This window comes from Triticum urartu, chromosome 3 (genome assembly GCF_003073215.2).
Source record: "Triticum urartu cultivar G1812 chromosome 3, Tu2.1, whole genome shotgun sequence".
NCBI lineage: Eukaryota > Viridiplantae > Streptophyta > Magnoliopsida > Poales > Poaceae > Triticum > Triticum urartu.
Genome location: NC_053024.1, coordinates 86,487,595 through 86,631,773, shown reverse-complemented (window position 1 = coordinate 86,631,773; position 144,179 = coordinate 86,487,595). Strand labels below are relative to the sequence as shown.

The window sequence follows — 144,179 nt, the reverse complement described above, 5'->3', positions numbered from 1 at the left end:
CGGAAGCGGTCGGCGCCACAGACCTTCGTTCCCAAGCTTGCTTTGCAGCGGGCCAATCCCCGAGTTCTCTGGAGCCAAGCTAGGAGGAGGAGGATGCCGATCCAATGTTCATGGCGGAGGTCGCGTCGCAGAAGGCCCCCGATGGGTATGAGACGATGGACGTCGACTTCGTGCCGGCGTCCGAGTCCCGCATGGTGCAGGCGGAACAACGGTTCAACATGGCGATACTAAAGGAGGACCGGGAGGAAGAGGCTCAACTCGATGCGGAGCGCGCGCATGCCGCTGCCATCGAGGCTCTCCTGCAGGCGGAACCGGATGTCATGGATTTGAACCGGGCAGCGGAGGCTCAACTTGAGGCGGAGCGCGCGGATGCCGCTGCCATCAAGGCCCTCCTGCAGGTGGAACCGGACATCCTGGACTTGAACCGGGCGGCAGAGGCTCGACTCGACGCAGAGCACGCAGATGCCACTCTCATCGACGCCCTCCTACAGGCAGAACCGGACGTCCTGGACTTGAACCGGGCGGCGGAGGCTCGACTCGAAGTAGAGCGCGCGGATGCCGCTTCCATCGAGGCCCTCCTGCAGGCGGAACCGGACGTCCTCGACTTGAACCGGGCTGTGCTCCGTGCAGAGCGCCCGCACGCTTTGCTTGAATGAGTAGCTGGAGGCCGAGGACAACCACTGTGCGGAGACAGACATCGGAAGTGACGGCTGGTTCGCGCCGGCAGCCAAAGACGACGAGGCCGTCTCTTTCCACGAGCAGTGATAGTTTTTCTTTATGTTGTTGTTTTCATGGATCTTTTGCTGTGTAAAAACATATATTTGGTATGCAAGTCGCCTGACTTGGGTCAGTCTACCTTTTCAGGCGGTTGGATGAATATGCTATGTCTCCTAACCCTTCTTTCCTTCTTCCTCACCTCTTCTTCTTCCCCAACAGACCACCGCACGGGCCGTATGGATACTCCCCAACATGCGGTTGGATAAACATACTCTATGAACGAAAATTATGTGTCAGCGATAGGATGGCTGAGTCTGGTGTGTTCACATGCGACAACACGTGTCAGTGAGGGTGCGTTCCCTTGGTTGGGTTTGCGGCATGCAGGAGCGACTGTGTGAGGGTGCGATGCGACCGCGGCGTGCAGGAGCGACCGTGTGAGGGTGCGGTGCGACCGCGATAGCCGTGCGCAAGTGTACCTCCTTCTCATTTTGAAAACTTTAGGCAAGCTTGGCAAAAATGTGTGGCGAAGTTTGGCAATGCAAGGCCTAGACCCAAACAGGATAAGTACGTACTCCCTCCGTTTCTTTTTAGTACGTACTAGGAGTACTAGTGTTAAAAAAGAAAGGCTGGGTTTTCCTTCACGGGATTTAATCGATACAAATCCTCGTTTCACGTGTCAATTAATGCGTATTTTCTTCCCCAAAGACCAAAGAGCTAACCATCTCACTCCTCATCGCTTGATTAATGCAGCACCATGCAAACCAACCTTCTCACTTCCGCAAGCATGTAGGGGATATTAATGTCCTTGGTTTCTAACCCCATAAATTTTGCCTCGATTAGTGTTAGTGGCCCTTTACAAATTGTAATTTTGATATACTGGCCTTGTGTACAAAAAATGGAGGTAGTAACTATATTTGACTTCCTTCCCATTGCGGTGACGTCGACGATATTTTTTTGTGGTGGTTTGGCGAAGTGCGTTCGACAGAGAACACCATTTGCATCCAAGAAGTCCTTTACTAGTACTACTAGGAGTAACTAATGCGGTGAGATGGCTTCTCGAAGAAGACGATGGAGAAGCGGAGTCAGCGAAGAGTGAAATGATGGTTGCTTTGTCCGTGCTTTTGTGATTTGATGCCTCACTGCTTTGTGATTTCTGATAGAAGGGACATGGGAGTAGACTATGTGCTCTATACTGTAGTACTACATGCGTCCAAGCATGGGAAAAAGAGGAGAGACGTTGCATTTTTGTATTCCTTCAATCAATCAATCACGAAGCTTCGGTTCCATCTTTTTCACTTTGGCAACACCATCCACAATGGTCCCCATGATGCCAAAAGCTATTTTCACATTTGGCTACACATTGTGGATGCCCTTAACCGTACCACTTGGTTTTGCTCCTGTGTGCTATCTATACAAATCTCAATTATATTGATCTAAAAAATTATAGAATCGAGATTAGTAAAAAGGAGGTGATTTTGCTGCGCGGATGGCAGGGGAGGTTTCTTATTTGAGCAATGCTACACCCACGTAATGGTTTATGTAAAGTTACGAACTTATGTGATGTGGGACTATTTGATTGGATTAAAGTAGAGGATTAGGCCCACCCCACCTGAAAATCAGGGGGCATATATAGATTAGATGGAAAGTATATGTAGCAGCTACGTAGCCCTTTGTAAGTCTAGGATTAGGCTTCTTATTTTCGGAGGGCGTTGTCCTGGCGGTTTGCTAACATGCAGTCCCACGTGTCAGTGCTTTACCAAGACGATCCGCGTCCCACGTGAGGCAGAACAACGACAGAAGTAACACGTGGTTAAGTTGAAGAAGATGAGGGAGAAGCGGATTCAGCAACGAGTGAAATGATGGTTGCTTCGTCCCTCCAACTTACCCGCGGGAAAGGTGCAGCTTTGTGATTTGCCGCCTCATTGCTTATTACTACGCCGGTGCCATGACTGGGGTGCTTCACCCTGGCTGCTCTGCACTATATTCCAGTATGGCACGTGGACCCAGTAGCTTGATGTCCCACATGTCGGCGAAAGGGACTAGAAGATTTATGAAAGCGAGCGCTCCACTCTTACGACAGAGGAGTAGACGACACGACGGCCCAGTGAACTGTCACTTGTACTGTATAGTACTAGTATAGTTTTGCTGTTTCGCACGATCCATCGATACAAACCCGATTAAACAGGAAAGGGTGGGATTTTTCCCGTGCGGTAGATGATACTGGCCATACATTTCAAAGGCAATTTTAATGTATGCAAACTGAATAATTATAAGTAACAATATGATATCTAGTAAAACTAAAAACACATATGATTTATTGTGTTAGAGTGTAGTAGTCGTGTTGTATTGCATAGTTGTTAGATGTAACATGCGAGAACGTGTAGAGATGTAGTTTTGGAGGGCCTATAGAGAGAAAAGCGTAATACGGTCACCGAACTTCAAAATAAGCTGATTACGTTCACTATATACATTTTGCGGTGATTATACGGTCACTTGCTCAGAGCTCAGCATCGGATTGCACTCTGTTGACCGGCCAAATAGTCTGCGTGGCGCCATGTTGACTAGTTAAATTGACCACATTCGTTGTGGGTCCCACCTGTCAGTTCGCATAGGCAAAAGGTCAGATAAACACAAATTTACACGGGCGCGAGAAGGCTCCAACCCGTGCCCGGGAATCACTTGGTTGTGTATGTGTCTGTCAGGGCCTGATGTGTGCGCATGCACGTGTAGGTTGAGCACTTGAGCGTGAGAGTGTGTGTTGGTCGTGTGGTGTACTGGTGTGTGCATGCATGCGTGCGTGTGTGCATGTGAGTGTTGCGTGTGTGCGTGTGAGTGTTGCCTGCATGCGTGGCTGCGTGTGTACGTGTGAGTGTTGCGTGCGTGCGTGGGTGCATGTGTTTGTGTGAGTGTTGTGTGGATGCAGTTCGTGTGCATGCGTGTGTGTGTGTGTATAATCACCACACCAGCTCCTGTGTGTTAAAACAGACGGCTCAGCATACCAATACAAGGCCACCTTGTCCGCTGTGCCCGCGGTCATGACTTCGAACCACCGTCCAAATATTTTTTTTGTCGATTGTTTTCATTCTTACTAGCAAGATGCCCGTGCGTTGCACGTAACATCAAGATGCATTTGTATGACTTGTTTATCTTGTGAGAGAAAAGGATGAACGAGGGAAGGCCTTATTTGCAAATGTGGAGAGGTGTGTGGGTACCTTTTTGCAAAATTGCCATAGTTTCTTTCCTATCCGTCAGATATAAATCGGACGGCCTATATTGCATGATGGCAGGCACACCATGATCACCAACTTTGTTTTTTATAAGAGTGTATTTTATGTATTTTATAAGTGTATATGTAGAGTAGATACGAGTCGACAGGTGGGCACGATGGTAGTGAGATAATGTGATGCAACACTAGAGGTGCCACGTGGAGCGTTTAACTGGTCAACTAGTCATGTCATGAGCAAATACAGAGTTGTACGGTGAGCCCGTGACTGCATAATAACCACTAAACATAAATGGTGACCGTAATGAGTGGATTCTGATGTCCAATGTACATATCGTGCTTTCGCTTCAAATACAATGATCGTCATTGCATATATCGCGAGAGGAAGATGAAACATGCCTGAATTTTCTGGGGGCTTACTTTTAGACGACCTAGAGATAGTTTTGTATGCATACGTGAAAGGGCATACAGGGGGGTACGCGATGGAGAGAGAGATGCTCTTCGTTTCTCTTTATTATGACTAACTTTGTATATAGTGTAAAAATATACAATATTCACAGTGCGGAATAAATATCATTGTGGGCACCATGCAATGCAAATTAGCGTTCGTACTCCTCCATATAACTTTGTAATGTTGTATATATGTAGAAACTCTAAAATATTTTTTGGCCACACTTTATTCAAAAGGAATGTTGTATGCGAAATAAACGTGAAGAGAGGGCTTTTTAGATCAATGGGGTACGTGATGTAACATGTGTGAATGTGTAGTTGATGCATTTGGCGGGGCCTAGAGAGGTATGTGTGTGTATTACGTATTCGAGAGAGGCATGGATAGAGGGGCCGACGGGGGCGTGGGAGAGATAGCACGAGAAATGGGAGTGGTCTAGAGAGAGAGACGAATATGACGTCACGACAAGAGATTCCATTCCGTTGAGTGTGTATATGCAAGGGGGGAGGGAATAGAGGCACCAGGAGAAATTTTCTATGTGTGTGGTGTTTGTGTTGGTATTTGTGGGTGTGAGAAGATAATGAGACGTGGGGGCAGAGGGTGTGTCACCGCATGAGGTCCGGTGGGTCGAGGTGAGGCCCTTCGTTCTGTTCCGTCCTGCGCCACATTGGTTGGCCCGTGACGCATTTAGGAAGACCCATGGATGACTAGTCGTACAAGACAAATATAGCAGAATTGTGAAGGACTCTGTGTCCACTGACAAAGCCGGCTAGGATTTGTAACCCTAGGTTCTCGGACTACGGTAACCCCTTTATCTCTGATATTACTATTCATCCAGCCTAACTTTAAGGGGCATCCTACAGAATGCTCTGCTTGAATCATACTCGTCGATTAGGAAGAGAGGTGTGAGACAATGCGTGAGAGACAGGCGTAAAGATAATGTGCATACATGAGACACGTAGGCAGGTCCATGTATATAGAAAGGGTCGATGAGGATTGTGCGTGTGTATGTTTGCGAGAGGAAGAGTGCTTGTGATAAAGTTAGTGAAAACAGTTATAAATGGTTACGAGAGAGAGGGAGGGTTATATCTAGAGCATGTGTGCGAGAAAGACACCTCGGGAGAGAGTGTGTGTGCATGTGTAAGAGACCACCGATGGAGAGTGAAACTACACGTAAAAGACTGCTCTACACATTGATTAAATATATAAATTGTATCCAAATATTAGGATGGGATCATGATATTTGCAATTCATGTAAGGAGCGGTCATTGATCCATCAGACATCTAGGTTCTATCGAATTTGAGCATGTCTATGTTATTATTCGGCACAATTGATCCACATAGTTAGTATTTTGAACTCCAGACAATGCAGCGCTTTAGCAATCGAATATAAACGTGAGTATAGTTCATGTTGTGTGTGTAAAGCACATTATACATATGAAAGTTACACAATGGACATTATAAATAGCTACTGCCTATGAACTAGCATACATTTGAATTCAACTTAAGGTGGTTTAAAAAAATCGAATTCTACATGAAGTCCATTCAATTATTTGAATTTGATATCATGGCATTTGTAAACCATACCTAAATTATGGGGGCACCAAACTTTGCTCTGATTTTGTACATAATAGCATATGTAGTCGTGTACAAAATAGATTCTAATTTAGCTCCTCCATTCCAAAATAATCGTAGTTATAGGATTTTCAAGTGTCAAACTTTCAAAAAGAAGCGGATAATTTAATGAGGTTTTCAGACATACAAGGTCAAATATAATGTTGTATATTTAGGTCAATCCTCATAGTTCAAGAGTACTCTAAACATGAATGCTTGTGTTTCAAAATTTCGAACGAAGCGCCAAAAGAGCCTCTACTCGCCCGAAACCGCGTGAGACCAATGTTTGGTAGTACAAGGAAATTACTTTTCTAATAACTCCGTCCCATGAAACCTACCGGCCCGACGTCCAAAGGTCTAAAGCGGGGTAGGTTTGTAGCTTCATCTAGACGCCACGCAACCACATCCGAAAAACATTCATACACAATGGCGCCTAAGCACACATGCGCGCGGCTGAAATTGCTCCCGCCCACTATTTGGGACACCTGGGATTACCATCCTACCCCCGACCCGCAGTAGGTCCCGAATTTAAGAGGGGGGCAAAGTTTGTACTTCCCCCAAATTTCAAACAAGCGCGTCCCATCTTCTGTTCAAAAAAGCCAAAAACAAGCGCGTCCTAGACCGAAACATGGTTCCCCCCACCCGTCTGATTCCCCATTCGTACTCCGTGGGCGCCAAAACTACCTCTCCACCAGCCGCGAAACCCCGGCGTCCTCTGTCCGCCACCCCATCCCACCTATCAACCGCCGCCCTCCTCCATCACGTCGGAGCCGATACCCCGACGTCGTCGTCCACCGCAACCTCAACCGCAACGCCCTCCACGGCTAGTAGTTGAAGCCGAGGCCGGGCCGTCCGTACCCGAGCCAGTTTAACCATGCCGTCCTGTGCCTCACTGCTGCCCCTCCAACTTCGCCACCCTCCACCGCACCGGAGCTATTCCTGCTATGCCGTCCTTCGTCGCCTTGGATTTGCTTCCCCTCCGCCGACATACGGCCACAGCAACATAGTCCACAATTTGGCCATGGGTTCGTCCAAGCATGCACCCTCCAGAACATCAGTTTCCCCGATAAAAACAAGAAGATCGGCGCGACATGTGGGGGTGACCACACCGGCAACCGAAAAAGGTACTCCTCTTCCCTTATTCGGGCAAATCTTACGTCTTTGCTTGCACAGTATTCATCCCACAGAAGACACTAGTTGACCACTTCTTCTGGATAATAGATGTTCCTAGTAACTCGCAATGCACAAGGTTTCTCCTCATATACTATTTCACCTTATCTAGAGGTCCGTCGCCCCCCTGAATTTCAATTTCTGGCCACTTGATTCCCAATTAACGGAAGCATTCCCCGGTGTAACAGGTGCTAGTATGCCTATTACGCTGGGGAAGCAGCGCCTTGGTGTTTATCATAGGGGCGTCTGCGGCCTAGAGCTACTGGCGCCCGATCTGGAGGTCGGCCGGGATTAAAGGGATGGCCTGGGGGTGCTGCCAAGCACGGCGGTGGTGTGAGGTCGATGGGAGGGCGGGGCGGCGGAGGCAGGGGTCTGGGCCGATGGTCGCTGGCGGTTCAAGAAAGATCGTCAATAGTGACTGGCGGGAGGTAGACGAAGGCCATCTGCCCGTTCCTTATAGATCGGACGGTTCATTAAAAAAATCGACTGACCTATTTATTTTCATTCGACTGTTATCTTAGATATGACCACATGTGGTGGTGTGCTGGAGGAGTACCTGCATTTCCTGTGCTCATATATTACAAAAACATACGGAGTAGAATCTAATTTTGTTTGCCATGCAATGTTGTAGAGCTATCATATGTCTCCTGTCATTTATTTTTCAGCCTCCTGCTATCTGCTACTTTTACAGTGCACTAGTTCTGCACACACTTCACCCTTACTCTCACTGTTGTGTTTTTATGCAAGGGTATTTCAGACTCTGCTGCCATGAGAGAAGCCAAAAAGAAAAGAGATAAGTCGCTCCAGCTTGTTGTGCGGCTAGGCAAGACACGTTTGAACGCTTTAATGGGTGTAGTGTCAGCAGATGGAGACGGGGAACGTAGCTCTGGAGTTGATGACCTCGCTCGCAATGAACCACCATCACAGGTGCTTGCTTTAACTTCGCGGTGTCATATGTGGTTGCATGTTCCATATGGAGTCTAGCTTGTATTCGAAAGGCCGAAGTCGATAAGATAAGGAAAGATATTTTTTGTACATGAACCACCATCCCGTGAGCAACAGAAGACAAATAGCTAGTCAGGGCACTGGCCGAGCTAGTGACAAGCCCAACAAAAATTGGCATCACCTGGAAGCCAACTAAAAAGCTGCGATGGTGGCGAAGCAGCCCACCTCCCACCAGGCTCTCAGGTCCTAGATGATCATGCTCACCACTCCAGCCGGATGTCTAGCTTGTATTGCTTCCAATTTGGTTAAATTGCATCTGCTTAGCTTACACATTATACCTTTGAATATGACATGCCTTTCTGTTTTTGGTACATACTAGTACATCTCTGTATTAACCATGTTCTTACATCAAACTAATGTTCTTGTGTATCCCCCATCAATCACTTATGACGAGGCAGGCAGGCAAGGGGACTACTCCTCATTTAAAGAATGCAGCATCAGCTTCACGACATGATTCTCAAGAAACAGAAATGCTACATGAAGATAGTGAACGTAGCTCTGTAGTTGATTATAGCATTTCCCCTACACTAGCATCGCAGGTGCTTGCTCTAACTTGGCAGCGTGATATGTGGTTGCATGTTGCATATGGTGTCTAGATTGTAATTCTCCAATCTGGTTAAACTGCATGTGCTAGTCTGCTTAGCTTATACATTATACCTGTTAATGTGACATGCCTTCCTGTATTTAGTACATAGTACATCTGCCTATTAAGCATGTCCTTACATAAAACTATTGTTTTTTTTGTATCCCGCATCAATCAACATGATGAGACACCTTTAGTATATGCAGTGCGATATTAGTTGCATCTTTCATATGATTTATAGCATGTGCTGCTTCTAATTTGTTGAAATTCCATTTATGATGGGACGCTTTTAACTTGGCAGAGTCATATTGGTTGCATCTTTCATGTGGTGTCTAGCTTGCATTGCTTCTTATTTGCTGGAATGGTTTCTGCTTAGTTTACACAAACAGTTGTGAACATGCCATGCTGTCCTGTTTTTCGTACATATTCCATCCTGGTATCATGTGTTTTCCTTAAATCAAAGTAGTGATTATCAGTATCATGCATGAATGAGTTCCGAAGAGACAATTTTATTGCTTTTTCTTGTCGGTTTTACTTGACAATTCAAAATCAATAAAGCAGAAGGAAGTTAGCAAGGCAACGGATAAAGGTGCTCCATCCGAATGGAGGGCCTCTACAGTTTCTACTCCTCCCACACCCCCAAGATGATTCCCAAGACAACACATGCATAGACACTCAACAAAGTTGTGTTTATGATGAGCATGTCTCCCCTAGTGCAGCATCACCGGTGCTCCCTCTAAATTGGCACTATTATATGTGGTTGCATGTTATGTGTGATGTCTAGCTTGTATTGCTTCTAATTTTGTTGAATTCCATCTGCTTAGTTTACACATTATACTTGAGTAAGACACGTGTTCCTGTTTCTAGAATATACAATATCTGTCTATCACACCATGTTCTTACATCATATTACTACTGTTGTGTAACCTGCAACAATCACTTATCATAAGACACGTTTGACTTCGGAGTGTGATATAGGTTACATCTCACATTCCTTTCTAGCTTGTACTACTAATTTGTTGAAATGGCACTTATGACGAGACAGTGTTAACTTGGTAGAGTGATATTCGTTGCATCTTTCATATGGTGTCTAGCTTTCATTGCTTCTAATTTGTTGAAATGCCTTCTCCTTAGTTTACACATCATAAGCTGTGAATATGCAATGCTGTGAATATGCAATGGCACTAATGACGAGAGATCTCTAACATGGTAGTGTGATGTTGTTTGCATCTTGCATATGATTTATTTCTTGTATTGCTTAACATTTGTTTAAACGCCATTTTTGATGAGACACTGTTAACTTGGCAGAGCGATATTTGTAGCATCTTTCAAATGGTGTCTACCTTCCATTGCATTGCTTCTAATTTGGTGAAATGTCTTCTTCTTAGTTTACACATCATAGTTCTGGTTATCTCTTCCGTCCTGTTTTTCATACATATTACATCCTCCTATCATGTGGTTGTCTAACATCAAAGTTTAGTTCGTCTGCATCACACATCAATTTGTTCTGAAGAACTAAATTGTTATTCATTTTTCTTGTCGGCTTGACTTAACATGGCATAGAGAAAGAGGAAGAAACACAGAATTGCAGGGAATGAGAAGCGGATGAATCCTGCAGATTCTGCTGGTACTGATGGTGCAATAGAAGGTAAAAGTCCACCAGAAAATTCTACAAACACAGCATCCCATGCTACGCGAGTTGCAAAAAAAGACAAAAAACAGAAATAAATAGCTGCCACCAAACAAGCAGAGACAGCCCTAGTTCTTGCAACACCTACCACAGTACTACCAGCTGCACGACGTACTCATGCGTCAACTGAGCTAGCAGCATGTTCCCAAGCTCCCTTGCCACCTAACACTACTTCCCAAGCACTCTTGACACAAGACGAGTTGGCAATATCAGATGAACCTTGTGAGCTTCAACAGCAAGAAGGTAGTTGCTGGAGTCAACTTACAGTTGCATGCTTCTTTATATGTAGTCTCACAGTTTGATGTACACTAACACTTCCTATGTTTGTCGTTGGACTAGCACCTAGGCGCAAGAGGAAACAAACATCAGGGATAATGCTCGATAGGTTAACTAAATCTAGAGGAGGAAGAATGGAGATCCGTTTTGAGGAAGGTTTAAAAAGGCCACGTGATGCTACAGAGTCAGCCAAGTTAGTATCAGAGGCAGCGGTTGCTATTAGGTGTCATGTACGTATCCTCCCAACATGGATTCGGTACAGGAATGACAAAGACAAAACCCAGTTCAACACCTTCCTCGACCATTTATCTGTAAGTATGGTTATGTATGGAAACTAGTAATATCGTCTTGCTCTGTCCAATACTTTCTAGGTTGCTGATAATGAGACTCCCATAATTTTCAACAGATGAGGTTCAAGTTGGATAACCAAGATGATGCAACCAGACAAGCTTGCACCCATGTTTTCAAGTCTGCTCTACGACAGTGTCAGTATAACTTGAGGAAAACTCACTTTGACAAGGCTAATAGTGAACTTTCCCAAACATCTCCAGTGGAAAATATATCTGATGAAGACTGAAGAGGCCTCGTTAAACACTGGTCCGATCCGAAGTATCAGGTACATTATATATATGTCATCAGATCACATGTTGAAGTCCTATTTACGCATGTGCCATAAAAATATATCTTCTTGTAGGTGAACTGTTCAAAGAACAAGGCCAACCGTACGAAAGTGAAATTCCAACAGATGACAGGATCTCGTAGCAATATTGCACACTACGAGGCTCTTGTAATTAGCTGTTGTTTCACTCTTTTCGCTGTACCATATTATCAGATCTATATTGACTTGTACCAAATGCAGAGGAAAGCCCGCAAGGACCAAAAAGTACCTGAACCAAATGTTGTGGAAATCTTCAAGGACTGTCACACTAGCAAGAAGAAGGGCATGACTACACTAGTCATAGCCGCCGTTGTAAGTCCTTAATCCTCATGCCTTTTAACTACTACTTACTCTGACTTGTGCCTTCAACTGCATGGTTTGCAGCCAATGTCTATTACTCTTTTCAATTTTATACACAATTTTCTTAGCGTATCATTGCACCTTACAAGGTTTAAAAGAGAGGAGTGATGTTCCTTTCATCTTGACCCGTAATCTAGTTCCGTGCTGGACTTGCCCACACAGTGTTACAATTGCCTGTTTGTCTGTTCTCAGTTGTTTTGTGATATGAATGACGTCATACTATGCTTACCGTATTATAAACTTCGTCTCTTCATCCTTCGCCCTCAATACAATGTGAAGAAATAGACAATACATTAGCGATGGTACATGGTCATATGTTTGGAACCTGGTTTTATTATGTACTTTGCAATAAAATACAACTAAAAGTTTACATGGGTTCACCAGAATAAGTTCTGTATATAGACCAAAGCTATTTTGTTTGGTTTTGCTGCCTCCTTAATATCTTCTGTTCTGGTACTACTAATGTAAAACCTCAACTTTTCAGCGAGCTATGGAAAAAATGGTGGAACGGCCACCTTCTGAAGGTGGCGAGGCAACTATAACCGCAATGTCAGCTCTTGCTGCAGTGGGTCAGTACCTGTCCACTAACAGTGCCAAAAGCACATTCCTGCGTAATACTGGGTTGGTTGTTAAGGAAATATCGTCCAAACTGCCTCATGATCAAGATATGCAAGCTCAAAGCAATGTTGTATCTGCGCTCCAGACACAAGTCCATTCCCTAACAGAGACCCTTTGTGAAACAAGGAGAAACATTACTCAATGTTGTCAAGATATGCATGGTTTTGAAACCAGACTATCAGACATTTGCTATGTTGTTCAGCAGCCTAGGGGAAATGAAGGCATGGGTTATGGTGCTCCATCGGACAATACATCATGAAAACATAATAGTCAGGTCAAATGAGCTGAGCTTCTGAACTTCTGGTGGTGCATTTATCTGCTAGACTGTTAAGTTTTATGCCAACCTTCCTTTTGTTATATAGTTGTAATTTGTATTGGTGCGATACAAAATGTATTCTTAACATGCAGCCACCGCCTGAAGAAAACAGCAAGCCATTTTTGTATAGTGTAGGGTGTTCCCTATATTTGCACTGGTGGCGATCTTTGATGCCGAGTGGATGTAATCTGTGCTATCGCCTTAATAGCCTAGCGTTAGTTTCGGCCTTATTTATTTTCTAGTCTTCTTTTTCCCTGGTTTGCTAGTGGCCGCAACTACCATGGGCCATATACGGGCCGTAGGATCCATGGGTAACCTACGGGCCGTCGATAAATGGACCTATAATCGGTGGGCCTTGGGCCGTCGGATAAATGTGTCTACATGGGCCATAATCGGGCGTAATTGGTATCGGCCCAACACGGTAACAGGCCATTAACCGGTCGTAGGACAACAAAGGCTTAATTCTATCACAGGCATAATGGGTCGTTAATGGGCCAGAATATATGACAGGCTGGAAACAGGGCAACGGGTTAACAGGCCAGAAACGGGCCGACTCTTGCGATGGGCCGATTTTGGCCCATTAGGGTAACATGCCAGTAACGGGACGACTCTTGCCATGGGCCAAATTTGGCCCATTAGTGGAACAGGCCAGTAACGGGTCGGAAGTAATTGAGGGCCGAAAAGGAGCCCAAGAACGTATGGGCTGTCAATAGGCCGAAAGCTAACACGGGCTGGAAACGGCCCATGTAAATCACGGGCCGTTAATGGGTATAAAGAAAATTATTGTTCATTATGGGCTAGACTCACCGTGGGCCTGTAATGGGCCGAAAGATACGAAGGCCTCATATGGGCCGATAGACGTCGTGGGCCATACATGGGCCAAAAGTGAAATGGGCTGGTATTATATTCGACGGCCCACATGACGTTGTTGGGCCAATTTCCTTTAGGGCTTAACGGGCCATGAGTTAACGGGCCGTAAAATGGGCTATTTGCGAAGAGACAGTTAACAGGCTTTTCATGGGCCAGTCCGTTAACTTTTGACCAAGTCAAACGGACCGGCTTTGTAAGCTAAATGGGCCACTGTTGGGTCGTGCCACGTGTCGACATATCATAGGCGCCTATCTGACCCACTGATGAGCTGACACGTGTTTCGTCCGGCCAATAAGAATTTTACACGTGGAAATTTCCCATTGGTCGGGGCTGTTAACGGGTTATCGGATCCAAAACCCGACCCGATAGCTTAACGACGTTCCGTTACGGTGGATGCCATGTGTCGGTCACCCATGACGAAAGCACTTCTGTGACGCGCGATTTATCGTCATGGAAGTGGACACTTCCGTGATGATAATTTTGGTAATGTCATGGAACACTTCTACGACAGCACAGGTATGACTATCTTGATTCTGTCATAAATTTGTCATGGATGTACATGCATGACAAAAAGCGACCTACTATGACAAACATGTATCATCACGGAAGTGTATTTTTTTTGTAGTGATGAATAATAAACATTTATCATGATATAAGGAAATAGAAATAACAACTTTATTATTGCATCTACACTACAAGGGAAAACCTTATACACAAAATCTTACCAGCAGCGTTGTTTAAGAATAGACGCTACTACTAATTAGCAGTAACAAGCTTCAGTCGACCGCGCTACTAATAGCACGGTAGTAGTAGCGCGCTAGTCGAAAAGAGAGCTACTACTGCCTCCAGGCTTGGTATAGTAGTAGTGCCCTTCTCAGGGCTGCGCTATTGCTAAAGTACTTAGTACCAGCGCATTTCTCCAACACTCGCTACTGCTAAGTATCATCCCCTCTTGCAACTAATTAAGTTTAGTCCCATACTACTAAGCAAACAGGGTGTTTACCACCTTAAATATGTTACTTCTTAAACTATGATGAGAACTTGGTCTTCATTGAACTATATGTGTAGGGTTTTTGGCTGAAATATGAATCTTCACCTGTGCCTATAAAGGTACGGTGAGGATTCATGTTGACTATTTAGATTCTACACAAAAAGATCAATGATGACCAATGTATATTTTTGATGTTTTTACATAATTAGCCTTATCAGTAGCGTTTTTTCAGGACAAAGTGCTACTGATATTTGGCTTAGTAGTAGCGCTCTCCCTGTCCCCACGCTACTACTACAGCAAAAGAAAACACGTAGGGCGCCCCCCTGCACGCGCTCATCTCTCAATCGTCCCCCTCCACCCGACGCCGGCAGCTGTGGTTAGGGTTTCTCCTCCGCCACCGCGCGCCGCCGCCACCGCCGATGCAGGTAATGCTCCTCCCCCCTCTCGCCCCCTCCACTGCTCCTCCACCGTTTTGCCGCCCACTCTGTCACCGCCCGCGAGCTCTGGCTGGGCGCCTTTGGCCGATCGCCCTCGATCCCCTCGCCGGCCGCTGTCGTCGCCCCCTCTCGTAGGAAAGTCACCGGCCTTCCCCAAGTCAGCACCCCCGACCGAGGTTGATTTAGTAGGCTAGTTGATTTAGTTGATTTAGAACATTTTGATTTAGTTGATTTAGTAGGCTAGTTGATTTAGTTGATTTAAAACATTTTGATTTGATTTAGTAGGCTAGTTGATTTAGAACATTTTGATTTAGTTGATTTAGTAGGCTAGTTGATTTAGTTGATTTAGTAGGCTAGTTGATTTAGTTGATTTAGAACATTTCGATTTAGTTGATTTAGTAGGCTAGTTGATTTAGTTGATTTAGAACATTTCGATTTTGTTGATTTAGTAGGCTAGTTGTTTTAGTTGATTTAGAACATTTTGATTTAGTAGGCTATTTGATATGCAACATTTAGAGAGAGAGACAGAGAGAGAGATATGATAGTTGATAGTTTTTAGTTGATATGATTAACTGATTAGTAAAAATTTAGACATAGTTGATAGTTTTTAGTTGATATAACACTACTGGAATCAGCTTCTTTGCCGTCCACCATGGCGGACGGGAAAGTCATAGATCATGGACGGCAAACTTCTTTGTCGTCCGCTAGCGGACGGCAAACTGTTCGGATGAACACGTGCCAGCAAAGGCCTTCTTTGTCGTCCGCTTCTTAGAAATGGACGACAAAGGATTACGCCGTCCGCCATCCGAGGCCAGCAGACGGCAAAGACAGTGGATGGAAGTGCGGTGGCGTGAGGGCCGTTAGGGGTTAACATCGCTCTTTGTCGTCTGCCAGCGGACGACAAAGAGTCAAAGCTCTTTGCTGTCCGCTGACAGACAGCAAAGATCCCAGCTAGGCAGCACTGGGAAGCTGCCACGTGTCCAGATATGTCGTTCGCCAGCAGACGACAAAGAAGTTTGAATCTTTGCCATCTGCCGGCAGACGGCATAGCTGGTCACTTTGCCGTGTGCCAGCGGACGCAAAATGACCAAATAGGCAGCCAGTGTTCCCAGTTTGCACAGGTGACTGCCATGTGTCCTCTTTGTCGTCTGCTAGCGGACGGCAAAGAGGCTATATATCCCCTGTTTTTATTTAAATCCCATTAATTAGACATGGTTTCAAACACAGATATACATGCATACATATCCAACATATCCAACAACATGTCCAACAACATATTTCATTAAATCCAACAACATAGGTCAACAAAGTCTAACATATCCATATATACATAACCAGAAACAAGTTTCCAACAACATATCCAAACAAGTTTTCATAAACATCAAGGAAGCACCAGAAGAATAGTACACTCCATGAATCCATGCTTCCTCATGTAAAGCAAATCTGCAAATTGGGAAAGATGAAAATTAGAAGAAGAAGAAGACTAGTTAGAAGAAGAAGAAGATTTTTTTCTTCTCTTTCTTTTTCTCCTCTCCTCTTCTTTATTGTTCTAACTAAGGTAGGTAAATTGTCATTTTATTGCTAAGCTAGGTAAAAATGCTAAGTGTAGGTCATTTTAGAGCTAAGCTAGGTAAATAGGTCATTTTGGAGCTTAGTAAGGTTATTATGTCATTTTCGAGGAAAATAAGCTAAGTCCATATCATTTTGGAGCTAACAAAGATTATCATGCCATTTTTTACCTAAGTATGCTAATTATGTCGTAAATGAACTGAATAAGCTAAGTATAGCTCATTTTTTATCTAACTTAGGTAATTATGCCATTTAGGAGGAAAATAAGGTAAGTATCCATTTGTGAACAAAACACTAGAGAAAACTTACCCTAATCACAACAAATGTGATGAAGATCGCAACTAAGGTGACAATTGATCCAACGGCATAATGATACCAAGCGTCATTATCAATGGCATATTTTCTAATCTTCTTAAGCTTCAGGCGCATTGCATCCATATTGAAGCGCATTGCATTCATCGTCATCTCGTGATCATCGATGACATCGACAACATACAACTCCAATGTCATCTTCTCTTCTTCAATTCTTTTAATTTTTTCTTTCAAATACTCATTTTCTTTTTCAACTAAATTTAACTTCTCGACAAGAGGGTCCGTTTCAAATTCCGGTTCACATACCTCCTACATTAAAATATCTCTATGTCGACTTGATGGCCATAATTGTCATAAATGTGAAATGCAACAAATAGTTATGAAAGAGAATTTACCACATCCGAATCATAAAGCGGGCGAGGGCCGACCGGGACGGACATCAAGACCATGGCACTATGTATAAGAAACAATCATACAAAGTAAGAAAATTATAAATACCAACTATATAAATCATACAATCATACAAATAACTATATAAATCAAGTACAACATAATAATTTGAATACCTAATAATCACTATCAGTAATGACGTGCTCATCATCAACATTAATAAAAGCATCATCATCATCACTATCGGTAATGACGTGCTCATCATGATCATTAATAAATGCATCATCATGTGGAAGGCCACCTTTATGTAATCGTTCAAGCATTGACAGGTCATCTGTAGCAGTAACTTCTTCTTCTTCCGGCTCTTCTTGTTCCGGCTCAGGGGTGAAGTCGGATTCACTATCGTTGTCTACTTCAATGTTCTGGGGTGGAGTAGAGCGGTTCTTGAAATGTTTTTTTGGAAAGACGTGTTTCTTGGAAGAATTATCCTTTGTCATATATGTATTGGTTAATATGAGGTTCATAATCCTTTTCATTGGGGGAGGTGTTCTAACACGTGGTGGCACTTCATAAACGACGTCCCAACCATTGAGATTTGGATCACTTTAACAGGCCCACGGTAGATAGAAAACTTGGGTTGCCCGTTGAGCCGTAATATAGACATCGGGAACATCCAAATGGGTGGTTTGTTTGATTTCGACTAGCCCTATATGTTCATGAGTCCTTCTAGTCTCCCTCGGCTGGAACCAATAACATCCGAAGACTACGACGTTTGGTGGGTTTTCACCATACAATTCAAGTTCATAAATTGCTTCAACTCTTCCATAATACTCGATACCTCCTTCGCCGATAGCAGAGACACAACAATTTGTAGACTTTCGGTCAGCCATAGATAGCTCTTTGCCATAGGTATGAAAGCGATACCCGTTGATGTCGGATTTCTCAAATGAACAGACCTTATAGTCAAAACCATTAGCTACTTGTCTCAATTCGGCATCCATAATCTCTGAATTAGGCTAAAAGTTTAATACTAAAGGATTGTTGCATTAGTCGCAAATTAGCCAAAGGAATGAAAGGGTCAAATGGAAATTACCGTTTTTTGAACCAAGAGATGAAACCGGGATATTCGGCTCCTTGTTTTTCCAGAAGCTCATACTCTTCAATGGAATCCTTTTGGATCACTGCTCCATACGAGAATATGGCGACGTATCGACTGCATCAAATATCCAGGAATAAGAGAAGTTCAAAGGAATTAGAAGTTGTGAAACAATGTACCGAGATCTTACTCGATGTACGGCCGCACTTCTGTTAGGTTGTTGAAGAGATATAGCGAAATTGTCCGCCATTCTTCAACATCCAACCTTACTGGTTTCCAACCACTAGCTAGTGCGAGATTCCCTTTGAATAGTCTGAGGTTGGATTGACCCTTTTGAGGTTCGTCAGCATTGTACCGAGGCTTCGGATTATGCAAATGATGTTTTTTGGCTTCGTAGTGTGCTGTCACGAAGTTTGTCGCCTCCTCAGTGATGAATGCCTCCGCCATGATGCTTCTATTCTATGTTTATTTTTACATTTTGCTCGAAGTGTCTTCTGCATCCTCTCAGTTGAGTAGCACCAACGATTTTGCACGCCCCCCAATCGTGCCTCGGTCGGGAGATGCAAAATCAAGTGTTGCATTGGATTAAAGAAGCTTGGCCAAAAGATCATCTCTAACTTGCAGATCAACTCTGGCGCCAACTCTTCCATTTCTTCTAGGAGGCCAGGCAATAGTTCTTTCGCACAAAGAACACGGAAGAAATAGCTTAGCTCTACCAGTACTAGCCATTCATCGTCAGGGATGAAGCCACGCAACATCACCGGCATTATCCGCTCAATCCATATGTGCCAATCATGACTGTTTAGACCAAATATTTTCAATATTTGAAGACTCACTCCCCTGTTTAGATTTTCTACATACCCATCGGGGAACATCAACTGCATTTTCACCCACAAAATAATTTCCTTCATAGCTGGCCTTCCAAGATTGAACCATGCCTTTCGCTTCGTCTAGTTCCCCTCTCCTTTCGGTTCATTCATGTTTTGTAACGGTCTATCACATAGCTCCTCTTGATCGACTCTATCCTTAGTATTATCCTTTGATTTCCCCTCTATGCCGAAAAATGTACCAAAAATGGCTTCGGCGATATTCTTTTTAGTGTGCATCACGTCGATTTTGTGTGGGCAAAGGAGGTCTTTGAAGTAAGGCAGATCCCAGAAGCATGTCTTGTGAGTCCAAGCGTGTTCCTTATTATACCCCTTGAAATACCCTGGACACTCTGGATCTGGCTTGAGAGCGTTTAACTGATCTAGGGTCTATTGGCCTATCAACACAGGTGGTGCAGAGTGTTTGACAACTCTACCTTTGATGAAGTTCTTCTTGTCTTTCCTGAACTTATGGCCAGGATGTAGAAACGGTCTATGCAAGTCGAAGCAACTATACTTGTGCCCTGCCGTCAGCCAACGAAACTCAAGAGCTCCCTTGCATGTGGGGCACGGGAACCTTCCATGCACACACCAGCCAACGAATAGCGCATACGTCGGCAAGTCATGCGTTGAGTACATGTACCAGGCACGCATTATGAAGTTCTCTTTGCTAAAGGCATCGTATGTCTTGAACCCATTATCCCAAGCTTCTTGCAATTCGTCCTTAAGCGGCTGCATGTACACATTCATATTCTTCCCCGGATAGTTGGGCCCTGGAATTATCAACGTCAGGAAAATGTTGTTTCTTTGCATAATCTGCTCGGGGGGTAGATTGAGTGGAATGACAAACACGGGCCAACAGTTGTATGCGGTTGCCATCTGACCAAACACACTGAACCCATCTGTACTGACGGCGACTCGAGGATGCCTTCGATCTGCCGTTTTTCCTTATCTAATGCATCGAAGCGCTTCCACGCTTCACCATCCGATGTGTGCACCATCATCACATTCCCATCTGCATCTAGTTCGGTTCTTTTGCCCGTTTTGTGCCATGTCATCTGTCTGGCCGTATCTTCGACCATGAAAAGACGTTGAAGTCTTGGTACAATTAGCATATACCGAAGAACATTCACGAGTATTTTGGTCTGCATCTTCTCACCCATACCATTGTCTACCACCACATACCTGGCAGAATTGCAAATGGGACAATAGTTCAAGTCATCATACTGAAGCCAAAATAAGACACATCCTTTCTCACAGGCATGTATCTTCTCATAGGGCATGTTAAGAGCACGGAGGATTTTGTCTGACTAGTACAGGTTTGGAGGTAGCACATGGCCTTTGGGTAGAAATCGTCCGAATATTGTCATCATCGCATCGTAGCATTCTCTGCCCAAGTTGAATTGAGCCTTCAAAGCCATTATTTGTGAGATGGCATCCAGCTGACAAAGCTCTGTGTGCTCGTGGAGAGGTCGTTTTGAGGACTCCAACATTTCAGTGAAGGCCTTTGCATATTCCTCCATATCCTTGTTCGAGTCTCGAGCATCGTCAAAGTCTTGCACCATGTCTGCGGTCCTGGTACCATGCTCGTCGGTGCGACGACGAACCCCCTCGGCTCTGGCACGTTGGGCAAACTCACCATGTAATGTCCAGACCGTGTAACCAGGCGTAAAACCAAACTTCTGCAGGTCTTTACTCATTTCAAGCTTGTCCCTCATTTTAGAGTTGTCGCAACGGGCACAGGGGCACCAGCTTATTTCCTAGCCATTTGCAAATGCGCCTCTAACAAACCCCTTGGTTTTTGTTAACCATTCCTCGGTCCAAACTTTCTGACTAGTGTAACCGGTGTACATCCATACACGATCACTCATATTGACTTCCTACTGGACACACAAGAAATATATACATAATTAAGCAAACCATGCATATCCATCAGTTAATGGAGTTTGTCAGTTTTATTACGTCCATGCAACCTACACGCTAATAGGTAAAGATAGGTCCTAAACCCACCCGAGTATGTGTAGATTGTGTTCGTTTTCCCATGCTCTAATTTGGATCCAACACAAAATTTCGGCAGCACCTCCCCGCTGTTCTCCTGATACACGTCTCGGCAATAAGCAGAGAGGATGTGTACCAGAAGAACAACGGGGAGGCACTGACGAAATTCTACATCGGATCCGGAGTAGAGCATATGGGAAAACGAACCCAATCTACACATACTCGGGCTGTCCATGGATAATGTTGGTGTAACACCCTCGATGCGGCTATATCTCCTACGTGTCGAGGCACAACTTAGAGGCATAACCGCATTGAAAGCAATGTCGCAAGTTAGGAAATGTTCACAACATCCCATGTAATATATAGATAATAAAGGGGAGATACATAGTTGGCTTACACTCATCACGTCAATCAAAGTACATAAATAGCATTACATCATTCAAACACTCATGGCCCAACTACGGTGCTAAGATAAAAGATCAACCCAACGTGCGACATGGTCCCGATCGCCCCAACTGGGCACGACTACTGATCATCAGGGAAAGACACATAGTAACGGCGTGAGTCCTCGTCGAACTCCCACTTGAGCTCAAGCGCGTCATATGGAATGGAGTCATCAGGCCCTGTATCTGGTTTGGAAGTAATCTGTGAGCCACAGGGACTCAGCAATCTCGCACCCTCGCGATCAAGACTATTTAAGCTTATAGGTAAGGCAAGGTAAATATGTGGAGCTGCAGCAAGCGACTAGCATATATGGTGGCTAACCTGTTCGCAAAAGAGAGCGAGAAGAGAGGGCAAAGCGTGAACGAGTAACTAGAGGATAACCTACGGCAAGCATTACTCCAACACCGTGTTCACTTCCCAGACTCCGCCGAGAAGAGACCATCACGGTAACTCACACAGTTGATTCATTTTAATTAAGTTAAGGTTCAAGTTATCTACAACCGGACATTAACAAGTTCCCATCTGCCCATAACCGCGGGCACGGCTTTCAAAAGTTCAAATCCCTGCAGGGGAGTCCCAACTTAGCCCATGACAAGCTCTCACGATCAACGAAGGAATAGACCTCCTCCCGAGACATTCTGATCAGACTCAGTATCCCATTTCTACAAGACACTTCGACAAGTTAAAACAAATCCAGCAACACCGCCCGAATGTTCCGACAAATCCCGATAGGAACTGCACATATCTTGTTCTCAGGGCACACTCAGATTGTCCAAACTTCCGGTAGGCTAGCCCAGAGTTGCCCCTGGTGGCCACCGGCGGCTGACGAGGTGGACCAACACTCAGAGGAGCATTGGCCCTGGGGGGGTTAAAATAAGATGACCCTCGGGCTCCGGAAACCCAAGGGAAAAATAGGCTATGTGGCAAATGGTAAAACCAAGGTTGGGCATTGCTGTAAAAGCTTTAATCAAGGCGAACTATCAAGGGGTTCCCATAATCACCCAACCGCGTAAGGAACGCAAAAATCCGGGAACATAACACCGATATGACGGAAACTAGGGCGGCAAGAGTGGAACAAAACACTAGGCGAGTGGTCGAGCCTTCCACCCTTTACCAAGTATATAGATGCATTAAGATAACAAGATAATATAATGATATCCCAACAAGTAAATAATTTTCCAACAAGGAACGTTCTCCAATCTTCACCTGCAACTCGCAACGCTATATGAGGGGATGAGCAAAGCGGTAACATAGCCAATCAACGGTTTGCTAGGACATGGTGGGTTAGAGGTTTGACATGGCAATTTTAGGAGGCATGATAAGCAAGTGGTAGGCATCATAGCATAGGCATAGCAAAAGAGCGAGCATCTAGCAAAGCAAAGATAGTAGTGATTTCGAGGGTATGATCATCTTGCCTGCAAAGTTGTCAGAGTTGACTGGATCCTCGAAAGCAAACTCAATGGGCTCCTCGTTAGCGAACTCATCTCCCGGCTCTACCCAAACAAGACAAACAAGCAACAAGGACACAATCAACCACGTGCAAAGCTCAAACAATATGATGCAAACATGGTATGCTATGCGGGATGCGATATGTGATGCATATGCAAGATTTGACAAGGAATGAATGAACCTAGCCTCAACTTGGAAATCCAAGTGTTCCACTGAAAAGGTGAGATGAAATCGCTTGAAAATGATATAAAGAACGCCGGAATCGGAGTTACGGTTTGGAAATGGCAAGCAATTCAAATATGGCACCGGTCTGCGATATACAGCACGTAGCCATCTAAATGCAACAAGACGAACATGCTACAGCACTCAAACATGGAAAAAAATACATGTCAGGGATCCATTTATGATGCTTAACATAATATGAGCACTGAGCTACGGCCAATTCATCCATTAACAGGTTCAAACAAGCATGGCAAAAATGCATTTGGTAAACAGATTTCAGACTTAGTGAAATTAACACTTGTCTGGGATTTCAGATCAGGTAGCACACTTTGGAGCATGAAAACTATATGCTACAGGGCCTGAACATGGCAAAATAAAGCATGGCATGGAGCTACTCAAAGAGCTTAACAAAAGTCCCTTAGTGACCTTGAGACAAAAGGGATCAGAAAATACATTTGCAAGCATGTGAACATGGCAAAAACATAATCAGTTCTCAGGCTTAGTGAAAACTGGAGCATGCAAATCAGATATCAAGTAGGCATGTTTACGAGCTCGATGCACTCACTACAGAGCAAGTCATGACAATATAAGCATACACCCATCAAGAATACACATTATGCAAGCTAGACATGGCAAGAACAATAGCATAGCATGCACGGATCAACTACAACATCCTCGGCAAAATCGCTAACAAGTAGACAATCTGCCCAGATTCACGAAATAGCAAAAGTAGAGCTTGATTGACTCAAGCTAGAGTGCTCCATAATTGCAAACAAAGACATGGATGGATAGAGCACTACAAGAATAACAAAACATCCTTACCGATCATCCTCAAAAGAGGCACGGATCACTAGGAAACAACATGAACATATGGCATATTGAGATAAACAGATCAAGGACTTAGTGGAATTGCTAAGTCCCTGAAATCAGCATAATGAATGCACCACTTTGCAAGCTTGTGCTAGTCACCACACACATCACAAAAATACATGGTTTGCACCTCTGGAAAGATGGAAAAACATATAACAAAATACATGTAGAGCTCAGGGGCATCATGCACACAATAATTATGGCAAAAATGACAAATATCTAATTGGAGCAGCAGATCTGACAATTATCTCAAATAGCACTCTTCCAACAGCATTTCGGGCATCAAGATGAACTCAAATGAAAATGATGCAATGATATGAAATAATGTGCTCTCCGAGAGAAACATTTTGATATGCTATATGCCCAAAACGGAGCTACGGATGCGGAGTTATCACAGGTCAAAGTGTGCAAAATAATCTGGGAACTTAGTGAAAAAAAGGTCAACCCCTAGGGTTTTCCAGATCTGGATCTGGATCTCGCCGGAGCACGGACTTCGAGGATGGCCGGAGGGACTTGGAGCTCGCCGGAGTTGGTCAGAGGATCTCGTGGGAGCGGGGGCCGGCCGGATCCGGTGGAGACGAGCGCGGGCGCGGGCACCGGAGTGGCGGCGAGGGGCGGCGCGGCCGGCAGGCGGGGCGGCGGTCGGCGGCGGCTTGCGGCGCGCCGGCCGGCGAGGCGGCGCACTGGCCGGAGTGGAGGTGTGGCAGCTCAGGGCGGAGCTGGGGAAGAGGCGGCGAGGCACGAGGGGCCTCGGGGCCCGGTCGGCGATGGGGAGGGCCGGCCTCGGGCCCTCGCGGGCCGGCGGCAGGAGCGGCGATGTGGGCACGGGCGGGACAGGTGGCGGCACCGGGTTGGTCGGTGGAGGCGGCGGACGTGTCCGGTTGTGGCCGGACGTGTCCGATGCGCGCGAGGTGGGTGGATCTAGGGTTTCGGGGGGGGAGGAGAAGGAGAATTTCGGTGGGGTGTTTATATAGACATAGAGGGAGCTAGGAGTGTCCAAATGAGGTGCGGTTTTGGTGGGTTTTGGGCCAAAATGTAGGGGTGTTGGGCTGCAACACACACGAGGCCTTTTCGGCCCCTCGGTTAACCGTTGGAGCATCAAACGAAGTCCAAATGGTACGAAACTTGCCACGCGGTCTACCGGTAGTAAACTAAGGCCGCTTGGCAAGTCTCGGTCCAATCTGGAAATTTTTAATCCCCACACACGAAAGAAAGGTAGAAATGACCACCGGAGGAGAACGGAGCGCCAGAATGCAAAACGGACAACAGGGAAAATGCCAGAATGCATGAGACGAACACGTATGCAAATGCAAGGCACATGATGACATGATATGAGATGCATGACAACGACAACAACACACGGAGACAAAAGCCCGAACCCGAGAAAATAAAATAACTTAATGCCGGAAACGGCAAGAGTTGGATTACATAATAGGTAAATCATATCCGGGGTGTTACAGTTGGACAATTTGAAAGAATCAGGATTATAAATATGCAAATGCATGCATATTTATAGATGTAACCCTTTCTAATGGGAGACGCATAGTGGTCACGCATTGATAACCCACAAGTATAGGGGATCGCAACAGTTTTTGAGGGTAGAGTATTCAACCCAAATTTATTCATTCGACACAAGGGGAGCCAAAGAATATTCTCAAGTATTAGCACCTGAGTTGTCAATTCAACCACACCTGGAAACTTAATATCTGCAGCAAAGTGTTTAGTAGCAAAGTAATATGATAGTGGTGATAACGGTAGCAAAAGGTAACAGTAGTAAAACTAATATTTTTGGTATTTTGTAGTGATGATAGCAATAGCAATGGAAAAGTAAATAAGCGAAGAACAATATATGGAAAGCTCGTAGGCAATGGATCGGTGATGGAGAATTATGCCGGATGTGGTTCATCATGTAACAGTCATAACCTAGGGTGACACAGAACTAGCTCCAGTTCATTGATATAATGTAGGCATGTATTCCGAACATAGTCATACGTGCTTATGGAAAAGAACTTGCATGACATCTTTTGTCCTACCCTCCCGTGGTAGCGGGGTACTTACGGAAACTAAGGGATATTAAGGTCTCCTTTTAATAGAGAACCAGAACAAAGCATTAACATATAGTGAATACATGAACTCCTCAAACTACGGTCATCACCGGTAAGTATCCCGATTATTGTCACTTCGGGGTTAACGGATCATAACACATAATAGGTGACTATAGACTTGCAAGATAGGATCACGAACACTCATATATTGATGAAAACATAATAGGTTCAGATCTCAAATCATGGCACTCGGGCCCTAGTGACAAGCATTAAGCATAGCAAAGTCATAGCAACATCAATCTCAGAACATAGTGGACACTAGGGATCAAACCCTAACAAAAGTAACTCGATTACATGATAGATCCCATCCAACCCATCACCGTCCAGCAAGCCTACGATGAAATCACTCGCGCACGGCGGTGAGCATCATGAAATTGGTGATGGAGGATGGTTGATGATGACGATGGCGACGGATTCCCCTCTCCGGAGCCCCGAATGGACTCTAGATCAGCCCTCCCGAGAGGTTTTAGGGCTTGGCGGTGGCTCCGTATCATAAAACGCGATGATTTCTTTTCTCCAATTTTTTTCTCCATGAAACTCAATATATGGAGGTGGAGTTGGAGTCGCAGAGGCAACAGGGGGCCCACGAGGTAGGGGGCGCGCCATAGGGGGGCAGGCGCGCCCCCACCCTCGTGGCAAGGTGGTGGCCCCCCTGGCCTTCATCTTTGGCACGTATTTTTCTTATTTTATGAAAAGTGTCTCCGTGAAGTTTCAGGTCATTCTGAGAACGTTTGCTCCTTCACATAAATAACACCACGGTAATTCTGCTAAAAACAGTGTCAATCCGGGTTAGTTCCAATCAAATCATGCAAGTTAGAGTCCAAAACAAGGGCAAAAGTGTTTGGAAAAGTAGATACGTTGGAGACGTATCAACTCCCCCAAGCTTAAACCTTTGCTTGTCCTCGAGAAATTTAGTTGAAAACTGAAAGTGATAAAGAAAAACTTTTAGAAAATATGTTTGCTCTTGTTGTTGTAAATATGTAAAGCCAGCATTCAAGTTTTCAGCAAAGATTATAACTAACCACATTTGCAATAATGCATAGGTCTCAAGTTTACTCATATCAATAGCATAATCAGCTAGCGAGCAATAATAATAAAACTCGGATGACAACACTTTCTCAAAACAATCATAATATAATATAACAGGATGGTATCTCGCTAGCCCTCTCTAAGACCACAAAACATAGATGCAGAACACCTTTAAAGATGAAGGACTGACTAGACATTGTAATTCATGGTAAAAGAGATCTAGTCAAGTCACACTCAATGTAAACTAACAGTAATGAATGCAAATGACAGCGGTGCTCTCCAACTAGTGATTTTTAATAAGAGGATGATGACTCAGCATAAAAGTAAATAGATAGGCCCTTCGCAGAGGGAAGCAGGGATTTGTAGAGGTGCGAGAGCTCGGTTTTGAAACAGAGGTGAATAATATTTTGAGCGGTATACTTTCATTGTCAACATAACAACCAGGAGATGGCGATATCTTCCATGCAACACACATTATAGGCGGTTCCCAAACAGAATGGTAATGTTTATACTCCCCCTTCCACCACAAGCATCAATCCATGGCTTGCTCGAAACAACGAGTGCCTCCAACTAACAAGAGTCCTAGGGGGAGTTTTGTTTGCAATTATTTTGGTTTAGTTTGCATAAAGCATGGGACTGGGCATCCCGGTGACCAGCCATTTATCTCGTGAGTGAGGAGCGGAGTCCACTCCTCTTCAGAATAACCCGCCTAACATGGAAGATACAGATAGCCCTAGTTGATACATGAGCTATTCGAGCATACAAAACAGGATATTTATTTGAAGGTTTAGTGTTTGGCACATACAAATTTACTTGGAACGGCAGGTAGATACCGTATATAGGTAGGTATAGTGTACTCATGTAGAATAACTTTGGGGTTTAAGGGATTGGTTGCAGAAGCAGTATTCCCACTTAGTACAGGTGAAGGCTAGCAAAAGACTGGGAAGCGACCAGCTAGAGAGCGACAACAGTCATGAACATGCATTAAAATTAATCAACACCGAATGCAAGCATGAGTAGGATATAATCCACCATGAACATAAATATCGTGAAGGCTATGTTGATTTTGTTTCAACTACATGCGTGAACATGCGCCAAGTCAAGTCACTTAAATCATTCAGAGGAGGATACCACCCTATCATACCACATCATAACCATTTTAATAGCATGTTGGCACGCAAGGTAAACCATTATAACTCATAGCTAATCAAGCATGGCACAAGAAACTATGATCTCTAGTTGTCATTGCAAACATGTTTATTCATAATAGGCTGAATCAGGAACGATGAACTAATCATATTTACAAAAACAAAAGAGGTCGAGTTCATACCAGCTTTTCTCATCTCAGCCAGTCCATCACATATCATCATAATTGCCCTTCACTTGCACGATCGAACGATGTGAATAATAATAATAGTGCACGTGCATTGGACTAAGCTGGAATCTGCAGGCATTCCATAAACAGTAGAAGACAAGGCCATATGGGCTCTTTTGTGAGATCAAAAGTAATGCATATAAGAGCCACTTCAACAATTTAATTATGGTCTTCTCCTATCGACCCCCAAAGAAAAGAAAAGAAATAAAACTATTTACAGAGGAAAGCTCCCAACAAGCAAAAGAAGAACATGAAATCTTTTTGGCTTTTGTTTTTAATTACTACTACAAGCATGGAAAGTAAACTAATTAAAAGCTACAACTATTTTTTTTGTTTTTCTTAAGGTTTATAAAACACACAAGAGGAAAGCATAAAAAGGAAAAATAAGCTAGCATGGATGATACAATGAAAAAGTATGAGCACTGACATCTAGCAATGAGTGTGTGAGCATAAATGTAATGTCATGAGAAATACGTACTCCCCCAAGCTTAGGCTTTTGGCCTAAGTTGGTATATGGCCACGGCTGGCCTGGCTGATATCCATAATAATAGTTGGGGTCGTACTGTGATGCAGAAGAGGAAGACTCCGATTGCCACTGGCTGACAATCATCTCCGGATCCCACTAATAATTAGAATGTCGTGAAGGATCAAATTGTGGTTCCGGCTCTGCCTCCTTGGCTGGTGCAGGGTTCCGGTAGGCGTGAATAGCCGTCAACGGAACAACGTACGTGCCTATAGTCAAATCAAACAAAGAAGGAGCAGGCAAGGTAATAGTCTCAGGATGATGTTTATTAAAGAACAATTGATATTTATGCTCTCCTTCCCTATTCTTAACAATAAAATCATGCGCCACCATACTTTTATAATCTAAATAAACACGAGGCAGCACCTTTTCTTCCTTCTCATAATGCCTAATAGGTATGTTAAAATGTGCAGCTAGGCGTGTAGCATAGATGCCTCCAAAGATGGGGCCCTTGGTACGGTTCAGACTTAACCGTTTGGCAATAATGCCACGCATACTAAAAGAGTTATCGCCGTATAAACCGTAGTGCAAAATAATAATATCAGGGATACTCAGGTTTCCACAGTTTCTGCGACCAATTAAGCAACGACTAGCAAATAATGCAAAATAACGTAAAACATGAAAGTATATGCTAGTGATTCGTGCATCGGAAACCTTCCTTGTTTCCCCTATAGTGATAGTGTCAATAAATCCCTCCACATCATCACGATGTGGTTCTTCAGTATTGCCCTCAAAAGGGACTAAACAGACCCAACAGAAATCATAAAGTGACATCTCCTTATGTTCATCATATAAATAAAACTCCACCGTAGGTGGTGAGCTCCTAGAATGGAAATGAAAGTTTTGCATAAAGATATTTGTGAGCAAGAGATACTGATCGCATTGGTCATGGAGGAAAGAGGTAAGGCCTGCAGTCTGAGCCAATTCATGAAAATCTTCATAAATCCCGGCTGCTCTTAAGAAATCCTCAGAAGGCCATTCACATGCCCGAACCTCCGCGGTGCGAGGCAGATTATACTTAGGCTTTGGTGCCTTTTCCTTCGAGCTTTGGCTCGATGAGCCCCTCAAGAGTCTCCTCATCATTTTCTGAAAAATTTTGAAATTTTTAGTAACTTCAAAATAAAAGTAAGCCAAACTCAATAATATTGATAGTAACTACTCCTACAAGTGTCCAAAGCCTATATCATGCATCAAAACTACTTTTGACCATATAAATTTGACATGCAAGCTCAAGAACAGGGTCACCTAAGCAGCAAAAATTTGCAATGAATAAAGCACTAGAACAAAAGCTAATTGGACTAATGGGGGAGTCACATACCCAGGAACAAGCTACCCAAGCAGTTTTGTGAGAGGTGCTTTGAGCAAGGAGATCGAAAATGGTAGCAAAACGAGCTTCGACTCGGGTTTGAGCTGGTTATTCGTGTTTGGGGGAGGAAGAAGGAGTGTATGGGTGAAAGGATAAGTGGAGGAGGGCCACCGTGGGCCCACGAGGCAGGGGGCGCGCCCTAGAGGGGTGGGCGCGCCGTCCACCCTCATGGCCAGGTGGTTGGCCCCCCTGGTGTGTTCTCAGTTCCATAAATCCTCAAATATTCTAGAAAAAATCATATTTAATTTTCAGGGCATTTTGAGAACTTTGATTTTTGAGGTATTTTTATATTGCACGGGTAATCAGATAACAGACAGACAAATATTTATTTTTATTTTATTTAATATAAATAACAGAACTTAAAAGTGGGGTACAAAAGGTTGTGCCTTCTAGTTTCATCCATCTCATGGTCATCAAAAGGAATCCACTAACAAGGTTGATCAAGTCTTGTTAACAAACTCATTCCGAATAACATGGAACCGGAGAAATTTTGAATAACACTATGTTACCTCAACAGGGATATGCACATCCCCGATAACAAGAATATCATATTTCTTCTTGACAGTAGGAAGAAGAAATTCAAAACCTCCAAATATAATCGATGGAATGTTTCCAATAGAGTTGATACTATGAACTTGAGGTTGTTTCCTCGAAAAGTGTACCGTGTGCTCATTACCATTAACATGAAAAGTGACATTGCCTTTAGTCCAATCAATAACAGCCCCTGCAATATTCAAAATGGGTCTTCCAAGAATAGATATACTACCGTCCTCGGGAATATCAAGAATAACAAAGTCCGTTAAAATAGTAACATTTGCAACTACAATAGGCACATCCTCACAAATACCGATAGGTATAGCAGTTGATTTATCAGCCATTTGCAAAGATTTTTCAGTAGGTGTCAACTTATTCAAATCAAGTCTACTATATAAAGAGAGAGGCATAACACTAACACCGGCTCCAAGATCACATAAAGCAGTTTTAACATAGTTTCTTTTAATGGTGCATGGTATAGTGGGTACTCCTGGATCTCCAGGTTTCTTTGGTATTCCACCCTTAAAAGTATAATTAGCAAGCATGGTGGAAATTTCAGCTTCCGGTATCTTTCTTGTATTTGTAATAATATCTTTCATGTACTTAGCATAAGGATTTGTTTTGAGCATATCAGTTAATCGCATACGCAAAAAGATAGGTCTAATCATTTCAGCGAAGCGCTCAAAATCCTCATCATCCTTTTTCTTGGATGGTTTGGGAGGAAAAGGCATGGGTTTCTGAACCCATAGCTCTCTTTCTTTACCATGTTTCCTAGCAACAAAGTCTTTCTTATCATAACATTGATTCTTTGATTGTGGGTTATCAAGATTAGCAGCAGGTTCAATTTCTATATCATTATCATTACTGGGTTGAGCATCATCATGAACATTATTATTGACATTATCACTAGTTTCAGTTTCATTACCAGGTTGTGTTTCAGCATCACAAATAGAAATATCATTTGGATTCTCAGGTGTTTCAACAATAGAATCACTAGGAGCATGCAAAGTCATATCATTTTTCTTTTTCTTCTTTATAGAAGAACTAGGTGCATCTATGTTATTTCTCTGAGAATCTTGCTCAATTCTCTTAGGGTGGCCTTCAGGATACAAAGGTTCCTGAGTCATTCTACCAGTTCTAGTAGCCACTCTAACAGCATTATCATTATTCTTATTATTCAATTCATTGAGCAAATCATTTTTAGCTTTAAGTACTTGTTCTACATGACTGGTAACCATCGAAGCATGTTTACTAATAAGTTTAAGTTCACCTTTAACATTAGCCATATAATCACCCAAGTGTCCAAGCATATTTGAATTGTATTTTAATTGTCTACCAAAATAAGCATTATAATCTTCTTGCTTAGCCATAAATTTATCAAAATCATATAATCATGGGCTAGCAAACTTAGTAAATGGGATTACAACTTTATCATATATTTATAGATAATTTACCTTTACTACCTGTGTCAGGTTATCAAGACCATGAGTTTCTTCAATAGGTAAAGGATTTGGATTATATCTTTCTTCAACAGGCGGTAAATTAAGATCATGTATTTCTTCAATAGGAGGTAAATTCTTAACACCTTCAGCTTTAATACCCTTTTCTTTCATAGATTTCTTTGCCTCTTGCATATCTTCAGGACTGAGAAATAGAATATCCCTCTTCTTCGGAGTTGGTTTAGGAATAGGCTCAGGAATTGGCTCCGGAGGTGTCCAATTATTTTCATTTGTCAACATATTATTCAATAGAATTTCAGCTTCATCCGGTGTTCTTTCCCTGAAAACAGAACCAGCACAACTATCCACGTAATTTCTGGAGGCATCGGTTAGTCCATTATAAAAGATATCAAGTATTTCATTTTTCTTAAGAGGATGATCGGGCAAAGAATTAAGTAATTGGAGAAGCCTCCCCCAAGCTTGTTTCTTATGAGCAGGGAAATATTTAGCAGAGAAGTAATAAATCATATCCTGGGCACTACGCACACAACCAGGATCAAGAGAATTAAACCATATCTTAGCATCACCCTTTAATGAGAACGGAAATATTTTAAGGATGTAAAAGTAGCGAGTTCTCTCATCTTTAGTGAATAGGGTGGCTATATCATTCAATTTAGTAAGATGTGCCACAACAGTTTTCGATTCATAACCATGAAAAGGATCAGATTCAACCAAGGTAATTATATCAGGATCAACAGAGAATTCATAATCCTTATCAGTAACAAAGATAGGTGAAGTACCAAAAGCAGGGTCATGTTTCATCATAGCATTTAGAGATTGCTTACTCCATTTAGCTAATAATTTTCTAAGTTCAGTTCTATTTCTGCAAGCTAAAATGGCTAAAGAAGCATCTTGATCAAAAACATAACCCTTTGGAATGGCAAGTGGTTCTTCATCATCTCTTTCAGCAGTATCATCAGATTCAATATTTTCAATTTCTCTAGCCCTAGCAAGTTGTTCATCAAGAAAATCACTAAGTGGCATAGTAGTATCAGGCATAGAGGTAGTTTCATCATAAGTATCAAGCATAGCAGAAGTGGCATCGTGAATAACGTGCGACATATCGGAATGAATAGCAGAAGCAGGTGTAGGTGTCGCAAGCTTACTCAAAATAGAAGGTGAATCAAGTGCAGAGCTAGATGGAAGTTCCTTACCTCCCCTCGTAGTTGAGGGATAGATCTTGGTTTTTGGATCTCTCAAGTTCTTCATAATGATAAGTAGATATATATCCCAAGTGACTCAAAGAATAGAGCTATGCTCCCCTGCAACGGCGCCAGAAAATAGTCTTTATAACCCACAAGTATAGGGGATCGCAACAGTTTTCGAGGGTAGAGTATTCAACCCAAATTTATTGATTCGACACAAGGGGAGCCAAAGAATATTCTCAAGTATTAGCAGCTGAGTTGTCAATTCAACCACACCTGGAAACATAATATCTACAGCAAAGTGTTTAGTAGCAAAGTAATATGATAGTGGTGATAACAGTAGGAAAAGGTAACAGTAGTAAAACTAGTATTTTTGGTATTTTGTAGCGATGATAGCAATAGCAACGGAAAAGTAAATAAGCGAAGAACAATATATGGAAAGCTCGTAGGCAATGGATCGGCGATGGAGAATTATGCCGGATGCGGTTCATCATGTAACAGTCATAACCTAGGGTGACACAGAACTAGCTCCAGTTCATTGATATAATGTAGGCATGTATTCTGAACATAGTCATACGTGCTTATGGAAAAGAACTTGCATGACATCTTTTGTCCTACCCTCCCGTGGCAGCGGGGTCCTTACGGAAACTAAGGGATATTAAGGTCTCCTTTTAATAGAGAACCGGAACAAAGCATTAACACATAGTGAATACATGAACTCCTCAAACTACGGTCATCACCTGTAAGTATCCCGATTATTGTCACTTCGGGGTTAACGGATCATAACACATAATAGGTGACTATAGACTTGCAAGATAGGATCAAGAACACTCATATATTGATGAAAACGTAATAGGTTCAGATGTGAAATCATCGCACTCGGGCCCTAGTGACAAGCATTAAGCATAGCAAAGTCATAGCAACATCAATCTCAGAACATAGTGGACACTAGGGATCAAACCCTAACAAAACTAACTCGAGTACATGATAGATCCCATCCAACCCATCACCGTCCAGCAAGTCTACGATGGAATTACTCACGCACGGTGGTGAGTATCATGAAATTGGTGATGGAGGATGGTTGATTATGACGATGGCGACAGATTCCCCTCTCCGGAGCCCCAAATGGACTCCAGATCAGCCCTCCCGAGAGGTTTTAGGGCTTGGCCGAGGCTCCGTATCGTAAAACGCGATGATTTCTTCTCTTTGATTTTTTTCTCCCCGAAACTCAATATATGGAGGTGGAGTTGGAGTCGGACAGGCAATAGGGGGCCCACGAGGTAGGGGGGTGCTCCCTTGGGGGGCACGCGCGCTCCCACCCTCGTGGCAAGGTGGTGGCCCCCCTAGCCTTCATCTTTGGCAGGTATTTTTCTTATTTTCTGAAAAGTGTCACCGTGAAGTTTTAGGTCATTCCGAGAACGTTTGCTCCTGCACATAAATAATACCATGGTAATTCTGCTGAAAACAACGTCAGTCCGGGTTAGTTCCATTCAAATCATGCAAGTTAGAGTCCAAAACAAGGGCAAAAGTGTTTGGAAAAGTAGATACATTGGAGACATATCACGCATAATGATGATTGGCACCTATAGCTAGCAAGTTTCATCGGCACGAAGACCGGAACAGAGCAAATGAAGGGGGAGGAGGAGATGTCATTTTTGCTCACCAATGAACGCAGGGGCAGAGCTCGTTGAACACCAGACCCTCGCAGCGACAAAATAACTGCACATTTAAATCGAAAGATGAATAACATAGCAATTTTGTTTCTTCCGTCGACCTAACTAAATTTTTATAACAGGATGAGTGGGTTAGGGGGTCCTTGGCATCGATGGAACCCTAAATAGCAAGTATCATTGGTGCGAGATACATGTGGCGCTCGGCGTTGAACACTAGATTCACATCCCACAAGTGAAGCCGACGCCCGGCATCCCTCAACAATAGTTCCGGTGGCCGATGACGGTCGAACACCTTGGCGAATTTTCCTGGCAGCCTCTGCGATGAGGATTAAAGCCAAGTTTCGAAATTTCAAACAACCAAACCGACTTGAGTCAGTTTGGGTGTTTCAAGTTTCAACACTTGCCATTTAGTCGTCATCGCAGAGGCTGCCAGACAAATTCGCAATGGTGTTCGACCGCCATCGATGCCGAGAACAGTTGCTTTGGGACGTCGGCGTCACTTGTTGGACATGGATGTAGTATTCGACACCGACGGCCACATGTATCTCGCACTGACGATACTTGCTATTTAGGGTTCCATCGACACCGAGGAACCCCAAACCTCCTCGTCCCCGGGCGCCCTCTTTTTTCCTTTCCTTCTTCTCGTCTTCTTCTTCTTCTTCTTCTTCTTCTTCTTCTTCTTCTTTCCTTCCTCTTCCTCCCTCCTCCTCCTCCTTCTACTCCTCTTATTCTTCTAAACTAAAACTAATCTAAAATAAACTAAACTAAAATAAAATAAAACTAAACTAAAACTAAAACTAAAACTAAAACTAAAACAGAAACTAAGCTAAAAGAAACTAAAAAACTAAACTAAAAAAAGTGGGGGAAGAACAAACCTGCAAGGGATCGCTGGTGGAGGGCGAGGTCGGCCGGTGGGGCAGGGCGACCCAGGGGCTGCAGGGAGGAGGGCGGGAGCGGGGCGGCCCAGCGCAGGCCTCTCCGGCAACGGGGCGCGGCGGGGTAGCGGGGCGATGGGCGCGGGGCGGGGGGAGGGCTGGACGGCGGCGAGGGCTGGGTCCGGTGGGCAGGGCTGGCGGGCGGCGGTGGCAGAGCAGCGGGGGAGGAGAGTGGCGGGCGAGCGGGAGGGAGACAGAGAAAGAGAGAGAGAGAGAGAGAGAGGGGAGACAGCTCGGCCCGTTAAGTGGACCTTCTTTGTCGTCTGCTAGCGGACGGTAAAGAGGGCTGCCATTTAGGGCTGGCCCATGTCTCCTCTTTGCCGTCCGCCGACGGATGGAAAAGAACTTGACCTAGCCACGCCGTGCCCTGTGGGGCCCACCTGGTCCTTTGCCGTCTGCCTTTTAGCTCTTGGCCGTCAGCTGGCTGACGGCAAAGAAGCCAGCCAGCTGACGGCAAATAGACTTTTTGCCATCTGCACTTTCTTTGCCGTCCGCTTTGTGGAAGTGGACGGCAAAGAGGCTCTTTGCCGTCAGCTGGCGGACGGCAAAGAGGTGGCAGACTGCAAATTGCCAGATTCCAGTAGTGTAAGCCTCTAGTCATATATAACACTTTGATATAGGATAGCTTGTGTTGGTGAGAACGACACCTATCGGATCACTGGGATCCCTTCTACAGTCGGCGGGCGCGGGGTCGCGAGATGGGTGACGACGGTGATCTCGCTGGCTTGGAAGTAATGACGCAGTTTCTTCGAGGCCATAAGGAGGCCGAAGAGCAATTTCTGCACACCGGAGTACCTTGACCTGGCGCGCCAAAGATGTCGGTGAGAACGACACCTATGGGATCACTGGGATCCCTTCTACGGTCGGCGGGCGCGGGGTCGTGAGAAGAGCATGTTTAGGAGCAAGCACACAGGTTGTTTACCCAGGTTCGGGTCGCAAGGATGCGTAAAACCCTAGTCCTGCTTTGGTGGATGAATTGAGTATTCTTGAGCTTTCTGAACTAGCTACGGTGGACGTGTTGTCCCAAAAATCCGAATCCCTCTCCTGGTCACCTTGGGCCTCCTTTTATAGGAAAAAGGGGCTGCCACAATGGCACACAGGAGGTGGAAAGGCCTACAGTGCGCGAGCTTATCGCACGGTATTACGGGACAAAGCACATTAAATGCACTACGTAGGTGTCCATTAGCTTTATCGGGGACGGGAACGAGGCCCCTCCCGTCTGTCGCCGCTTTGCCTCGCTTCGACACACGCCCAGACCAGCGATGCATGCAGCGCCATGTAGGTAGGCAGGCAGCTGAGGTGGCACGGTGGTAGGGCCTTCATGAAGATCTGCATGCCGCCACGCTGGTGCTTGCTGATTTGGCCTGGAAGTTGCATGTTGCCACACAGGTGCCTGCCCAGCTGGTTGGGCTGGCAGCTGCATGCGAACGATGGTGGAGTCTTGGCTGATGCGGGCCTGGCAGTGGCCCTGCTAACGCCCTCGGCAAGGGTCTTGCCGGGGGCCCGACAAGGGTCTTGCCGTGGCGTTGCTGTCATCCCCGGCAAGGGTCTTGCCAGGGTTCTTGTGGATTTCCTCGGCTTGGATCCTGCCGAGGGTCGCCGTCTTCTAATCCTCATCTGATCTTGTGTTTATGATCTTGACGAAGATTTGCACGCCACCACAGAGGCGCCTCCCGAGCCTTGGTTGCAACACGGTTGTTTGGGTCGGAGCCTGTGGGCTCAAGGGTGGCTCGCTCTGCTGGTGTTGGGCAAGTTGCCCCGGCAAGGCTCTTGCCGGGGCTGCGGGGGGTAGCCTCGGCAAGGATCTTGCCGAGGCAGTCCACATCGCCCTCTTGCCCTCCTGTGCTTCTGGTCTCGGCGTCGCCTTGGTTGTCTTATGCTTCAGCTTCTCTCGGCTTCCCTCCTTTTCCCTGCTTGTGACCACGGCGCGTGGGTCCGACTGCCCATGCACAATTAAAGGGGTCAAAAGGAGAGCCCCTACTTTTGTACACCGATAGTTTGTACGGTTTAGAATAGTCAATGCTAGTTTGCTATCTTGGTTTGCATGTTGAGATTGATGATCATCCCATGCTAAGTTATTGTTTTGTTTTCTCGTATTGCTTTAGGAAAATGGTGCGACCACCACCACCACCATGTCGACTGTGCAAGTCAAGGTGCGCCAGCAGCCTTGCAACTGGCAAGTTGTTCGGCATCTACTTCCAGCTGAGTTTTCGTCATGCGGTAGTAAGAAGTTATATGAAATGTAACAACTATTTTTCAGTGTTTCATTAAAGCATTTTGTCATTTTGCTTTTTTTACACAAATTGTCCCATGCAATGTGAGGTTGAAATTCAACAAGCTGACAAGAGACACTATGACATCTGAGGCTCCTGGGGGCCGTACACTATGGAGGTCGAGAAAGGACGCAATATGTCATAAATTGGAGGAGATGGATGGGCCCGTTTCTTCGCCCGCATGCATCTTACTGATGGTGAGTTGATCAGCTTCTCCTTCAGAGCAGAAAGACCCAAGCTGGCTGTCATTTATATCAACCTGGTGGAAGATGATGATGATGATGATGATGATGAGGACCCACTTCATGAAGCCATCGTAGCTCAAAGAATGAGGCTGAGGAAGGAGGAGGTGTGCGACCTATGGGACATAATTCCCCAACGTGATGACTTTGTTGGGGTGCCATTCATGACCCACCTGACAAGTACCATGGTCGACTGGCATGATATGGTATGTTATAGTTACAAATGTAGATTATCCGATTATATGCTTAGTGTAGACTCCAATGATATGCTATGTGGAATCTAGTCGGTGATATGCTTTAGTGTAGAGTCCGATCACATGCTTATTAGTGTAGAATCCAAGGAACTATTAATAGTGTAGATAATTCATATATACTTATTAGCAGAATTCATGTTTAGTACAAATGTGTAGTATTGTGTCTTTTGATAGTGTAGAAATCTATACTTAATAGAAATATATTTGCAAGAGTATGTGCGATGCTATTTATTAATTGATAAGTTTTTCTTATTCAAAAATTGCAAAGAGCCTATCTGTGAGTTGTGGTACCAAGCCTGATGAAGAAGGCTCAGCTGGACTACGCCTTACCGCAAGGGGCTCCGTCACCACCTGTACTTACCGCATGGACACAGACGGTTGCACACACTTAAACTCGGATGGGTGGAAGAGATTCATTGTTGGCATGAATCTTCGTGTTGGACAGGCCATCCTAATTACTATCAGGAACACCCAGCGCCCAGGCTTGAGGATGATGATCTTCGTCGATATCATCTAAAACTACATAGACTATATATACCTAGTAGAACTGTTATATATGTGTGGCTGTTAGGCTACCTAGCTAGTACTGCTTATCATATATGCTATATTCATGTGAGGATGCATGTTGACTATGTATGAGTACCTATAATGCTTTATGCTATTGTATGACTACTGTATGACTATATGATATTGTGGTTAATGAGATTGTTATCTTGTACATGTGAAGCTGCAGTTTATAAACTATAAACTGAAACGTGAAACAGGGCAAGAAACAGGGAAAATTGTGAAAGATATAGCAGTACCGCGGGTATAGAAATGCGCTACAGCTATTTAATAGTAGCGCGGTCAATCAAAGTGCTACTGATATAGTCAATATTAGTAGCACGGGTTCCTTCCGCGCTACTACTAACTGTTAGCTGTAGCGCCATAGTAGTAGCGCGGCTACCCACGCTACTGATAGCATCAAAACCCGCACTACTACTAGGGTTTTGTCTAGTAGTGCTAGGGCATATTTCCTTCAGATGCCTATTGGGAAAAGTAGACATCGTAGAGCCACGACTGATCGGCTTTGCTTTGGGGATTGGCTTATGGGCATTGCTAGATGTGCAGGAGAGAGAACATATGGGTGATTTTTTTGTGAGATTGAACGAAATAAATTTAGCGTATATGAGGCACCTCATCGATGAAGGTATTGGTCGGTAATTTTCTATAATTACATTATGATCTAACGGTTGTAGTTTTATGATAAACCCAATTAAAGGTTAGATATTTCTAATTTTTGTGGAAATTTCTATCATAATTCTCTTTATTCTTGTTAGCCCGTTAAGTACTTTTTATATATACTAGCAAAAAGGCACGTGCGTTGCAACGGGAGAAAAAAGAGACAGCCTCATAAGTAAGCATAACTCGAGGCCCCTTAGAAGATTTGCACATACGAAGGCCCTCTTTGAATTGCAGGATTTTCAGAATGTAGGAATAGGAAAAACACAGGATTCGAGTGGCATGTCCATTTGAATCCTATAGGATTAGTATAGAATGTTTGATGCCACAGAAAAAACAAAGGAATTGTAAAAGAGGCCGGAGTGGATGCTTGATTTCCAATGAAATGTAGTACACTTGATTTCATAGGAAAAAATCCTATAGGATTCAATCCTTTGAATCAAAGGACAAACATAGGAAAAAATCCTAAGGATTCTAACCGTCCAAATATCCTATGTAATTCCTTTGAATCAAAGGAGCCCTAAATACGCAATACTTGGCAGGGGATAACACTGAGAGTAAATTATAATATATGAATCCTAGAGTCAAGGAAATGAGCAGCTATGTTTTCCCTGTTTATGTGCTCTGATCGTGGTACTGCCGTTGTTGAAGGCATACATGTGTGCCCCGCTGTCAACAACCGCTACGGAATAAACTCTGGTGATGATGCAGACCCTTCCGCCATCAAAGCTCTCCACCACTGACGGATCAATCTGCATGACACATCATTCATGTTCAGTTCTGACACAAAGTGCGTGAAGTGAACAACAGGAGAAATGAAATAGCTTCCCAGACTCACCAGAGTTTTCAGAGATATCTTCTTTTCCTTTTCAAGATCAAATTCAAAGAAGCCTCCATAGGCTGGTGTGTATAGTCCTGGTCTCAATGAAGAACTGTGCAAAGAAAAGAAAATAATTCTTTTTACTCTTTAGACATTTTTAGAGATAAATAAAACATTAAGGAAAAAACCAAAAGCATTAACCTTCTTAGATCAAAGTATATGAGTATCATGTCCTTCTGCTCTGACTTGTATACCCGGAAGTGAACAGCAGTGTGGTCCTCCATGTTGTCAGAGGCTAGGACAATAAGTCCAAATGACCCGATGCCGCCATGAACCGATGCACCCGCTTCCCGGCCGTGCTTCTCCACGTCCAAAAGTAAGGAAGGGTCGAAAGGATCGGCGCTGTCGATTGATGTCAGTTCAAAATCTAACTCGACATCACCTTGTTTCAAGACAACGATGCGTCGGATTAGCCATAGATGCTCTGAAAAATATACAGAACACCTAAGTATGCCGGTCCCTTTGTTACCAAATATGTTAAATTTTATATAATTACTAACTTGAGAAGACCCTACATCTTACTGGCCTGAAAATTTTCAAGGTAAATATGCAAGCCTGTCTGTGTAAAGGAACACTACAAAAAAATACACTTCCGTGATGATACGTGTTTGTCACAGTAGGTCGCGTTTTCTGTCATGTGTGTACATCTATGACGATTTTATGACAGAATCAAGATAGTCATACATGTGCTGTCGTAGAAGTGTTCCATGACATTACCAAAATTATCATCATGGAAGTGTCCACTTCCATGACGATAAATCGCGCGTCACAGAAGTGCTTTCGTCAATGGTGACCGACATGTGGCATCCACCATAACGGAACGCCGTTAAGCTATCGGGTTGGGTTTTGGATCCGATAACCCGTTAACAGCCCCGACCAATGGGGATTTTCCACGTGTAAAATCATCATTAGCTGGAGGAGACACATGTCAGGTCTGCGTTTGCACAGGTGTCACTCATCCAATGGGCGAGACGCGCCTATGATATGTTGACACGTGGACCGGCCCATCAAGTTTAAATGGGCCGGCCCAACTGAAGGCCCACAAGATTTTGCGGACCATAATGGGCCGGCCCAGCTAAAGGCCCGCGAGATTTTACGGACCATAATGGGCTGGCCCAGCTAAAGGCCCACAAGATTTTTGTGTGCCATAATGGGCCGACCCATTAATGTTGGCCCACAAGATTCTTGCGGATCATAATGGGCCGGCCCAGCTAAAGGCCCACGAGATTTTGCCAACATTAATGGGTCGGCCCAGCTGTAGGCCCACAAGATTTTGAGGACCCTAATAGGCCGGCCCATTAACTGGCTGCCATGTTTTGGGCCAAATGCCGGCCCATATTTGATCCGGTCCATTAATGGCCTGTCACGCTTCGGGCCTAATAGTGGCCCATATGGGATCCAGCCCGTTAAAAGCCTACCACGTTCTGGGCCAAATTACGGCCCAGATCAGGTCCGGCCCTTTAAGAGGCTTTGGGCTCAATTATGGCCCATATCAAATTCGTCCCGTCAACTGGACACTATGCTTTTGGGCCCACTTGCTAAAGGCCCACTTAGTAATTCGTCCTGATATTAGTTTTGGCCTGTTAAGGGCCCGTTTAACATTTCGGCCATATATTAATTTCGGCCTATTAAAAGCTCGTCATATAGTTGGGCCTAACTACGGCCCGGTTTGCATCCGGCCTGCTCGCAGCCGATATCTGATTGGGCCAAACAAGGACCGAGACAATTTTGGCCTGTTAAAAGCCCGTGATTTGATTCGCACAATCATGGGCCGGGGTTCATTTCGGGCTGTTGCCGGCCCGTGAGCTGTTCGACACGTTTCAGGCCCAACCTACATCGTGATTGCATGACGCCTCGATTATGTACCGTAATTTTATAGTTTGGCCGGTTTACTGCGAAGACAGGATATATATACAGTAAAATAACTATAGCATCGTGAATAAGAAAAAAACTAGACTATACAATAAATAAATTATGGCATATTACATCCACTAGGCATCAAAGTTCGCCACTATGATAATAAAGAACAAGCAGACAGCAGATTACATACACTGGGCATCAAAGGTCGACACCAGTGCAAATAAACACGCCGACAAAATAATATACAAAACCGACAGCACTTCAATAGAGTTCAAGAAAGTTTAGCCCTGCTAGGGAGCTGCAGTGCAAGCAGCTGAGCAAGATGATGAGACTGCGCTTGCTCAACACTTATATCTTCCTCACTCTGAAAGATAAACAAGCAGACAGATGACAGGTTTTGCACATAATAGTATCAGTGCTGACAATTCATCACATTTCTTACTGACGAATAAAGGTACACAGTTTAAAATTGCATTAACACAATATGGTATTGTTCAGGTCAAGACATGGTAGGAAATGACATTGTGAAGGAGTTGGCAGCTTCACGACACCATTGGATTACAGAACAAGAACTCATAAGTATCAATGGTTAGTGTGCTGTCAATTTATACCATTTCAGATTGGTAAATAAAGAGACGGTTTAAATAATAGTAGAATGATATGACATTGTTCATAGTTAAGACATTGCAGAATATGACATTGTGCTGTAGTGGGTAGGTTCACCACACCACTGGATTACGGATGAAGAACAGAAGCATACATGTCGTGCAAAAGAAGATCACTTGCTTTGTATAGTTTAATTTACATGGTATGAAGAAGGAACTTGGTTGTACAACTAAAAACTTAAATTGAGAAAGGACAAACTTTTGTTTATGAACTACATAATAAACTTTAAACAAGCAATTTGATGCAAACACCAAAAATAAACAGCTGTTGCAGTCATGCCTAACCAAATATATACAACAAAGTTTGAAGGCTTGAGATGGACAAACTTACATTATTGGTGAAGAGAGGCTCTATAAAGGCCTTGTCCATGCTGATGGGGGGGGGGATTCAAGAATTTTACCACATAATTTTCTTCAAAAACATTGCCTTTATTCTACATTTTGTTAAGAGTAAATATAGATGTGATAATATACGAAAAAATGGAGAATATTTAAGAGAAGATGAAGAGTGATGCTACATAACCAAGTAGCTATAAATGTAAGTGCAGCGATACATGCAAAAGGTACAGCCAAGAGCAATGCACAACTAAACTTCTTCAGTGCCAACCTTATGAGAAGAGTAAACATAGATCTGATGTGTAAAAAATGGAGGGCAAAGGAAAATAAGTTGCAGAGTGATGGTACATGAACAACTACCTGTCATTATAAGTACACTGATCAAGGAAAGCATGTACTTACAAGAACAATGCAGAGCTAAAAAAAATTGGCATTGGATATATTGTACACTAATGTAACCACTCATACATATCAGATAATTTGGAGCGAACAATTGATAAGCAAGCTATCATGCATACTGCTGTCACATAATGAACCAGGTATGTATGCAAGTACAGTGATACAGGACAACAGGTACTAACAAGAGCAAAGCAGCGGGCAGCATATTTGCGATATCCTGTCGTTCTTGTCAACCCGGAATTCTTCTTCGAGCTGATTTCCTGCAAAAAAGATCCGTACGTCACATGCAGAAAAGTAGAAGTTCAAATTGTCATGTGATTTCATAGACAGTACCTCATCCTGGGAACAAGACCAGTGCATAACAAGGTTTTTCGATTCAATGTCTTCTAAATTTAGCACAGGAGACTTCACCGGAAATTCGTTTATAGACTTACCATCAAAGTGTGATTTCCTCAGGTAACACCGATACTGCTGCAATGCTTCCTTGAAAAGCACAAGCAAGCTTTGCTCGTCATGACTATCTAGATTGACCCTCGCCTAGTTACAACAATGTAATGTAAATCATTGATGTGTTCAATCAAGAGAAAACAGGAAAATAATAACCATGAATAATAACACTTACACGTAAGTTGGACAGGAAGATGTGAAAATGGTGTTTGTCTTCACAATAATCTTCCCATGATGGGAATATATGCACGTAGTCCCTAAAAGCATTGAAAGCATTGTCTTTTAAACTGGGAATAAATGGAATGGGGTTCCAATCTGCAAGAATTGGCCGTCTCTGCAGTTGGGATAGGTCTTCGGCCAGTGTACTTGCTATACTTTTTGCTAGAGTGGGATTTTTCTGTGGTACAGCTGGTGCTATGGCAAATGAAATCGGTATACCTTTTGCTGGAGTGCAGGTCCTGTGTGGTGGGGCTAGTGGTGTGGCCAGTGAAGTATGGGTACAGTCTGCTGGAGTCGGTCCTACGTTTTGTGTCATTGGTTGTACAGCTAATATAAGTGGGGTGCTGTCTGATTTCTCCGGCACCACCATGTTTTTCAAGGACTTTGCTGGTGCTCCTTCAGGTTAGGCAATCACCATCTTCCTTTTTGATGTCTGATGCACAAGAACAACATTTGAGTGGAAAAACATGGTATGATGACAGAGGGAATATGTATTGATAATGGATGGGCATGGTATCTCGACATATATGATGAGTAAACTAAGCAGATGGCGGTGCAACAAAGTAGAAGAAATGCAAGACAACATATGTCAGATACCCGCAATCAATAAAACATTGCCAAATTAGAACAGGCACCTTGATGGGTGAACAGGACAGGCCATCTGCCTTTGACTCCTCGAGGTTAGAATAGTCATTAGGATCATATTCTGAACAAGAATCAACACGTGGGGAGCGTATGAGTTTCATTGCATCCAGAATGGCACTCAATGCCTTGGTGCCAATTTTGTAAGTCATTGCAGTGTTTAGCTTCAAGAGTGGACTGCTGCTAGTGCGACACAAAGCAGCTACACAGATCATAGTGTAGATATAACGGGAAAACCTTAAGCATCAGAGTAAAATCAGCAAAGTGGAACTTGCTGGAATATATGTGCTACTATTGCCGGTACGGCTAGAAAGGCTTCGGAGACCAGCTCTCTTCAAGTGAAGGTGCAGTACTGTTAATATTAGTGTAACTCTCAAAGGCGACACAGCTCCCCGCATTTCCTTGCTATTCTTATAGGATTCAAGTGGGCAGGTCACGAAAAATCCTATTCCTATGTTTACAAGATCCTACGAATCAAAGAGGCTCAAAGTGTCCATCACAACCGACCTTATAGACCTCTACACTGCAAATTTCCATGCTCATCTTCAGTACAAGGAACATACTGTACTACTATCATACTCCCTCCGTTCCAAAATATAAGTCTTGGTAGAGATTTCCACTATGGATCATATAAAGATGTATCCAAATACATTTTAGAGTGTACATTCACTCATTTTGCTCCATATGTAGTCCATGGTGGAATCTATACAAAGACTTGTATTTAGGAACGGAGAGAGTACATATTAAAGAAGAACGGAAGAGGAACATCGTAAAGAAGAGCAAGCCGATTTTGGATAATAAAATGCTGGTTGCGCAGTGCCCACACATGATGAACCAGAGCGCATTAAGAATGCAACTCCCAGCTGTCTCTCGACCATTTCAGGCGGTTGTATGAAGATCCTACGTCTCCTAACCCTTCTTCTTCCTCGTCTCTGATTCTTCCAATACAGAACACCGCACGGGCCGCCGGCCGGACCACCGGCCCCCACTGTCTGTGTTCCTCCGCTACCCCACCCCCGACCCAACCCCCACCCGCGTCGAGTTTTCTTCGTTCAGCGAGGCCCCATAACCACCCGAGCCCCTTCGATCGCACTGGCGAACTCCGGCGAGCTCTGAAAAATCGACTGACCCAATTTTGAAATTTAGTCTACCATGATTTAACTAGTGTGGAATATAAAAGGGGGAAACCATAAGCATTGGGAGTATAGTGTTGAGCGTGCCATGGCAAAGGCAACTTAGCAACCAAGACAAGAAATCAGAGTAAAGCAGTGGCGATCTATTTTCTTGTTGCGATAAATAAGTTGAGCAGATACGAAAGAGTACCGCCTCTAGTGTGGCGCCGTGTACGCATCTGCTGAGAATTTGACAGTGCTGCGGTAGCGATGGCTGTCGGTGGTGTGGAAGCAGATCTAGGAGGGTAGACAGTGGCGGCGGGGCGCGGTAGACGAGACGGTCGTAGGAGCTGCGCGGGCAAGGTGGACGACGGTGGGGATGAAGTGAGAGGACGGGATGCAAGGATCCTGGTCCAAAGCCGTGGATGAGAGAGGTCGATCTCTTGTAATGGACGACGGTGTCGGGGTATCAGCTCCCGCATGGTGGACGACGACAGCGGTGGATGGGGTGGCGGACGGTGGCGGACGGAGGAGGGTGGGGTGGAGAGGGTGTTTTGGCACCCACGGAGTACGAATGGGGAAAACGGAGGTAGAGAGGAAGGGGGAACCATGTATTCAGGGAGCGCTTGTCTCAAATGCAAGGAAATTTACAAACTTAGCCCCCGTTTCAAATTTCTACTACATCACAGCAACATTAGTCGGTTGGGGATAAGACGGTAATCTCGCATACACCGAATATTTGCCAACGAGAGATTATTTTTGGCGCCCACTGATACGTCCATTTTGCATCATGCTTTTATATTGATACTTATTGCATTATGGGCTGTTATTTCACATAATATCACAATACTTATGGCTATTCTCTCTTATGCTATAAGGTTTACATAAGGAGGGAGAATGCCGGCAGCTGGAATTCTGGGCTGCAAAAGGAGCAAATATTAGAGACCTATTCTGCACAACTCCAAAAGTCCTGAAATTCCATGGAATAACTGATTATAAATAATTAAAAATCCTCATCAAAGATGAAGACCAGGGGGCCCACACCCTGTCCACGAGGGTGGGGGCGCCCCCCCTAGGGCACGCCCCCTACCTCATGGGCCCCTGGTAGCTCTCCGATGACCATCTTCTCCTATATGAAGTCTTTCATCGAGAAAAAAACCAGAAGCAACCTTTCGGGACAAAACTCCGCCGCCATGAGGCGGAACCAATCTAGGGCTCCGGCAGAGCTGTTCTGCCGGGGAAACTTCCCTCCCGGAGGGGGAAATCATCGCCATCGTCATCACGAAAGCTCCTCTCATCGGGAGAGGGCAATCTCCATCAACATCTTCATCAGCACCATCTCATCTCAAAACCCTAGTTCATCTCTTGTATCCAATTCTTGTCTCCAAGTCCAGGATTGGTGCTAGTAGGTTGCTAGTAGTGTTAATTACTCCTTGTAGTTGATGCTAGTTGGTTTAATTGGTGGAAGATCATATGTTCAGATCCTTTATGCATATTATTACCCCTATGATTATGAACATGAATATGCTTTGTGATTAGTTACGTTTGTTCCTGAGGACAAGGGAGAAGTCTTTTTATTAGTAGTCATGTGAATTTGGTATTCGTTCGATATTTTGATGAGATGTATGTTGTCTAGCCTCTAGTGCTATTATGTGAACGTCGACTACATAACACTTCACCATTATTTGGGCCTAGAGGAAGGCATTGGGAAGTAATAAGTAGATGATGGGTTGCCAGAGTGACAGAAGCTTAAACCCTAGTTTATGCGTTGCTTCGCAAGGGGCTGATTTGGATCCATATATTGCATGCTATGGTTGGGTTTACCTTAACACTTTTGTTGTAGTTGCAGATGCATGCAATAGAGGTTAATCATAAGTGGGATGCTTGTTCAAGTAAGAACAGCACCCAAGCACCGGTCCACCCACATGTCAAATTATCAAAGTACCGAACACGAATCATATGAACATGATGAAAACTAGCTTGACAATATTCCCATGTGTCCTCGGGAGCACTTTTCCTTATATAAGAGTTTGTCCAGGCTTGTCCTTTTCTACAAAAAGGATTGGGCCACCTTGCTTTACTTTATTTACTTTTGTTACTTGTTGTTCATTACAAATTATCTTATCACAAAACTATCGGTTACTACTTATTTCAGTACTTGTAGAGAATACCTTGCTGAAAACCGCTTATAATTTCCTTCTGCTCCTCGTTGGGTTCGACACTGTTACTTATGGAAAGGACTACGATAGATCCCCTATACTTGTGGGTCATCAAGACTCTTTTCTGGCGCCATTGCCGGGGAGTGAAGCGCCTTTGGTAGGTGGAATTTGGTAAGGAAAAATTTATATAGTGTGCTGAAATTTACTGTCGCTTGTTACTATGGAAAGTAATCCTCTGAGGGGCTTGTTCGGGGTATCTTCACCCCGACCAGTAGAGCAAAGAGTTGCTCCTCAACCTAATGAACCTATTGAAAATGAAATTCCTTATGAGTATCCTTCGGGTATGATAGAAAAACTGCTAGCTAATCCTTTTACAGGAGATGGAACAAAGCATCCTGATGAACACCTAATATATGTGGATGAAGTTTGTGGATTATTTAAGCTTGTAGGTATACCCGATGATGTTGCTAAGACGAAGTTCTTTCCTTTATCTTTGAAGGGAGACGCATTGACATGGTATAGGCTATGTGATGATACGAGATCATGGAACTATAGAAGATTGAAATTGGAATTTCATCAAAAGTATTACCCTATGCATCTTGTTCATCGTGACCGCAATTATATATATAATTTTTGGCCTCGTAAAGGAGAAAGCATCGCTCAAGCTTGGGGGAGGCTTAAATCAATGTTATATTCTGCCCCAATCATGAGCTCCCAATAGAAACAATTCTTCAAAAAATTTATGCTCGGCTTTCTGAAAATAATCGTACCATGCTCAATACTTCTTGTGCTGGCTCTTTTATGATGAAGACCATTGAATTTAGATGGGATTTATTGGATAGAATTAAATGGAACTCTGAAGATTGGGATCTCGACAAAGGTAAGGAGTCAGGTATGACACCTAAGTTTGATTGTGTTAAATCTTTTATGGATACCGATACTTTCCGTAAGTTTAGCACTAAATATGGACTTGATTCTGAGATAGTAGCTTCTTTCTGTGAATCTTTTGCTACTTATCTTGATCTCCCTAAGGAGAAGTGGTTTAAATATCATCCTCCCATAGAAGTAAAAGTAGCTGCACCTATTAAAGTTGAAGAAAAGACGGTCACTTATAATGATCCTATTGTTCCTACTTGTTATGTTGAGAAACCACCTTTCCCTGCTAGGATAAAAGATCATGCTAAAGCTTCAACTATGGTTCATAAAAGCAATACTAAAACATATACACCTCCTGAGCAAGTTAAAGTTGAACCTAATATCGCTATTGTTAAAGATCTCTTGTCTGGTAATATTAATGGGCATGCTATTCAGTTCTGCGGTGAAACTGCTAGAATTGCTAAACCTTGTGCTAAAGATAAAAATAGACCTGTGGTAGGCATGCCTCTTATTTCTGTTAAAATAGGATATCATTGTTATCATGGCTTATGTGATATGGGTGCTAGTGCTAGTGCAATACCTATTGACTTATACAAAGAAATTATGCATGACATTGCACCTGTTGAGTTAGAAGAAATTGATGTTACTATTAAACTTTCTGATAGAGATACTATTTCACCAATGGGAATTATTAGAGATGTTGAAGTCTTGTGTGGGAAAACTAAATATCCTGCTGATTTTCTTGTTCTTGGTTCCCCACAAGATAGCTTTTATCCCATTATATTTGGTAGACCCTTCTTAAATACTGTTAATGCTACCATAGATTGCACAAGGGATGTTGTTACTGTCGGCTTAGATGATATGACTCGTGAGTTTAATTTCTCTAAATTTAGTAAACAACACCGTGAAGAAGAATTGCCTAGTAAGGATGAAATTGTTGGTCTTGCTTCTATTGTCGTACCTCCTAGCGATCCTTTAGAACAATATTTGCTAGACCATGAGAATGATATGTTTATGAATGAAAGAAGGGAAATAGATGAAGTATTCTTTAAACGGGAACCTATTCTGGAACACAATTTGCCTGTTGAAATCCTAGGGGATCCCCTCCACCTAAGGGTGATCCCGTGTTTGAGCTTAAGCCGTTGCCTGATAATCTTAAATATGCTTATCATGATGAAAAGAAGATATATCCTATTATTATTGCTAACCTTTCAGAGCATGAAGAAGAAAGATTATTGAAAACTCTGAAGAAGCACCATGCTGCTATTGGATATACTCTTGATGATCTTAAGGGAATTAGTCCCACTCTATGTCAACATAAAATAAATTTGGAAGCAGATGCCAAACCAGTTCGTGATCCCCAACGATGTCTGAATCCTAAAATGAAAGAAGTGGTAAGAAAAGAAATACTAAAGCTTCTGGAGGCAGGTATAATTTATCCCGTTGCTGATAGTCAGTGGGTAAGTCCTGTTCATTGTGTCCCTAAGAAGGGAGGTATTACTATTGTTCCTAATGATAAAGATGAATTGATTACACAAAGAATTATTATAGGTTATAGGATGGTAATTGATTTCCGCAAATTAATAAAGGCTACTAAGAAAGATCATTACCCCTTACCTTTTATCGATGAAATGCTAGAAAGATTATGCAAGCATACACATTACTTCTTTCTAGATGGTTATTCTGGTTTCTCTCAAATACCTGTGTCGGCTAAAGATCAATCAAAGCCTACTTTTACATGCCCTTTTGGTACTTTTGCTTATAGACATATGCGTTTTGGTTTATGTAATGCACCTGCTACCTTTCAAAGATGCATGATGGCTATATTCTCTGACTTTTGTGAAAAGATCTGTGAGGTTTCATGGACGACTTTTCCGTCTATGGATCTTCTTTTGATTATTGATTGAGCAATCTTGATCGAGTTTTGCAGAGATGTGAAGGAAGTAATCTTGTATTGAATTGGGAAAAGTGCCACTTTATGGTTAATGAAGGTATTGTCTTGGGGCATAAAGTTTCTGAAAGAGGTATTGAAGTTGATAAAGCCAAGTTTGATGCTATTGAAAAGATGCCATGTCCCAAGGACATCAAAGGTAAAGAAGTTTCCTTGGTCACCCCGGATTTTATAGGAGGTTCATTAAGGACTTCTCAAAAATTTCTCGGCCTCTGACTAATTTATTACAAAAAGATATACCATTTGTCTTTGATGATGATTGTGTAGAAGCATTTGAAATACTTAAGAAAGCAATAGTCTCTGCACCTATTATTCAGCCACCTGATTGGAATTTAGACTTTGAAACTATGTGTGATGCTAGCGATTATGCTGTAGGTGCTGTTCTAGGGAAAAGAGTTGATAAGAAATTAAATGTTATCCATTATGCTAGTAAGACTCTAGACAATGCTCAAAGAAATTATGCTACTACTGAAAAAGAACTTTTAGCAGTTGTATTTGCTTGTGATAAGTTCAGACCTTATATTCTTGATTCTAAAGTAACTATCCACACTGATCATGCTACTATTAAATATCTTATGGAGAAGAAAGATGCTAAACCTAGACTTATTAGATGGGTTCTCTTGCTACAAGAATTTTATTTGCATATTGTTGATAAAAAGGAGCTGAGAACCCCGTTGCAGACAACTTATCTAGGTTAGAAAATGTTCTTGATGACCCACTACCTATTGATGATAGCTTTCCTGATAAACCATTAAATGTCATAATTACTTCTCGTAGTACCCCTTGGTATGCTGATTATGCTAATTACATAGTTGCTAAATTTATACCACCTAGCTTCACATACCAACAAAAGAAAAAGTTCTTCTATTATTTGAGACATTACTTTTGGGATGACCCACATCTTTATAAAGAAGGAGTGGATGGTGTTATTAGACGTTGTGTACCTGAGCATGAACAGGAACAGATCCTATGCAAGTGCCACTCCGAAACTTATGGAGGACACCACGCGGGAGATAGAACTGCACATAAGGTATGGCAATCTGGTTTTTATTGGCCTACTCTCTTCAAGGATGCCCGTACGTTTGTCCTATCTTGTGATTCAAAGAATTGGTAATATTAGTAGACGTCAAGAAATGCCTATGAATTATTCACTTGTTATTGAACCGTTTGATGTTTGGGGCTTTCATTATATGGGACCTTTTCCTGCCTCTAATGGATATACACATATTTTAGTTGATGTTGATTACGTTACTAAGTGGGTAGAAGCTATTCCAACTAGTAGTGCTAATCATAACACTTCTATTAAAATGCTTAAAGAAGTTATTTTTCCGAGGTTTGGAGTACCTAGATATTTAATGACTGATGGTGGTTCACATTTTATTCATGGTGCTTTCCGTAAAATGCTTGCTAAATATGACGTCAATCATAGAATTGCATCTCCGTATCACCCACAGTCTAGTGGTCATGTAGAATTGACTAATAGAGAACTCAAATTAATTTTGCAAAAGACTGTCAATAGGTCTAGAAAGAATTGGTCCATGAAACTTGATGATGCATTATGGGCCTACAGAACTGCATATAAAAATCCTATGGGTATGCCTCCGTATAAAATGGTACATGGAAAAGCATGTCACTTACCTCTCGAACTAGAACATAAGGCATATTGGGCTATTAAAGAGCTCAACTATGATTTCAAACTTGCCGGTCAAAAGAGGTTATTTGATATTAGCTCACTTGATGAATGGAGAACCCAAGCTTATGAAAATGCCAAGTTGTTTAAAGAAAAGGTTAAAAGATGGCATGACAAAAGGATACAAAAGCGTGAGTTTAATGTAGGTGATTATGTATTGCTATACAACTCTCGTTTAAGATTTTTTGCAGGTAAACTTCTCTCTAAATGGAAAGTCCCCTATGTTATCGAGGAGGTCTATCGTTCCGGTGCCATAAAAATCAACAACTTCGAAGGCACAAATCCGAAGGTGGTAAACGGTCAAAGAATCAAACATTATATCTCACGTAATCCCATAAATGTTGAAACCAATATTATTGAAACCATGGCCCCGGAGGAATACCTAAGGGACACTTTCCAGAATGTTTCAGACTCCGAAAAGGAATAGGTATGTGGTACGGTAAGTAAACCGACTCCAAAACAATTTTTAAGGCAATATTTCTCCGTTTGGAATATTTAGAAAAATAGAAAATGAAGTAGCAGTCCGGGAAGGACACGAGGGCCCCACGAGGGTGGAGGGCGTGCCCCCCTACCTTGTGAGCACCTCGTGTGCCTTCCGGACTCCATTTTCTTGCACGATACGTATTTTGGTCGGTAAAAATTCACTATATATTCTCCCTAAGGTTTCGACTCCCGTATCACGCAAATATTCTCTGTTCTTGTTTTGAGCTGTTTTTCTGACAGATCTAGATTATCATGACGTCCCCAAGTGTTTCCAAGGACAAGTTCTTCGAGAAGGTCATCAACCCTTACATGTGGAGGTGCTGCGACACCCTCAAACCATTGAGATGCGTGATGGGTTGCTGCACATCCGTGATGCTGAGGGGCCAAAGGGAACCGGAAGCGTGGAGACGACGCTCGAAGCAATGGAGCAACAAGTTTTCAAGTGCCAGGGGATGGTGGAGCGTGGAATCAACGCTAGCCACAAGATGCTCGCGGATTTCACTAACAACTACAAGCCGGATGCCAAGAACACCGAGGAGGCCATCTTCAAGATACATGAGAAGATCGAGCACCTCCAAGCCCAAATCTATGACCTGCAAAACCAAAACTGTGAGTATGAATATAGATTCAAAAGAATGAGTTTGGCTGCAGATTTGAGGATTCCGGAGACTCGATCATCCTTCTATGATGGTGAACCTATGCCTTGGAAGATGGATGACAAGCCCGCATCATCAACAACACCTCCACCTTCTTCACCAACCAAGGAGATATAATAACATGGGTATGGGCACTCCCCTTGGCAAAACCACCAAGCTTGGGGGAGGTGCCCCGGTATCGTATCATAATCACAACTCCTATCTTTACCGTTTTCCTTAGTTTGATCCTATTAGTAGTATTTTGATCTAGTAGAATAAAGTTTATGGCATGATCTAGTTTTGAGTTTTGCCTTATGATCTCTCTATGTAATCGAGTCTGTGAGCTATATAATAAAGATTAGTGTTGAGTCAAGGGCTTGATTTTCTTGCTATGATCTTGGGTGAATAAAAGAAAAGAGAAAAAGAATAAGAAGAAACAAAAGTTCATATTGATCTTATTGATAGTAATGACTTCACATAGAAAGAGTGTGACGATTAAAAGTTGTTGGGAGTTGGCAGACATAGCTTTGATCATCGTTGCAATTAATAGGAAGTAAAAAGGAAAGAGAGGTTTCACATATAAATATACTATTATTGACATCTTTTATGATTGGGAGCACTCATAAAAATATGACATGCTAAAGAGTTGATGTTGGACAAGGAAGACAACATAATGGGTTATGTTTTCTTATATCTGAGATAAAGTATGTTGTCATGGATCATCCAACATGTTGAGCTTGACTTTCCCTCTCATGCTAGCCAAATTCTCAACACCAAGTAGAGATACTACTTGTGCTTCCAAATACCCTTAAACCAGTTTTGCCATGAGAGTCCACCATATCTACCTATGGATTGAGTAAGATCCTTCAAGTAAGTTGTCATCGGTGCAAAGCAATAAAAATTGCTCTAAATATGTATGATTACTGTGGGAGAAATAAGCTTTATACGATCTTGTGATGTGGAAGTTATAAAAGCGACGGACTGCATAATAAAGGTTCATATCACAAGGGGCAATATAAAGTGACGTTCTTTCGCATTAAGATTTTGTGCATCCAACCATAAAAGCGCATGGCAACCTCTGCTTCCCTTTGCGAGGGCCTATCTTTTATTATTATCTTCTAACTTATGCAAGAGTCATGGTGATCTTCACCTTTCCTTTTTCATTTTATCCTTTGGCAAGCCCAGCAGATTGGAAAGAACCTGATAGATATATCTAATTGGATGTAGGGGGCATGACTTACTATTGTTGACATTACCCTTGAGGTAAAAGTTGGGCTAAACTATAAGTCCCTATCTTTCTCTGTGTCCGATTAAAACTCCGTAACCACAAGTATTGTGTGAGTGTTAGCAATTATGAAGGACTAGATGATAGTTGAGTATGTGGACTTGCTTTTTAGCTCTAACATAGACTCTTTCTGATGTTATGATAAACTACAATTGCTTCAATGACAGAGGTTATAGTTTGTTGGTTCTCAATAAGGTTTTTGATTCATACTTTTGCATTGTGAATAGATCATCACTTGAACATAAGTAATCATATGACAATATCTATATATGTTGTTTTTATGAGAATAATCATGATGCCTTCATGTTCGTATTTTATTTTTATCGATGCCTCTACCTCTAAACATGGGAACATATTTATTGTTATCAGCTTTCGCTTGAGACAAGCGAGGTCTAAGCTTGGGGTAGTCAATACGTCCATTTTGCATCAGGCTTTTATATCGATATTTATTGGATTATGGGCTGTTATTTCACATTATGTCACAATACTTATGGCTATTCTCTATTATCTTACAAGGTTTACATAAGGAGGGAGAATGCCGGGAGCTGGAATTCTGGGCTGGAAAAGGAGCAAATATTAGAGACCGATTCTGCACAACTCCAAAAGTCCTGAAACTCCATGGAATACCTTATAATAAATAATGAAAAATTCTCGCCAAGATGAAGACCAGGGGGCCCACACCCTGTCCACGAGGGTGGGGGGCGCCCCCCTCTAGGGCGCGCCCCCCTGCCTCGTGGGCCCCCTGGTGGCTCTCCGATGACCATCTTCTCCTATATGAAGTCTTTCTCGAGAAAAAAACCAGAAGCAACCTTTCAGGACGAAACTCCGCCACCACGAGGCGGAACCTTGGCGGAACCAATCTAGGGCTCCGGCAGAGCTGTTCTGCCGCGGAAACTTCCCTCCCGGAGGGGGAAATCATCGCCATCATCATCACCAACGCTCCTCTCATCGGGAGAGGGCAATCTCCATCAACATCTTCATCAACACCATCTTATCTCAAAACCCTAGTTCATCTCTTGTATCCAATTCTCGTCTCCAAGTCCGAGATTGGTGCCAGTAGGTTGCTAGTAGTGTTAATTACTCCTTGTAGTTGATGCTAGCTGGTTTAATTGGTGGAAGATCATATGTTCGGATCCTTTATGCATATTATTACCCCTCTGATTATGAACATGAATATGCTTTGTGAGTAGTTACGTTTGTTCCTGAGGACAAGGGAGAAGTCTTTTTATTAGTAGTCATGTGAATTTGGTATTCGTTCGATATTTTGATGAGATGTATGTTGTCTAGCCTCTAGTGGTGTTATGTGAACGTCGACTACTTAACACTTCACCATTATTTGGGCCTAGAGGAATGCATTGGGAAGTAATAAGTAGATGATAGGTTGCTGGAGTGACAGAAGCTTAAACCCTAGTTTATGCGTTGCTTCGTGAGGGGCTGATTTGGATCCATATGTTTCATGCTATGGTTAGGTTTACCTTAATACTTTTGTTGTAGTTGCGGATGCTTGTAATTGAGGTTAATCATAAGTGGGATGCTTGTTCAAGTAAGAACAGCACCCAAGAACTGGTCCACCCACATGTCAAATTATCAAAGTACCGAACGCAAATCATATGAACGTGATGAAAACTAGCTTGACGATATTCCCATGTGTCCTCGGGAGCGCTTTTCCTTATATAAGAGTTTGTCCAGGCTTCTCCTTTGCTACAAAAATGATAGGGCCACCTTGCTACACTTTATTTACTTTTGTTACTTGTTGTTCATTACAAATTATCTTATTACAAAACTATATGTTACTACTTATTTTAGTACCTGCAGAGAATACCTTGCTGAAAACCGCTTATCATTTCCTTCTGCTCCTCGTTGGGTTCGACACTCTTACTTATCGAAAGGACTACGATAGATCCCCTATACTTGTGGGTCATCACCCACCGTGTATGAATATGAATCGGGGAGGGAGTCGATTTCGGCCGAGGACACACTGTGTTTTGGCGCCCACCATGTATGAATTCGGGTGAGAGGCGGTTACGTCACGTTTGGGTGAAATTACAAACCTACCCCTACGAAACCTATAGAAATCCAGCAGATAGGCTTTGCGTGGCAGGGATAGGCAGTAGTGGTTTCCATCTCGCAGATTTTGGTTTTAGGCGGTTACTGCGACTTTCCCCGCTTCATTCAAATTTTGCAGAGTGCACGTTTACCATGCCAACTCAATTCGAATCCCGTTTGTATTCTATATTTTTTCGAGCGGGATCCATTTTCAATTGGAATTACATTCTATATACATCATTTTTATATATACTTTCAAAAGCACAACACCATTTATACATAAATATGGTTTACAAATGGGATGATCTCAGATTCATAAGGTTGTATCCATCAATTTGGATTTTCAAATATTTGAAACCACTTTATGTTGAAATCCAATGTATGCATTCCTCGCTAACTGTATCCAATTAATGTGTGTTTCATGTGGGTTTGTTTACTTCTCAAACATGTATAATGTGTTTCAGACACGCAACATATAGTGTAATCCCTCTTAGACATTAATTGCATATAAACCATGCATTGTTTGTAATTGAACAATCTATGGATCACCAATATTGATAAACTATATAACATTACACGTGTGCCCAAATTCAAATGAATATGCATGTTTGATACACCAATTTGCGTTATGATATTATCGATGTCGTGATCTCCAGTTTAAATATTTGAGTCACCTTTAATCCAGATATTCGTCTCATATAGCTATCACTCATGCTTATATAGGACTATCTCTCTGGACCTATACGCGTTCATCGTCTCTCATGTATCTCTCGTGCTACCTGTATGTCGACAATGATCTTTTATCTTCATAACACACCGACGGTACTCTCTCCCTCGACCTTCATCACTCTATCTCTCTCTAAGTATATCTCACTCCCTGCTATGTGTCTCTAACTATGATTCTCCATGTGGAATCTCTTTTTCTCACACAAACACAAAACTTTGTCTCCCGGGGTCTCATTTCTCTCTACTATTCCCATGTGTGCCACTTGCACACCCCTCATACAGAGATGTCTTTCGCTCCTTAGATATCAGAACCTACGACTCTTCCTCTTCAATATCTCTTTCTCACACACAAACACAAACTATGTCTCCGAGGGTCTCATATTTCTCCATTGTTCTCTTGTATGTCGCTCACACACACCCTCTCGCGCTAGAGATATCTTGCGTTCCCTCGTATATCTCTCTAGCTATCACTCTCATTGTGAATATCTTTCTCTCTCGCAGACACAAAACTCCGTCTCTCTGATATTTGTTTGTATGTGACTCACATGCACCCTCTCTCTATCTCTCTCACACCCACACACATAACCCAGCCTTCTGATCCACTCGACTCCTATCTCTAACGCACACTAGCTAGCATCTTTATCTTTCTATTTATCTATTTCTCCATCAACCTTCTTTCTCGCCCTCACTCTTGATTCCTATCACGCACACTACATATGTTTCTCTCACACATATATAACTTCACCCTTTGAACCACCCGACGGTCATCTCGAACACCCAAACTAGCGGATGTCCCTCTAGCTAGCATCTCCATCTCTGTATCTATCTGTAGTTTCTCCGTCAACATTTCTTTCTCGCACGGAGTCTTGCTTCCTATCACCCACACTATATATGTCTCTCCATACATATGCATTTATAGGTTGGTCTCTTTTGCACAATCGTTGCGCCTCACTCCCTCTGCTCTCCATAGATGCATGTTGCAGCCCACGCCACTATCTCTTAAAGACAAAAACACATGCTCAATTTCGGGACTTCTTCCCTGCATTCTCACATGCATGCATATTGTCATAACGATCCGTCTCTCCCATGTCGTTGGTCTTATGACTTATGTCTTCTTTCTTTTATCTCGATCATGCGCGCGCGCACACACACACATCCCACGTATACATGTATACCTCTCACACATGCACATTCAAGATCTCTATGTCTCCATACGTAGTTAATTACCCTCAATCCTAATGCCACATCGAATCGTTCTCCTCTTTTGTGCACATAACTTCCGCCTGGATGGGTAAAACACACACTCACACTTAACAATCCCTTCTAGCTACCCCCCCCCCCGCCTCTCACTCCTCCCCTATATCCCCGAAACCAATAAGACCATCCATTTGTTTAATTCCCCCCTACATGCACCATCTATATATTGTAGTCTTCCTCGGTGTCTCTCGAACAAACACGTTCTCTCGATGTCGACTCCTCTCACGCGCACGCACCTTCTCTTCCCTCTCTACGGGCATTTTCTCTCTTGCACCCCATCGTTGGTGGCCTCTGCCATACACATCACCTCTCTATGATGAAGCCATGCACACTTAAATTACATCCGCCACAGAGGACCCCGCGACACACACACACACGCACACACACACACACACACGCACGCACGCACACACGCACGCACGCACGCACCCCCCCCACACACACACACACTAAGACTCCATCTCTCTCTCTCTCACACACACACACACAAACACACACACCCCGCCCACACACACACTAAGACTCCATCTCTCTCACACACACACAAACTAAGACTCCATCTCTCTCTCTCTCTCTCCTCTCTCTCTCACACACACACCCCACACACACACTAAGACTCCATCTCACACACACATGCTCTAGGCAGAGCATTTGTTCCTACCACCCTTCATCCAACCTTACCCGTATGATAAACAATCACCTTTATTTACTTGCATAACATGGACAAAATCCACTTTACATTAGTAGTCAGCAAACTTATCATCTGTACCCTTATAAAAAACGAGTTGGCGGTGATGGTGTGCCTACCATCTTGTAATACAGACCGTATAATCTATATCTGAGGATAGAAAGCAAACTATGATAATTTTACAAAAGATACCCGCACCTCTCTCCACATCATTATCTCCCGCAACCTCATTGCTGAGCAATTAAAAAAGGAATAAGTCTCTGGAACAATCTAGCATGCATGGTGGCCGCTGCCGCCTGCCGGCGCCGTCCATCCCCATGCCTCCGCCCATTCCGACCACCAGTCACCACCACACTCCACTCCTCCTCGGCTTATCTCTCATCTTTCATTTTTTCGATGACATTCTCGAGATACCAGTTTTCCGATAAAATTCTTGAGATATCATTAGTTTTTACACGTGGAGTTACTCCTGCATTGGGTCAATCACAACAGGTGTTTTGTAAAAAAATGCATATTGATGTTCCCTGCAATGCACGAGAAATATTTCTTGTAATTATATAACGCAAATCACGAGCAGGAAGTGACATTTTTTTGACACAACCACGTTGACATGGCCACGTAAATCACTAGCTAAAGTAAATACCATTATACTTATATCCCGATGCAAAAGGTTGAGTACATGTCTGAAGAGTAGAGTCGCACACACGCACTCTGTCTCTCAAAATCTCTCACACACACACACACCAGCTACGTGACGCCCACTTAAGCAGATACGTATGTTACAATTTGTGAACCCGCGAGTACACGTGATGCTGCGCATTTATTTAAGCCGGAAGGCGAACCCAAACAGTAGCTGCATTCATTCCCCTCCCGCCGCCTCTTCTCTGGTCGCCGTCGCCCGGTAGCCATGGGCCGGCCGAAGGTAACAACATACGCCATAATCCCGCCGGAGCGACGCTTTAATATGGAAATTGTAGTGGTCACCCATGCATCTTTTTGTGCTAGCACTCCTATATAAGGGTTGACCGGTCGCTTCTCGCGGACGTGCGCGGGCGGTGGAAGAGGAAGGAGAAGGGAAGCGGGCTGTGGAGTAATGTTTTTACCACAATTTCTTAGGAAACTGAGTGCAATAATTGATTAGTTTTGCAAACTACCAGTACTACACCTGAAACGGTTCAAAACCTATACTCCCTTGCCAGCACGCGCTTCCCGTGTGAAACGGTCAGCGTCGCCCTGGAGCGTCAGTGCCGCATTAATGCCCGGCCAGAGCAAAGGAAACCTCTCACTGGCGACGGCTTTGAAGTGGCGCGACGACCGAGAGAGCGTCGCTTCCTGTTGCACGCGACTGCTCCGCGTCGAGACTGGCCATAAGACCTATTTTGATCCATGGGTTAGAGTTAGTTTGAGCTAGTTGGGGCTCAAATAGCCCTAAAGTATCCAAGCATGAGGGTTTAAATTGGAGCAAGTTGCACCGAACCCACCAAAAAAAACTATCCCACCCAAGAGGTGCTAACTGGAGATAGTTCTCATTGGGACAACTGAAAAAACACTTTTCTCTCTCCATGAAGTGCATTTATTGTCAACCTAACCCTGTCACCCAAACACCTCTTTGGCTACAGTTAGTTTAGGGTTAGTCATGACTTAGTCTAACCTCTAGCTAAGTTAGAGTATCAAACAGGAGCAGTATAGGACATGCAAGTTACTCAAAGCATACAGACAAATTCGTACGTGAAAGGATTTTTTTTCTTTTTGAAAACGGAACGTGAAAGGAATTTTTTTTAGAATGCTCTCGGCATGTCGCTAACATGTGATAGTTAACAAACCTCAATAGACGACAGAAGCGCCAGCCCGCCGCACTTTGATAGAGACAAGGAGGGAGAAGCGATACCGGCTGCTGGATTACTAGAGATAGGTGTCGCACGGAAGCCAAGAAATATGGTGATAGCGTGGGTTAGCCATGTACTAGTATGATGTAACTACGCTGGGCTACCGTGTTTCCTACTCTTCCAGTCCACTATGGAGATGATTGGTTAATTTTATATCGCTGAATAATATTAAATATTATGAATGCAGACACTCCACCACGAGGTTCCTTGCTCCTTCTCGGTCGTCCGGAATCTATGTTCTTCCACTCTATTTTTTTACGTGAGCTTTGTTCATCCTTTTGCCAACACGCGATACATCTAGCATCAAGGTGCACGTGTTATGCAAGGATCATTCCATCTATATGAAGAACACGTGGGACTGGAACTACGGGACGGACATGTACCCAGGAGTGGACGTACGAACCTAAGTAATGTAGCGCAGTAAGTGAAGTAGAAAGGCACAAATGGTATGAACATGTGTGGCATATAGGGTGTGTTTGGTTGCGTTCTTGTCTCAGCATAGTTGTTCCCTCTTCATGCATGGTCAACTCAACACCCCTCTTCATGCATGCTCTCTTCATGCATGGTTCTAGTGTATTTGTGCTAAACTAGTGTGGACACATGCACCCTCCATACACTCTACCAAACACCCAAAAGTAGGTCGAGAAGGGAACTCTTGGGAGGCATTTGTCTCTTACTACGTACTACCACTAAATGTTGTACGTGCAATGCACGGTGATGTTATGGAGTACGTGCCTAAGTACTCTACTACTACTATATTAGTTGGAGGCACATAGTAACTTTTATATTTGTTTACGTGTAAGCCCCGAGACCTTCCAACTAGACGTGTCGTTCTCTCCAGGCCGCACCAGTAAGTACTACTACGTGTGGTCTCCGACCCAGAAGTGGAAGAAGTGGAGACGCTCTACCACGCTGTTTTTTTTATGCTGGGCTCTACCGCGCTGTTCATGTCCCACTCCTTTCGCTGACGTGTGGGACATCCAGCACATGCCGTGTTTGGCACCCTTCGTCGTAAGAGTTGAAACGCTAGCATTCATCAGAAATAAAAAATAATTATAAATCAATAGTGATACTATTTTTTTGCAAACCAATTAGCAGTGATACTATACCACGCGGTTTCCTTGCTCCTCGATATCGGAAAGAATACTTCCGTTGGCCAACATGTGGGACGTCGACCATCTTGGTCCACTTGCCATGCACGCAGAACTCTAAGGGAGAGTCACCCAGGTCGTCGCGCCGCAGTAACAATGACTAATGAGCTGTCAAATCACAGGCCCACTTCCCACTTTGAAGTTGCTCGGACGAAGGAACCATCATGACTTCGTTGAATTCCGCTTTTTAAAGAAAACTACTGTACCAGCAGTACTGCTAGCTACAGTAGTTACTCCAATAGAGGCCTCCTTTCGTTCATAGGATAGGAATATGAAAATCATAGGAAGTGAGATGACATGCATGTCAATTCCTATAGAGAAAGAGATGACATTTGATGCTTAGGATAGGAATTTTTCCATTTAGTCTAGGCTAATGTACTGGTAATTTGCTCTAAGAACTACAGTAGTCATTAGTAGTATTGGTACATGCTCGTACTCAGACATAGACACACACACACTAACTACTAGTACTACTACTTCTCACATGCTGGCCAGACGTCGTCGTTCTCCTTCCCACCTTTGTCGGCGACACCCCACCGTGCTTGGATCTCCGCCGACCTCTCCGCAGCAGCGCGTGCATCCTTTTCTTTCTTGCGGCGGTGAGCCTCTCTTTTCTTGAGTGCTTTCCGACATTTCCACTCCCTCTGTGCGGCTTTGGCCGCCTCTTTCTCTACCGCCCATTCGGCCTTGGCATCTTTAAATTCCTCCCACATAGTTGTGAGGTCGCGAGCGGCGATGAACTCGGCATGGCGGGATGCCATCGTTTCCCTACCATTTTGTGTGCGGTCGTGGGCGGCGAGGAACTCGGCGCGGCGGGATGCCATCGCTGCCTTACCGGTTAGTGTGCGGCATGGTGGCATGAACGACGCTTGGTGAGAGCTCTGGGGTGGAGTGGCCGGACAACCGTATAGTGCATTGGTTTGTCAAGAGCTCAAGGACAGAAGACAAAGCAAATTTGGATTCCCCTTCAATCCTGGTCATTTATTACCGACTTGAACGATACAAAGTGAGGATACATCTGTTTCCATAACTCGACATCAAAAGCTGGTGAGGATACATCTGTTTCCATAACTCGGAGAGGGTTCGCATGATTCATCGCATGATTCACTATCAAACAAAAGTAGCATGATCCGCCCACACAAGACAGTGCACTAGCCCTAAGATGGTTTGATAACATGCATCGTTCTGGTAATTAAACACAGGGCAATGCAAACTACCCTGAAGGATTAGCGCGACCAACTATTTTTTGTCATCGATCTCTCGAGCAATGGCCATAGCACGGACAGCGGCATGGGAATCGATTTCTGGGGCGATGTCCACAGGACTGACCGCGACATCAGAATCGATCTCTGGGGCGATGTCCACAGGATGGACAACAGCATCGGAATCGATCTCCGGGGCGATGCCAACAGGACGGGCCACGACATCGGAATCATCAAGGACGTCCACCAGCACCTGCACAACCCTAACATATTAGCAAGCACATTGCAAATAATCAAAAACCACAACTATGGTAATAAGTCATTATTTTTTACCTTGTGCAGCTCACCGGGGGATCTCATCCCTCCGGGGGCCATCTCCTCGTCCCCGATGGGGGCCATCACCTTGCCAGGGGAATACTGCTTCTCAACGGCGACTATCTCCTCAAACTCAGTCTTGAGCCTCACATAGGTGGCAATCAGGGTCCCTGGGTAGGCATGGTGGGGCCCTTGCTGTTCTTCCAACTTTCTTTGAGGAGTTCGTCTGCCAACGTCCTCAACTCTTTGGCCAGTGCTTGTTTCTTGGAGTTCTTCGTCTCCATGGGTTGGCCCGCCAACATGGTCAACTCGTTGGTCGGTGCTCGCTTCCTGGAGATCGCTGTCTCCAGTGGGTTGTCCGCCGGCAACTCTTTGCCTAGTGCTCCAGGATCCATCAATGAACTGACAAACAAAAAGCAATCGAAAGGAAACCACAATCGCAATGAAAACGGGAAAAGAATAGGATGTGAGAATCGGTCGGTGCTTCACGGAAAGAAGATTCTTGGAATGAAAATATAGCAGCATAACTGATTCGCCCACCTTTCCTTCGTCGGTACAGAAGAAAAATGGCAGAAGTGAGTAGCCTGGAGTGAGGTTTTCTTCAAGAAAGGGAAGAAAGGGCTTGAACGAGCGTTCCAGTGAAATGATGGTTGCTTCGTCCAGTCCAACTTGGAGGCCACCTTACCACTGCTGGTAAAGGTGTGGGATTTGTGATATGATGGTTCATGACGACCACAACGGGGTGACAAGTGAGTCTCGACTGTAGCACCTCGCTGTGATTTGGTGGATGGCACGCGGGCCCGGATGCTTTGTAATGTCCCGCATGTGCACCGTGACCAAGGCGGAGAGGAAAACGAGAGGAATACATAATTAATGCATGAGTTTAATTAGGGTAGTTTTGTAAAGTACGAGATACACTCCTCTAATCGCAAAATGCCTTGGTTCATGAGATTTGAGATTTGAGCCCTATAAAGCGGAAGGGAGGGAGTACTGCACACGGTGTAGTCTAGTCACTTGTTGAAATCTCTAGAAAGGAAAATACTCCTTTTCCGTTTACAGGGCTATACTACTCCCTCCGTCTAGGTGTGTAAGTCATCTTAGGAAAACCAAATAGTCCCAAAACACTTAGGCGCGGTGCATTAACTTCTACCTTGTTTCTTATTTCTTGACATATCAACCAATAAGAGATGAGAGGTGTGCATGCTTTTAATGACTTGCAATGGCTAGTTCATTGCATGCAATGCTATTAATTAGCAAATAAACATTGGTGACCCTAGGAGGAAACGGTGTTAAGCGCGTGGACCTATGCAGAATGAGTATCAACCAATGGATAATCCATATCTATACCTATACTAACTACAGACTTCCTAAAAATTCTCACGTTAATTAGAAATTACAAGCCATACATAATGCGTGGGACCGAATTATTACGGTGTAGATTAGCCTTGGTAAAAGAGTCAGCTTTTAGTTCAGCCGAAAACACATAGGCTAGAAAGCCCAACATCATTGAAGCTGAAAGAGAGGCCCATAATGCCCTCCACCATCTCTTCCTCTCCCACAAAAACATCAATTGTCTAAAAAACTAAAAAGCAGCCTGAAGCAAATCTTACTCTGCCTCTCTCGATCTCTTATTCTGCCTCTCTCAATCTCTCACGTCTCTCTCAAGATCTAATGTCTCCCTTCGTCTCTCATATCTCTCTTCTCGCGTGGAGAACAGATCTGTTTCTCTCTCTCAAATAGCACGAGCAAAAGAAGTTGGGGATGGATGTTGTCGGCTCATGGATCTCATCACATTAAAAGTTTGTTTCTCATCTAGATCAGGTTTCTCTTCTCACACTAATTTGGTTTGAAATTTTTTTGGCCCGTTTATAATTGGAACGACTATATATTTTTCATTGGATTCAGACTCAACTTTTTTCTATCACGCCTTTCAATACTGTTGTTGTATCTAGGGATTCAATTCCAGATCCTCCCACGTACTCTCTGGATAGCTCATGGATATCGGCTCGGACCACAATTAAGCCCATGAGGCTAGCTTATAAATTCAACCTGTAGCCCAGCACAAACCATCTCAACATCAAGGAGATTCTGTTAGTTGTCAACATCTTCATTGATCAAGCTTCTCATGTTAGGTACGAAGGCTGTGTCTCTGCTTAGTTGCTTTCTCCCCCGGTTTTTCAGCCACCTCGGATGAAGATTTTATGATCACGAGCACCTCCTATTTCTTACAAACTACCTAACAACTAGTGAAAGCCTCGGATTTGGCAGAGACTAAACCAGTACTAATCTTCACAATTGTGTTCGCTTACAGGTAAATTCCTTTTTTCCTTTAAAACAATGGCATACAATATGCTCCTTGCGATTACCAATGTGAGGGATTCCTGGAAAATGAAGGTCAGAGTAATTAGGCTAAGGGATCCTATTAATCTCAACAACAATGAACATCTTAGCCTTGACATGATAGTACTTGATGAAGAGGTCAGTTCATTCGTAAAAGAATATGGTTTTACTTACATGTCAAATCCTTTTTTTCTTTCAAACGATGGGATATGATATACTTAGTGCGATTACCAATGGGAAGGATTCCTGAAAAATGAAGGTCAGAGTAATTAGGATATGGGATGCTATTAACCTCAACGACAATGAACTTATTAGCCTTGACATAATACAACTAGATGAAGAGGTCAGTTGATTGGTAAAAGAATATGGTTTTGCAACATAAATAGACTACTATGAGTTATATATCGATGCATCTTCTCACTATATTATTATGTTTCAGGGCACTATGATACATGGCAAGGTAATGAAAAGTAAGGTAACAAGTTTAGGCCACTGGTCCAAGAACGATAATCAGAGGATGGCTCAGCAAATTGATTTCCGGCGATAGATATGGTGAAACAGGAAAGACGTTTCTATTGAAAGCATTTACGATGAAATTAAGGTCTGAAGGGAAGATAGTTCTAGGCTTCTTGCAGTAGCTTCAGGTGGTATTCCACAATCTGCTGAAGGTCACTAATGAGTCCACGTGCAACATCAAGCAAGGAATATTTCTTGCAGAGCTAATAAAGAAAAGTTCACTAATAATATGGTATGAAGCACCCATGAAACACAATCACTGTTTTGAGGCACTAGGCAAGAGTTTGAGGGGCATTCTTTGATTCACAAATGAGGATGCCAAGCATAGACCGTTTGGAGGAATGACAATAGTCTTGGGAGGTGACTTTAGGAAAATCCTACCAGTTATACCAGTGGGGAAAAGGGAACATATCATATCCGCATCTATAAAGAGATCCTACCTATGGAAGAACTTTGAGGAGTACCGACTCACAGAAAATATGCATGTGAATTCATCTGATGGTAGTCATGGAAAGAAAACGGAATTTGCAAGCTGGATACTAAACATCGGTAATGACACATGAAGAAGATTGGCTAAGCATCCTGGAAGACCTAATTTTACATGAAGGAGATAACCGAAAAGCATCTATTGTTAATAGCACCGACCTTGACGTGCAAAGCAGGTACACTCATAAGACATACCTAGAGGGAAGAGTGATCATGTGCCCAAGAGACGAGAATGTCGACGAGATTAACACCTACATCTTGAGACAAATTCCGGGAGAACAGGTAATTTCTCAGTTCACATACAACATGCAAAGCAATGTTAATGGTGGAAGATTAACATATGTTGTACCCAGTTGAGTATCTAAATAGTCTTAACATTTCGGAATACCAAATCATGAACTAAGGCTGAAAGTACCGGATTACCAGTAATGCTTATGACAAACATCAACCAAATTGCAAGACATAGCAATGGGACCAGACTAACAATAACACAGCTAGGAAGGTGGTTCATCGAAGGTCAGATCATAATAGGACCTAAAATTGGTGACAAAGTTTACATGCCACGAATTATCATGCACCAACTGATTCAAAATGGCTTTTCATTTTAAAAAGGAGAAAATACGCAATATCAGTGTGCTTTGCTATGACTATGAGCAGAAGTCATGGGCTATCTCTCAAAAAGGTCGAACTGTAATTATAAAGGCAAGTGTTCACTTACGATCAATATTACGTTGCAATGTCAAGGGCTACAAGTAGAAATGGATTGCAGCTATAATTAAAACAAGTAAAATCATTCTTATTTTTCTAAATGTAATGCAGACATAGCTGCCTTTCTGTTTAAAATTAGTATCTCCGCAATATTATATTTGTGAGCAAGGTACTTCTATCTGCATCTACATGTAATGGCTCAGAACTGATTTGCGAAATCCAAGATGCATTTTGTATGAATCACCGATGTGGAGTACACACTTACTAAAGATAGAGAAGCATAGAGGAAGCAAGATCATTCTCTCAATTCCTATAACTACTCTTTCTTAAATAGACCCAGGAAATCAGATCCAGTTTCACAAATAGTACGTGCTTCCTAAATAAATTAATGAAACAACTAATTTGGTAGCCGTGACCACTAACCGTACCAGCTAGCTCCACGACACCTTCCATCTGCTGCTGGATGACTCTATGATGCGAGCGTGATGTTGGAATAAGCCATGACGTGTGTGGCCGGGCTCGTCGGGCGCGACGGATGCGCGCGGGACGGACGTGACGCACTGGTGCCGTCGGGCTCGTCGGGTTCGTCGGGCGCGTGGGTGGCGCGCGGGACGAGCGGATCGTGCGGGACGCAGCAGCGTGGCATGTGCGTATGTGTGTGTATGGGCAGTGTATGGCCCGTGTGCGTGCGTTTGATTCACTATCGTAGAGCAGGTGCTCACGTTGGGAGAAGACCGGATCACCAGGAGCATGGGCGTGCGTGGGTGTTGTAGCTACAAAGCCGGCTGGGGCGTGTGTCAGTGCATGCGTAGGAAGAGGCCATGCATTTAGTGGCTGGCGTGCGTGAGTGTGTGCCTGGTGTGAGTCCGGCTATATAAGCCACGTATTGGTGCTGTGTTTGAGTTGGTACTCTGGAATAGAAAAAAGGGGCCGTGAGTGGCCGGGTGAAATCCAGTGTATCCTTCTCCGTTTTTTTCTGTGCTCCTACTTCTTCTACCTCCATCCATTCGTATGAGAGAGCGGTTTCAACAATTGATATTCAGAGCCACAAGGTTCGAGGGACGGCCGTGGCGCGCGGTGGCGTGCGCGGCCGACATGGAGGCATCGGCTGCGGTGCGCGGCGAGCGCGTTACGACAGCAATGCGCGGCGAGTCCACGGCTATGCAGTGTGATGTCGTGCGCGTGAAGGGCACGGCGGTCGTGGAGACGAGAAGGTCGCGAAGGACCTGCGTGGTGGCGCAGAGGTCGCGATGGCTCGGCACGACAACCGTGAAGGCGCGTGGCACGGAGACGTGGCGTGGCGGCGCACGGGACTGCGGGCTGCTGCAACGGCAGCGAGCGGCGGCTTGTGCCGGAGACGCAGCAGAGGCGTACATGGCGACGAGGCGACGATGACGAGGCAGGGCCCCTGTCGGCAGGCCATGCGGCGAGGCCGTGGCTTAGAAGGTGCGTGTTGGAATAAGCCACGGTGTGTGTGGTCGGACTCGTCGGGCGCGCCGGATGCGCGCGGGACGGACGGGACGCAGTGGTGCCGTCGGGCTCGTCGGGTTTGTCGGGCGCGTGGATGGCACGCGGGACGAGCGGGTCGTGCGGGACGCAGCAGCGTGGCGTGTGCGGATGTGTGTGTATGGGCAGTGTATGGCCGGTGTGCGTGCATTTGATTCACTATCGTAGAGTGGTTAGTTGCAGCGGGCACTGGCTATGCGTGGTGGTGACCAGGTATTACGGATGAGTAGGTGCTCACGTTGGGAGAAGACCGGATCACCAGGAGCATGGGCGTGCGTGGGTGTTGTAGCTACAAAGCCGGCTGGGGCGTGTGTTAGTGCATGCGTAGGAAGAGGCCATGCAGTTAGTGGCTGGCGTGCGTGAGTGTGTGTCTGGTGTGAGTCCGGCTATATAAGCCACGTATTGGTGCTGTGTTTGAGTTGGTACTCTGGAATAGAAAAACGGGGCCGTGAGTGGCCGGGTGAAATCCAGTGTATTCTTCTCCGTTTTTTTCTGTGCTCCTACTTCTTCTACCTTCATCCATCCGTGTGAGAGAGCGGTTCCAACAATTGATATTCAGAGCCACAAGGTTCGAGGGACGGCCGTGGCGCGCGGTGGCGTCCGCGGCGAGCGCGGCGTGCGCGGCCGACATGGAGGCATCGGCTGCGGTGCGCTGCGAGCACGTGGCGACAGCAATGCGTGGCGAGTCCACGGCTATGCGGTGTGATGTCGTGCGTGTGAAGGACACGGTGGTCGTGGAGACGAGGAGGTCGCGAAGGACCTGCGTGGTGGCGCAGAGGTCGCGACGGCTCGGCACGACAACCGTGAAGGCGCGTGGCACGGAGATGTGGCGTGGCGGCGCACGGGACTACGGGCTGCTGCAACGGCAGCGAGCGGCGGCTTGTGCCGGAGACGCAGCAGAGGCGTACATGGCGACGAGGCGACGACGACGAGGCAGGGCCCCTGTCGGCAGGCCATGCGGCGAGGCCGTGGCTTAGAAGGTGTGTGTTGGAATAAGCCACGGCGTGTGTGGTCGGGCTCGTCGGGCGCGACGGATGCGCGCGGGACGGACAGGATGCACTGGTGCCGTCGGACTCGTCGGGTTTGTCGGGCGCGTGGGTGGCACGCGAGACGAGCAGGTCGTGCGGCACGCAGCAGCGTGGCGTGTGCGTATGTGTGTGTATGGGCAGTGTATGGCCCGTGTGCGCGCGTTTGATTCACTATCGTAGAGTGGTTAGTTGCAGCGCGCGCTGGCTATGCGTGGTGGTGACCAGGTATTACGGATGAGTAGGTGCTCACGTTGGGAGAAGACCGGATCACCAGGAGCATGGGCGTGCATGGGTGTTGTAGCTACAAAGCCGGCTGGCGCGTGTGTTAGTGCATGCGTAGGAAGAGGCCATGCAGTTAGTGACTGGCGTGCGTGAGTATGTGCCTGGTGTGAGTCCGGCTATATAAGCCACGTATTGGTGCTGTGTTTGAGTTGGTACTCTGGAATAGAAAAACGAGGCCGTGAGTGGCCGGGTGAAATCCAGTGTATCCTTCTCCGTTTTTTTCTGTGCTCCTACTTTTTCTACCTTCATCCATCCATGTGAGAGAGCGGTTCCAACACGTGAGAGCAGCTAGCAGAGCAGATTCAACGGAGACGCCATACCACACCGCAAAGAGGAACAGCCAGATGACCGGCGCTCCGGCCGACACTACGCTGCAATTCGCGAGGACTTTGCGAGGGCACTGATGTGGGCGTTATCCAGGAGAGCCCCCGGCGCAGCCGCTCTAAAGCTAGTCATAGTGGGAGTAATTTAACTAGTAACATAGCACACTTTGAGAAAATTCTGCTTATGTGGCAAGTAATTAATTAGAGATGGTAACATAATATGTTACTGTAACATAACACTTTTCAAGACAAGATAAGTCTGCAAGCTAATAAATGAAGCCATCTATGATACTACTATTATGTTACTTTGCATTATGAAGGTAGTAATTTAGACTAGTGTCATATGCATGACACTAGTCTAAATTACTTCCCACTATGACCAGCCTAATGCCGCCGCTCAGACGGATAACACTAGACAGGACAGAAGACCTACCAACGATTCAGGACAAAATTAGTCATCAATCACTAATAAGATACACACAGCTTAGTAGCCACGTGTCTCTGTCTAACTGAGTACAGAAAATACAATTTTTACCAAACTAAATTTTGTTTCATATATTAAATAATACAGTTTGTCTAATTCACATCTAGATGTTTTCTAAAGATGTCACATCTAATCTCCCACAAATAAAGTAGCAACAAGGAACAAAAAAAAGTTGTGACAAAAAAAAAACAGACCACAAACATAATGGACATCATGTTAGATGTTACATAACTATGTCACATCTAGATGTGTCCTAGACAGACCCTAAATAATATACGTAATAAAACTATACGAGGAGCAATACAAGTTAAATACCAAAAAAATATGGAAGAAAAAAATAATTTTTCAAATCAAAATGGACGCCACCACTCCATGCAAATAAATTACTACTCCCTCTGTATCAAAATATAAGACTTTTTTGACACTGTCATTGTCTAAAAAAAGTCTTATATTTTGATGCAGAGCGAGTATTACATTAAAAAATATATTCTCCACTCACACTACAAAGGTCTAGAGATTCTATACAAAAGATTCATAGATAGAACAAATTCTAATTGTTCAATGTGTAATACGTCTAAGTGCTGCAGAAAAAATTATAGAATTGGCCACAATGGAAGAGAGTAAGAAGTCCGCCTAAATAGGCAAAGTAAAAAAATATGACTAGGATGGTGGAAACGTCCAAATATGAAGAGAACAATGACTAATTGATAAAACAGTAATTCCATCACCAATAAAAAAGTAACATCCACGGATAGAAAAACTTCCACATTTGAAATTATACACTAGATCTTAGTGTTTCATAAGTCACAATGTTCAAAATAATAATTTAAAAATTCTTGACTTTTACAATAGACCTACATCCATTGTAATGGATACCGACACAAATAGGTACATGAATAAATATGCTAGCCCGTGCGAATGCACGGGTAGACGACTAGTGGAGTTTAATTGTTAAACAATAGCAATTTTGTCTCATGCAAGAGCCTGGATAGTACTCCAAGGAACCGCACCACGCGAGCGTTCGCAACTGCCACGTTCGGGTGGCGCTTGGCTCTTCGCCTCTTTGAGAAGACGAACAATGATGTTACTCCTACTTCTACAGTATCGAATCCACTGCTGCATGTCCGTCCACCTCGTGCGGGAGGGATAGCGTGTAGTGAAAGCTTCAACTTACTGCTCCCGCCTTTGCGTCTATGACTGGTGGGCCCAACAGGTGGTTGGCCCTCCTGTCATGCAGCCAAAGGCAGGTGCAGTTAAGGCACGGGCGCTCAGTCCGCGAGGGAGAGGGCGTTGTAGTAATCAAATTTCTCGGTCTTGTACGAGTTGACGCGACACATCAAAGCACTGCACTCGATATAAGTCTTTTTACACATTTCAAATGGGCTACTTCGTATGTAGGAGTAGACATATTCTGCTTCGTATGTAGTCACTTGTTGCAATCTCTAAAAAGACTTATATTTGGAAACGGAGGGAGTACAATGCATGCATGCATGCCGTGACTTTAATTTTGATACTTGCATGTGTTGATTTGATGCACCTTGCCAAATTTTGACTATAAATTTAACTAACCAAATTTTTATGCATGTCACAAAAAATTACGGGGCTGTTTGGATTGTGACTATGTTTGTCTTATGTTGTCACATTATTTTTCCCACACTTGCCACACTTGCCTAACCTGAGTTACTCAAATTTTTAGACACACTTTGGCTTGCCTAAGGGAATCTTACCACAATTTTTGTGTCTATGACATGTGGGGTTCATTGCTAATAAAAAAATTCTTGTGTTAGGTGTGGCTAATAAAAAAGACTTATATTTAGGAATGGAGGGAGTAGAAAATATAAATAATAATGCATGTTGGGGCAACCCACGTTTCCGCTAATTTTAGGAGTGGGCTTGTTCACAATTTTTATGAGGGGGTGGTTGTTCATTTAATGGAGGGAATCGTAGTACTAGACTTGAAAGATACAAAGTGCGACCTGGCACACCGTAACACCACTTGGAACAAGCGGGTAGCTATCTCAAAAAACAATCAACAACTAAAAAAAACCTTGACCTGGCATGTAGTAGTACACAATTTTAAACGATTGTTTTGATGGAGTGAAAAAGGAAAACTACCCCACTACGTATATATAGGCCGGAACCTCCACGCTTGCTTGCTAGGGTTGCTCTATTCACACACTCTCATCCTCTCCATATCTAAACAAGATAGGGGTAGTAACACTGTCTTTCTCCCTTCAAAAAACACTGGCTTTCTATCCTCACCGCTGGTTACAGACCCGGACGTATCCCCCTCCACCAGTGAAGGGGAGGAGGGGCAGCGTTTAGGCCGTTGTCGACAGCGAGGGAGGAGACCCACTGCCAGCCGCACCGTTATCTCTGGCCGAGCGCCAGCGCGGGAGGTCCTCCGATCCCTTCATCGTTGCCTGTGGGCGGATCCGGCCTCCCGCCGCCCACCTATCCACATCCTGACGACCTTCAGGTATATCTTCGTTCGAAACCGCCTTAGCTCTACTTCCCCAGCTCGCTACGTCGCTGCATGTGCATCATTTTCTACCTCTCAGCCCCTCTCGATCGGATGGTCCAACGTCACATATTTTTTTCTTCTATTGTTAGAGGTAAAGCTACTTCATGGAGTCGAAGCTTGTACTCCCTCCGTCCGAAAATACTTGTCATTGAAATGGATGTATCTAGATGTATTTTAGTTCTAGACACATCCATTTTGATGACAAGTAATTCCGTACGGAGGGAGTACTTGGTTCAAACAAGAAATAAAGTTGGGGTGGGGGAATTTAGTATGTACATCAGACTTGGTACAAACAGGAAGGAAAGGGGGTGAAAGTAGTACAGACTGGTCATCCAACCGATCTCTTGGTCGAAAAGCGAAATATAGTGGTAACATTGTACACAGTGGTATGACCAGGACTAGATTTGCTATCCACACATAGGAGTAGGTGGCTAGAGTGAACAAAAATGGGACCAACCCAGATATGTTTCTTGGATGTTTGTTTTTCGGGGCAACAAACTATGAATCACCACTTTTATGCCCCTGTTTACGTACATGGTGCTGGACTGCTGGTGCACCCATTGTCCCTTGCCCTTATACCAAATATTTAGGCTCCATTCGGAATAAAGGGGCAGAAAAATAGGTCTTGATGAAAATAGAGGTATAGGAAAGGAATGTAAGTATAAAACTATGGAACTGTGAACCGAAGGAAACTCTCAAGAGAATGTGTTCGGATGGACTACAAAATGTACATATTTTTTTAGAGTAGCATGCTTGGCAGTATGTGATGCTATTTGTTTATTCAGCTGCACATTGACTACTCTTGTCCTCACCTCACGTACTACAAGTAGGTTGATTTTTTTATTCCGGCAACACAGCACAACAACCTGTCTAACGCATGGCAGCGAGCGCCTACCTCGGGCTTTCGCCCAAAAAATGAGCAGCGCGTGGATGTTTCTAATCCTATGGAATCAGTACTACCAGACCAGCTTTCCTATGAAACACTATTCACCTTTCCCGTGTTCCGAACGGTTGGAAGGAAAAGAATACCGTAGGAATTGTGTTCCTACAAAAATCCTGCACCAAACCTATGAACCAAACGCAGCCTTAACTGTTCTTAATCTAATGTCCCTGGTAAAAATGAAGCCATGCCACTGTTATAAGCCATGACAAGTTTAGCCAAATGTTTTTGCCTGTAATTGTTTGAGACTCTGACTGTTTCCTCTGTGCCTTTTTGTGCAAACAGGGATATCCAATTCACCTGGTTGCTCTTGTGACCTTTTGGTGCACTACACAAAACTCTTCTTAAAAGAAGTGACTTTTGTGCTGTTTAACTGGAATGTCAGAATGGAACAGTTGGTTCATATTGGTGGAACTGCCCAAAGGGAGATCTGTGTTCCAATCCTCATCATCCATATTTGCGCCATAACCTTCCTTTAGGTAAGAATGATATTTAATGCATGTGTTCATCTCTATTTTCCGACTGCCATGAGAAAATAATGCTGTTTTTTACTAGTACACTTGTACTCCATCATGGAGAAAACCAATTCTGAATTAGAAGGCCAATCATGTACTTGGTTTCACCAACTGGTGAGGAGAAAGAGAAACAGAGCATGAAGAGGAATAAGAAGAAGAATAAACAGTGCCAAGTGATCTTGCTGAAGCCAGAGGCCTCAGTCGAGGCCATTCAAGGGCTCTGGCAACGACTACCTTACATGTGAGATGATCCTCCAGGGAGCCCTTCCACTTCTGCTGTCTCACTTAATTAATTAGGAGTACTTAAGTACCACTAATTTATTACTGCCGAATTTTCCTGTTGGAGTTAAAGAAATCTTTAGTAGGACCCTATGCTCAATCATGTACGTGTGTATGTTTGTCTATGGAGGTGAATCATGTGGTGGAGCAGAGAGGGAATATTATTAGTGTCATGACATAATAGTGCTATTGTTTTGCATGTCAATTTAATGCCATTGGTTCAATGAGGCAATGTTTTGCGTATTGTCCATCATGAATTTGATGCTACTGTTCGAGTAATATGCTAATGTCTTCCTATCCTCTCTCAGTAAGCTAATGAAGGTTTCACCTTGTTCCTACTTGTCCAAACAGGGATCATGTTGTGCCAATCATACATTTTAGTGGAACTACACAAGACAATACAATGAACTGTATCCTAGCCAGTGCTTTAACTCTGCTGGAAGTTCTTGATAATCTTTCGATATAATCTCAGCACTGGTAAACAAGAGTGATTTCAACCATACATTTGAAGTGCACAAAAATATATACTATTGTGTGATTCTAGTGAGTGCTTTATCATCTCTTATGGGACTACATGAATAAGCTTTTTTTCTAAGGTTGGTATGGGCCTAAGGCCTTCATCCATATTAGTTTGCTGTCATCTCTATTTGTATCGTGCTACTGTCATGAGAAACTCCCTTATCTTTGCACGTTAAAGTTTTGCAACCTATGATAAATGGCAATGCTTTGAGTGTTGAGTTGAGCTAATTGGCACTGATTAAATAAACTAATACCTCTCTTTAAGCAAGACTACTATATTGCTAACTTTACCCATTAAGATAATGAGGGTGCTTCTATTTGTTAGTGTATGTTTCATCAACTAGTCCCACTATTACAGTAATCTCACTCTCTCAATATATGTGCCAACAAGCATGCTCGATTTTGGTGGAACTGCACAAAAACTTTGGGTGCTTCATTACCTCGACAGCTTCCGTCCTTTCCTGTCAGTCGCTAATCTCCGCTTGCTTTCTTCCTTTGCTGTCAGTCGCTTGGCTTATCTTGGCTTCCAGTCAAAGGAAATAGTAATTGATATGCTACCTCACACAGGTTGGTACTGGTCTTTATCCTGATTATTGTGCCTGTCATATGTATTAGTAATTTGGTATTGTGCTACTATTTGCCGATTTCATACACTACAAGAAATATGTCAACTTATGACCTTCTGTCAGTGAACCTCAAAGAATTGGTCATAAATTTATGACCATTTTAGACCAATTGGTCAAAAGCTGTTCAGGGGGCTCCAAACCCTAAACCATTGCGACCATTTTGGTCAGAAAGGTCGTAATTTCCTTACACGAAATGGTCACAAAGCAAACAGTGCTAGTCCGCTGCCTTATTTCTAGTTGTTAATGACCAATATAGATGGTCATAGCCTTGTAGATTGTGGTGGGTTGTGATGACTAGGCGCCATCTCATCAGTTTTGCCTATGTGTCATGTCCATGTGGCGGTTTTTGTCCTAGGTTGTGAAGCAACCTATATTTCTATCATTCCCAAAATTCCCAAAAAAATCTCATAAATTCTTTGGGGGCATATCTTCATCAAATATGTAAAAATCCTTCCTTGCCTAGTTCAAAACTAATTCAACAATATTCATTTTCCTATTCTGTTCACAACAACACTTTATGAAGGAAGTGCTATTTATATATTCTTGATTACCCTTGGAATTTCTGGGCACTCTTTCCTATCCAAATTATTACCGCATGACAAAATTCAGCTACATGTGCCTAGCAAATCTTCCTCGGCAAATTTCCAAAGTTTTTGTCCACCTAGAAGCATTGTGAAGGAAGTACCTTTTTTATATCTCTAAATGACATGAAATTTATACAGTTCCTTCATATGCCCAAATTATCAACCTCCTCCAAATTGCAGCTCAGTCAAATCATCTATGTGAGCCCAGGTTCAATTTATATTTTATGGCCAAATTGGCACGTTGCAAAGCAAGTGTTATATAAACCCCTCATATTACCCTCAAACTTTTCGGGCACTCTTCCATACCCAAATCATTGCCACATGATAATATTTAGCTCAATTTTCCTACTAAATCTTTCTTGGGAAATTTCCAAAGTTTCTACCTCGAGAGAAGCTTTGTGAAGTAAGTACTAGCTAGGCTTACCCAAATGATCTGAAAATTTACCAGTGCATGACCATACCTAATTAACTTACCTACACCAATTTTGAGCTCATTTCATTCATCCAATCTCTCTCACTAGTTTTCCCAAGTTTCTGTCCATAGAAGAGCATTGTGAAGGAAGTACTACTTTGGCATGTCCAAATGGTATCAATTTTCAACAATGCTTTCCTATGCCCAAATAACCATCCTCCACAAAATTTCAGCTCACTCCATTCATTATTTTGAGCCCAGCTACAACATTCATATTTTTGTCCAGCGTGGTACTTTGCAAAGCAAGTACCACCTAGGATCCTCCTTTTGAGCTAAAAATTTGTGAAGACATTCTCCTTAGTAGATGATCATCCTCAGCCAAAACTCATGCCCATTGGCCATGTGCATTTCCCGTAACGCTAATCAAACACTTTGCTGCTAATTCATGTCTGAGCATCGATCGGTCTCCTCGTGAGAATCTTATGTTGTAATTTTCTTCCTAGCACCAACCTGGGGAGTGCCCAACCCACTAGACATGCCTAGGCCGCCCAGAACACATGGCAACATTACGGTCACGCGGTGACCATGCGACGGGCATGCGAGTTTATGCACTCTAGAGTTTTGGCCCTCGACCACCGCCAAAACCTCGACGTATCGCCACCAAACCATGTATTTATGATTAAATAGGTCCTTATGTAACTAGAAATGATTTTTGGAAAAAATAAATAGCAAACTATGAGGCAGCTGCAGTTTAAATTTGACCCGCTTCCAACTGAATCGGCGGAAATTTGTCTTTTTCACGAGAGGTGGATCAAAAAATTTTACACCCAAGCATTTTGTCAATTGTGCATTAAATATGGCCTAGTATTTTATAAAAATGATTTGGTCCAATTTTGCAACAATTATTTGGTAGTTCCTTCACAAAAAAACCTCCTTTCGTGCACTCGAAAAATGGAAAATGGTTTTTTCGTCCAACGAAAATGAAAACTTCCTTAGGCAACATTGCTTGACATTCCAATATGCACCCTTGTGCACAATATGAGATCATTTGAACAAACTATGCCATGGATGTGGCCATAAGATTGATCATTTGGCTTGAAAGCCACTGATCTCCACACGTGATAGCTCGTTTCTGAGAACACTTTTTTAAAATAATTGCCGTATTACAAGTTTATTATTTTTCCTAGGAACTTGGCCACATATAATGACACAATGCGAAGGTTTCCCAATTTTTTGATTTTTTTGAATTTTTTATGCCCGTTTCAAAATGCGGTCAAAACGGCGGGAATGACCGTTCCAAGGTAGTGGTTGAATCTTGGAATTTTTTGGTGTTTCTATGATTAAATAGGTACTTATATAACTAGAAATGATTTTTGCAAAAAATATATAGCAAACTATGAGGCAGCTGCAGTTCAAATTTGACCCGCTTCCTACTGAATCGGCGGGAATTTTGTCTTTTTCACCAGAGGTGGATCAAAAAATTTGACACCCAACCATTTTTTCAATTGTGCATTAAATATGGCCTAGTATTTTAGAAAATTGATTTGGTCCAATTTTGCAACAAATATATGGTAGGTCCTTCACAAAAAAAAACTCGTTTTAGGCACTCAGAAAATGGAAAATGAATTTTCCGTGCAAAGAAAATGAAAACTCCCTGAGGCAACATTGTTTGGAATTCCAATATGCACCCTTGTGCACAATATGAGATCATTTGAGCAAACTATGCCATGAATGTGACCATAAGATTAATCATTTGGCTTGAAAGCCATGAATCTTCACGCATGATAGCTCATTTTTGAGAACACTTTTTTTAAAATAATTTCCGTATTAAAAGTTTACTATTTTTCCTGGAAACTTGGTCACATATGATGACACAATCTGAAGGTTTTCCAATTTTTTTTAATTTTTTATGCCCGTTTCAAAATGCGGTAAAACAGAGGGAATGACCGTTCCTAGCTAGTGGTTGAATCTTGGATTTTTTTTGGTGTTTCTATGATTAAATAGATACTCATGTACCTAGAAATGATTTTTGAAAAAAATAATAAGCAAACTACGAGGCAGCTGTAGTTGAAATTTTACCCGCTTCCTACTAAATCGGCAGAAATTTGTCTTTTTCACGAGAGGTGGATCAAAATTTTTTACACCCAACCACTTGGTCAATTGTGCATTAAATATGTCCTAGTATTTTAGAAAATTGATTAGGTCCAATTTTGCAATAAATATATGGTAGTTCCTTCACAAAAAAACCTCTTTTCGGGCACTCAAAAAATGGAAAATGAATTTTCCGTGCAAAGAAAATGAAAACTCCCTTAGGAAACATTGTTTGGAATTCGAAGATGCACCATTGTGCACAATATGAGATTATTCGAAGATGCACCATTGTGCACAATATGAGATCATTTAGCTTGAAAGCCATGAAAGCCGTATTACAAGTCTATTATTTTTCCTGGAAACTTTGTCACATATCATGACACAATGCGAAGGTTTTCCAATTTTTTGATTTTTTGAATTTTTTATGCCCATTTCAAAATGCGGTCAAAACGGCGGGGCTTGACCGTTCCTAGCTAGTGGTTGAATCTTGGAGAACTTTTGATGTTTCTCTGATTAAATAGATACTTATGTACCTATAAATGATTTTTGGAAAAAATAAAAAGCAAACTACGAGGCAGCTGCAGTTCAAATTTTACCCGCTTCCTGCAGAATCGGCAGAAATTTGTCTTTTTTCACGAGAGGTGGATCAAATATTTTGACACCAAACCATTTGGTCAATTGTGCATTAAATATGGCCTAGTATTTTAGAAAAATGATTTGGTACAATTTTGGAAAAAATATTTGTTAGGTTCTTCACAAAAAACCCTTTTTGTGCACTTGGAAAATGAAAAATGAATTTTTTGTGCAAAGAAAATGGAACCCCCCAAATCAACATTGTTTGTCATCCCAAAATACACACATGTGCACTATATTGATTCATTTTAATAAACTATAAGGCTGTGTTTGGTATTAAAAACCGTAGTATTCTTTAAAACCATGGTATTTGAAAAAACCGTAGCATTCTTTAAATACGTAGAAAATGTAGAGGTATCAAATGGGGCCTAAGTGGTTAATATGTTGAATGTTTGCCCTGAATAAGAGGATAAAAACTGTAAGAAAAAGCAACATATCTTTTACATAACCTTAATTCTTATTGGTGGAATCAGCTAAGGAATGGATCGATGACATGGCGTACATCCGTCCATCCACCCGTCCATCCAACCATCCCGAGCCAGCCACCCCATGACCCCAGACCAACCGTGACCTAATCTATCCATTCCTTTCCCACCCCAGGATCTCTCCTCTCCTCTCCTCCACATCCGCCGCACCCACCCACCCATCCCCCGCCGCCGCCTACCTCCACTCCACCGGCGACATCCGCCCTCTGCCCCCGATCCTCTCCACCTCCCCTCACCTTCTATCACACAGCGGGGCCCCTAGATCGAGGAGGTGGGCGCCGTCAGATCCGCCATGCCCACAGCTCTCTCTGCCCCACCCCAAACCCTACCCACAACCGCCGCCATGCTCCATCACCAGCGACCTTGCCGCCGCCGCCCCTATCCCCTCGCCCTATCTCCATACCTGCGACGACGAGCCGGACGGGAGGAGTCACCGCCCCGCAGCACGCTCGCGCCGGTACGTACAGGCGGTGCCCCCGCCGGATCTGAACAAGAACACCGAGTGGTTCATGTACCTGGCGTTCCTAGATCCATCCGCCCCACCCTCTGCTCACCCTATCTCCCTCGGTGTTGGGGCATCCAGATCGAGCAGGTCAGGTGCCGGTGCTCCACGATCTCCATGCGATGCGCCGGCGAGGCGACGGTGATGCTTGTAGTGGACGCCTCCGCCGTCTTCCACCGACACACAGCCGCGCCCTCCGACGCCGCTCTTCCACATGATGAGAGGCCTGGGTGCCGCTCGGCTGGGACAGAACCCCGCGCTTGACGATGGCATGGACATGGAGGTCTTCAAGGTACCCTCTTCCTCTTCCTCTCCTTCTCTGTCCCTCACCTCCAATACTTGCCACTAAGCTCGTGACAACGCCATGTCTCACTTGGGCCCTCTGATGCTTGCTCGCTACGGTCTCTCGATGAACACAATTGCTTACTCCTAAAATCCCTAATTCCTAGTGTTTACTCTTGCTGTTCTACATACTTTCATGTACCACTATCATACTCCAGGCTTGCTTAGAATTGCAATTCCACGCTTAGAATCATGACACCATCGAGTCATAGGGACATCTCAACTTCTGAATGAAAAAAACATTATTGTTTGCTGCATTGCATATACCATTACAGTTCTTGATTGAGTTTTGGACTTGCGTAATTCCATCATCAGGGGAAGCTGATACCCACACAGCCAGCTCGTGCTCACTGTGTTTGACCGCCAGCTCATGCTCACTGTGTTTGACCGCCAGCTCGTGCTCTACTGCGACGAGTACCGATGCCCACATAGGTATGACCTGCGTGCCCCCCATGACCTTGCACCGGTGCTATGTGCGTGAGCGCGCGCGCTTGCTGCAATGTCGGGTGCGGTGGTGTGCTGCAAACTTGCGATGGGGGCGGCCAGGTGGTGCGTGGCTGTGTGTGTGGTGATATATGGAGCTCCGGAGATTCCTATTGGATTGCCGAGACTTGGTCTTGGTTCTGCCGTTGGTGTGTTGTCTTTGCTCTAATCTGGTTAAAACTGTGTGATTAGACTAGTAGCATCAGCTCTTTATCTGGAAAAAGAATACTATCAAGTCCTTAGCTAGCTAGCTAACTAGTACAAGCTGCAACCCAATAGGAACAGTAGCTTTCATGCACACATCTAGCTAGCTAATTAGTAATTACACTACTAGTATTCAGAAACAACTTCACTTTGAAACTCTGAATCACTTCTCCCTGACAGACACTTCACCAAAATGTATCCTGTTCCAAACTCTTATTTGTATCATTATTTACCGAATGTTATTTTATTATTTTTGTTGAACTAATCTTGTCTGAATCATCCCTCTTTTGTAGGTCTTTATGAAGCTTTGGAACTGAGGGACGGTGGATCTGACTACTTGGGAAAGGGTGTTTCCAAGGTTCCATTTGAGCGAATTTTATAACGAAATGTTTCTGTAGCAAGCTATAGTTAATTAGTTGGAAAGTGTGATGTCCATTCACGCCTCCTTTGTTTTTTGCAGGTCTGGCAGCACCGCCGTGTCGACGACCAAGGTGGTGACCGCGGCAGCGAGCGACGCGAGTTGGTGGCTGCGGGACTCGACGGCACGACTCATATATGCGCGAGCTGGGCATTACTTTGAGTTCATATATGTGCTTGTCACTCCATAGGTTATAGTGATTCCCTCTGTTTCCTTATATGTTCTTGTAGTTTGGTTGCTTTCCTATTCATGCATGTTTGTACAGCTATATATAGTTATACTGTGAATCTGTCATGCATGTATTGAAATGCAGGAAATGTTTAATACATGTTCACTCTCAGTTGGGATATTGAATTGTACATAGTTATGTGATTCATGTCTGCTTCTTATCTTATTAAGTGATTATCTTTATGTCCTTGCTACCAGTAGGATGGTTAATAGCTTGTTTTGCAGTTCTCTACTTTATGCAAATAGCTTCTTATAAGGCAATATAATTGGTTGTTTTGTGCTGCTGGCCTAATTAAACATGATTAGTATGTATACTTGTTTGAGATAGACATTTGATGCATGTTTATGAGGTAAGAATTCTACAGATGTCACAAAATATTGGTGGCAAAGTGTCTTCTTATCTTTATATTTACTTAGCTAAAATCTTAGAGTAACAATAACAGTACTTGACAAGTAAACATTAGCATCTTAAATGATCATCTTAAATGATTAGCTAAAATGATGTAGGAGTAGTAGAAACTTCATGGTTGATCCTGATTGCTGAACATGGGAGATGCATCTTCTTTTGCATATCAATTACATAGTAGTACTATATAAAGCTTTCCGATGTGGTACATTCAATACTGGCAGCACTGGCCATTAATTACACTGGCCATTTTATGCCAGGCTTTAGATTCTGTCGAGCCAGATCCGTTGACCCGCGGTTTGATTCGTGGCGTGCGAGATTTGTTCCTGGGCTGACGTGGTGTGTTTGCCGGTGTGATTTTCGCAGGCCTTGGACAAGATCAGTACGGTGCCGATGGAGGCCCTCGCCGCCGGCGCCGATGTGTCCATGATTGGGCAGTTTGGTGTTGGCTTCTACTCTGCCTACCTTGTTGCCGAGAGGGTCGTCGTCACCATGAAGCACATCAACGACAGGCAGTACATGTGGGAGTCCTAGGCCGGTAGCTCCTTCACCGTCACTCGTGATACATTTGGGGAGCAGCTCGGCAGGGGTACCAAGATGGACCTCTACCTCAAGGACGACTAGGTATGCAGTCCAATCATCCTATAATGTGATGGCTTACTCTTCATGTCTTGATGTGGTTCTCTGCTTAGTGTAGCTGTATTAGACTCACTATGAGATGTCCACTCTTGTTTTGTTAAAAAACATGAACTGTTAAGTCATCTATTCATGGCCGTTGCTTTTGTTCAGTATATATGTGTGCTTTCTGATTTGTATGCGTAGGTGGTTATAGGTTGCTGTGATGAATATAAATATTAACAAGTGCTCATGCATGCCGGTATACTAGAGCTAGTTGTATGTGCTCATTACCTTCCTGTTGTCACTTTATCAGCATCAATCCAATCCAACCCAGCCCAATGAATCTAACCTGCTCGTTTAGTTCTCGCCATCGGTGGTAGCCAACAACTAACCGATCTTAGCTGTTGCCGGCTGTTTGGCATCCTATGTATTTTTTGCTGCTAGTCTCAGAAATAATGCATAAATGGCATCAAAACTGCTTCATGCTATCTCTCGGGCAAAGTAGATGCTAGTTTGGTTACTATCTGTACATCATCAGGTCTACTTGATGCAAGTCTCTAATTTTTGTTTGTTCTATTTTTTGTTTGTCTCTCTTTGACATATTGCTCTTTCTTTTTGAATGTGCAGGTTATTTGCATCTTGATTAAGAGATGATGGTGATCATCTTTTGTTGCGGGGAACCTGTTAGATAAAGTTTATGTGATTTCAACCTGCAAGATACAGTTTTGTATAATGTTTTGTGAGATAGAAGTTATGTATTTGTGAACATAGGAGATAAGTTATTGATATGTGTCGGTCTGTCTAATGTTATGCGAGATGAAGTTGTGTCAGAAAGTTTTCTATACTTGTGTTATTACTGTGGGAAAGAAGTACTGTTACTATACTGATTTGAGAATGTTGGTTGTAAATAAAAGAGGGCTTGGCCCACTATTGGATTGTAAAAAGGCCCTGTCCAGAATTTATATTGCACTCAATACTTGGGCTCTAAAAAGGCCATGGCCCAAACTATGTTGGACTTGTTTCTAAAAAGAGCAATATAAATTTCAGATTCTAAAAGGGTTGAGGCCCCAAAAAAATGGATTGTAAAAGACTGCATCTCAAAAAAAAGTCCTGATTGTTCGGCCAGGCCTATTTAGCTAATCAAAGCACAGGGAAAAAATAAATTAAATGGGCTGAATTAATGGGCTCGGCCCATGTAAAACGCCGAATTGGACCGGGCTGAATCTTGTGCCACGTCAGATTGCCACGCTGGATGCCTAGGTGGCCTGGGGAGGTTGCTAGTGACCAAAACGCCACAGTAGACGTATTTTGGTCGTAAACGTCTTCGACCATTCCAGAAGAAAGGTCGCTATAGTCAGTTTATGACGGCCAGCTTTTGAACTTATGTTTTTGGTCACAAAAAGGTCACAAATGGAATTTGTGACCATTCAATGACCAATAGTGGTGGTCACAAGTTGAGATATTTCTTGTAGTGATAAAGGAGTAATTTGGAGCCTGAACTTGCAGGCAAATCATTACATCGGGTGATTTCAGTAGAACTGCAGAAAATGATCAGATGTGCAGGTACTTATGCTGCTGCTATGTACTCCAAAGTTCACTCAGACAAGCATCGATGCTGACAAGAAGTGCCTATATTCATTGGAGTATCAAAGACATCAACCAATTGTCAAACTCCAAGTATTAGGAGAGTGAACGCCAAAAATATTGCTTGGTGCATAGCCCAGAAAAAAGCAGTCCAGTCTTTGGTCCCAACTTGTGCCTTTTGGTTATCGGCACATATGGTAGCGAACTATATGGTATGCAGTCTACAGATTCCAGACAAGTTGGTTGACATGTTTATTCATCTGGCACTTTATTAGTCTGCACGCCAAGGATTCTCCATTTCAGTTGAACTGCACAAAAAATTTGGGTGGTTCATTTTCTCAACCGCCTCCTTTCTCGTCTGCAATGTAGAATTTTGGCGAGATAGAGGACCAAGATGAGCCAGTAAACTAGTTGGATGAAAGTAGTGGCCAAGTTGCTCAAACCTCCCTCGGCACGAGGCCACTATTTGAGGATAAACCTACAAGAAAAGTTCAGATTGTCTGTGCTGCCTCTTATGTACTCGAAAGTTTACTCGTACAAGAACTAATTTTAGCAAGAAGTACCTCCGATTGAACACCATTTACCAGTCTGTACCCTAGGTAATTAAAGTACGTCCATGGATCATATTGGCTATGATATCAATCATTTGGATGCATAAACATACTGAACATGTGTATATCTGAATCTTTTTGTGAATTATGTATGAATATTGTCGTGTGATCTATCAATCATTTGGATCCATAGATATTTTGAGCTTGTGTATATATGAATCTTTTGAGTTCTTGATAGTGAATGTTGGCTGTGAATATGAACGTGTCCTGTGATCCTGAGTTTGATATGAATGTTTACCTTTTCTGTTGTATTTGTGTGTGAACTTGTTAGTATGCCTACTATGGGGTATAAAACGCAGGTCTCTTATAAAAGTAATGCTGTGTCCAATTTATGTTGTCCCTTCTAACCACATTATATATATTTATATCATTACTATTATCGTATATTTTATAGAGACTTATATATACATTATAAAAACATGCCACGTGTTGTTAACTTATAAAAGTAAATGTTTAACGGAAGTTGGCAAGGAAAATCCTGGTTGTTTTTGACTCACAGGCAAGGAAAATCCTGGTGATTGCGTACAAAAGCTTGCGAAGATTTTAAGAACCAATTTAATAATAACGTGCTCATTTTTATTTTGAGCAATAACTCGCTAATTTCTTAATTATATATATATATATATATATAATGTGCCTCTCCGGTTCATTCTTTGATATTAATTGCTCCTTCTAACATAAAATTATATATATAACGAGCCCACCTAATACGTGTATTTCAAGGAAGTGCAAATGGGCTGGGATTTCTTAGAGAATATAAATGGGCCTGATTGACGGAAATTATTTATTCACACAACCCAGCAAATGGACTGTATATTCTAGAAATCATGGGTTAAATATATGCCACATTTTTGCAAGCTGACATGTGGGCCAATAGGTCGAAGCCTACGCAGGGATTGTGTCAACAAATGATTGTGTCATCCACAACCATTGGATTTATATCCAACGGCCGGCATGCACCATCAATCACTACAAGAAATCTGTTAATCCATGACGGAATTCTGGTGACGTTCCTGAAAACCATCACAGATACAGCACCGGTCCCTCCGGGTCGTCACAGAAATTGTCACGGATCAACAAGATGCGAATGGCCAATGAAATGATCCCCCATTATGACGGACAATAAAAGACTGTCATGGAAAACGTCATGGACAGACCATGTGGACCTAAGCAGGACCGTCACCGATGACTCGTGCTGATGTGGCATGTATCCGGTGTGATGCGTATGCTGAATCCTGATTGGTCAATCCACCCTTCTCGCGGATCGCGCATCACAACCGTCGACTCCCTCAGATAACACGGTAGGCACATGGCCCAACGGTGGTTGACCGCCTCCACCACCGCTGCTCCCCATCTTCTTCTCCATCCTCCATCCCCCAATTCAACCCTATCCATCTCCCTCTCCCTCATCCGCCGCCACCACCGGCAACCTCGGTGCCCCCCTCCCCAACCGCCACCGCCACCGACCCCGCCCTCTCCCCCATCCCCTGCTCTCACCTTCTCTCCTTAAACTAGGCGGCCACCAGAATGAGCAGGCCAAGGCGCTTCCCGATTTGCGGCGCTGCTTCCAGATCCGCCCGAGCAGAGCCAAAGGTTGTCTCCTTCTCTATGTTGTTCTGCGCCAAGGTTGGCCTCCTCTTCCTTCTCTGCGTGGTCCATGGCGCTAATCCCGGACGGTACCGCCTCTCCGGTTCCCAATCCCACCCCTAAATCGATAGATGGATCTCCATGGTTGATGTGTTTTCCTACTGCTCTGGTTGGTCGCAGGTGAGGCACTCAATACCATGGCCGGACGGAGGTTGGGTGATTTCCTTCCCTGACCTCGCCGCCTAGCTACTCCACCGCGAGCTTCTCGTCCCCAGGTTGTTCTTCCCCTGCTCGCTCCCTCTTCCTCTCTATCGATTGGTTGCTGCTGTATGCTTGCTGGTCAAGTACCAATCATCTCTTGCGTTGGTGCTGCTGCTGTGTGGATTTGTTTATATTGTTGATATTGCTTAGCTAGTGTGGATGACTGGATGTAGGTGCACGACCGTGCTCAACCTAATAGAATATTTTCAAATAAAAATAACAATTAGTGCTCAAGTAATTTATGGGTTGAGTTGTAGGCATAGTTAAATGTAGCAGCAGCATACAGTTTTCACAGTGCACACTGCCGAGCATGCATTTTTGTATGTAGAAATCTCAAATCTTTGTAACACAACACGTGCTGGCATTGGGTAAATGACTTGCCTTCCATTAACTATAGTCTTGCATTTTTATAAAAAGAAAAAAGATGATCTCTTTCGTGCAAATGTACTCTGTGAGATAATAATACATCCGCGTGTATGTGTAGTTCATTGGGCCTGTAGCTCACTAGTTTGTGTTTCCCCTGTAATGTTTACCTCTGCTATCATGATGGATTTGGCTTTGCAGTCCAGTCCTTGACATATACTTCTCATTCGAAGAATTAGTATTTTAAAATTTTAGTGTCTACGTAACATCAGTACCTTGGAATATACTACCTATTGGAAGGATTAACATTTTATATCCTGAAAATTTGTTATTGCAGCTGCTCTTTAGCTACATTGCTACATAATATCAAATCTGACTTGACTTTATATGGCAAGTTGATTGTGTAGCCTATGTACAGAAGCTCAGTGTGTAGATAAGTTATTGCAGCTGCTCTTTAGCTACATAGCTACATAATATCAAATTCTGAACCATAGTTGTAGCTGGATATAAAGATAAAAAATAGCATATATGATATAGACTTAGGACCTGTTCTACAACCAGCACTCAACAATTTACAGGTAAACAAACACGCAAAGGACTTGCTGAATAATTTGAAGCACTGGAGGTAACATACGAAGCAACAAAATGATGTCTTTTGGTTACTTGGTGTACTTGGTTGTACTATTTATTAGGGTTGATTTCTATGCTACTAATGACTACTGCCTTCTCCACCCATCCAATGGTGTACAGGACATCCTCCTCCTTGATGCGGCTGTCCCCAACGAGCTCTCTTCGCCGGAGGAGGTGGAGCAGCATGTCCAGCACCCCCTTGGCCTCCTATCCTACAGCACATGGACGAGCTCACTGACAGCTGCGTTCTGCCCTCCTAGTGTGGTGAGCTTCTCCCATCTCCCCCCTTTACGCCCAAATCTGGATGATACCTGCAATCTAAATACAAATCATGTTTTTGTTCAGTTTAGTGGTGAATTCAATTGCTTAGATGAACATGTGAGGTTTGTTAGTTGCCGATGCTTATGTGGATCTGGTTCTCTTGCACTGTTACACATAATTTAATCAAGGCAAGCTAATGCTAATCCATAGTATGATATAGCTAAAAAAATCTAAGATGTACAGGTCTTCATGTTGCTTTAGTACAGATCTTTTGGGAGTTAATTTGGTAACTTCAACCTATTAGATATAAATTCAGCTGTGACTCTATATCTTGCCAGAATCGACTTGTTTTGCAGATGCGTGTATGTAGTACTTGAGAAAAAACCTAATTATTTAACTGAAACACCGTCTAATTATTAATTGGAAATAACTATAAATTTGGATGTTTAGCCTGGTGTGTGTGAATTAAAAAGAACTGAGAGATGATAAAACATTCATATATGTAGGTCAGATTCTATTACAAATATATGTAGGTCACTGTAATAGTATTTTCTCATTGAAAATGGAGAAAATGTACTACGTGATAAGTAGGCTGGAACTAAAAAATTGTTAGTCGATGTGTATTGCATATATATTTTTGTTTGGATGCCAAAAATTGTTAGTCGGACTATTTTTATATGTGTAATAATACATACAAAAACTGACTTCTACTTGATCCAATCCTTTATGTCTTCTACACAATATCTGTTGTATATGTAGTCGGACTATTTTTGTCTATAGGACTATCTTACAAATGTCTTTTCATCTAGATTAATCGTAAGCCACATATGCCAGATCTTTTTCTTGTGGAGTATCATATTAGATAGGACACATATTCCATCAAGACATAATCATCATGGAATTGTTTCATTCTTTTTACCTTTTGAGATGAGAAACAATGGCTAGGTATTTTCATTAATGCACATTATTCAGTTGGGTTGCATTATCAAGTTTATTGTGGTGATTGTTTAAAATAAGAAAAACGGAGTTTACTTCCAACTCTATTGGTCTATGTATGCTCATCATTTCTTTTTGTTGCCACCAGTTGTTTCTTTTCACACCTTGGTTAATTTGTTGCACTACTTTGCATCCTGGGAGTGAAAAAATATAGAACTTGATAATCTATAGTAAGCTACTTGTAGTTTAACCTACTGGCTGTAATATTTTATAACGCGACATATTTTTCATCATGTGGCAGATATTGGTTATGGGAGCATTTTCAACAAGAAAGACATGCGTTTTGACAACTTTGGCATGGACGGGTGGATTTGCTGCTTGGATGACCCCTAGTTGGTGTGTGGCTGCCTGATAAGAGTGGCCATCGCTTTGTGGGCGTGGTGCTGGTTTGTAACACCCCGGATATAACTTTCCCAATTTATACTCCAACTCTTGCCATTTCCGGCGTTAAGTTATATTTATTTCTCGGGTTCGGGTCTTTGTCTCCGTGTGTTGTTTTCGTTTTCATGCATCTCATATCATGTCATCAGGTGCATTGCATTTGCATACGTGTTCATCTCATGCATTCAAGCATTTTCCCCGTTGTCCGTTTTGCATTCCGGCGCTTCGTTCTCCTCCGGTGGTCATTTCTAGCTTTCTTTCGTGTGTGGGGATTAAACATTTCCAGATTGGACCGAGACTTTCCAAGCGGCCTCGGTTTACTACCGGTAGACCGCTTGTCAAGTTTCGTACCATTTGGACTTCGTTTGATACTCCAACGGTTAACCGAGGGACCGAAAAGGCCTCGTGTGTGTTGCAGCCCAACACCCCTTAAATTTGGCCCAAAACCCACCAAACTCTGCTCCATGTCCTAGAGCGTTCGATCACGATCGCGTGGCCGAAAACCGCACCTCATTTGGACTCTCCTAGCTCCACTTATGCCTATAAATAGCCCCCCCCCCCGTTTTCGGATCATCTTCCCCCTCGGAACCCTAATTTTTCCTGATCCGCCGCTCCACCCGCCGACGGACACGTCCGATTCGGGCCGGACGTGTCCGCCCCGCCGCCTCCGGCCAATCCGCCGCCGCCACGTGGACGTGCGCCCACATCCCCGCCGCCAGGCCCGGGAGGCCCGTGGCCGGCCCCCGAGGCCCACGCCGCCGCCCGCCTCCACCGGCTCCTCCGCCGCCCGCGCCCGACCTCCTCTTCCCCGGTGCCGGCGCCAGGAGCTCGCCACTCCGCTGCCACCTCGTCGCGGTCCGACCGCCCGCCGCCCGCGCCTCCGCTCACCGCCCGGCGACGCCACCGCCCTCGCCGGCCGCCGCGGCGCCCGCCGCCCGCGCCTGCCTCCGCCGCCTCGGCCCCGCCTCGCCCTCGCCGTCCGGCGGCCTTCCCCCGCCGGCTGCTTCCTCAACGTCGCCGGCCGTCCTCGGCTTCCGTGTCGCCGGTGAACAGTGTCGCCCACGCGATCCAGATCTGTGCTACAGTAAACCCTAGGGTTGACTTTTGCCTCTCTCCGTTAAGTTTTTATGCCTACTTTGACCGGCCGTATCTTTGCATCCGTAGCTCCGATTTGGGCATATGATATATGAAAATCTTCGTCTCGACGAGTACATCATTTCAATCCATTGCATCATTTTCATTTGAGTTCATATTGATGCCCAAAATGCTGTTAGAAGGAGACTTCGTGAGTTAATTATCAGATCTGCTAGTTCATCTTAGACTTTTGTCATTTTTGCCATGATTATTGTGTGCATGCTATGCCTGTGAGTCCTTCATATGTTTTGTTAAGCATTTTGTCTTCTTTCTAGAGGTGCAACCCATGCATTTTTAGGATGTGTGTGGTGACTTGTGCAAGCTTGCAAAGTGAGGCACCCGGTAAATCTGTTTTCAGGGACTTAGTTGTTTTCACTAAGTCTGGGATATTTTAGTTCTTGATGCCATATGTTCAGCTTGTTTGCTAGTGATCCCTGCCTCTTTTGAGGATGATCAGTAGAGGAGTTTTGTTAATCATGTTATGCTCTATCCATACATGGCTTTTTTTGCAATTATGGGGCAACATAGCTTGAGTCAATCAAGCTCTACTTTTGCTTCGTGGTGAATCTGGGCAGATCGTCAACTTGTTTGCGATTTTGCCGATGTTGTTGTAGTTGATCCGTGAATGCTATGCCATTGTTCTTGCCATGTCTAGCTTTTATTTTGTGCCTTCTTAATGGATGTATGCTTGCCTTGCTGTGACTTGCACCATGGTGAGTGCATCGAGCTCGTTTACATGCCTTCGTGAGTTATATTTCAGCATGTCTCAGTTTTCACTAAGTCTGAAAACTGATTGTGTTTTAGCTATGTTCGTGTGCCTGTTAATATATTTTGTGAACCCTTTTGGCCCCAGGTCACTTTGGGTCTTTTGTTAAGCTTGTTGAGTAGCTCGATGCCACGTTCTTACTTGTCATGTTCAGGTCATGTATCATATTGTTTTGCTGCTCCGAAGAGAGCATCGTGATCTGAAATTTCAGACAAGTGTTAATTTCACGAAGTCTGGAATCTGTTTTGCATTTGCGTTTTTGCCATGCTTGTTTGAACCTCTTAATGGATGAATTGGCCGTGTCTCAGTGCTAGTCTTTTGTTAAGCATCTTGTGGGCATCCCTGCCATGTATTTTTTTGTCATGTTTGGTGGCTGTAGCATGTTCATTTCGTTGCGTTTAGATGCCTACTTGCTGTAAATCGCAGACCGGTGTCATATCTTAAAACGCTTGCCATTTCCAAACCGTAACTCCGATTCCAATGATCTTTATATCGTTTTCAAGCAATTTCATCCCCTCTATCCAGTGGCACCCTTGGAAGTCCAAGTTGAGGCCAGGTTCATGCATTTCCTGTCATATCTTGCATTTTGCATCCCGCATGGCATCCCGCATAGCATATCATCATTTCATCATATTGCTTGGTCTTGCACGTGGTTGATTGTATCCTTGTTTCTTGTTTGTCTTGTTGGGTAGAGCCGGGAGACGAGTTCACTACCGAGGAGCCCGTTGAGTTTGCTTGTGAGGATCCAGTCAACTCTGACAACTGTGCAGGCAAGATGATCATACCCTCGAAATCACTACTATCTTTGCTATGCTAGTTTGCTCGCTCTTGCTATGCCAATGCTACGCTGCCTACCATTTGCTTGTCAGCCTCCCAATTGCCATGTTGAACCTCTAACCCACCTTGTCCTAGCAAACCGTTGATTGGCTATGTTACCGCTTTGCTCAGCCCCTCTTATAGCGTTGCTAGTTGCAGGTGAAGTTTGGAGGCCGTTCCTTGTTGGAACATCATTTATTTACTTGTTGGGATATCATTATATTTCCATGTTATCTTAATGCATCTATATACTTGGTGAAGGGTGGAAGGCTCGGCCTCTCGCCTAGTGTTTTGTTCCACTCTTACCACCCTAGTTTTCGTCATATCGGTGTTATGTTCCCGGATTTTTGCGTTCCTTACGCGGTTGGGTTATAATGGGAACCCCTTGATAGTTCGCCTTGATTAAAGCTTTTGCAGCAATGCAAAACCTTGGTTTTACCATTTGCCACCTAGCCTTTTCTTTCCCTTGGGTTCTGCAGACTCCAGGGTCATCTTATTTTACCCCCCCCGGGCTAGTGCTCCTCTGAGTGTTGGTCCACCTGTCAGCTACCGGTGGCCACCAGGGGCAACTCTGGGCTGGCCTACCCGTACCTAGGACAATCTGAGTGTGCCCTGAGAAAGAGATATGTGCAGCTCCTATCGGGATTTGTCGGCACATTCGGGCGGTGTTGCTGGTCTTGTTTTAACCTGTCGAAGTGTCTTGAGTTACCGAGATACCGAGTCTGATCGGAACGTCTTGGGAGGAGGTCTATTCCTTCGTTGACCGTGAGAGCTTGTCATGGGCTAAGTTGGGACTCCCCTGCAGGGATTGAACTTTCGAAAGCCGTGCCCGCGGTTATGGGCAGATGGGAATTTGTTAGCGTCCGGTTGTAGATAACTTAAACCTTAATTATTTAAAATGAATCAACTGAGTGTGTTGCCGTGATGGCCTCTTCTCGGCGGAGTCCGGGAAGTGGACACGGTGTTGGAGTTATGCTTGCGCAGGTTGCTCTTCTAGATTCTCGCTCGCGCTTTGCCCCCTCTTCTCGCTCTCTTTTGCGTATAAGATAGCCACCATATTTGCTAGTCGCTTGCTGCAGCTCCACATATATTTGCCTTATTCATTCCTATAAGCTTAAATAGTTTTGATCGCGAGGGTGTGAGATTGCTGAGTCCCTGTGTCTCACAGATACTATAATTCCAGATGCAGGTCCAGGTGATTCCGCTCCAGGTGACGAGTACGAGCTCAAGTGGGAGTTCGACGAGGACTCTCAGCGTTATTATGTTTCCTTTCCCGATGATCAGTAGCGGTGCCTAGTTGGGGTTTGATTCAGGGCCTTGTCGCATGTTGGGTTCTCTTCTATTTTGGCGCCGTAGTCGGGCCATGAGTGCTTGTATGATGGATGTTATTTATGTACTTTGATGTGACGTGGTGAGTGTAAGCCAACTATGTTCTTCCCCCTTTTATTATATATTACATGGGATGTTGTAATGATTGCCTGACTTGCGACATTGCTTTCAATGCGGTTATGTCTCTAAGTCGTGCCTCAACACGTGGGAGCTATAGCCGCATCGAGGGCGTTACATGGTTGTAGAGTAGGATAGTGTTCTTCGGCACATGCTTGTAAAATTAATGTTTTTTTGGGTCTTTTTTCCGCTCCTGTAGAGGTGTATTTTTGGATATGTTGTTGTAATTTTCTTTCTCTAATGACATGAGCATATACTTTCTGTCAAATTCTTATTGGTGTAAATTTTCCATGGAAAATGAGAGATGCGTGAATCTCTTGGAATGAAATTAGTGGGCCTTGAAATTAATGGGCTTAAATTATAATTGGGTTGATTACTATATGGGCCGCCACTCTTGGACAGGGCTGAAATTTAGTGGGCCAAAACTTAGATGGGCTGATTACTACACAGGCTGCCATGTCAGATCCATGTCAGATGATGATGTGGCACGGAAGTTAACGCCGTTATGAGCACTATAGCCATGATGGTCAAGATCCGTCATGGTCGGTGACGGTTTTCAATGATCCGTCATGGAGTGTACGGTGGTCAAATTATGACGCCATATACATGACGGATTTTAAATCCGTCACACATACCTTTGCATGACATTTTTGTAGAGGTCTGTGACAGACTGAAACTGTCATGTATTAACAGGATTCTTGTAGTGAATCTCGTCTTCTTCCTCCAGCGTCGCCGGGACCGCCTGGTCCGGCCTCCGGCGGCTAGCGGCTCTGCTTAGCATGCATAGCTGCGAAGCGCTACCCCACCGCCGGCCAGGCTATCCCTCCACCCCTCGACATGTCCTGTTATTCTCCACAGACTACAGCCCCACGCCGCGTTTTCCCATCTCCGAGTCGTTCCCGTCCGGGGCCTCGCCGTCGTCCCCCGCCTTGGTGCATTTGGTGCGGTGTGGTCAACAAACGACAGTCATCGGAAGAGGACTATACGTGGAGAGCCTGACGGCTGGGACCCACGAGGTCCATGGTCGCATGCATGGAAAGTTCCTCCTTATTAAGCTGAAAAAATGTTTCCTCCACCTGACAGCTGGGACCCACTGGCTGTATCTTCGCACGGAAGGAAGTGCCTCCTTGTTTTGTGAAAGAAATTATTCATCCCGTTGACAGCTGGGACCCGTCAGATTTGGTGACTGACTTGTGGGCCTACTAAGCGGACGTGTACGCACGACTTTGTCAACTTAATCAACAAATGATTCTAGCAGCTGGACCGTTGGATGTTAATCCAACAGCCGTGCTCCTTCTTCAACCTCTGCTCTTGCTCCTGTCTCCCGTGGGCGGCACCACGGCTGTGCTGCCGCGCACCCGAACCAGTGAAGTTTCCCACTCCTCTCCATCTACGACTCCACTGCCCCGTCTTCCCCATCTCCGGGTCCTTCAAGTCTGGGTGCGCTCGGCACGGTGTGGTCAACATGGTCAACAATCGAGAGTCATCGGAAGATGACTGTACGTGATTGGCTGACAGTGGGGATGCACCACGCCCATGGACGCATGCATGCAATGGAACGCGGCGAGATCAACGTGGTCAAGGAACGACTTCCATCGAAAGTATACTGTACGTGGAGAGTCTCAGCTGGGTCCACGGCCGCAACAAGTAAGTGCCTCCTTATTACACGGAAAATAATGATTCCTCCAACTGACAGCAGGGACCCACTGGGCGGGCCACCGTATTTTGCGAAAAAAAGATTGCCCCCTGACTGCTGGGACCCACCTCACGGGCCGCCGTATTTTGCGAAAAAACGTTCCCCCCGCTGTCAGCTCGGACCCACCGGAAGTGCCTCCTTATTACACACAAAAAAGTGAATACTCCCCCGGCTAGCTGGGACCCACCTTGGTGGGAGCCTGACTTGTGGGCCTACTAAGTTGACGGGGACAAAGGGCTTTGTCAACTTAGTCAATATGAACTCTAGCTCTAGTGACCGCACGATGTCCATCCAACGGCCGTAGTGCTTCTTCGACCTCTGGTCTTCTTGCTCCAGCCGCCCAACGAAGCTCCGGTCGTGCCGCATGCTCCTGCCTCCCATGTCCGGCTGTGCTGCCGCGGAGGCCTCACCGCCCCCTACTATTCCCACCGCTGTCCAGGCCCGCCAACGACAGCAGCCTCACACCGCAGCCGAACCAGTGAACCCTCGTACTCCTCTCCGCGCAGGCTTCCACTGCCGCGTCTTCCCCGGCTCCGCATCGTCCCCTTCCTAGGCCTCACCGTCGTCCATCGCCGTTGTGCTCTCCGCGCGGCGTGGTCAACGTGGTCAAGGAACGACTTCCATCGGAAGAGTACTGTACGTGGAGAGGCTGACAGCTGGGTCCATGGCCACAGCCCAGTTTTTTTTGTGATTTGCCAAGTAAGTCGCTTTGTTAGGCCTGTTGGGCTGCAAATCTTTCAAGACGAGGAGAGTTTTCGTTCAGCTGGCCGAGAAAATGGCCCATCAGTAATGAGAAATGGGATGTACATTTTTAAAACACGTCAATCCAGCAATTAGTTTCAAATATCTTTTTTTTCATTTCGAGATTTTAAATTACATTAATTTTTATGCGTGGAAAATTTGTTGGATTTTATATTGATATACATTTATTTTTAAAATCAGTTTAATTGTGAGTCGAAATTTCGGGATTAAAAACAGTTCGGACCGCACTGAAATATGCAAAATTTCGTATAATTTTTTAACCGTGGCCACAATATGGGCTGTAATGCTAACAAAAAGAATATGGGCTCCAAAAAACCCTTAAGAATTAGCAAATGGGCTATAAATTATTAGAAATAATCGCAGATGGGCTATATGCTGTTTTCAACAGATTTGAGGCTTCCCTAAAAAAAGTTGACGCACAAGCACTGACTGTTGGATGTCCATCCAACGACCGTCGTGCTTCTTCAATCTTCGCTCTTCCTGCTCTAGCCACTCAAACAAGCGCCGGCGGGACTGCCTGTGCCCTCCTCCCCGCGGCCGGCTGTGCTGCCGCGCAGGCCTCACCACCCCACAATACTCCCATCGCTGGCCTAGCTATCCCTCTACTCACCCACACCTGTTGTTATTCTTCGGCGACGGCAGACGAACCAGTAAACCCTCGTACATTCATACTCCCCTCCGCGTGGAAAACAACTGCCGAGTCTTCCCGTGTTGTTCCCTTCCTAGGCCTCGCCGTCGTCCACCGCCCTGGTGCTCTCGGCGCGGCCTGGTCAACGTGGTCAACGACTGACATGCATCTGAAGTGGACTGTACGTGGAGAGGCCGACAGCTGGGTCCACGGCCGCACGCAAGGAAATGCCTCCTTGTTACGCGCAAAATAATGATTCCTCCACCTGACATCAGGGACCCACCGAAAGGGCCTCTGTATTTCACAAAAAAAATGTTACCGCTACTGACAGCTCGGACCCACCAGCTATATCTTCGCACGCAAGGAAGTGCCTCCTTATTACGCACAAAAAAATGAATACTCCTCCTGTTAGCTGGGATCCAGTATAGTGGCAGGCTGACTTGTGGGCCTATTAAGTTGACGGGGACGGAGGGCTTTGTCAACTTAGTCAATATGCACGATTCTAGCTCCAGTGACCGTACGATGTCCATCCAACGGCCATAGTGCTTCTTCAACCTCTGGTCTTCTTGCTCCAGCTGCCCAAACCAGCGCTGGTCGTGCCTCGTGCTCCTGCCTCCCGTGGCCGGCTACGATGCGGCGGAGGCCTAACCTCCCCCTACGACTCCCATCGCTGGCCAAGCCATCCCTCTACTCACCCACACCCCATGTTATTCTGCGGCGACGGCAGCCTCACACCGCAGCGAACCAGTGAACTCTCGTACCCCTCTACGCGTGGGCATCCACTGCCACGTATTCCCCGGCTCCGCGTAGTCCCCTTCCTAGGCCTCACCGTCGTCCACCGCCCTGGTGCTCTCGGTGCGGCCTGGTCAACGTGGTCAAGGAACGGCTTCCATCGGATGTGGACTATACGTGGAGAGGCTGACAGCTGGGTCCACGGCCATAGCAAGGAAGTGCCTCCTTATTACGTGCAAAATAATTATTCCTCCACCTGACAGCGGGGACCCACCGGACGGGCCACCGTATTTCACGAAAAAACCGTTTGCCCCTGACTGCTTGGACCCACCAGCTACATCTTCGCACGCAAGGAAGTGCGTCCGGGAAAAAAAATGATTCGCCCCCTGACTGTTGGGACCCACCAACTACATCTTCGCAGGCAAGGAAGTGCCTGACTGTCGGGACCCACCTGGTCGAAGCGTATGTAGCGTTGTCATTCTGGTCGTGAACGTGTACGTACATATATACTGGTGGATGTAGAGGTGCACACGTGTCGTAGTAGAGGCGCGTACGTGGGGTCGTAGAGGCGTGCACGTAGCATGTACACGTACGTACAATGGCCAGGGTGCAAGAAAGAAAATACGGCCACGTATGTGTACATACGGGCGGGGTCTCGAACGCTTACTCTCGCATACGTACGGCCAGGGCTCGTGTACATGGCTGGGTCGGAACGGAGAAACATCGTTGTCGTCGTGTTCATGGGGAGGCAACGGAATGCGTCGCGTTCATGGGGAGGCAACGGAATGCGTCGTGTTCATCGGGAGGCAACGGAATGCGTGGGAGCCAACCGGCTGGGTCGAAACGGAATGCATGGTTGTGTTCACCGGGAGGGCTTGGACGGAACAGGCGATGGAAACAAGGCCTGGCATACCAAACAATAGAGGAAACAGACCTCCTACATTCAGAACGGGGTCCTGTTGATCGGGAGGGGTCTGGCGTACCGCAAAATGGAGAAAACGGACCTCCTACGGTCGAAACGGGGGTCCTGTTGATCGGGAGGGGTGTGGCGTACCACAAAACGGACGAAACGGACCTCCTACGGTCGAAACGGGGGTCCTGTTGATCGAGAGGGGTGTGGCATACCGCAAAACGGACAAAATGGACCTCCTACGGTCGAAATGGGGTCCTGTTCATCACAGGGGTCTGGCGTACGGCAAAACGGGACTCCACGGGATACTGTTCATCTCCACCGTCGACCTCCTCCAGCCTCCACGGGCTACCGTCTACCTCCTCCAGCCTCCACGGGCTCCTGTTCATCCAGCCACCACCGTGCGCTACTCCACTGGCTACTGTTCAACCACCCCTCCATGGGCACCCCTCCACCATCTACTGTTCATCCAGCCCTCCACACCATGGGGTCCTGTTCAAGCACCCCTCCACGAGCACCCCTCCACCGTCTACTGTTCATCCAGCCCTCCACCACAACACGGGGTCCTGTTCATCCACAGGCAACGCCACCGCTCACTGTTCATCCAAACCCCCTGCAATGCTCACCGTTCATCCCAGAGGCAGCATCGATCGGCTTCAGTTAGCAGCAGTAGCGAAGGAATCGCTCGATCGGGTTCAGTTAACAGCCATCGATCGATCGCTCGGGTTCAGTAACGCGTAGCCTGCAGTGCAATCGCTCGGGTTCAGTTAGAGCCCAACGCCTCGCTCGGGTTTAGTTAGAGCCAACTCCTCGCACACATGCACGTACGTGTACGAGAGAAACGCGCATCGCTCGGCCCCCGACCTCCCACCATAACCGGGAACTCTCCGAAATTTTCCTCGCCCTTGCTTCTACAACGGTTTTTTCCGTCATGGATGGCCCAAAGAATGTCATGCAGCTGCGTCTCCGGCCCGCCCAGGACGAAAAGCCCATTTCCTGTCATGATTTTTTGTCATAGAGGTAGGAGCCCACCACATCTATGATGATACCGGGTTTTGTCACAATTATCATCATAGAAGTGTCATACATATGCAGAAAAAAAATTTGTTTGGCCGAAAATGTCACGGATGTGTCTTTTTTTGTAGTGGAAAGTACCGGAAAACTGTCAGCTCCCTTAATCTCAAATAAACCTCTTCCTGGCAGTGCTTCTCCATGTCCAAAAGTAAGGAAGGATCGAAAGTATCGGCGCTGTCGATTGATGTCAGTTCAAAATCTAACTCGACATCACCCTGTTTCAAGAGAACGATGTGTTGGATTAGCCATAGTTGCTCTGAAAAATATATAGAACACCTAAGCATGCCGGTCCTTTTGTTACCAAATATGTTAAATTTTATATAATTACTAACTTCAAAAGACCCTACATCTTTTACTGGCATGAAACTTTTCGAGGTAAATATGCAAGCCTATCTGTGTAAAGGAAAGCACCGGAAAAATGTCAGCTCCCTTAATCTCAAATAGACCTCGCTTCTTCAGCTCTATTTCATGATGGTTGATTTCATTTCCTCAAAGGGACTCGATCTCTTCATCTGGCCATGGAAGCAACTGCTTGCCATGGCTGTCTAACCAAATTGTCCTGGGAATTGCCTAAAATTAATAGCAAACAAGGTTCAAGTTGCTACACTGATTTGCTAAATCAATATTTCAATATGAAGCAGTTATAGCCAATGAGAGGCAGTTTTTCTTACATGGATTCCAGCCCAAGCATTTGCTGCATCGTCTGAAGAACTGTCAGTATCGTTAGTCCAACCCCATATGTTCCTCATGCCCTTCTTCGAGTCGAAAAAACGAATTTGAGGCATAGAAATTACCATAAGCGATCCTCGACCATAGCCGATGGTCATCTCGGACAGTATCTAGAATAAAGGTGTTACTTTCCAGATCATAAACCCCAATCATCTACTTCTCACAAGAATAACCAAAACATTCATTCATGCCCATCTTCTCTGAAGTTTGAGCCAGCAGTTGATCTACTACAGTTACTGCGACAGTAGAAAAAATGAGATTCCCTATTGTTCTTGTCTAAAACCAATAAGGAATAAGAAAAATAATATTTGATAAAGGTGTTGGAATTCCCCTAACAAATTTCTGTGAAGTCTTGCTAGCTGGTATAAAATGCGGAAGTTATTATATTATCAATGCCAACCACTAATGCAAAATATTGACCTTGTTTCCCTCGAAAAGAATACTTTTCCACATGAAGTTAATTATAAAAAAGGGACCGCTTCCATGGTCCTAAAGTTAAAACTACACAATAATAAATAGCTCAACTTCAAGCACACCTTTATATACTCTTCTATACTCGAAAGTCTAGACTCTTGAGCACTGAAATCAGCAGGCATATATACAAGACAAACAAACGATGGGTTTGCTATAATGTAAGTAATGAAAAATACAAAATTTAGATGCTTCTCAAAATTGATCGAAATGATCTATTACCACAATTTCACAGGAGACTGAAATCTATAATTTACTGCATCTTAACTTCAAAAAATAGGTCTGATCCATTGTTGCCAATCGAAACAATATAGTTTCAATCTGCTGTGAATTTAGATGAACTACATATTTCTCCTTAGTACTTGTACTGCTCAAGAAAGAACTCTTTCAAAGACAAAACATGCCACTTCAGCACCATGATTTGTTCTCAAAGACGCAAGCATTCAATTGCAAAGATGCGGCATGGATAAATACCTTCACTCTTCCAAGTATTTCATCATATCTCCGATGTCCTTGCAAAAATCTTTTTCTACAATTGAAAGCACCCCTTACTTATTTCAGTGTTCAAGCTCATTAACTTCTGAATTATACAAATAACATGTAAGATTTTATCTCTCCTAATTAAAGCATTGACAGTAAAATCTAGAATATCTCCTTATTTGCAAGAATCTAATGCAACTTCCAGCATGTCCAATACACTCATAATACAAAATCCAATTTTCTCCTTCTAACTCAAAGATTAAGAAGTATAAGATAGCATGAGGCTGAGGGAATCAAACACGACCTTGCACCATTGCGCGATAAAAAAATACATTGATTTGTGGAGGAGGCCAGCTTGCAAATACATCCGGATAATCAGACGAACAGTCCATTCACGGCCTTGTTATCATCCAGCAAGAGCAGCAACGATTCGCCTAATTCGCCTCGGCCGCGCATATGAGGATCTGCAAGTATGGGTTGAGAAGGAGCAGCATCAATCAGCAAGAGCCAACATGAACAAATTTGCTACAAGCTTTTTTTCGAGAGCACGCGAAAAGCGTGCCTTACTTTTATAGAAGAGAGCAGAAAAGCAATGTACAAGAGATCTAGGGGTGAATACAGGCAAACCCCCTAGGAAAACACCCCTACACACCCCCTAGCTAACGTAAGCCTACTGTCTCACAAAAACCAGAGAAACGTCCTACTCCTAGTCCGGCCGCCTTCCACTCCTGCAGCTCTCCAATGACGGAACTCGCCAAATCCGGCGCATTCAACTGCTGGTTTGTCCTATTGATGACTCATGCATTACGCTACTTCCAGAGCACCCAAATCACCGCAATCACAACCGTGTCAAAACCCCTCTTGGCGTCACGGCTCCATCTTGCACCTTGTGCCAACCACCAATCCAAGAGTTGATCCTGCGCATCCGGAATGGTTTCCTGCAAACCCAAAGCATCAAACATGATATGCCACACCTCCCTAGCGTACACACACTGGACTAGTATGTGCTCTGCATTATCTTCCTCTTGAAGACACATAAAGCTTGCGGAAGGTCGATCTTGCAGCCCATGCCTCGCTCTCCTATCTGAGGTCCAAATACAGTGTTGCACCGCCAACCAAGCAAAGATTTTGCACTTGAGCAGAGCTCAACTTTTCCAAATGCAAAAGGCATAAGGAACCAAAACTGCACCAAGGCAGAGCCATTGGTATGTCGACCAAGCAGTATAGAGACCTAATGGGTCTGCAGGCCACGAAAAGGTGTCCGGTCGCGAGACGTCACGATGTACCGTGCTTATAGCTAGGTTGAGATGAATGAGCTGCATGTGGTCACCAAAGCCGAGATCTCCTGATATATCACGTAGCCACCTCCCATTCTCCAAGCCATCCGCTACCGTTCTCTTGTTAACCGTCCTCGTTTCCACCTTAGAATGAATGAATGGTGCAATATCCTTTGCAGAGAAACCATGGATCCATCGATCTCGCCAAAACAGAACCTTAGTGCCTTCCCCCACCGAAATGCTCACAAGGCTATCAAACACCACGCGGGCACCTCTATCCTCTATCGTTGGCAGCCCTTGCCATGGCCTTTCAGGATCCGTTCTACGTTACAATTCCCATCTCACCCGCAATGCGAGCCCTTACAGCTGCAGGTTCCGAACGCCTAGACCACCCAGATAAGTAGGTTTCCAAACCGCATCCCAAGCAATCAGACATTGCCCACCATTGGCCTTCTCCTTGCCAGCCCAAAGCAAACCCCTCATCCATTGCTCGATCTCTTCCAACACCCAAACAGGAGCCTCCGTAATCATGAAGTGATGAATCGGTTTAGCCACAATTACCGATTTCACTAGCACTAGACGACCCGGCCGGTGAATCAGTCCCCTTTGCCATGCCGGCGCAAAGCTCTTAGCTTGGTCCAACATAGGATGCCACTCAGCCCTAGTTAGAGACCTGATGGCCAATTGCAGCCCTAGGTATCTGCATGGGAAGGTACCCATGCGGCATTGCAACACCGACTCAACCCGGTCCTTGTCCGCACTGTCCCCATGTATCAGAATCGCCAGAGATTTGTTGTAATTCACCTTCAAACCTGATGCCTCCCCAAACACCGTAAGAACCGACCGAACGAGTGAGAGATCCATGAGCCGTGGCTTGACAAATAAGGCCACATCATCGGCATAAATTGACACCACTTGGTGAGGGGCAATGCCCGTGAAGGCACTCAAGACGCCCATGGTTGTAGCGCGAATCATCATCTTCGAGAGGACATCCATAGGAATCACAAAGAGAAGAGGCAAAACTGGATCCCCTTGCCTTAAACCCTTAACGTGCACAAAGCTTCTTCCTAGCACCCCATTTGCTGCAAGCTCACAGGCTTGTATAAACAGATCAGACTTGAAATTGAGGACACTTTTTTAAACCATAAAATCTGGTGTTAGTACTGCTGAACAACACATGCACGTACATGATGGTTGCTCCTTGATTGATTCCTATGGCTGGATGCACATGTAAAAAAAGACAATGATGCTTGCCAAAGAACAACACAGGTACATAGAAAACACAGATCCGGCGAATGCGGCTGGATGTGGGCGAAGAAAATTTGGTTCTATATTTTCAAACCACGCAACTCTCTTTTCTTATCTCTCTAGCTCTATGCCCCAAATATCCTAGCATGGACTGTGGCAAAGGAGCAGCAACACACACGCACGTGCTGAGGCTGCTCGAGCTTATCCTCTTCACCTCGCCACCCCGTTCCAGCGCCTCCGTACACACAACCCCGCCACCGTCCACTACAAAAAAATACACTCCCATGATGATACGTGTTTGTCACAGTAGGTCGCGTTTTCTGTCATGCATGTACATCCATGACAAATTTATGACATAATCAAGATAGTCATACCCGTGCTGTCGTAGAAGTGTTCCATGACATTACCAAAATTATCATCACGGCAGTGTCCACTTCCATGATGATAAATCGCGCGTCACAGAAGTGCTTTCGTCAAGGTTGACCGACACGTGGCATCCACCATAAAGGAACGCCGTTAAGCTATCGGGTCGGGTTTTAGATCCGATAACCCGTTAACAGCCCCGACCAATGGGGATTTTCCACATGTAATATCATCATTGGCTGGAGGAAACACGTGTCGGCTCATCATTGGGACAGATGTCAACCACTCATTGGACGGAAGGCGCCTATGATACGTCGACACGTGGCACGGCCCAACAGAGGCCCATTCCTATGAAAAGGCCGGCCCGTTTGACTTGATGAAAAGCTGGCGGGCCGGCCCATGGAAAGCCTGTTAACAGCCTGTTCGAATATATCCCATTTACAACTCACTAACCCAAGGCCCATTACGCCCTATCCGAATTAGGCCCAGTAGCGTCATCTGGGCCATCCAATATGATTCTAGCCCGCTTTCACTTCTGGCCCATGTATGGCCCATGACGTCTTTCGGCCCATATGAGGCCCTATGTTACTCTTGGCCTACTAATGGCCCGTAGTGAAACTGGCCCGTAATGAACAGTGTATCACTTTACACCCATTAACGGCCCGTGGTGAAACTGGCCCGTAATGAACAGTGTATCACTTTATACCCATTAACGGCCCGTTATTCCGTTGGGCCGTTTCTAGCCCATGTTATCTTTCGACTTCTCAGAGCCCATTTATTCTTGGGCTCATTTCCAGCATTCGTTTACTTACGGCCCGTTACTGTCATTTTCTTCTTGTGGGCCACATTCAGCCCGTGGTTACAGTCAGCCCATTTGTGGTTCGTTAATGCGTTGGGCCGATTTCATAGCGTCATCAAATACGGCCTATTAACGATGGCCCGTTATGGTCTGCCCATGAATGGACGATTCCAACTCTAGCCCGTCTATTTGGCCCATGTTTGGCCAATCGATTATACGACCCATATAAGGCCCATTGATAATACGACCCGTAGAAGGCCCATTGTTTCTACGGCCCGTAGAAGGCCCATTGTTTCTACGACCCATAGAAGGCCCACTGTTTCTACGGCCAGTAGGAGGCCCAGTGTCACTACAGTAAATATTAGCCCATGGTTATTGTTGCCTTGTTTAAAAAAAATAGGTTATTGCAGCCACTAGCTAACCGCGGAAAAAGAACTGCAATGACTACAAGCAAACAAATAAACAAGACAACAAGGAAATAAATAAGCAAGCAACTGACGCTAGGCTATCACGACTATTACACATATTACATCCACTGGGCATCAAAGTTCGCCACTGGTGCAAATATAGGGAACAAAGCAGCATATCATATACACTGGTTGTCATAGTTGGCGACCAACGCAAATAAACGCTGCAGAAAAACAAATCCGGAACTGAAACCACTTCAGAAGATCTCAAGAAACAATATCCTGGGTACCCATAATGCTGGCAAGATGCTTAGCAAGCTTACTAACTTTCTGTTGTTTGGCGCTTAAATCCTCCAGTGCTTGCTGTTGCACCAGAAAATATGCATCTGAATTCTGCAGGGACTTCCTCAGTCCTTCAGCTTCCTGTCGCAGCACATCTGATCGATTTCTTTCAACTTGAAGTTGAGACTCAAGAAGGCAAACTGATTCAGGCAGCGGGTTTGAAGAGCTTGTGCCAGCAGTAGTAGCCAGTAACTCGAACACTACATCAAGACAGGACTTTTGGGTTCCCTCACTGTCGTCAAGATAGTTTTTATCAGCTATCTTGGAGACCAACAGGGATGTCTCACAATCTTGACCTTATCTGCATTACTTCCTTTACCATTGGATAACGTGGTACTGTTCTCCAATATTTTGTCTGCATTCTAAAAGAGAAACAAGCAGACACATGACATGTTTACCATGTTGTATATGAAACTCATTTTGGTAAATGATTTCAATAGTAAAGTGGACAGGATAACAGCATGAAACAAACATATATCTATGTACCATGGTCACTTTATGGTCTATATCATTCTAGTTTTTGTTGCCAAATCAAGATAGAGACACAGTTCAAATAATATTTGTTCAAGACAAAGCAGAATATACAAAATATAAGTGTGGGTAACTGTAAAGCAATAACAACACTTGTAATGTGCATGACATGAGAACATAACTGTTTATTCAATTGAAACTGAAATCAACATAGAGCAGGTTACAACAGCAAACCAGTTAAAGAAATAGGTTTAAAACATACCCCTTGCGCCATTAGAGTTTCAATTCCATCCTTCAAATTTGAAAATAGTTGGTATGAGTAAATACAGTCATGCAAGAGCAAAGGAGTGTGAACCATAGCTACAGAACCTGACCTGAGAACAAATCTTCTTCTCCTTTAAGTGTTGAGTTGGGATTCGGAGTGGTGGTCCTCGTGCTTTGGGCACTGCAGTTCCCTTACTAACTGCTCGTGTTTGGGTGCTCTGTGGTGGAGACAGTGTTGTGTCAACTGGAACTGGGTTACTATCTGCCGGGGTTGGGGTTAGAAGGGGTGTAGCTGGTTCTCTGTCCAACTGGGTAGGGGTAAAATCTGTGAGTGTCTGGGTTATGTGTGGTGGATCTAGTCCTTGGGCAAGTACAACCATGCTTCTATTTGTATCAACTGGAAGCACTATCTTTTCTGAAGACCGTGTTGTTACTCCCTTAGATACTGCCATCACGCTCTCCAATTCAAATGGCCGATAAACAAGAAAAGTAATTGAAAGTATAGACATTGTATGATAGACAGGTGCAATGGATAGTGGGGAATAAAAGAGGGCATGAAATAATTCATATTTATGTTGTCTAACCAAACAGGATAGCATCACACAATTTCACATATATGATGGTTAACTAAACAGGATAGCATGACACAATTTCACATTATGATGGCTAACTAAAAAAGATGGAAAGACATAGTTCAAAATATGAGACTATGTAAACAGGATGACATGACATAACTATATAATGTGTTTATTAAATACGTTGGCATGCCATAATTCACATACATTCACATATATGATGACTGTAAACACTAAACAGGATGGGATGATATAACTATATGATGTCTTTATTAAATGGGTTGCCATGCCATAATTCAGATAGATGATGTGTATGTACTATGTAAACATGATGGCATGACATAATTCAAATATATGATTTATATAGTAAGAAAGTAAGCAGATGGCAATCCATGTATGATGTAAAAACTAAGCAATGCAAGACAACATGCATGACATGGGTAATATAACCCTGCCAAGTTTGAGCATAGACCTCAGGGGAAAATAGGACTAGTCATAAATCTCTGAATCCTCCTCTGAGGAGCTCTCTGTAACCAGCAAGATGTCTGCTTCAGCAGGTAGCATTGTCTACTCTGAATACCTTGTTTTCACTCCAGATACTTCCATCACCACTTCAAATGGCTGATGCACAGGAAGAGTAGTTGAATATACAAACGTACTCGACAAATGGAACACGTAATACAAAAAAATGATAGCATGATATAATTCACATACATGATGATTGGCTAAACAGCATGGCAGTGCATAATTCACATATATAATGCCTTTGCAATAAGATAGCATTGTATAATTCACATATATAATGTATTGCAACAAGATGGCAATGCATAATTCACATATATGGTAATTAGACACTGAACATGTGGCATTCACACAAAGCATGTCTAAACTAATCAAATGACATAGCAATTCGAGACACCATACGCACGATATGAGCAACATAACCCTGCCAAGTTAGAGCATACACCTTGAGGGGGGGGGGGAGTAGGACTAGTCATCTGTCTCTGAATCCTCCTCTGAGGTGCTATCCATAACCAGCGAGATATGTGCTTCGTCAGATAGCATAGTCTGCTCTGAAGACCTTGTTTTCACTCCAGAATTTGCCATCACCGTGTCAAATGGCAGATGCACACGAAGAGCAGTTGAATGTAATAACATTGTTGACAAATGTAATATGTAACGAAAAAAAAAGGATGGCCTGATACAATTTACATATAAGATGACTGGCTAAGCAGGATGGCATTGCAAAACTCACATATATGATGCCTAGCTAAACAAGATGGCGTTGCATAATTCACCTAAACGATGAATAAACTAAACAGATGGCATTCGCACAAAGGATGTCTAAACTAAGCAGATGACATAATTGATGTATAAAGTAAGCAATGCAAGACACCATATGCATGATATAACCAACATCAGCATGCCAAGTCAGAGCGAAGACCTCAGGGGGTAAATAGGAGTTGTTTTCTCCTTCCGAATCCCCCTCAGAACAGATATCTTCCTCTCGATTACAATCCGAAATGTGTGGAGGGGGGCTGCCTTTGCGCCTACCATGGAGCGACGTTTAAATGAAATTTTATTGCCATGCAAGGCTTGTCTATTTTTCTCTACATGTTCAGTTCCATTGTTTATAATAACTGTCATGCATAGGAATAAAACATAGTGAGATTATGTAAGGAGTGCATGCAGATATCCAGAGTGATGGTAGCAACCTGTGGATAGACCCAAAACCAATAATAGCAGGCAGATAATGGCTTCAGTTAAAAAATACAGATAATGGCTTCTTTACTGTTTGTTTCCCACCCAACATGAGACTCATAGTAGACACCGGAGATTAACCAGATAGTAGATAGATACTATTGATAGTGGCCCCGATATCTACCCCACAACCATTTAAAAACTCAAGTTTGACCATTAGTTTGGAGCTGACTCAGAGTCTTTTCGGTGAACAAGACAATAAAGTAGCATGTAATATTAAGCGATGCATAACGTAAGCAGGACGAAAGAGTGCGACCTCTCTTGCGGACCCGTGTAGTCCTCGAGGTCATCTTCTCGGTTGATGATGGTAGTGCAGTTTTCATGGCTACCAGCGGCGGGAAAGAAGATCTGAGGTAGCGAAAGACAGTCTGGAGGCCGGATCCCTGCTGTGCTGGACCCTTCTATCGTTGGAGCAGCTGAGCTGGGGTGGACGATGGTGCAGCAGGAGCGGGACATACCACGCAAGGTTTTCTTTGACAACTATCTGTAAGAGAAGTAATTCTGTAAGGGCTCGTTTGAATTGGAGGATTCCAACAATGCAGGGATAGGAAATAGACAGGAATAGGATAGGAATGCACGTGCAAAATAGAGAATTTGAAAACACAGGATTTCTGCCAATCTGGGTGTTTGATTCAAAACAATTGGAAGATCACATGATGCGAAGAAGCATGGTGAGATTAAGTCAAACCATAAGAAATTGTACGGTTATAATGCTATTATGCTACTATCTCTTAGTCTTGTGCTTCATGAATAGGAATTTGAAAAGGGGGACAAGTGAAAATTAAAATTCCTACGTTTTTTCTTTAAAGGAGACACTAAAGGAACAAATCCATGTGCTCAGTGGACAATATATATAACATGTAGAGTAAAAAAGAGATGCAATAAGTGTACAACCTCTTTGGCGAAGTCATGTCTATCTCAGCGTGATTGGGTTGGCCAGTGAGGATGCTCCGGCTGACTTGGCTGTCGGAGGAGGGGAAGAATATTTTAGGCGTCTGGAGATGGAGCCCGAGGTACTGCTCCGCTGTGATGGAGGGTTTCGTCGTTGGAGCAGCTCCGGTGAGTTGTACGACGCCGAGGCTGAAGCAGGACAAGAGAGACAACGAACAACGTTAACCTGAGTGGAATTCTAATAGCATCTCCAATACATGATGTAAAATACATAAACACAAAGTGCTAGATGTAAAATACATCAGCCGCTCATCTCTGAACTTAACTGTCGAAACTGAATTCAACAGTCGAAACTAAACTTAACTGTCAAAACTGAATTTTGCTGTCGAAACTGAATTTTGCTGTCAAAACTGAACGCACAAGCAAGGTGAGGCTACACGTCGGTCTACTGACTTTTTCATCTCTGCTCAGTCAATTTTGCAGCCGTTGGATATGAAATCAAGGGCCTACGGTTCATCTTCAACCTCCACCCCCCTGAGCCGGCCAAACAGCAGCCCCCCGCCGCCTGCGGCCGGTGGTGCGCCGCCCCGTCCGCCCCGAAAACACTCCCCACCGCCGGTCCGCCCCCGCCCCGGCCATCCCTCTAGGTCCCCCCCTGTGCCGAGCTTTTTCTCCGGTGATCCCCATGCCACTTCCCCGCCAACGCCCCGCCACCACGGTGACCACCACCCCCATCCTGAACGCTAAGATAGATAGTGGGGTACCTCTCCGGCGAGCCCCCTCCCCGCTGCGGCTGGTTCTTCCTTCATCCCGGCGGCATCGGAGTGAAGTGTAGCTAAATCAGAGAAGCATTGCAAGCAAGAGCAAGAGCGAGAGCAGCAGCACGAGCAAGAGCAATAGCAAGAGCAGACCAGGCAGGGGACCAAGAGCAAGAGCAGAGCAGCAGCGCGAGCGAGAGCTAAAGTAGCAGCAGGTCCTACTGATGTGGACGTCGCTGCCTAGGTAGCGACGTCGTGGAGGAAGTGGCCGGCGCCGCTGCCGTGGATGGAGCCGCGCCGTGTCAGCTCGCGACCGAGTGCCGGCAGCACTGTGAGATCGAATCAAGAAGAAAATGCGGCGATTAGTGTACAACCTCTTTGGTGGCGCCGATTAGGCCGCAGCTTCATCCGAGGAAACGGTGATGATGATGCTCTTCCGGTGGTGCAGGTGAAGACGGCGGTGTGGGAATGGAGGTGGCGCGAAAGACGAGGGGAATGTCGGGGCAGCTCATTGGAGGTGGAGGACGGGGTGGCTGAACCGGCGGGACGATGAGATGGACGACGGATCCTCATCCGGTACGGTGGATAAGGGACGTCGAGGTGTTGCTGTGGACGACGTCGTCGGGGAAGAGGCTCCGGCTGGGTGGTGGACGGAGCAGGGTGTGGGGTTTCGTCGTGGGTTTTCGCAGCCTCGGTGTACGAATGGGTGGGCGGATGGGATGGCAGTGGGGAACTATGGCTTAGAGACGCGCTTGTCCGAAATGTGGGGTAAGTTATGAAAGTACCCCCACCGATTTGAGGTGGTTCTTTCGGTTCAGGGGTACCACGGGCATTTCGCGTGTCAGGATTTCATAGGAGGTGGGAGTTTTCGCGCGCGTTGTAATTTCGGAATAGCAAGGCGCGGGTTGAGATGGAGGGAGTTGTCGGAGCACAACGAGACAAAGATATATCTTAAATATTTCGGGCTAACAAGGCGCGGGTTGAAATTTCCGGACAAGCCAAACATGTACTGTACCAAATCAATGCGCCCTACAAATGTCATTCAAAGCTTTGAATTCATGTTATGTTCAATTAAAATATTTCGCTATGTGTATAATGCATGCAACCTACTACTCAAATGAATGGTTTAGTGCATTCCAAATGTATATACTACCACTTCAATATATGAACTAAATTTGAATTCATTTCTCTATTTGAATAAGATCTACAGTAATGATTGTTGTGAAGTAAAAGCATTTGAATTCATTTCTCTGTTTTAATAAGATCTACAATCATCATTATTGTCAAGTTAAACCATCATTTGTGTATTATCTTCACAGCACACCACATGATTAGTCTCGAGTTACATATGAACTATGTATACTATATGAACTCGAACTAGAGTTTTTGAATCCACTTTATTTTGATTTCAAATCACATTACATTTCTAGCTCTAGCTAGATCTTCATAATCTAAACCATGTCTCATATGTATACTGTGTTTATCACATTATGTATGGTGCCCCGCCCCCTACGCCTACAAGTATTTAGATGTGAGTTGCAAACACCACACATTACCACAAATTCAAATAAAATGTGAGAATGTTCGATATATAGTATTGTTTAGATTGTTCAATATTTAGTTGTAAGCTGCAAACACCACACATTATCACAAATTCAAATAAAATGTGAGATTGTTTGATGTATAGTATGGTTTAGATTGTTCGGCATTTAGCTGTGAGTTGCAAACGCCATGCATTATCACATTATGGTATAACATGTGCACAACACGTGTATCACCACTATATTCATGCATGCAATGTTTAAAACACTATGATCTCCTATTCAAATATATGAATCCGCTTTCATATCAAATTATGATCTTTGTTAGTCTCTTACACCCACACAATCCTCTACCCTTTGTAGCTACCACTAACTTTTTCTCGTGCATGCACATGCCCTCCTCGCCCTCCCCCCTCCCTCGGCATTCTATCCACCGGGCACATTCATTTTTTCTTTAGGTCATTCTCCCAGAGTCTCCACAACTCCTTTCCGACACACACCGATCGATAAACCTCTCCAGCAATGCCTGCCTACAACATACAAACACACCTTCAATCTCCTCCTTTTCATCGCTCTCACAACCGCACACTCCTCCCCCTATCTAGCTAGTAGTTGGGCCTCTTGCACCACCTCCTAGCTCCATTCTCTCTGTCTATCTATCTCACTGGGCCTTATTTTCCTCTAACAAATGGACGTACACCGACCGATCCCTCGCTATACATATAGCTAGCTAGGTCCTTATAACTCATTTTTACCCACACGTCAATCGATCTACCTCATTAGTTGTGTATCTCCCTTCCTTCGACAATCAACAATTGATCTACCGATCTAGTTAGGTTTGCTTACCAAACACATGGTTCCCCTTCATCATCCATGGATGCGTCCCGACAGATCTATCACGCACATGCACTCACATAAACACATCCCCAATCTTATTGATAACATTGCAGTTCCACCCTCAGTTTGTTAGTAGGCCTCTCCCACCATCTTCGAGAAGCAACTCCATCACCCATCCAGCACTCTACCCCTCTCCCTCCCTCTCCCTCCCTCTCTCTCTCCTCTCTCTCTCCCATCATATTTCCATTCCTTCAGTTATGTATGGATGTTGACCGATCTCCCTCAAGACATAGCTGGGTCTCTCCTTCTCAACACATATACGAGTCGTTCTACCTCTATAGTGAGGCCTCTGCCTACCCCTCCCACCACCCCCTCCCCCCACACACACCGATACATCGAGCGCTCTAGTCATGCCTCCCTGCCACACACAAACTTGACGTGTGCCCTCTAACGTTCCGGTAGGCCAGTCGCCCTATATATTTGACTTGTACACACACACAATTTCGATGGCTCTCTTCATTGAGCTCGCACCCACCCACTTGATCCTCTCTTCGACTCTATCGATAGCTATGACCCCTCCCTCTCTTCTCGTGGATTGCCCGACCCTCTATTTCTGATATGGATAGGCCTCCATTTCACACACATTGCATGCAAAATTTTGTTTGAGATGTCATTGACACATGTTCCCACAAATAATTCACGAAATCAACCCCCACCCCAAAAACAAAAAACACTCACGAACACGGTTTGTATCTCTCACACACACCCACGTAGGTGGGGGACGTGCACGAAGAGAAGAGGTGCATGCACGACGCACGTACTCCCATCTCTTTCCCAACCACACCCGCGCGGGTACACGGTGGAGCTCATTTCTGTATGAAAAAGGCAGCCCACATGGTAGTTTGGCACGTGTACTGGTTGTCCACTTGGTGGAGGGAGGATCATCTACCACGGGTGAACAAACAAATTGCGACTTGACGTGTTATGTTAAAAAAAGAGGCAAACCATGTGGGGACTACCTTAGAGGCAAGGCTCTATACACTGGGGTACTTTTGATGTGTCCCGTCAACTCGCAGAACGAGGAGAAGCTTGCTTAGTACGCCATCTCCCCCGCCCATGGGCGCGGTGGCTCACAGGATGAGGTGAAGCTTTCTTACTACGCCTTACGCCCGCTCCTTCGCCCATGCTCGCGGTGGCTTGCAGGACGAGGAGAAAAATTTACTACTCCCTCTGTTTACTCCTCGTCCCTACTACCTTGGTTATAGAGATTATATCATATTGTTTGGAATATATATGTCCTTTAGTAGATTTCAGTATGAACTACAAGTACATACTCCAAACACTGATGTATATAGACGTATTTTAGAGTGTAGATTCACTCATTTTGCTCTGGATGTAGCACTCTCCCTCGCCCCTCGACCCTAGCCCACGTGGTGGACGTGCAGCAATTCATTCGGTCTCATATAGCCAGAACGATATATACTGCACTACCATTATTGCTCGACTTCCCGATGAGGCGAAGAGCCAATCTCAAGGTTTATATTCTGGAGATGCCAAGTGCAACGTTATAGGAGAACGAGTAGTAGGTGCCGCATCATTTATAAATAAAGTTTTTTTTTTCTTCTGTGGCACGTACGCAATATGATAGGTTCATATGGAGAGAAAAGGAAACCGCTCCACTATATACATAGTCAGGACGGGCCAGTCTACACGTTTGCTTCCTGGGGTTGCTATCTTCACACTCTCTCGCACAAAACGACTGTGGCCACATCTCTAACATCCCGGCGGATCACGTCTGCTTGGGGAAGGGGTGGATGCTTAGTGTAGATGCGGTGGCCGTCGCCGACGGTGAAAACCCACTGTCACCACGTCCCGATCAAGGGTCCCCGCCGTTCTCTCTCATAAAGCTGGTGAGGTTGCCTTCGTCCCTTGCTCACTGCCGCGACGTGCACAGTTGCCGCGTCCCGCCGCTCTCCTCAAGGTTGAGCTACGTCCCTCAGGTAAAACTCCCTTTCAGTCGGCTTGCACCACTGCTCCAGCTGCCCACATCACTCCCTGTGGATATTTCTCTACTTCTTTGCCCCGTACATACCTCTACTGGCTTCTACGTACTGTATTTGTGATGAGTTTATGTCTCATCAACTAGTCACAGTAATCTTATTCTAATCACGCTTGTTCAATTTCTTTGCCACAGGGATGCTCATCTCGATTTTGGTGAAACTACACAAAATGATCCGATGGTCAAAAGGTTGAAAACTTCATTTATTAGGAAGCTCAAACGTTGCCACTAAATTGAAGCCTGGTCAGGGTTCACGGCTCAAGGTCTAGGGACTGCATGGATCGTTTTTTTCTTTAGCTGCCTCTGTTCCAAAATAAGTGTCAACTTTAGTAGTAGTACAACTTTGTACTAAAGTTTGCACAAAGTTGAGAAACTTATTTTGGAACGGAGGGAGTACATATTTGCTATGATCTATCAATCATTGAGATGCAATAGCATGCATGTTAGTCTCCTTTGTATTTGATGAAATTTTGCATCGGGCAACCTTGGACGCAAGATACATGTAACAGAAGCTGGAAGCTTCATAGCATTGTACAAATTTATCTCGCTGATAAATTATAGTACGTACTATACTTGTAACGCCCCGAGACCGATGCGCCAGGTGTCTTCCAGTTATTCGTTGTCGTTGCCATGTCATTTGCTTGCGTGTCGCATCTTATCATGTCATCTTGTGCATTGCATCATCATGTTTTCAAAACCTGCATCCATCCGGGTTCTCCGAGTTCTCTCCGTTGTCCGTTCTGAGCCCAACCACACTTGCACGCGCCCGCGGCACGTCCGAAATATTATTTTCTAAGTGGCTGGAAAATGTTCTCGGAATGGGATGAGAGTTGACGTGTGGTCTTATCATACTGTAGATAGACCGCCTGTCAAGTTTCATCGCATTCGGAGTTCGTTTGATAGCCCAACCATTAAACTATAGCGGCATTATAGCCGGTCTTTTCGTCGAACGTTTTCGGTCTCCGGAAACAGTCGCCGGGTCTCTCTCTTCTCTTCTCTCAGCTCGAGACCGTCTACACAGCTCTCTACCTACCGCCCGTTCCAACCTAACCTCTCTCGTTAGCCCGCACCTCCCCCCTCGCGCGCGTCCGAGAGTTGTCCCGAACCCGACCCGGGCAGTCGTCACCTTTGGATCCGGATCAACCCCAAACATCTACAAAATGTCTCCGTTTTGTTAATTGGACTTCCTAACCTATATTTTCTCAGCCGTCCGATTTAGATCGAAGGGCTTCCCTTAGTCTGCATATAGACCCACTCACTATATATACCAGCAACCCTAAATTCTAGGGGCCTTGTCCCATCCATCCTTTCCCACCGCGCCGTCACTTCACCTAGTTCCTCGAGATCCCTCCCAGACCAACCAGCGCAAGCCACTTCTCGCCATCGATCCAACCTGTAGCCAACCTCCACCTTCCCGATCCGCCCGTGCACATAGGAGCCCGAGCTCCCAACCAAGGAGACCGCGTCCCACCTCGCTGCTGTTTGCCTCCAGCAGTTGCACCGACGAGCTCTGCCGCCGGACCACCGGATCTCCTCCCCCACACCTCGTTCTCCCCTTCCTCTCTCTGCCTTATTTTTATTCCTTACTCTCAAACTCTCTCCCTGTCTTGTTCTGGACAGGGAACTAAAGGGGGCGCAATTGTCTGAGCTCGGCCTCGAGGTTCCGTCGCCATCATCGGAGGAACGCCGGATCCAGCCGTCCCTGGCATCTGCCTCCCCCGCCTCGCATCCAGCCATTCCCGTGTAAACTTCGCCGCCGCCACTCCCCTGCATCTCGCCTCCGCCTCCCCTATTTCTAAGAGTGCTCGTGGACGAGGGCGAAACCCCTGCTTCCTCGCCTCCTCGACTCGAACTGGCCCGAACCGGCCATCTCCGACGCCTCCTCGCCGGATCCCACGCGTCAAGTCCGCCGGCCGCTGCTGTCTTCCCGGCGATCCTCGTGCGCACCCCTGCCTGGATGCTTCCACCTGCTGTTGTTCCGTTTCTTCAGAAACAGGTAGAACAACTCGCCCGCCCCGCCCGATCCGTGGACGGCACTTCCACGCGCCTGGGCCGCCTACTCTTCCTTCGTTGACCGAGGCCTAGTCCCCACATCGCCGATCTGGGCCGAGGCCCATGGTGAGCTGCACCCGAGCCCCCCCTGCACTATTGGGCTGCCCAGTTTCGGCACGTGACTTATTTTTTTATTGCTGCGATTTTGTGTTTTTCCAATGTTTTACAGATTTGCAGAAAAACCCTTGGACTTCACGCATATAATAACTAAATAACCGTGCATCGGATTAAAACATTTTATATATGAAACTTGCTTAGAATTTTGTCTAGTTTCATAATATGTCATTTTCATCCATGTTTAAAATGTTTAAAATGCTGTTTGTTTAAATTTACTCCTATGTCATGCTAAAATGCTTTAATTCATAACTAAATAACCGTAACTCCGAATTTAACAAACTTTATATGTAAATGGGGTAGAATTTTGCCTAGTTTAACATGGTGGCTTCACTTTGCATGCTTAACAACTCTAAAATTGTGTTTAGGGCAGAACAGTACTAAACCTAATATATGCATATGGGGATTTTTTGGAATTGTTGTTCGTTGTTTCCGTCCTCATTGAAACTTGACTAGATAGGTAGTTTTACTTTGCTTCACCCTCTTGCCATGTTTAACAACATTTAATATTGTTGGGTACATAACCGAGAGAGAACTAAATAAGTCATGTGGTGTTTCGTCAATATGCAACTCCGTTGCATAATGAGCTCCACTTAATTTGTAGGATTGTTCGTGCACTTTGCCATGCCATCCTTCTTTAAACCGGACATGCATCATACTTGTTGTGCATCATGCCATGTTGTTGTAGTGGTTGTTGACTATGTTGTGTGCTTCTTTCCAGTGTTGCTTCTTCGGGTTGGTTCCGATAACGCCGCGTTTGTGAGGAACCGTTCGACTACATCCGTTTATCTTCTTCATGGACTCGTTCTTCTTCCTTGCAGGATTTCAGGCAAGATGACCATACCCTCGAAATCACTTCTATCTTTGCTTGTTATTTGCTCGCTCTTTTGCTATGCCTATGCTGCGATACCTACCACTTGCTTATCATGCCTCCCATATCATTGAACCAAGCCTCTAACCCACCTTGTCCTAGCAAACTGTTGTTTGGCTATGTTACCACTTTGCTCAGCCCCTCTTATAGCGTTGTTAGTTGCAGGTGAAGATTGAAGTTTGTTCCTTGTTGGAACATGTTTACTTGTTCGGATATCACAATATCTCTTATTTAACTAATGCATCTATATATTTGGTAAAGGGTGGAAGGCTCGGCCTTATGCCTGGTGTTTTGTTCCACTCTTGCTGCCCTAGTTTCCGTCATATCGGTGTTACGTTCCCGGATTTTGTGTTCCTTACGCGGTTGGGTAATAATGGGAACCCCTTGACAGTTCGCCTTGAATAAAACTCTTCCAGCAATGCCCAACTTTGGTTTTACCATTCTGCACCTAGCCTCTTTTTTCCTTGGGTTCCACAGACTCAAGGGTCATCTTTATTTAAACCCCCCGGGCCAGTGATCCTCTGAGTGTTGGTCCAAACTAGAGTCCTATGCAGCGCCCCCTCGGGGAAACTCGAGGTTTGGTTTTAGTTGTATGGAGAGCTCATCTGAGTGTGCTCTGAGAACGAGATATGTGTAGCTCCTATGGGGATTTGTTGGCACATTCGGGCGGTGTTGCTGGATTTGTTTTACCTTGTCGAAATTGTCTTGTAGAACCGGGATACCGAGTCTGATCGGAATGTCTCGGGAGAAGGTATATCCTTCGTTGACCATGAGAGCATGTGATGGGCTAAGTTGGGACTCCCCTGCAGGGATTGAACTTTCGAAAGCTGTGCCCGCGGTTATGGGCAAATGGGAATTTGTTAATGTTCGGTTGTAGAAAACCTGAAGTTGACCTTAACTAAAATACATCAACCGCATGTGTTACCGTGATGGTCTCTTCTCGGCGGAGTTCGAGAAGTGAACACGGTGTTAGAGTTATGGTCGGCGTAGGTTGTTCTAGGATCACTTCTTGATCATAGTTTCTCGATCGTGCTTTGCCTTCTCTTCTCGCTCTCATTTGCGTATGTTTAGCCACCAAATATGCTAGTCGCTTGCTGCAGCTCCACCTCATACCTTTACCTTACCCATAAGCTTAAATAGTCTTGATCGCGAGGGTGCGAGATTGCTGAGTCCCCGTGGCTCACAGATTACTTCAAAAACCAGCTTGCAGGTGCCGATGAGTCCGTGCAGATGATGCAACCAAGCTCAAGGAGGAGCTCGATGAAGATCTTGTCCTTTGTGTTGTTTCGTTCTAGTTGATCAGTAGTGGAGCCCAGTTGGGGTCGATCGGGGACCTTGTCACATTTGGGGTTCTTCTTTTATTTTGGTTCCGTAGTCGGACCTTGATTGTATATGGATGTTGTAATGCTTTATTCATGTATTGTGTGAAGTGGCGATTGTAAGCCAACTATTTATCTCTTTCCCTTATGTATTACATGGGTTGTGTGAAGATTACCTCACTTGCGACATTGCTTTCAATGCGGTTATGCCTCTAAGTCGTGCTTCGACATGTGGGAGATATAGCCGCATCGAGGGCGTTACAATACTAGTACTTCCTCTGTTCCTAAATATAAGTCTTTGTAGAGATTTCACCATGAATCACATGCGGATGTATATAGATGCATTTTAAGTGTAGATTCATTCATTTTGTTCCGTATGTAGTGGAATCTCTACAAATACATATATCTACTGGTAATAGCTAGCCCCCACTACTAGGAATTCTCTATCCTCTCCTTGAGCCACGTCATCAAAATTAATGTAGCCGTTAGATGAAGTAAATCAGTACATAAATAGCCGTCCGATCTTGACATTGAGAGGATCCGCACTAAGCCACATGCAAGCATGCAGAAATACTGTGCCACATGCATGTGAGTGGGTTTTAAATCACATCAACATGTCTGCATGCAAGCATGCACCTGTAGCATACATGTAAGTGAGCTTTTATGGCCCATTAACATGTCAAAAAGAAAAATATAATCTCATTATGCAGTAGGAGTTGGCTGATCTTTTTTCCTTACGTGGGATGATCTAAATGATGATGGGAGTTTATTTAGTTTGGCTACCACATTTGTCATGCGGTTATAGAGTTTTCTTTGTTCTATGAAATCAATAATTTTGCGCAGAGATATACCGCTGTTCCGCGCCAACGCGCGGGGACTTATCTAGTAATATTTAGGAACGGAGGGAGTACTATGTAAAGAGTTAGGTGTTGCACGGTGATAATGTAAGGTGGGCCATGTAATCACCGAGCCTGCGTGTTTTCCCTACTCTTGCACGCCTCCGTTGTAAGAATGGATAAAATTGTAATCTAGTAGTAGTATACCTCTTTCGCCGAAAGCGTGGGACATCCAGCAGTCCTACCACCTCAGTAATAAAGACAATGAGCCGTCAAATCACATAGACCCAACAGTAAGTTGGACGGACAAAGCAACCATCACTCTTGCGCTAGTGAGAGGTCGCGTCCGCTCTGCCCGGGCATAAATGCGGCACCGATTCTTTGGAGCGGCGCTGACCGTTTTGGGCGGGAAGCGCACGCGGGCGATGGAGGGGCTTTGGGTGAGCCAGGCTGGTCAGGAGTGGGCGTGGCAGCTGTCCGCATGTCCCTACCGGCACGCCCGGAAACGAGAGGATGCACCGACTCTCGCGGCTAAAATCGTACACTACACAACATCTCTCTGTAGGAGTAGGTCGATCTGTCACTCTCTCCAACACACACATGGTGTTAAACACACACACACACACACACACGCACGCACACGCACGCACCTTGGTCCCGTTGCACCTTCTAACGTGACTTATTACACCTAGACGGAGGGAGTAGTAAGTATACGAGATACGGTGGCACACTGACTTAAGTCGAATACAAGTGCCCAAAATTTGTGTGCATGTTATAATAAGGATTCACTTAAAATAGTACGTGAGCGAACAGAGGGATCAATTGGACAGTGTTCCCGAGCAGTAGCGAGATGTGTGAGGTAAGATACACCGCTGGCGCTTTTAATTTTTCTTATTAATTTTTTTGTTTCACCCTCTGACTAGTGGGACCCAACGTACTGCGTGGAGAGAGGTAAGGTGACTAAGGCTGCATTATTTCTGCACCACTGTGGATAGTCTTACCACCAAAGCCACATGACATGATTATGATTGAAATCCCAATGAATCCCACACACAAAAAAAAACATGGCATGCTTGTCACACGAATGCAGGAATGTATAAAAGGTTATTTCCCTCTCATTGAACATAACGGGAGGGTTGTGTAGCTGGTTAGCTTGTTCGCTCATCAAACTTGAGGTCTCGGGTTCAATAACTACACTTGAGCATAATTTGTGCCAGGAGGATTCTTTGACTGGTCAAAATGTTTTCTAGGGTTTGCACGCTTCACACTCTCTCTCCAGTATATATACACGTTGGAGCCTCAACGCTTGTAGTTGCTCTCTTCACACTCTCTCGCCCTCTCCCGCTGGAGCCTTAGCACTTGTAGTTGCTCTCTTCACACTCTCTCGCCCTCTCCAGATCTAAACAAGACTTCGTTGGCCTCTCTCTCCCCTCACTGCTGCTCAAAGAGCCGGTAGGATTCGTCCGCCGGGAAGGGAAGGAGGCTTAACACTGTCGCCGTCGGCGAGGGACTACCGGCGCAGCTGTTCACTTTCCACCCAACGACGGCGCGGGAGGGCCTCCGACCCCTTCTTCTTCGCTGTCGTCCCGTGGCCCACCGAACCATGCCCCAAGAACCTTAAGGTATAATTTACTTAGTCCACATGCATTGCTCTAGTTGCATGTATACCATGAATCTAGGACGTGGTTCAAAGAGGAAAGGAGTGGGGGAAAGTACTTGGAAAAGTTGTATATAGCATGAATCTAGGACGTGGTTCAAAGAGGAAATGAAGGGGGAAAGTTGTATAGCATTAATCTAGGACGTGGTTCAAAGAGGAAAGGAATGGGGGAAAGTTGTGGGGAAAGTTGTATCACATAAATCTTGGACGTGGTTCAAAGAGGAAAGGAAGGGGCGAAAGTACTAGTTCAAAAAGGAAGGGAAGGGACAAGGCTGTAGAGTTTGAGCAGGACTAGATTTGCTGCGCTCACATAGGGAAAGGCGTCAAAAGATAACAAAATTGGGACCAACACAAATATGCTCCTTGGTTGTTTGTTCTTTGTTGCAACAGACTGTGCATGACCACAGTACATCGGTAGATGCACATGGTGCTGGTGCGTCCACTGTCCCGTGCAAGTCATTAGCTGTTGTTAATCTAAGGCCCTGTTTGGTTAAAAACTCCCTAGTCCCTACCTGCTAGATTCCAGGGACTAAACATGGACTAGAGGTTATTAAATGACATGCTAAAAGACCATGTTACCCCTAGTAATGAACTAATAGAGACAAGGTGTGATGCGTGCCAGGGCAACTGTTGGAAAAAGTCCCAAAAAGACTCCCTCGGGGTCTTCTTTCTTTAGTCCCAAATGCCCACTTTTAGTCCCTAAAAGTCCCTCCTGCTTGGTTTAGATGGGACTGGCACAGAGTTTTTTTAGTCCCTACACCAAAATGTCCCTGTAAACAAACACCCTCTAATAATGCCGCTGGAAAATTGATGCAATGCCACAGTTAAAAGCAAATTACATGTTTAACGAATTTTATTGTTAATATAATCTCTATGTTAATATTAATTAATGCCACCGTTTGAGAAATGCTAGTGTCTTGCTTTCTTTCCCATTTAGATAAGGTAGATGCTTCTTTTTGTTGGCTTCTATGTCATCCACCGTTATTGACCACTAATTGTTTCCTTTGCACCTCTGTGTAAACAAGGTTATCTGCTTCACCTTGTTGCCATTGTGACCTTTTGTTGCACTGCACAAAACACTTTTGTTTTAAGAGTGTTTTGTGCAGCTCAACCAAAATGCCACACTGACAATGTTGCTTGATTGCTTGATCTTAGTGGAACTGCACAAGAGGAGATCTTACTTCCTATCCGTTAAGGCGAATTTGGTTCGGATCTTCTTCTTGTGAGTTGTTTGAATTCCGCATCATGAGAGGTCAGTACTAGCCTTCTTTCACATGATTCAGCAGTGTGCATTCATATGTTGTGCTACTTGTACAATAATGTTGCTTGATTTTAGTGAACTGCACAAATGGAGACAAGACTTCCAACCTATATGTGCACCGTAATATCCCATTGAGGTAAGATCAGGATATTTCACAACTGCTGGCCTGTATTTTGCCACTTTCATTAGAAAATTAAGTTTAGTACTATACTTGTGCTCCCTAATTGACATGCCAAATCTTATATTGAAGGCGAAGCTTGTTTGTTATTGAACCAAGTGATGAAGGGGAAGAACAAGGGGAAGAAAAACAAAAATCAACTCCCGGTGCTGTAATGAAGCACTGGAACTGTGATGACACAAGTAATGATATAGTTTTGCATCTTAATTTATTGTTATGGCTGGAACGAGCAATTGTTTTGCCACTGATTTGATGCCACTCTTAATGTAATATGTAATTATCTCTACTTGTGCAAACAGGGATCTTCTTTGAAGATACCATATATTTTAGTGGAACTGCACAAGAAGATGTTGGAAACATTAAACTAATCGAGGAGTATATAGTAAGCATGGCCACCACCGTAGATAGCAACAGATGGTTCCGGAGAATTGCTTCATCTGTATGCTCTACATAATAAGCCTCCTGACAAAGGTTGGTACTCACCCACTGATTTCATCCATATGATTGAGCTTTGTCATCTCTGTTGGTGTTGTGCTACTGTTTAGATACTGTCATGAAAAAGTGGTATTGTCCTTGAGAAGTGCTTCATCTGTGCTGTTTTAAATATTTCCTTTCCTTTTTTCGAGCAAACAGTGATGCTAGCATTTAGTAGTCCTCTTGTCTTTGCACAACAGGATGATCTTCCTCTGAAGAAGAATATGGAGTACGTGAAGTGACTAGTTTCGATTATGCCAGGATGAAGAAGCCCTGTCTATCTTATCATCAGAAGGAGCAGTTGAAGGATGGTTAGATTACTCCCCACAAGACCAAACTAACTTCAGCTTAGAAGGACTGACAAAATCTCCATTTTTTTACTGTGACAAATGTCCGAACTGATGGCAAACCCTGCCCATTCCACAATCGTAGGCATTTGATATTTTGGAATGGGACAACCTTGTCAAATTTTGCTCATTGATTTTAGCAAGACATGCGTTTGATATATTCGAATGGGACGCCCTTTGCTGTCAGCAGCGTCGATCAATTTTTTCTTTATTCTTTAGTTGTGAAGTAAATATTGCCTCTGACATGTGAGTCACTGAGATGCATAATCATCGATTGTTTTGAATGTTCTCTATGAATTGCCAGGCCTGTGTGTTTGATTGCAATGTACAGAAACGCTAAAAAGCTGCTCAAACTCTTTGTACTCCTTCTGTTCCTTTTTACTTCGCACATTGTGAAAGTGCATACTTTTTTGTATAAGATTGGTCAAAGTAGAGATACTTTGACTGCAGACAAAACTTGTATGCACACTAGAAAGGACCGGAGGGAGTACATGTGAAACTTCTGCAAACGAGGTGATCACCCTAGGAATAATGCTAGTACGTATTGTTTTGCATGTTCATCCAATGCTAGTGATACAGGAATTCAATCTAATCGAAATAAATTCATTCATACACGGTCGGATTTCATATAAACATGCCAGATTTCATTACATTTCATACATTCTTCAACTAAAAAGGGTGCGCTGGAGGTATAATTAATTAACCGAAGCTACCCACCTGTGTCCCGCTGAGCCGAACAGATGCTTTAGTGATTTAACTGCAGCTGCAGTTGCGTAACTGACATGTGGCCTGTTGGGCCCACGTGTCAGTCAGCCAACTGCACCAGCAGTTAAGTAGAAGCAGCATTATTCTCCAACAAAACTCCCCGACTCCACATCACCGCCAAGATGCTAACCGGCCGTCAATGGTCAACCCGCCTAGCTTGGCTTCAACAGGAGGGTAGCAGCGGTGGCCTTACTTGGACCCGAGCGGCGGCAACCTACCGTGTTCTACTCTTCATCGTTTTCTGTGTGGCACGGCCTCGTTGGCAGCGGGGCGGGGCCTCGGTGGAGCTGGCGATGTCCTCAGTCTCGTTGCCGGCGGGCGGCGCCTCAGCGGAGCGGTGGAAATCCTCGCCCGCGTTGCCGGCCGGGTGGGGCCTCGGCTGAGCTGGCGATGTCCTCTGCCTGGTTGTTGGCGGGGCGGGGCCTCGGCAGAGCCGGCGGTGTCCTCTGCCTCGTTGTTGGTGCCGCGGGGCCTCGGTGGAGCAGGGCCTCGTCGACGCCAGCGTAGCGGGGACTCGTCGGAGCCGGCATTGTCCTTTGTGTCGTCCTCGGTCTTGCCAAACAGCGCCTCGCCCGCTTCATCACCCTCTTTGCTTGCCTCTTTGTAGGCGGCCGTAGCCTCCGCCACCCGCATGCAGTACCACCAGCGCTCGAGGCGGCCCTTGCGGGAGGAGCGGTACGAGTCGAGCAGCGCCTCCTGCTCCGCCCTCTCCGCGGGGATCTGCTCGTCCGCCTGCAGGTGCTCCTGGCGGATATGCTGGTTGTAGGCGGCATCGGCCTGCGCGTCCCGGAACTGCTCCTGACGCATCTGCCTCACACTGTCCATATATTGGGCATGGGGCCTTGCCGATGGTCATGGTGCAATGCACCGGCGAGGATGGCGCGGAGGAGGGGGTTGGCGCCGGATCATCGACTACCATGTTCTCCATTGGGACGTCGTCGTCCTCTGGCTGCTTGCAGGCCAGCCAGTCGGCAGCAATGGCTGCCATCTCCTTGTGGTCCATTGTCCGCCTGTCCCGAAGAGCACTGGAGCGCGAGGAAGCCATGGTGGGCAGTAGTGGTGTGGACAGGAGAAAGGGAACGGATGCGGATGACTGCGGCTATGGCCGGCGCAATAGTTTATATAGCAATGGTGGGCGGGCGGAGGTACGGACGTGTGGCACCGGAGTAGCCGCCTCGGCAACCGCGTATCATTAATGTGGACGATAGATGGACAGACGAACGACACTTGTGTCGTTTGAAGGCGGAGCAATCGCCTGCACCGGGAAGCGGGGCGGGCGGCGTTGACTGTTTCGGGCAGAAAGCACGCGCGGGCGAGGAGAACTTTACTTGGAGAGGATGACAATGGGGACCCACCAGGTCCATAGCCTCACGATCAAGTGCCTCCTTATTATATATATATATATATGTGTGTGTGTGTGTGTGTGTGTATAAAACTATACTCCCTATGTCTAGGTGAATAAGTCGTATTAGAAGGCGCATCACGACCTAGGTGCAAGCAGATTGGTCGAAAAGAAGAATATTTCTCGCTTCTAAACACAACATTTAATCACAGCAGTTAAGAGGATGCCTTATTAGCTACCCATGCAGGCCATCGTAATTCATAGCATGCAAAGCGCTTTTATTTCTTGCCTAATAACCGCATGGACGTGCTGCATGCATTGGTCCTTGCCCGAGAAAAAAAGGGAGGAAAGGGATTTCCACGGGAGACAATGAGGCAGAGGTGGAAGAGCTCGCTGGAGTAATTTATTTTGCTTCCCCCTGGTTTCCTGACATCACGGTCCCACACCATTGTCAACCTATGTAGTAGTCAATAAACGAGAGAATTGCACAGGAAGCGGCCTACAGCTGGGACCAAGCAGCTCGAGCAGTATTTGTGTTTTTGAGGTGTGAGCACTTCAGAGTTTTTCGATGTTTAGCCCAGATATTAATTTTTCTCCTCTGAACAACAACGAAAATATCGCTGCAGGAATTAACTGGCGGGCTGTGGCCCGTCTAGACCAGGCCAGATATCCAGCCCAGATATTAATTTTTTTAAGCTGAAAATGGCTAGCCCAGCTATACTTTTTTTAGAAATACCCAGGCAAGGACAAGTTGTTATTCTCCGCCCTGCTGGGCTGCAAATCTTTCCTAGGGGGGATGCATTAGGCTTAACAAGAAAATGGGCTTTAAGAAATAATAAATGGGATGTAATTATAAAAACTGGGCAGTAACTATAAAAAATGCACCAAACACGTGATTACTTTATAAAATATTATTTTTGGATATTGAAATTTTTAATTTCATTAATTGTTGCGAGCGCAATGTTTCGTTGGATTTTTACGTAATATAAATTTATATTGAAATTGTATTTAATCTAACTAGAAATTTCGGGATAAAAATATTTCGGATCCCATCAAAATGTGGGAAATTTTATTGAATTCTATTTTGAACGGTTGGTTGAAATGGGCTGTACTTTTAACAAACTGTAAATGGGCTGTAGTAAATTCCATTAGAATTCAAAAAGGGGCTACACATTCTTACAAATCTCAAATTGGCTATAAGTTCTCTGCCACACACTTCTGGCCTTACTAAGTTGACGCATCCCCTAAAAAAACAGAGTTGACGCATATGCAAGGCTTTGTCAACTTATAGTCAACACACGGTTCTAGCAGTAGTGGCCGTTCGATGTCCATCCAACGGATGCCGTGCTTCTTCTTCGATCTCGGATATAATAGCTTCACCCGCCCAAAAAATGATTCCTCCCCCTGACATCTGGTGCACACCGTTTCAGAAGCTGACCTGTGGGCCTACTAAGTTGACGTACCCAGGGCTTTGTCAACTTAGTCAATATAAACGATTCTAGCTGCAGTGACCGTACGATGTCCATCCAACGGCCGTAGTGCTTCTTCAACCTCTGGTCTTCTTGCTCTAGCTGCCCAAAGCAGCGCCGGTCATGCCGCCTGCTCCTGCCTCCCGTGGCCGACTGTGCTGCCGCGGAGGCCTCACAGCCCCCTACTATTCCCACCGCTGGCCAGGCCCTGCGACGACAGCAGCCTCACACCGCAACCGAACGAGTGAACCCTCATACTCCTTTCTGCGTGGGCATCCACTGTCGCGTCTTCACCGGCTCCGCGTCGTCCCCTTCCTAGGCCTCGCCGTCGTCCACCACCCTAGTGCTCTTGGCGCGGCGTGGTCAACGTGGTCAAGGAACGACTTCCATCGGATGTGGACTGTACGTGGAGAGGCTGACAGCTGCGTCCACGGCGGCAGCAAGGAAGTGCCTCCTTATTACGCGGAAAATAATGATTCCTCCACCTGACAGCAGTGACCCACCGGACGGGCCACCATTATTTTGCAAAAAAACCGTTTCCCCCTGACTACGGGGACCCATCGGACGGGCCACCGTATTTTGCGAAAAAACGTCCCCCCCTCCCCCCCGCTGTCAGCTCGGACCCACCGGAAGTGCCTCCTTATTACGCACAAAAAATGAATACTCCCCCGGCTAGCTGGGACCCACCTTGCTGGGAGGCTGACTTGTGGGCCTACTAAGTTGACGGGGACAAAGGGCTTTGTCAACTTAGTCAATATGAACGATTCTAGCGCCAGTGACCGTACGATGTCCATCCAACGGCCGTAGTGCTTCTTCAACCTCTGGTCTTCTTACTCCAGCCGCCCAAAGCAGCGCCGGTCATGCCGCATGCTCCTGCCTCCCATAGCCGGCTGTGCTGCCGCAGAGGCCTCACCGCCCCCTACTATTCCCACCGCTGGCCAGGCCCTACGGTGACGGCAGCCTCACACCGCAGCCGAACCAGTGAACCCTCGTAGTCCTCTCCGCGCGGGCCTCCACTGCCGTGTCGTCCCCTTCCTAGGCCTCGCCATCGTCCACCGCCGTGGTGCTCTCCGCGCGGCGTGGTCAACATGGTCAAGGAACGACTTCCATTGGAAGAGTACTATACGTGGAGAGGCTGACAGCTGGGTCCATGGCCATAGCCCAGTTTTTTGTGATTTGCCAAGTAAGTCGCTTTGTCAGGCCTGTTGGGCTGCAAATCTTTCAAGAGGAGGAGAGCTTTCATTCGGCTGGCCGAGAAAATGGCCCATCAGTAATGAGAAATGGGTTGTACATTTTTAAAACGCATCAAACCGGCAATTAGTTTCAAATATCTTTGTTTTCATTTGAAGATTTTAAATTAAATTAATTTTTATGCGTGAAGAATTTGTTCGATTTTATATTGATATACATTTATTTTTAAAATCAGTTACAATGTGAGTCAAAATTTTGGGATTAAAAACAGTTCGGACCGCACCGAAATATGCAAAATTTCATATAATTTTTTAACCATTGCCACAATATGGGTTGTAATGCTAAAAAAAGAATATGGGATCCAAAAATACCTTAAGAATTAGCAAATGGGCTGTAAATTATTAGAAATAATGGCAGATGGGCTGTATGCTGTTTTCCACAGATTTGAGGCTTTCCTAAAAAAAAAGTTGACGCACAAGCACTGACTGCTGGATGTCCATCCAACGACCGTCGTGCTTCTTCAATCTCTGCTCTTCCTGCTCCAGCTGCTCAAACAAGCGCCGCAGGACTGCCTGCTCCCTCCTCCTCGCGGCCGGCTGTGCTGCCGCGCAGGCCTCACCACCCGACCGTACTCCCATCGCTGTCCTAGCCATCCCTCTACTGGCCCACACGTACTGTTATTCTCCGGCGACGGCAGACGAACCAGTAAACCCTCGTACAGTCGTACTCCCCTCCGCATGGGAAACAACTGCCGGGTCTTCCCTGCTTCCGTGTCGTCCCCTTCCTAGGCCTCGCCGTCGTCCACCGCCTTGGTGCTCTCGGCATGGCGTGGTGAACATGGTCAAGGAACAACTTCCATCGGACGTGGACTGTACATGGAGAGGCTGACAGCTGGGTCCACGGCCGCAGCAAGGAAGTGCCTCCTTATTACACGGAAAATAATGATTCCTCCACCTGACAGCTGGGACCCACCGGACGGGCCACTGTATTTCGTGAAAAAAACATTTCCCCCTGACTGCTGGGACCCACTAGCTACATCTTTGCACGCAAGGAAGTGCGTCTGGGCAAAAAAAACTATTCACCCCCTGACTGCGGGGACCCACCAGCTACATCTTCACAGGCAAGGAAGTGCCTGATAGTCGGGACCCACCTGGTCAAACCGTACGTAGCGTTGTCATTCTGGTCGCGAACGTGTACGTACATACTGGTCGATGTAGAGGTGCGCACGTGTCGTAGTAGAGGCACGCACGTAGCATGTACGCGTACGTACAGCGGCCAGGGTGCAAGAAAGAAAATACGGCCACGTATGTGTACATACGGGCGGGGTCTCGAACGCCTACTCGCGCATACGTATGGCCAGGGCTCGTGTACATGGCTGGGTCGGAACGGAGAAACAACATCATCGTCATGTTCATGGGGAGGCAATGGAATGCGTCGTGTTCATGGGGAGGCAACGGAATGAGGTGTGTTCATTGGGAGGCAACAGAACGCGTGGGAGCCAACCGGCTGCGTCGGAACGGAATGCGTGGTCGTGTTCATCGGGAGGGCTTGGACGGAACAGGTGATGGAAACGAGGCCTGGCGTACCGCAAAACGGAGGAAACGGCCTTGTGTTCGACCGGCCACGTTAGAAACGAGATCCTGTTCATCGGGAGGGGTCTGGCATACCGCAAAACGGAGGAAACGGACCTCCTACGGTCGAAACGGGGGTCCTGTTCATCGGGAGGGGTGTGGCGTACCGCAAAACAGGACTCCACGGGATACTGTTCATCTCCACCGTCGACCCCCTCCAGCCTCCACGAGCTACTGTTCATCCACCGTCGACCTCCTCCAGCCTCCACCTATGACTTTTCATCCACGGGCTCCTGTTCAACCACCCCTCCACGGGCTACTGTTCATCCTGCCCTCCACCATCTACTATTCATACTGCCCTCCACGGGGTGGTCCTGTTCATCCAGCCCTCCACGGGGTCCTGTTCATCCAGCCCCAACCGGCTCGATCAATCGGGGTCCTGTTCATCCAGAGGCAACACCACGGGGTCCTATTCATCCACCCCCACTGGGAACTGTTCATCCAACCCCCCCCCCAATGCTCACTGTTCATCCTGAGGAAGCATCGACCGGCTTCAGTTAGCAGCAGTTGCGAAGGAATCGCTCGATCAGGTTCAGTTAACATCCATCGATCGATTGCTCGGGTTCAGTAACGCGTAGCCTGCAGTGCAATCACTCAGGTTCAGTTAGAGCCCAATGCCTTGCTCGGGTTCAGTTAGAGCCAACGCCTCACACACACACCCGTACGTGTACGAGAGAAACGCGCATCGCTCGGCCCTCGACCTCCCACCGTAACCAGGAACTCCCCGAAATTTTCCTCGCCCTCGCTTCTACCACGGTTTTTTCCGTCATGGACGGCCCAAAGAATGTCATGCAACTGCTTCTCCGGCCCGCCCAGGAAGAAAAGCCCATTTTCTGTCATGATTTTTTGTTATAGAAGTAGGAGCCTACCACATCTATGATGATACCGGGTTTTGTCACAATTATCGTCATAGAAGTGTCATATGTATGACAGAATTTTTTTTCGTTCGGCCCAAAATGTCATGGATGTGCCTTTGTTTGTAGTGGTCGCCCCTGGCTAGCGCTGTCTAGATTTGCTCCACAGGGCCGCCGCGCAACCGTCAGCGTGAGGGACTGAGGCACTGTCCTAGGTGCTGTAACACAACTACTGATGCGGCCGCGCACAGCCGCGGCTACCATCCGTTCTTGCAAACGCTCGAGCCATTGCAGCGGCCGCTCGGGTTGTCAGCCTTGTTAACTTGGGCGGGACCATCGCAAAGACGGAGGCAGCAGTGAGCGAAGGGGGGAGGGGTGAGGGTGGGCTGTAGCAGGGGCCCTGCTGGTCCTCTTAGCCCTACCGTCGCTGCCCACTTCGAGCTGAAAGAGCCTTTCATAGAAATGGTCATGCCCCATCACTGTGAAGTTATGCTTCACGCTAGGGCGGAGCCTCATGACGTCGGACGCATTCCTGAAGTCCCAGGCCGGCCTCCCCTTGTTTTGCAGCAGGGCGATTCGGTTACGGATTTATTCCGCCCCAATCATCTCAAGGGTGATACCGGCCGTGGTGAGACGATGGATCCTGGTGGCGGCGGTCGAGAGCTTCTTGTCGTTGGTGTCGAGGTCGCTCCAGTCTGTGCGGCGGGTCGGCGGGCTCTGACAAACCCAGCAAAACTCCTGTGGGTCCTCGTCCTCGATCCAGCACCACCGGCCCGGCCACTCCTCCCACCTCTCCTTTTGGGCACCCTCCGGGTACGTGCCATTCTCCTGGGTCCTCGGGATCCAGGCGATGCTTGTAGAGAGGGCGCCCCCTGGTTGTAGGCGAGGGGAGAAGTAGTGGTGGAAGAGCGCTGTGCTAGGGAGCACACCGGCAAAGCCCTTGGAGAGGCGGGCAAAGAGAGCCATGCACGCCACGACATTCGGCATGAGATCCAAATGATGGAAGTCGTAGGTGTGCATCACGCCGTTGAAGAAGTTAGAGAAAGGGGGGCAAAGCCCACAAGAGAAGAAATCGACGAAGAAGGGGTACCGATTTGGGCCGTCCATGGCAAAATGGGGGGGGGGACGAAGCGCGTGGAAGGGTGCCCCGTCGTCTTCCTCCCCCACAGGGGCAAGATGAAGTTCTTGAGGTGGATCGCATTGACCGTCGACGGGAAGTAGGCGAGCTGCATCCGCCGCACCACCGACTCGCTCTCCGGCGCCTCCTTCTCCCTGGCATCCATGGCCGCTCCTTTGCCCTTGCTGGATTTTGGTGCCATGGCAGCTGAGAGGGGCGAAGGATCAAGAGCAATGGGTGCGCAGCGGCAGCAAGCAGAGGCAAGAACTTCAAATCTTTCGCCTGAGGAAGAACAGAGGAATGGCGGTTCCGAGATTGGAAGAGGCGCATAGGGTAAATGAGCAGCGCGCCTGTGGTTTTTCCTTCTTTATGGGGAAGGCGCGGGCCACCTCTTTACCATTTACCATGATGTGACGCATGAGGGCAGCAACCGCCCCAAACATGACCCCCACGTCGCGCATTCAACATAGATCGTGGGGATGTGCAACTGGCGAGGGAGTTACTGCGGTACAACTCGGCCCCGCATGCCCGCACACCGTTTTGGGCCTAGCCCAACAACGCATCACGCTTATGTATGGCCTAGGCCTAGGGGCTCCCATTGGTGCACAAAAGGAGGGGTCCTATTTTGTACCCCTTTACTTATGCGCGGGCAGTTGGAGACACGCGTGCGGCCACACCTAGCGGGGCAGAGGAAGGAAGCGAAGACACAAGACAAACGGAGCAAAGCCAAGCCAAAAACACGGACATCAGAAGGGCGGGGTGAACCCCCCCCCCACCCGGCAAGGCCCTTGCCGGGGCAGCCTCCATAGCCTCGGCAAGAACCTTGTCGGGGCAACTTGCCCAACACCTGCAGAGCCGCCACCCTTGAGCCCAAGAGTTCCAACACCATCAACCACTTTGGAACCGAGGCTCGGGAGGCACTTCCATGGTGGCATGCAGATCTTTGTGGAGACTAGAAGCACACAAGACTAGATGATTACCAGAAGACGACGGTCCTCGGCAAGATCCTTGCCAAGGATACCCAGGAGACCCCCGGCAAAACCATTGTCGTGGACGACCACGATGCCACGGCAAGACCCTTGCCAGGGCCCCGGAAAGATCCATGCCGAAGACACCCGCGGGGCTGCAGCCAAGCCCACATCTGCCAAGACTCCACCACTGTTCCCATGCAGCTGCCAGCCCACCAGCTAGGCGAGCACCTGCGTGGTGACGTGCGGCCTCCGGACCAACTCAGCAAGCACCTGCGTGCTGGCATGGAGATCTTCATGAAGTCTCTGCGACAGCACCAACTAAGTAGCCAGTGTTGCGCTACACGCCTCATCAGTTCGGACGTGCATCGAAGCCAGGCGAGGCGGCGACAACTGGGACGAGCTTCATTGGCGTCCCCGATAAAGCAAGAAGGGCACGTCGGCAGCACATTAAATGCATTTGTCCTATGGTCCCAGGACATAGACTCGGCCACCGTATAGCTTTCCACCTCCTATAAGCCACTGTGGCGGCCCCGTTGACTATAAAAGGAGGCCCGCGGCGTACTGAGAGAGGATTTGGATTTTTTGAACCCTACATGCTTTGTAGCTAGTCCAAGAACACTAGATAAACATGAACCGGCAGGAGTAGGGTATTACGCATCACTTGCGGCCCGAACCTGGATAACCCCCCTGCGTTGATCTCTCAATCCCGCTCTTTCCACAGCCCCGCATCCGCCAACCGTAGCAAAAGGGATTCCTCGTGATCCCGTAGGTGTCGTTTCCCCCATCAAACTCCTTGCTGCTTATCTCTTAAAATTCTTTTTTATTTTACATGACAACCATTTTTTAATAAGTCAGTTAATTGAGAAATGGATACCTTAAGGTTTTGCTTGCACACCCACTTATTAGTTTATCCTGTTTTAGGTTAAAGGAGAAAATTCAACCTACACTTCCATATATTTGGTACTCATTGCGGTGTTATTTTCCAGACAATAATCATCTGGTGCAGCGTACGTACGCATCGATGATCCCGATAGTGGGCCTAAGGAGAGATTTACATTGAATCTCTGGTCGAGGTAATACCCTACCTGCTTGTTCGGATTGATTTCTCTAGACTCATATGAGAACTTTGGTTTATGTGTACAAGGGGGTTCGGTCGCTAGATCATATTTAGTGTATGAAGCTGAGATGATTTTGTACCAGCTCGGGGAGGGGTGGGTTGTGGGGTATCTGCCACACCTTGTGTACCTGCCCATGGCTACTATTGAATGTGTCCCGAATCAATTGGTACATGCATAATACAGTAGACCTACTGTAGATGGAAAGTAGAGTCATTGTATTGTATGTCAAGGTGGCGATGCGCCCTCTAACATCTGAGGACTTTGAGAGCAAGACTAGGCCACCCTGTAGTTCTTAGGCTTCTTCCATCCTCCATGGCTAAAGTCAGTGGAGCTAGTGGGCATGGCATCGTGACTCATCTATTATCTTTCCCTAATAATAAAGCACGGATTGACTCCGTGGGTTCACCGTCACAATACGGTGGACAGTTTTAGAAATAGAAATTTCATGTAAATAGTACCACCTTGGATAGCAAAAATAATATAGATGAAAAAAACTGAAAGCGTAAATTCACGGAAAGAAGCGTATTGTGACGGTGAACCCACGGAATCAATCCATGCTTTATTATTAGGGAAAGATAATAGATGAGTCACGATGCCATGCCCACTAGCTCCACTGACTTTGGCCATGGAGGATGGAAGAAGCCTAAGAACTACAGGGTGGCCTAGGCCTGCTCTCAAAGTCCACAGATGTTAGAGGGCGCATCGCCACCTTGACATACAATACAATGACTCTACTTTCCATCTACAGTAGGTCTACTGTTTTATGCATGTACCAATCGACTCGGGACTCATTCAACAGTAGCCATGGGCAAGTACACAAGGTGTGGCAGATACGCCGCAACCCACCCCTCCCCGAGTTGGTACAAAGTCATCTCAGCTTCATACACCAAATATGATCTAGCGACCGAATCCCCTTGTACAAATAAACCAAAGTTCTCATATGAGTCTAGAGAAATCAATCCGAATCAGCAGGTAGGGTATTACCTCGACCCGAGATTCAATGTAAATCTCTCCTTAGGTCCACTATCGGGATCACCGATGCGTACGTACGCTGCTCTGGAAAATAACACCGCAATGAGTACAAAATATATGGAAGTGTAGGTTGAATTTTCTCCTTTAACCTAAAACAGGATAAACTAATAAGTGGGTGTGCAAGCAAAACCTTAAGGTATCCATTTCTCAATTAACTGACTTATTAAAAAATGGTTGTCATGTAAAATAAAAAACAATTTTAAGAGATAAGTAGCAAGGAGTTTGTCGGGGGAAACGACACCTTCAGGATCACGTGGAATACCTTTTGCTACGGTTGGCGGGTGCGGGGCTGTGGAAAGAGCGGGATTGAGAGATCAACGCAGGGGGGTTATCCAGGTTCGGGCCGCAAGTGATGCGTAATACCCTACTCCTGCCGGTTCATGTTTATCTAGTGTTCTTGGACTAGCTACAAAGCATGTAGGGTTCAAAAAATCCAAATCCTCTCTCAGTACGCCGCGGGCCTCCTTTTATAGTCAACGGGGCCGCCACAGTGGCCTATAGGAGGTGGAAAGCTATACGGTGGCCGAGTCTATGTCCTGGGACCGTAGGAAAAATGCATTTAATGTGCTGCCGACGTGCCCTTCTTGCTTTATCGGGGATGGCAATGAAGCTCGTCCCAGTTTTCACCGCCTCGCCTGGCTTCGGTGCGCGTCTGAACTGACGAGGCGTGTAGCACAACGCTGGCTGCTTAGTTGGTGCTGTCGCAGAGTCTTCATGAAGATGTGCATGCCACCACGCAGGTGCTTGCTGAGTTGGCCCAAAGGCCGCACATCGCCACGCAGGTGCTCGCCTAGCTGGTGGGCTGACATCTGCATGGGAATAGTGGTGGAGTCTTGGCAGACGTGGGCTTGGCTGCGGCCCCGCGGGTGTCTTCGGCAAGGGTCTTTCCGGGGCCCTGGCAAGGGTCTTGCCATGGCGTCGTGGTCGTCCACGACAAGGGTTTTGCCGGGGGTCTCCTGGGTATCCTTGGCAAGGATCTTGCCGAGGACCGTCATCTTCTGGTTATCATCTAGTCTTGTGTGCTTCTAGTCTCCACAAAGATCTGCATGCCACCATGGAAGTGCCTCCCGAGCCTCGGTTCCAAAGTGGTTGATGGTGTTGGAACTCTTGGGCTCAAGGGTGGCGGCTCTGCAGGTGTTGGGCAAGTTGCCCCGACAAGGTTCTTGCCGGGGCTATGGAGGCCGCCCCGGCAAGGGCCTTGCAGGGGGGGGCGGGTTCACCCCGCCCTTCTGATGTTCGTGTTTTTGGCTTGGCGTTGCTCCATTTGTCTTGTGGCTTCACTTCCTTCCTCTGCCCCTGCTTGCTGCCGCTGTGCACCCATTGCTCTTGATCCTTCGCCCCTCTCAGCTACCATGGCGCCCAAAACCAGCAGGGGAAAAGGAGCGGCCAAGGATGCCAGGGAGAAGGAGGCACCGGAGAGCGAGTCGGTGGTGCGGCGGATGCAGCTCGCCTACTTCCGGTCGACGGTCGATGTGATCCACCTCAAGAACTTCTTCTTGCCCCTGTGGGGGAGGAAGACGACGGGGCACCCTTCCACGCGCTTCGTCCCCTCCCCCCCATTTTGCCATGGATGGCCCAAATCGGTACCCCTTCTTCATCGATTTCTTCTCTTGCGGGCTCTCCCCCCTTTCTCTAACTTCTTCAACGGCGTCATACACACCTACGACTTCCATCATTTGGATCTCACGCTGAACACAGTGGCGTGCATGGCTCTCTTTGCCCACCACTCCAAGGGCTTTGCTGGGGTGCTCCCTAGCACAGCGCTCTTCCGCCACTACTTCTCCCCTCGCCTCCAACCCGGGGGCGCCCTCTCTACAAGCATTGCCTGGATCCCGAGGACCCAGGAGAATGGCTCGTATCCGGAGGGTGCCCAAAAGGAGAGGTGGGAGGAGTGGCCGGGCCGGTGGTGCTGGACCGAGGAGGAGGACCCGCAGGAGTTTTGCCGGGTTTGTCTGAGCCCGTCGATCCGCCGCACGGACTGGAGCGACCTCGACGCCAACGACAAGAAGCTCTCGATCGCCGCCACTAGGATCCATCGTCTCACCACAGTCGGGATCACCCTTGAGATGATTGGGGCGGACTTCATCCGTAGCCGAATCGCCCTGCTGCACAACAAGGGGAGGCCGGCCTGGGACTTCAGGAATGCGGGCGACGTCATGAGGCTCCGCCCTAGCCTGAAGCATAACTTCATAGTGATGGGGCATGACCATTTCTGTCAAAGGCTCTTTCAGCTCGAAGTGGGCAGCGACGGCAGGGCTAAGAAGACCAGCAGAGCCGCGAAGGCCGGCAAGGCCATCAAGGGGCCCCTGTTTGGGTTGACGGCGGGAGTGGTCCCGCTGAGCAACAAGTCTCGCTAGTCCACCATGATGCCGGATTTCAACGCACATGGCCTTGACCCGGCCTGAGCCGAGCCGCCAGTGGAGAGGTTGTAGGAGTTCTTCGACACCTTGTCTGAGGCTTATGTCCGCGATGAGCCGCCACTCATTCATGACACCACCAAGGAAGAGCTGGACTACATCGACGCTAGGGCGGCAGAGGCGGCGCTCGCCAGGGAGGCCGGTAGCGCTAGCGGCGTGGAGGATGAGGCCGACGCGGCCGCGGAGGAGAGGGAACTCGCCTAGTGGGCAGAGTCTGCCAGGGAAGCCAGCGGCGCCGGAGATGAGGCTCCCCTCATTGAAGATGCGGGCGACGAGTCGTCCGAAGAGGAGGTCAAGGTGAACGAACCCCCGGCCGCGGGGGGGGGGGGACGCGTCTTGCGGCGGGCTACCTCTGGCAAGCTGGTCCAGCCTGGCAGGACCACGCAGCGGCAGCCGGCCTAGGGCAGCTCGTGCGCGAGACAAGGGCGATGAAGGCCACGACAGCGGCGGCGAAGAGGACAGCAACTGCTTCTTCCTCGTCCGAGCGGCACCGGACACCGTACCCTTCTCCTCCTCTTTCGGACAACACCTTGGAGGCCGAGTTCGACCTCGGATCCTTTAGCTCGGCAAGGAAGAGGAAGTTTGTGGAGAACGAGTAAGTATTCTGCCCCCATCATCTCTTGACCTTATGCCTGTGTTATCTTCCTTTGATTTGGTGTCATCTTCACAGGGACATGGAGACGTTGGCGCAGAGGGTGGCGAAGAGGGCCAAGGCCTCAGCGAGCGACAAGCCCCCGGTGGGTACTCTGCATACGCCGGTGTTGGTGGAGAGCTGCCCGGACAATAGCCCCCGACGCAGCCCCCGCTTCAGACCCAACGTGGGTCCGCCACTCACTCCTTCACTTATGATCCTTGGGGTGTGAATCTTTGATGCCGACCTTCCCAGGTTTGCAGGAGGAGAACGGCAGCCGGAGGAGTCACGGAGGGCCACCCCAACATGCCGCCCCCCTCGACTACGCCACCCAAAGGGGCATCTCTGGCAAGGGCATCGACCATCGAGCCCACACATATGGAGGAGGAGGGAGCGAGCTTGGGTGCCGTTGGTTCCGCCCGGGCAACGAACGTTGGCGGGGAAGGCGCCACTTCTTCCCAGCCTGGTGTGGGTAAGTTGTTCGCTTCTCGTCCCTGTTCTTTCTTCTTATTTTTGAATCTTGATCTTGGCTCCGTCTCATTCCCCTTCTTGGTATCCAGGCCCTTCCTCGGCGGTCCGGGAGGATATAGACACCGCCATCGAGGAGGTCGCCAAGGACGCCGAGGATGAGGTCAACAAGATTGCCGCCGAGGAGGCTGCCAAGAACACCGCTGAAGAGGCCGCCAAGGGGCTTGCTGGGGAGGCCGGCAAGGGGCCAGCTTGGGAGGCCGACAAGGGGCATGCCGGGGAGGGGTTGGTCGATGATCAACCTTCCCCCTTGGCTGCCTCTGGCTCAGGCAAATATTTGAAGGTGAGCGACAACCTGTTCATCCACCTCCCAGGAACGGCGAGTACTAGGGTGCCAACCGAGGGGGAGGTGTTCGATGACGAGGCACTCTCCGCCGCCGGGCTTGAGGTTGTCGACGAACCGAGCACCGGTGGAAGCGGTTCCCAAGAGGAGCAGCTCCTTCGGGCCATGATCGTCAACTTCCAAAAGCTCTAGGCACTTCACCGTGCCCGCGTGGATAAGGCGAAATCCAGGATGGCTGCGGTGGACAAAGCGAAGGTGGACCACGAGGAGCGCGTTGCTGAGACGCAGGCCTAGTTCCACCAGGGCCACGATGAACTGAAAGTTTCCCAGGATCTGTTGGCTGAGCGCAAACAGGAGCTCATCTCGAAGCAGGCTGACATCAAGAGAGCCCAGGAGGTGGCGAAGGAACAGGCCGCCAAGGACGAGACCGCCCGGCACCAGCACCAGGCTGGGGTGAACTTCCAGGAGGAGGACCTTGCCACTCATGAGGAGGCGCTCGTCGCCACACTCCGCAGCAAGGATGAGGAGGTCAAGAAGCTCGTCGCGCAGCAGAACCAGGAGCTGGAGTAGAGGCACATGGAGGCACTCAATGCTCAAGCCCTGGTCCATGCCGGCAAGGTGGCGGAGCTGGAGGTGGAGCGGAATGGGCTGAAGGAACAGGTCCTATGCTGACAGAGGAGAAGGACACGGCCAACCGCGCATTGGCGGATGCGCAGGCCACAGTCCTTGGCAAGGCCGAGCTGCTCTCCAAGGCCAACGGTGCCATTAATGACCTGAAGCTGAAGCTGGAGGGCCTTGAGGGGATGGTTTTGGAGGTCAGGGCCCGGGAAGAGACCCCGACCAAGGGCCTGGAGGAGGAGAGGCAGCTGCGGAGGAATTATGCCGCCGAACACAAGGAGTATGTGGAGAGCATAAACTGTTGGTCAGCCACCTCGCCGACGTCACCAGCAGGATCACCATGAAGCTGGCTGCCATGGGGATGCCGAATGTGAGGTACCTCCCAGAGACGAACGTGAGTCCCAACGCCAGATTGACCCTATTCTTCGAGGGCGTTCTTGGAGCCTAGAGCAGCTCCACTCCAACCGGCCAACTTATTTGGCGAACGAGTCCCGGAGGCTCTTTCGGGGCGCCCTGGCCAAGGTACTCACCAAGGTGGCATTCTGGAACCCCACCATCAACTTTGCCAATGCGTTGGAGAGCTTACCGGAGGAGGCGGACCTCGTGGTGCTCAAGGAGCGTATCCAGCCCATCATCAACTGCGTCGATGGAGTTGAGAGGGTGGAGGGCTAATGTCGGGACTAGGCACCCCGTTTCTCATTGCCGTTTCTAGTTCAAGACCAAGACAATTTTATCTTAAGTTAGAACTGTTGCGATTATTTGATGCAATATAACTCTGCAGCACTCCAATATCAAGCATGCTATCTTCCTGTTAGATCTTTCTTTGTATGGTTGCACCCTATGCTTGGTGAGATAAGGCTGCCGGCGCGTAAACCCATGCCGTGGTGCTTTGAGGACGGATCCTTAGCACTCTGCCGGGAGGTCGCTTGTTGCCGGGCAAACCACCTTGCCGTTCCCAGCGTGGTGGCTTGAGCTGTCGAGCGGACTCGAAACATGAAAAGAGCGCGGCTAGTAGTGGGTAGGCCACCTTTCCCTTCTCAGCGCGGCCGCATAAACTATCGAGCAGACTCGAGACAGAGACAAGGGCATTGCCAATAGCGGAAGGGTCCCATTGCGTGCAGGTTTCCCATATAAGGAAAGAGATCTTTCGAGTAGGATAGACTTATATAAATGAAATTAGCCCCAAAAAATCATAAATTAGCTTTTCGGGACCACACTGATGGCTGTCGAAGCCGCGGAAGGCACCAGAGTGCGGCTGATCGACGTCGCCTTCTTCCTTCGAGCCATCACCATGAAAGAGTCGACGCGTCGGCTCCGAAACCAGATTTCCACGGCTTGTGCCCCCTACCTGGCGCGCCAAAGATATTGGGGAAAACGACACCTACGGGATCACGAGGAATCCCTTTTGCTACGGTTGGCGGGCGCGGGGCTGTG

At 45.6% G+C, this 144,179-nt stretch overlaps 1 pseudogene; it reads right to left on the bottom strand.

Moving 5' to 3' along the window:
• Positions 1–40,950: 40,950 nt before the first annotated feature.
• Positions 40,951–128,350, bottom strand: LOC125546688 (annotated as a pseudogene).
• Positions 128,351–144,179: the final 15,829 nt, after the last annotated feature.